Source organism: Gymnogyps californianus, chromosome 1 (genome assembly GCF_018139145.2).
Source record: "Gymnogyps californianus isolate 813 chromosome 1, ASM1813914v2, whole genome shotgun sequence".
In the NCBI taxonomy this organism is placed as follows: domain Eukaryota; kingdom Metazoa; phylum Chordata; class Aves; order Accipitriformes; family Cathartidae; genus Gymnogyps; species Gymnogyps californianus.
Genome location: NC_059471.1, coordinates 202731351 through 202847950, shown reverse-complemented (window position 1 = coordinate 202847950; position 116600 = coordinate 202731351). Strand labels below are relative to the sequence as shown.

Here is a 116600-nt window from a genome sequence, read left to right as displayed (position 1 = left end):
CAGGACCGACGCGGACAACCGACAGCGCGGCTCCCGGGCAGGGGACGGCAGCGTCCAGCTCCCCCCAGCGCCCGGCGAGGGCTAGACAGGCACGGCGGCGGCCCCTGCCAGCTGCCTCATCTCTCTGGTTCCTGCGAGCGTGGTTCCTTCCGATTGGCCGGGGGGATCTCCCGCCGTCACCGCCGCTCTATGGCGCCCGGCGGCTGCTGCGGGGCGCGCTCTCCCTCACGGCCGCCCCTCACCGCCCTCACTGCCCCTATGGCCGCCCCTCACCGCCCCTACGGTCGCCCCTCGCTGTCCCGCCCTCCCCCGTCCAGTCCCAGTCCCTCCAGCCCTCACCGCTCGGCCCCCGGGACTGATCTTCTTCCCCTCCACCCCCTTTCCAGCCACTCCCACCCCCTCATCTCCATATTTGCTCTTTTGCACCTGTATTTCCTCCTCCTTCTCCTTCCTAAATGCCACCTCGATGCCTCCACGTTCCGGTAAAGCGGCTGCTCTCTTCCCCCCCAACCCCTGCCTCGCCTCGTCCCCTCCGCGCTGCTTCCACCCCCTCCGGGCTCCCCCAGCCAAGGGGCGGCCGATCCCCGGTCCCTCCTGCTACCCGGCCGGTTTCTCTCGCCCTTTCAAAGCGCGTTTTCAGCCGTCGTGAACGACCTGTGCAGGCGGCTGTAGCAGCAGCAAACGATGGGGGCTTGGGTTTAGCCTCGAAATGCTTTAGCCAGGTTTTTAGTTTTGTGTATCTTGCATACGGTTTCCAGCATGTTAACGCTGAAGTGCGGTGAAGTGCAGGTGGGGAATCTGTGCATGTTTACATTTGCTCCTCTTGTTTGGTCTACCATCGTCTGTTACTGTCTTTGATATCAATGTGCTTCATAGGGATCCCATTCCTGGTATTTTTTTTCTTCCTGTCCTGCTTCATTTGTGGCTTGCTAAACTGTACGGATATGAGACATCTTATGTGGTTTCCCCTCTTTGCACATGTCAAAGGACTTCATAAATCACCAATGTTAAGAAGTGCTGGTTTTTTTGGCAAGGTAGTTGTATTTTTACATAGATGACTGCCCTCAAGTCTCAGGGTGCTTTGGGATCTTGTTAAACAGCATAGTGAAACATATGTGTGTAAAGCAGCAGCTGAGGGGCAGCCCCTTGGCAGGCGCATGGCTTGCAGTTGACAGCTGGGTTTGTTCCTCCTTCCCTGCTCCCTTCAGGCTCCTGAAGGTAATTTGGCAGGTGCTCAGAGGCTGCCACCACTGAGGTGTGATGAGGAGAGCAGAAAACAAGCATGCAGGTGCATAAGGAAAGGACCACAGTTTACATTGGAACAGTCTGGTATTTGGTAGATGCAGTATGATCACTGTTATGTTGCTTTAGCACAGTATAGTTAAATATACAGTGTTGGTATACTGCAAAGTGTATATAATTTTCCTATATAATTTTCTCCATTTTTCTTAGATTTTGAAAAATGTTTACTGTGTTTTCCCTCATAAAATCCTATCGAGACATCTGTAGTTAAAAATATTACTATAATGGTGCAAAGCTGCAAGGAGTTTTGTCCCATGCTACTTCTCCTCTGTAAGAGGCATCTCAATGCAGCGTTGGGCACTAATGCAAAACCGTTTTTGTCTGTGAGCAGATTGGATTGCTTTAGTTTATAGCCTGGGAGAACATCTGTTGAGCATCTCTGATGCACAGCTAATAACCAGATCTGTTGGTTGCTCTTTCCAGGCCTCAGTGCTGAGAGCATTTCAAGGGAAAACAGGGCTTAGCCAGCAAAATCCCTGGCTGCTGAATTATACTCTATGACCATCGGCATGTCAATATAAGAGCTTTAAGTGCTGTAGCTAAAGCTGTCTGCTGTTTCTGAGGGAACAAATGTACAGATAAACATTTTCGGTCTGGTTATTTATCTCTTGTAGTATCGTTCTCCCACCCCCTTTTTCTTTCTGACTCTCTGATCCAGTTGTTATTATAGTTGCCAAAATGATCAAAACAGACTGATCAGAATTCAGTGAGAACATCAGCATGTTGGTGTATCTTCTTTCCTTCCTTGAAACCCACTGTCTGCCTAGCCCTAAAAAGCAAAAAATACTCTTTGAATCTGATCGTACTACTTTCTCATTTTCAGGTTCCTTTCATTCTCAAATGCTGTAGATACCCAGCTTAATTTGAATAAAACATCCCAGATGATACAGTTGTTTTATTCAAATTGTATATACTTTGGCATGCTACTTGAAACTCTTTTGTCATGGATCTACTTTTTCCTCTAAACCTTTAGAAAGAGCAAATCTGTATTAATGCTGTGAAACTCATCACTTTCTGTGTTTCTGGGGTGTGGGTTTTATTTGCTTGCCTCATTATAAAAAAATACTGGAGTCTTCAGTCTCTCTCCTTTCTGACCTGTGAATATAAATGTTTGGTATAATGGGCTTTTTTATTTTTTTTTAAATCTTACATGCAGCATTTTTCCTTGAATAATTTGATGTCACCTGAGATGTTAGCACTTCCCAAAAGATACCGGAGAGCTCCTGTTTTGGCTGTAGGAAGATGTCTAGGTTGGCTCAGCTACTCGTGAACTTGCAGGCACGGTGGCAGTAGCATAACGTAACGCCATGATAATTGACTTTGTAAGTCTGTTTTGGTAGCAGCGCAGTTGTAAAGACTACAGGGGACACCGGCATAGAGGAGAATGAATTGCTGCAATTGTAAGAAAAAAATCTGGAGATAAACTAACATTGCTGTTATTAAGTGGTAAGGTTTGTGGTGAGAGGCAGTGCCTTTTTATCAGTGCCACCAACACAGGGAAAAGAACACAGATTTTGGGCATAAATGAGCCCTTACTTTTTTCACTTCAGGTCTGAAGACTGCCTTGTGAGCTTAAAATCTGGTTTTCCCCCTATATATATATATATATATATGTAATAGCCCACTGCCTTAAAGCCTTTTCCCCCATAGTTAACCTAAGAGAAGATACTGCCTCTTTTCAAACATTGCCTGCTCTTATATCCGTGGTGTCTAAAACAGTATTACCACTGCAAGCCAGGTTACAGTGCTTTTGCAGTTTGCTTTTGAAGATATTCGATATACCTCACTTTAAACGACCGCTCAGTAACTCGCAGCTTCGTAAGTTCTTGTCGATACCTACTTCCCCCGCTTCGGAGCAGTACGTTCCTTCCGTTTGACTACTGCTGCGTTGGGGGCTTCGGACCCCAGCGCTGGGGGCAGCTGCAGCTCCCGAGAGCCCAAGACACCGGCAGGATCTGCTGCGGGCCTCTGCACGAAGCTCTGCGGAGCGGAGCTGCAGCCCGTATTTCACGCGGGCTGCGTAACTTACCGCGGCTGCGGAGGGCTCAGCCCCCCGGCTGTGCCCGGCTCTGCTCTCCAGCCGGGGCTGGCGCCGAGGGGCCCCACCGCGCCGCACGCGCGTTACGGCAGCCGCCGCTCCCGCCAAGCCGTACGGGCGGCGAACCGCTTCCACATACGTACTTGTGCTTATTCCTTCCGCTCGCCAGGCCGCTGACCTAATCCTCCCTGAGCCAGCTGCCGCTCCCCGCCGCTGCCCCGCTGCCCCGGGCCGCGGCGGCGGGCGGCGCATGCCCGTGGGGTGGCGAGCATGCGCGCAGGCGGGGCGCCGCCGCCGCTGCCGCCGCTCCCGTCGGCCTGTGCCTCCCGCCGCCGCCGGGCGTCGGTGGCGGAGCGAGCCCGCCCGGGGCCACGCGCGTTGCCATGGTCAGCGAGGCGGGTGCTGAGCAGGGCGTTGCGGCTCCCCTCCCCTCTCCGGCCTCGCCCGCGGCGCTGGGTAACGGCGAGAGAAGCAAGAGGTAGGGGAGGGCGGCGGCGAGGCGGCCGGTGCGGCGGCCGGTGCGGCCTGTCCCGTCCCGCGGCTGTCCGGTGCCTGGCTGCGGGCCTGCGCCCGCCTCAGTGCGGCGGCCGGGAGCGCCGCGGCCCTCACAGGCGTGTGGGCACCGAGCTGACGGCCGCCTCCCGGGGCTTCCCTCGGCGTGGGCAGCCGGGCGGGGGTCAGCGCTGGGTGCGAGGCCCCCGGGAGGGGGATTCAGGCGTGGGTCCGCTCCGCGGGTGTGGGACTGGATGTTCAGATGCGCACCGGCGCCGGTAACGGCTTCACTTCCAAGTTGTGCGAGTAAGCGAAAACTGCCCGAGCCCCTCAGGTGGGTCTGGGTTGCAGTCGCTTCGAGTGGGCACTCTGGTCTCGAGTGGCGTTTGCGCTATGCTTTTTCCTTTTTTTAGCTTGTAATAATTTTTTTAAACGCAGTTGGCTCTTGGATTCATAATATTTACTTTTGTAGGAACAGATTCCAAATTTTATACTTCGTGTTTCTGAAGTATGTGTGTTGAGATGGGCGGGGGGGGGGCAAGGTATCAGATGTCTGTCTCAGTTTGTAACGGAAAGTGAGTCTGTGTGTGTGAGATTAAAGACACGAATGAACAAATGGGATACTTCTAGCTAGATTACAAAAACCCACATACTCACTGATGCAGGGTGATTTAGAAAGTTTCTTAATAAAGTGCTCTCAAATTCTCTAGGTTTATCTTGTACCTCTTTATGGTGTGCTTCTACACATGTGATAGCAGAGAAGACACAGGGAAAGTGAAATGGTGCGAAGTTGACTTCAGTGCTGTCTTTGTAGGATAGCAGGCAACCCCGTCCAGTGTTTCCTGTGTGCTAACGAATGTTATGGCTCCAGTCATTGTGTCCAAGCAGCTGCTTTGCCATATCTGTGCTCCGAAGTTTTCCAACTGTTTCTTAAGCTATTCTGAGTAGAGTTGAGATAATTCTTTAAAACACAATTATGTAGTGTAGTAAAGGCCAGGACCTTGCTTCCCTGATTTTTTTTTTTTTTTTTTTTTTTTTTATGCTGTATAACCAAAATTCTGTTCCGGCACCTAACTTCTCTGCCCACTTTAACTGTGGTTTCTTTGAATCCTCTGCAACACACACAGTATCGTTTTGTTGGTCCCTGCAGGCTGACTTGACTGATGCTCCTGCCAAGTACAGAGTCTGTATCTTCTGAAGCGAATTTGTGTGGTGAGGAAGTTGCAGGCATAGATCCTGATTCTTCACATGTGAACTTCCATTTCCAGTAAAGCCTATTGCTTTGCTATTGCACAGTACGAAGCCTGCTCAGCACCAGGGAGGGGCAGAGCAGGGAATAGCTCTTGAGTAATTTCACTAGGACGCGCTGGAGACTTGATGTGTTCTTGAAACAGGGGAGATGAGTTAACAGATATTTCTACAAGACGATGATGAGGACCATCTCACATGTTGGCAGTGTTGGTTAGCTTGCCCGCCTTGTTGTCTTTAAATAGGAGACGATAATATGATGTATTCTCAGAATACAGTGAATGCACGACGCTTTTCGTAGCTTCAGAAATTCTGGGCAAAGTGCAGCATTTCCTCAGAAGGAAAACAGCAGTGCCAACTTGTTAAAACACGCAGCATATTGGCAGGACTGGGTTATGAACGTATTTGCATGATTTCGAAATACTTTAAGACGGTATTTCCTGGGCAGGCTGCTTCTCTCAGCATCCTGCTGCTTAAGGTATCAACGACTCCAAGAGGAGCAGAGATCCTGTCATGGACAAAAAGGATTCTGAAGGATGGAGCTAGGATTTGATACTTAATTTGCTTTGGGGGGCATTTTTATAGAGGAAAAAATGCAAATTTTATTATGACCATAAAATTCTATAGCTGCAAAAATGTGAAATACATTTTTTTTTTTTTCCCTTTAGCTGTATGCTGTATGTACCCACATTGGCTGAATATAGTAGCCCAGAGCAGTTTGACATCCTGCCGAGTTTATGCAACCTATTAGATATTCCCTGCTAAGTCAGTGACTTCCATGCATTGTCAGGTCTGTTTAGCAAGCTCACTTCAGGACTGAGTTTGGTTTTTTTTAGTTTAAAATTCAATATACCCAATACCAATAAGAATTTAATCGAGAAAGAAATTAGTCATAGTAATTAAATGGTGAACGTGCTGGATGTGGCTGGAATGTAAGCAGCAGTGTCCTGGCTAATTTTAACAGTTTTCTTGAAGCAAGAGTGACCATCCAGTTGTCTAGCATGTGTTTCTTGAAAACATATTTCTTAGATTTTAATTGCCTTATTATTGCTTTATGATTGTAGCCAGTCGGTTTGAGCAATGTTGCTTGTGTCTTTTTAATCACAACAATTTTTTCTCAAATCAGAGGGAATATATGAAGGAGGAGGTGGAGGAGTGTGCTGAAGATGAGGCGACTGAATCGGAAGAAGACCTTGAATTTGATGAAAGAACTGGATGCCTTTCCAAAGGTTCCTGAAAGCTATGTGGAGACTTCAGCGAGCGGAGGCACAGGTAGGCCTTCTTGAGATGCTGACATGATTCATGTTGGCTGTTAGCTCAGTCTAGCATGCTCTGGGAATAGAAACTTCAATAGGAGGAAGACAGGCATCTGTGTTCATTTGAAACTAGCCAAAATTGGTTTCTTGATTTCTTTTGTGGACTGACAGAGCTCATCTCCTTCAAGTAAAGACATAGTATCTTATGCAAATAGATGCATTCATCACTCATCTGAAGGGAGATTTTTGTGTAAAACTGGTGAGACTCAAACCAATGTAAAGGTTCACTGTAAAAATTTCTAACCAATTACAACTGGAAGTGCACTGTGCCAAGGCCGTAATAAAACTTTCTCATTTGTTGTCTCACTAAGCCCTTTTCTCCGTGTCAGGTTTCTGGGTGAGACTGTGTCAGCATGAGCTGAAATGCAGGTTGGATTCAGCTCTATGCTTTCATAAAAGAGGAAAAACATTCTCCAGAGGTGTCTAAGAGTTGGATAAGTTAAGCATCAGGATGAAGAGCAGCTTTCTAAAGCTTTTTGTCTTGAAGGTATAGTTGATTTTAAGAGTAAGGAAAGCGCTTTGAAAAACTAAACGCTTTAGTCCAGGGCATGTGCTTGTACTGTCCTTATTAGTCACTTGACCTTCTCTCAAAAAGCTGTAGCTGTAAGAATTACCTTTTCTATATGTGACTGAACGGAAAATTGTGCCTGTAAGTTGGGTTGGGTTAGAGGTAGCCTGATCTGGAAATAGTGCCTTCATCTATTGCACTGCTGGAATTGTTTGCAGTTAGATAGGAAACTGCTAGCAGTTAGTTTGAAATGGAGGACAAAAATCTCTCTCGTGTGCGATTATGTCTGATACTCAGTTCAATAAGAAGTACAAGAAGCAATTGCAATCTACAGATAAGCCTTTGAAGTCATTACGCCACTTGTGTAGAAGTAAATATCACAAGGATCTGTATTACTTTGCTATGTTTCCTGAATTGCAGTGTTAATCATTAAAGGATTATTGTATATAAAATAATCTCTTAAGAGCTGATTAAATAACTCTCTGTTAATCTTAGTCCCAGTTCCTGAGAAAGCGAGTTGGTTTTATCTTGTAATTCTTAGAAAGACAATAAATGCTTAAAAATTCCTTTTTTGTAGTATAGCACCATCCTTCATGAGAACTTCACTTTGGTGAATGGTGCCTTAAGGATTTCTCAACACCAGAAGTTACTTTAGCATTCTTTGGTTTATCCCAGTAACCTTATAAATGACGATATAGGATTGTCTTATTCTATGCCATTATAAAATTTTAATATAGTATTCCCGTTTCATTCAGGATTAAAGTGCCAGGCTTACTTTCTGGTGTGATAGGGATGCAAAACATACCAAGACTCTATTCTCAGACTTTCAGTGCCTTAAAACCCATTGCAAAAGAAGTGCCGGTCTCTCAAATGAGCTGAGACTCCAGCTCTGGGGCTGGGAGAGTCTTTGGAAATTCTACAAGACTTTATTTTCCTGTTCAGATCCACAAATACCTTTGCTCAGAATTAGCCAGAAAGCAGCTATGGCTCTAAATGTTTCTTTGTATTTTGATAGACAGTATGGCTCCAGCTTTCCTGTTGCATAGCTGGGGTGAGTCTGGCCTACTGGGCTCCAAAAGGAAATTGATAGCCAGAATAATTAACTGATTAGTGCATGTGCTTTCACAGAAGGTTTTCATATATGTGATTGTTACATAGCTTCAGCTGAAAGCTGGAACTTGAAATGTTGCTGATCAATGCAACGGTCAATGCTGCAGCCAATGGTTTCTTTTCTGATCCCATAGGACAGTGCCTTTATTTCCCTGCTGCCACCTCTGGGCTGTAGACCACTGTGTAGTGAGTTGAAGCCTATCAACAACAGGCTTGGTTTTTTTCAAGTTGCCCTTCTCAGACTCCATAGAAATACTCCACAGAATGCAGATGGAAAACACGTACTGTCAATAAATGTACAGATCACCACTGTGCTCCGTAACTCAAGGTTTTTTCAACTTAACAAAAGCCATGATTTAATAAAAGGGGTGCGGCAGGTGCTTCTTGTGCATCCGTTACTATGTTTCTGACTATGTGCAGCAGGATGATCTTCCCTTTGCATTGTACAGCTTTGCAAGTGTGATGAATAGGCTGCTTTGGAGATAAGCGAGGCACATATACCATTAAAATATACCAATTAGTTTTCTTCCTAAAAATAATTTCAAGTCAGTTCTTCACTTATTTACCTGTTGGTAGAATGGATAGCTACATGTTGCTTATCGCCAGAGGGAGAATTGTTTGAAATATCAGGGTGGGAGTCCTGACTGTGTAGCTATACACAAGTAGTGTAATCAGGGCACCTTTTTCTAACTGGACAGTGCATGTAATGCATATTATTTCTCCTGTCTGCTAGCTTCTTGGCTCTAAAACTAGCTATAAAAAAATTTGTTATAAGAAATTTGTTATATATGTTATAAGGTTGTAGACAAGTGGAGGCTTGAAGGGACTTCAGCGTGCACCTTATCCTTCTTTCATGCTTGAATTTAGGATTAAGTTTGCCTAGACCATTCCTGACACTGATTTGTGGGCATTTTGTTTTATATGTGGAGGAGGATGTAGCCTGTTCTTAAATCTTCCATATAGGGATTCCACAACCTCCCCATCATTCTAGTATTGGACTGTACTTCATGTAAAAAGTTCTTTCATGATGCAAAGGTAGGACTTGTTCTTTTCCCCTCCTATGTAAAAGCAAATACTGTAGATATGAAAACATTTTTTTACGAGCAGCTTATGGATTTATAAATCAAAGATACCAGTATTGTACTGGTAATGTTCAGATTCTGGAATGTTAGAATTTTGTTCTGCTTATGTTTCTGAATAATATTTCTCACAATCTAAACTACTTTTTTTTTTTTTTTTTTTTTTGGCCACTCAGTTTCTCTGATAGCATTTACAACGATAGCTTTCCTGACTATAATGGAGTTCACGGTGTATCGGGAGACATGGATGAAATATGAATATGAAGTAGACAAGGATTTTACTAGGTAATTTCTATTCATTATAATTACTTTGAAAATTTAAGTTGTCTGCATTTCAGGACAGGATAGATTTAAAATATTCGTGTGAATTGTGAGCGATTTGTGATTGAAATTAAAAATGAAATACTAAAGGGACTTGATTTTTCCTCTGTTGATTGATTTGGGTTTTTTCTTTTCTGGAATCTATGAAGAAGAGAAATTGAGATTTCTGCAATGAAGAAGTCAAAATAGTGTAGGTTTGTTGGTGGAGTCCCCTGAGGAATTATTTGCTAACAATTCGGAGGACATTGTAATATGTAACTCCACATCAGCTATGTAAACCCACCACATTCGCATGATGCTTACTCTAGTTTATACAGTTAGTATATTGCCATTATACTTTGTGCTGCTGGAGGTGAATCTTAAGCACTCAGAACTTTGACTACGTTCTCTAGAGATTGCTACTGATCTTGTCTCCAGTTATGGCCTCCAAGATCAGCTGAAGATACATTTGCTGTTGGTTTCTTGTGCTTGTCTGGACTGTGTTCACCTTTCTTCCTGAGGTGGTCAGGCACCCATGAGTCCATGTGAAGTTAATGGAGATTTTGTGCACTGAACGCCTTTAAATATCATACGTCTGGAACTGAAATAACTTTAAAAGCTGTTTGACTAGTTGCTGTGGTAACAAGCTAAAGTTACCTATATTAATTGGATGTCTTGTACGTCAGAAATACCAAAGGTTTCTGTAATGAAAAAATAAAAAAAAGGAGAAATTTAAGGGAGATGCATCAAAACCTCAAGTTAGAGTAAATCCATTCAGACAGATGGGAGTTTCGCATTTAGGTCTTTGCTAAAGTAAGTTATTTCCCTAGTGAAGCTATCACATGGGAGGGATAGTCTTGTGGTTAAGAGACTATTATGGGACTTGGGAGACGTCCTGCTGCAGACTTTCCAGTTTGATTGTGGGCTAATCACTCAGCCTGTGGTTCTGTGACAATTTAAACCAATGGAGAGTGGTATCACTTTAACTGCTTTTCTCCTGTCTGCTGACCATGTCTGATCCCAAGTTGAGCCAATGCTGAATCCCTTGCTTATGTGATTTGTTTGTGGTCGGCTAAGTTCCCAGAAGAAGCTCCCTGGAAGTGATAGGACCATATGAGTATAGTGAGGGGATTTATTCATTATAGTTTAAATGACTTTTGTGAAACTAGCACGAAAACCAATAGGAAATGCCCAGAATATTTGGGAATGCCACACAATCAGACTTTTGGTGTGATGGAGTTTTTTTGGGGTGTTGGTTTTGGTTGTGTTTTTTTCCCCTGATGGGAAGAACTATGTTTCACCTCCCCTCGTTATGGAAACATTCAGGATAAAGATCTTAACGTATAAGGCATTTTGCTACTGTAATATGGGAGCATTTTTGAGAAAATAACTTTTTCCAGAAGCAGTGCTAGCAAAACCAATGATCCTTATGACATGGCAACGTTTTCTGGGAGCTGTTTTTAGCAACTTCTCAGCCTGATCCTGAATGTCACTGTCCTGAGGAATTCTGATTACGATTGGAAATACAATGGCCTGTCTTAAAGACAAAACAGGAGGAAGGTGCTCAAATATTTACTCAGTTTTAGATTTGTAACTCCTACATTGTCCTGATCCACTGCATTCTGTGGAATTTATTGCACTGTTGTGTGGAAAAAAAAAATGTGTAAAATATTGAAAACTATATATTCTTAATAAGAGTCTGACAAACTCTTGAGCCAGTAATATTTCCAAAAAATCTGTTAGGAGTTTCATGGTAAAATTCAACAGGGAAATCTGATGCTTTTATCTCTTAAGTTACGAGTCATCATCAGTGCTTTAATAATTAAAAGTCCATCTTGGTTCACCCAAATTTTAAACAGCTTAAGTTTATATTTATTGGTGTAAATTTTGTTATTTGACTGTGTTTCTGCAAGTAATATGAGAATTTTAGTAATATATCTCTTGATACTTGTACTCAATGTTACTTATTAGCTTTTTGCCTTTTTTTTTCTTTCCAGTAAGTTAAGAATCAATATTGATATTACAGTTGCCATGAGGTGTCAATGTGAGTATTCCATCAGTGAAAGTTTTGTAACACTTTAAAGGCTCTTCAGAGTATGCATTTGCTTGCAATATGGTTGGATATTGTTCAAAATATTCTAACAGTGAGATTTCTTCTGATCTTGATGGTATGTATTGATCTTGATGGCACTCACTGAAAGAATTGGTAGGAGATGTGAAGAAAAGTATTTATGCCATCTCATTTGCATGTCACAGACCTTTGCTCTCTCTAGCTGGAATATTCTAAAAGCTCATTGTAAGACACAACTCAGCAGCAGGAATTTATCACAACTTTTATTTATTTCTGAACTTGGCAAATATTAACCAGGTCTATTTTTTAACAATACTGGAACCATCAGGTAATTTCATCCTCCTGATGAACATATGGATGCCTTCCCGTTTAAAGGCAATGCTTACTTGTCTTTTGACATCATTTAGGTAATGAACCATTATTTGTATGGACTGGTTTTAGTTGTCCTAGGCTGAGAAAGAGAGAGCATACTACTTCTACCAGGAATGCAAGCAAATCTTCAAGACTCACTTTTTTGGCTAGGTTAAACCTTGCATTAGTTCTATGGTACATCAGTACCATACAATTTGTGTTTGTCTCACAAGTATTAATTCACAAGTCATCCCTTCTTACTCTTAAAATTTATTTTAATTTTTTCAATTATTTTCCAGTTAACATAAAAAATTTTGAAAATTCTGTGGGTTTTTTTTAAATTTTAGAAATAAACAAAACTTTATCCTCTGTTTTGACTAGTCTTGGTTTGGATTCAGTGCTTATGAAACAGGAAAAAATATTTATGCATAGCAGATCCTAGAAAGCTTGTGTATGTGGTTCATACAACATCTCTGACAGTGTTACATCAGTGAGAAAGTATTGCAAATCTGAAAAGTTTGTTTCTGGTCGCTGTGCATCAGTTGGTGATACTCTGATATGATAGGTTGAAAAGTAGGAGTCTGTGGTTTCCCCCTACCTCCCAGCAATCTGCTTCTTGCCAGATTTGTTTTTCTTTTGGTTCGGACTTTGTTAACAAGGAACAGTAGCTTATACTGAAAGTTTACCGCTGTACTGTGAAACTTCATTTCAACTTGAACTTTTTGTTTGTTTGTTTATGATCATCTGTATGACTCTTAATATTTTTCTCCCTTTTTAAAACAGATGTGGGCGCTGATGTTCTGGATTTAGCAGAAACAATGGTTGCCTCTGCAGATGGGCTCATCTATGAACCAGTAAGTTGATTCTTACCTTTTTATTTAAAAAGGAAGTTGCTCTTTACTTGATGCGGAGCACTGCTGGGCTGGCTGGCTTGCTTGCTTGCTTGTATTTTTTTCCCCACAACTGGGCTGCACAGAACCTCCCCAAGTATTATCTGATCCTTGAGCGAGGTCTGCAGTGCTTACCCCAGGAATCTGCTAGGGAAAAAGGCTAGCATTGGGATTTCTGTGTGTTCACTCTCTGCAAATACAGCAGACTCCCAGATCAGTGCTTTTTAACAAGCTAGTGATTTCTACAGCTAGTTTTTTTTACATGTGCAAATTCTAAGGATAAATGCTAACAGTATTTGATATGGAAGGAAAACTATCAGAGCTCTCATAAAAAGAGAATTGATGTAACTGCTTTTTAACTAGGAGAATACTATGATTCTAAAAAGGGGTAGAAAGTCACCATGATATCCTTATAATATGGAATGGCATTAAAGATCGTAAATTGGGTTAGTATCCTTTTAATTTCTGTACTGTGAACTGAAGGCTCTGGAACTGTGTAAGTCTATGCTCTTAAAGTGGTTTTGCTTGCATAATACAGTAAACTTTGACGTAATTATGCTGTGTGAAAGTAATTTATCATTTACAGAAAACCTATTAAAGAATGTAACTTCCTGCTGTAATTATTACATTCTCTAATAACTGAACCATATTCCAAATTATAACAGTTTTGTCTAAATTCCTACTCGTGTGTGTGAGCAGGAGGAGATGGCTGAATGGAAGGATGTGCTCAGGAAGGTGAAGGAGCTTGTTTTTGTTTGTTTGTTCTCCTTGGAACATTTCCTCTTTAGTCTGGACAGTCATCTCTGCGCTGCTGTAGCTGCTGCATGCTAGCAGTTGCCCCAGTGCTTATAATCTTAGAAAGAGGAAACTTCCTGTACTTGATCTCTTTTGGCCATAGCTCTGGGTAGGTTTGAGCATTAATTGCAATTGAATTTACTGTCTGGAGTACATCAGTGTTAACAATACATAGATTTGAAGTCGGTGCACAGATGTTACAGGTGATATTTTTGTGCTGGTTGAAGTATAGCAGGTCTGGTAGCTTGTCTTAATGAAGCGCTCAATGTGGGATGACCCTAGAAATAAACAATCTGCACCTGGACCCTTGTCTTTCAAAGATTGCTCCTCTGCTTGTTTCATTGCCGTTTGCATCAAAACCATGTGTGTTAGTTATATCACTTAGAATTAAATTGCTACTCACTGCTTCTTCTAGCCCATGTTAGTCAAAGGCTAGAAGGGCAGAGACTGCTCAAGTTGAGAGAGCTTTAGGAAAAGATGCTGAAGTTATAAATGCAAACAAGTGAATAATTCTGGGGGGGAAGGGACAGAAATTTCCATACTTGAACACCAAATGTATTATTTAAAATGCAAAGTCCTTTCTTAAACTCCAGTATGTGGTACCAAGTGTGAATTTGATAATAACTCCCCACCCCTTCCCACACCCCAGTTCTCTTCTGGGTTTCATGGATGGGACTTCAATGTTTCCTGCATGTTTTATTAGATGTGTTATTTTTGTTTCAGGTAGTATTTGATCTCAGCCCACAACAAAAAGAATGGCAAAGGTAAAGCACTGAGATGCATGCCTATGGTTTGTATTATTTTTACTGGAAGTGATGCTGAGGTACACCAGAGTCACATGACAGAACTGTGTCTTGGGTCTAACAGCTCCTGCTTTTAATTTAAGAGTGCAAACCTGTGAAAAGATATTAATTTGGTTTGCTTTTCTCATCATTTGAGATCTCTGTTGTGCAAAAAATTGGCTTTGGACTTATTTGTGGAGTTGGGTCATGCAGTTGCAAGCCGAGACGTATGGGCTCGCTCATATGTGTTTTCAAATGAATGCTTGGTAGCGCAAGTTTTAATTATGGGTTCGGATGCGTAACACAGATGGCTTGATATCAAAATGTAAAGCTGAAACATAGTAACGAATTGGGACGTTCTTGCGAAAGCAAGTGAGTTTGCGTCTTTCATATAACTGAATTCACACACTGTTTATCATTTAAACTGCAATAGCTTGGCTATGTGTGTGATCTCTATACTGATAGTCTTGTAATAGAACCTGAAGCTTATTTGGGAGTCTGGCTAATTTCAGTATTTTGGTAGCACACTGGTGTGAACACCAGAGCTTTAAGCTCTGTATAAAATATCATTCTCAAAGTTTAATGTAACACTTTAATACTGACATGAACCTTGCTAACTTCTCAATTTATAATCTGCAACTGAAGCTGATAATTAATTGTGAAGTTATTTTTTTACTGTTGCATGCTTTCACACTTGTCTGTGTAATCTTTAGGATGCTGCAGCTAATTCAGAACAGGCTGCAGGAAGAACACTCTCTTCAAGATGTGATATTCAAAAGTGCTTTTAAAAGTGCTTCTACAGCACTACCGCCACGGTAAGAAAAATTGGGATGTTGTGTCGTCATTCCCTCCTCCTGCTGCCCTATTTAATTAGACTTCACATTTTATTGTGGTTATGATTTTTTTTTTTCCTCAGAAGATAAGGTTGTAAGAAAAGAAGACCTTACTGCTTTTTATTGCATTTTAAAATAGTATACTTGATACTTGCTTTGGAGGGCTGTTGTTTTATGAAAACCTCTGGGGTTTCCAACTTGGAGAAGGTTTCCGGGTTTTATATGTGTATTTGTACGTATATATGTATACATAATACAGACACACACATAAATATACACTCACACACTTTTTTAGTCCATTTTATCTGATGCTTCCTTCTTAATGTGAATTAGTAATGCCAAAGCAATACTAAACGAGTCTTTTTTTTTTTTTAAATGAAAGAATATCTTTCTGTCCAGCAACTTTTAAAAAAAAGTCCTGCTATTAGCTGTGACTTAATACTTTATGGTTTTAAAAGAATCAACCTTTGAATAAAAATGTGTTTTGTTAATAAATGTCCTGGTCAAAGATAGCACTGTTAAAATTGTGTGGAGAAAACTTGCTGTTTACACTTCATTCCAACTACCCACAAAATACTGAGAGACTAATGCATAGGCGGCTTTGTCTCCCTGAATCTAGATGCTATGTGATTTCCGCCCCCCCCCATGAGAAAACACTTTCTACATGAAAGCTGAAATTCTTTTCCCCTTAAAAACAAACAAACAAAAATACCCCACACAAGCAAGCCATAAATAAAACAAACACCAAAAACGCTGTATGCACTTTCCATGTTGTAGTCTCCCTGTTTGAGGATTAAATACATCCTTTCTTCCTAAGGCAAGGCTGAAGAGGGCTCAAAAAAATATTTTTTTCTCATTTAATTGATGTCTTCAGATTCATTAAGTCCTTCTGTGCCTCTATGATATTTGTTAGTGCAGTAATTGAGATGATATTTATGCTTGAGATGTGTTTAAAAAATTGTGGGTTTTTTTTTTTTCATCTCCCTCTAAGGAGCAGATTTGGAAATATGTTCTGAGTTGTGGACATCCCAACAAGTGTGGGAAGAGGAAGGTTTCATAAAAAATAAATGTTGAAAGCTGTTCTTGCTATGTTTTTGTTAACATGACCAATATATTTTGTTCTGTTCATTGTAGCATTAAAAATTTTCCAACAAACCATTTTTGGTAGAAGTAATTGGGAAAAAAAAAAAAAAAAGAATCCCCAGGGCAGCAAAATATACCTACAGTCTTATGTTTTCTGTTCACATGTTCAGGTATCATAAGTTAGCTTTGTAGGCCAGATCTCTGAATACAAGTATGAACAAAAGCTTATTGGTTTAATCAGTCTGACCTTTATTTGTTTCCCTCCCTTCCACCATCCCTGCTATAATTCCAGAAGAATATGATAAGGAGAGGTAGATGATAATGCTGTATCTTTATGCTAGGAAAAAGAAATCTAACTGTACTGCTGTTATTTCTGTTAGTGAATATTCTCAAGTACTCTTTATGTTGTTTTTGTTTAAACAGGGAAGATAATTCATTACAGTCTCCAGATGCATGCAGAATTCATGGTCATCTCTATGTCAATAAAGTGGCAGGGAATTTTCATATAACTGTGGGCAAGTATGTTCTGTTCAATTCCTGAAAATAAAAAAAAAAAAAATTGACTTCTACATTATATACAGTGCATGCATATATATGTGTGTGTATGCTTTTACACTTTTGGGTGAATGACTGTTTTTTATTAACCTTCCTGTACACATGCTTGGTATTATTTTCCATGTGGTATCTTTTCTTGCACAGTTTAAAAACGAATTTCTTCATAAGTTACTAAAACAATGCAGCGCAGTGCATCGTTGCATGCAATGTAGTGGTTATGAATTCCAGTGTCTTACAGGATGAAAACTATTGAAAATAAGTCCTCTATAAGTGTATGACATGGAGTGGACTGCTTGTACTTGCCTCCATTCTTTGGGCCTGTCCAAACTTCTTTCTGTTACTACACAGTTCACTAACATGGATGAAGTGTAGATATGTGCCATTTCAGCGCTGAGATAACATAGTTACAGAACCATAGTTAGGGAGCTAAATGCCAGCTCACCTTTATTTGTGGAGAGACTTTCTGATATGCTTCGGCAATGGTTTTAGCTTATATACACTGCATACAAACTTGTGTTAACTTTTCTCTGTGCTCTCCAGCTCTGCTGTCCTCACTTGTCTTCATGCCACCTCTGTCACCAGAGATCTTAGCATGCAATGTGTACTCTAATTCATCCACATGTAATTCCAGCTGCTGTCTTTGTGTGGCTATTTCTCCAAATGTCACTTCTGTCTGGTCTTGTACCACCTCTCTGATTTGCCCCTAGATGTCCAATTTCTTAAGCCCTTTTCAGAGCTGATCATTTCAGCCTTTCATCTGTACTGCCATCACTTCTCTCTTCCTATCTCTAATTCTGCAGCCCTGAATAATCTTTTCCTTTCCTTTGCTTCCTTTTGCTCATCATTACATTTATACTTCTGCTAAGTTGCTCTTTCTCTTCTTGTAGGTTTTTTTGGGGGGGGGTTGTTTTTTTTTTTTTTTACAGCTTTTTCACTGGCCACCTTTGTACCTTATTGCCTGATTATTTATTGTGGTCCTATCTTGACTGATCTCATTGTCTTTCTGCACCTTCTGTTTGTCCAAAACTTACATGTGTTTGGGAACGATTTAACTTAAGCTAAGTAGGGAAGGTTTCCTGCGTTATTGGCTGGACTGGTAGGGATGAAGTGTGGCTGGGAGACTCTTTTACTTTGCAGACAGAGCTGCACTTTTTTCCGCCCTCTTTGCACTGTTACCAGCTTCTGCATTGTACTTTCTTTGCAGGTCTACAAACAAGTGTCCAGACCTGAAGTTAACTTGCTCAGTCAGGGAGCAACTACAGAGTTTAGTTAACTTGCTTAGTCATAGACCAAGTATGGTAAAGTTTTCATTAGTCACTTGAGCAGTTCTGCAGCTTTTCATGTGGTAGGCCTTGGTGGCTCTTCTAGTAGCCTAGTGCCTTGACGTGTTTTTGACACTTCTAAAAATGCAAGACACTGATTTCGTGTAAGAGGCTTTTCATGAGTCTAATGTTCCTGTACCTTGTCATTCAGGCTGTCTGTACTCGGCAGTAATAAAAATGACTTTTTTTTTTAATATAGATACACACAATTTTTATATATATATATATATGATTTTGTAAAATATATATATTTAAACATATATATGTTATATATGCACATATTTTTTATATATATATAAAGTATTTATTGAAACAGAAGAGGACAGGTAATTTTTCTACATAGTTCTGTTTAGGAAAACTGTGTCTTTTGTGTGGATTAATTAAACAAATTTTTCATAAAACATATCTTGCTTTCTTTAGGGCAATACCACACCCTCGAGGCCATGCACACTTGGCGGCCCTTGTAAGCCACGAGTGTAAGTTCTTTGTATCACCTCCATACAAATGAGTATCATTTTGTTCAGACTGCTGTCTCCTAATTCATATGTTAACATAGGTTGCTGTTGTAAAGATGTTCTAGCTGGGCAATTGCATTGTAGAGAAAGTGAAGAATATTCTTTGCAATGTTATAACTCAGCAGTGACTTACTTTCGTACGTTTAACACTATTAGTATTATCTTTAGGTTGCTTCTACAGTAATGATAACACAGGAATCTCAGATGTATTTTGTTGTAACACAGATACCATATGAAATTCCTTTATTTCAGTCCAAACTACCTATTTCCTGCAAAATCTGTTTTTATAAGGTTAAAAATTTCTGAGCTTTGTCCTTAGAAACTTCATTTTTAGGTTATGAGTCTAAATACTAAATGTGTGTTGCTGCCGTACTTAATGTGAGGCAAGGGTGACTTACTGTGAAAAATGAACTTGGTGTTGGTTAAACCTCCAAATGTCTGCCCGTGAATTTATGTCAACACAAGTGTGTACATTATAGAGCTTAAATACCTTTGTAAAATCAGGCAATGTAGTAACTTGGTAGTTGCCTTATGCTTCCTCTGTACATTTCATTTATGAAATTTTAGTCTTTTTAATACCATTACATACAAAAACCTGAACTGTAGAATAACTTCAGTATTTGGCCAACTAGAAATTTCCTGTCATGAAATTTTAACTCTCTTTGGCTCCAGGCTTGATTCAGATAGGGTTATAATTGGGTTTAGAAGTTCTTTTCTAGAGAAATTAAATTTCCTTGTTAAATATTTTGGATTTGAGTTTTGTTTGAAACTTATACGTAGATATAGTGATATATTCACAGGCACAAATCCAATGAAATGCACACCAGTGTTTGAAATATTCTACCTAATGCATTTTCCAATGTGAGAAATGGGTGCATCTTTTTCTCTGAGAAGAGTACAGAATCTCATAGTTTAAAAATGTTGTTTCATTCCTTTGTATTGTCTTTCAGCCTATAACTTCTCTCACAGAATAGATCATTTGTCATTTGGAGAGCTTATTCCAGGACTTATTAATCCTTTGGATGGAACAGAAAAAATAGCATCAGATCGTAAGTGTTGTGTGTTTAAAAAAGCATCTTGTTTTCTATATTCTTCCAATAATTAAATTTAAAATATTACCATGTTTCATGAATGTTGTGATTTACAACAGCACGTCCTGCTAAATTTGGTAGCGAGCAACGCACTGTTCAATTACCTACATGGCATCTTAAATGGACGATTTCTTTTTGATATCGGTATCGCTGTACTTTGCTGTTTTGCTGAAGTTGAAAGCGGTTTCTTCCAGATTTGTGTTATGTTGAAGTTACAGTATGTCTGAACATATTGCAAAGAATTTTGCAGCAGTATGGTACAGTGGAGATTCATAGATCTGATTGTTGTTGTAACAGGGAAAAATGAGTCTGATTTGGTTTAAAAAAAACAGCATCAGGAGTCTTGGATTCTATTCCTGTATTTGGTTGTCACTTCCATGATGTATTTTGTGAGGCTACTACAGGAAGGGTTTGTGTATCACTTTGTTTCCTCATGTATAAATAAAGGAGTATAGTAACCTACTTTACAGAACTACCTACGCCTCATCCTCTGACTTTCATTCCCCATGAGAGTGATCCCCAGAACCTTCTAAAGCTGCTGTTGTCTCAAAGTCAGTCAGTCCATTGGCTGTTCCAGCCAGAATGGTTTTGTGTAGTTGAAACAAATTGCTTCAGTCTATCAGTGTTTGTTCTCTTAGGGACTTGCACGAAGACAGAGCAATCATAAATGCATAAGCATGCTGATTGCTCTAGAAGAATTCTCTAGAAGTCTGTCTAATCAAGAGAAAAAACGTAACCAGTTCAGAAGGGCTTCCAGCATTGTATAGACAATTCAATGGCTAAAATCTATTCAAACCACTGTCGAGATGTATGTATCATGCAAAATGTGACTGTGGGAAACTTGTTTAGTTCTAGTGTCCTGGAAAACACTATCTATGCATTTCATTTGAAGCTTTGAGTGGCCTGACCTTAATGAATCTTTTCATTACATGGGTAAAATGTAAATTTCTCTGAGTACAAATGTGACATAGGCCTTGCCCGTGGAAACTAACTTTGTTCATACAGATGGTGCTGAAGTAGTCTTGGCAGTGCTGGGACTCTTTGAAGAATGTCCCTAGTGTAAATGGCTTAGCTGATTAACTATTTTAAATATTATTTGTTTGATTTGTTTGTGAATGTCTCAGATGGTCTTTGACTCTGTACTTAGTTCAACAGTGAGATTTGTTTTCTTCTAGATAACCAGATGTTCCAATATTTTATCACAGTTGTGCCAACCAAACTCCATACGTATAAAATTTCAGCAGAAACTCATCAATTTTCAGTGACAGAAAGAGTAAGTAGAAGTAAGAGAAAACCATGCAGAGAAAAATCTAACAGTGATTGTTCTTAACAAAAGCTCAAATGTGAAAACAGAGACTTAGTTGTACTGTGGTTTTGAAAACTCCTCTAGCATGAAGAGACTCTTTGTAGAATGTTCCAGTGCACTAGATTTATCTGTAAATAATGTAATACTGATGGTAAAATGTATATGCTTGGTGACATATGCTAACTTCTTGCATTAGTGTTTTGCATCTGTAGATCTGGAGTCTGATATTAGAATTAATGATAGATATCCAGTCATTTCCACTTTACTGGATGCTAGTGGTGAGGAAACCCTCTAAGTTTTAGGTCTGTAACCTTGTGTGTAGCTTTACAAATATTTAATCCACCTTTAGCTTTTTATCCGTATGGGAAGCAAACCAAGAAACGCAGCTCACTTGAATGCCATGAACTTGGTTTGGGAGTGTTAGAAATGGAAACAAAGGTAGTTTGTATGAAAAACTAATCACACAGGAAGCATCTCTGTCTCTCAGCTGTCTTGTTTAACCTTTGTTGAACCACCAACTTTATTCTCCAGACCAGAGAGCTTCTACTTCTGGGCTTGGAGAGGCTTTTAATTCTGAATCCATAAAGAAAGTAGTTATTGCAGCATAGTACATGGGCAAATCATAAGGTACTAATTTTAAAGACTGCTGTAAATAAGAAAAAGGCCTTATGTGTACCAGTTATGTGTCTCATTTCCAGACACTGAACTCTGTTTTGATCTTTTATTGAAAAGCCAAAGAAAAAAATCTTTGCGAAAAGTTTAATTAAAAATGACAGATAAAGTGAGAGGTAAGAAAGAAGCCCTGGGTTGAAAGGAGATTCAGAGGTTAGGATGGCAGTTCACTGTAATACAGTTTGTGGTGTTCTCCAATGGAGAAAAATCTTTATTTCCTCACAATTCCATGCTGTGCTTCTGAAAAATGCATAGCTAGGGGAAGTCGGATAGAGGTGATGTCTTGGGGTTCAACTTGGGACATGCGGACTGCTGAAGGGAAAGGTTTGCTCTAAAACTCACAAAAGCTGGAGTAAAGAGAGGAATGAAGACGAATTTCATAATGCAGTATACTCCCATCTCCTGCTGGTCTAGCAATCTGCTTCATGTTTTCTCTGCAGCAACTAAGGGACTCCTTAAACTTCTGGACATCAGTCAACTGCTTATCTTACTCCTTATTGCATTTTTTTTGTCTTGTATTAAATTTTTCTCTCCTTCTGCTGTAAAGATGATTTCTGTCAATCAACTGTGCAGTCTTAGCTCTTTAATTTTTTTGTGGGGATGTATTTTTTATGAAAGTTGCAACACAGTCACAGGTTGCTTAGAAGAAAAGCTTGTGAATAGTAATGCCACTTTACCTCCACATACTTGTTTGCTCTCACTGTATCAGTAGGTAGCCCTGCCTGTAAAGCTTGTTTGTGTTTGTCTTTGGAAACCAAATACACCTAGCAGATGAGCTGGGAAAGGCTATGAAGAGCGGTTAACACTGAACAGCTTAGTGCATTTATTTTATAAGAGGAGACACATATGCAGACCTGGAAAAAGGTGGTCAGCTAGCCACGGCTAAAACTTGAACACAGTGAGGTTTAATTGCCAGTGGTGAACAGACTGGGAAGCAAAGTTTGAAAGGTGTGGGCAGAATCATCTCCACTACTGTTGATGTTTGAGATACTGTGTTTATCTATGTTAAAAAGATTTAATTCTAGCAAGGCTTCACTGATCTGAGATATCTGATGCAGGGCTAGTTATTTTCAGCAGGTTTTAGCAACCAACAGTTAAATCTTCTGCAGCAGTAGAAGCTAGAAGCAGACCGAAATGGTTTGCAGAAAAAGAATTATGTATCTTTTGAGGGTGGAGTTTTGGGTGTTCTGTTTAACTTCATAATTTTTTTTCCACCATTTGACCTCAAAAGACCAATAAGGCTTAGGGAAACAATAGAGGAAAAACAAACAAAAAATTTTTTTGTCCCTTGCCAATGGCAAGGTTCTGTTTAACTACCTTCAGTCTTCTCTTCTTTCTTAGTATGCCTGATCATCCATCCTCTAATGCTGAACGTTGTCATGCTCTTGAAATACAGAAAGCATTCTGCACTGTTTTGGGTTGGGGTTTTTTGGGGTTTTTTAACCATTGCAAAGTTTCTGTGACCTGGTATCATAACTGATACGTTATTTTGGCATCCTTTTTACTTTGGTTTGGTAGCAAAAGAAGCAATATGGTTTATGTCAACATTAGCTGACTGGAGAAGTTGCCTAGTCTGTATTTTCCAAAGTGGTATTCTGCTTTTTATTTTGTACTGTATCCTGCGTGGTTTTTGAGCACAGACCGTTAAATCTACAGGTGAAATGGAGCTGTGATATATTGCTTTTCTGTTCGGTCTTGCTTGTCTGTCTTCTCTACTCTTATTAGCCTAGACATGGCTGAGTTTGTCTTCAGTCAATTATGTTCTTTTCTGCTGCCCTTGTATATTTTTCAGCCAGACTTACCTGGCAGTGCATTTATCAACACCTTTCACTAATAACAAAATGATAGCAAACTTTTGAAAGAAACTTAAGATTGTGTTGAGGTTTTTTCTCCTGAGACCATTTTAAAAAGTAGAGATTTATAGCAGCCACTCTCTCCTCTTTGGGGTCTTTTGGTTTAAGAATTTGGGCAAATGAGAAGAAACTGTAGAAATTCTTGGATTAGGACTGAGGCGTCTGATCTGTTTAAAGTGGTCATGGCAAGTTATTATTTTTATCAATATATCAGTATCAAGGTGTATTTCTTGCTGTGTGGCTGTTGTCTGAAATGACCTGATTGGCAAAAATTTTGAAAAGAGGCTTGATACTGGTATTCAGTTTTCAGACCCCAGAAATTTTGAAATTTTGATCTTTTTCCTTTTTATTTTTTTTTCCCATCAAAGTAATGGATTATGGCATATGTGTAAGTATGCACTGAGGAAAAACAAATTGCATTGGTCTAATTTAACTTAAGCTTCTGAATTTCCATTATGGTATGCTCTAGTTTAGGGTCTTCCCTGATACTTTTAAGAACCAGCAATTAAATCCTCTGTGGCATGTGGATCTAGAGATATGCTCTAAGGAAGAAGGAGGATGAAGCCTAACGAGTCTTAGATGCAGTATATAGATTTATATACACCCTCTGGGAAAACTGCCATAGCTAAGGCTCTTCAACAACTTAAATGTCTCCTGAAGGTCTCATCCTGATTTAAGTGATTAATAGTAGCGCATAAAGTAGGAAGAGTTGGGGCACTGTATTATACCAGTGCGCTCACTTGAGTTCATAAGCTAGACCAAGACTATGACACTTACCTTCATAGGTACCAAAAGCAACCTGGTTATAAACATCCTTGTTTAAAGGACCATGTAAGCAAATCTTGAGAGGATTGTACCAGAGCCTGATAGTGAACATTGATATGCAGCACAGAAGACCAGTGACCAGGAAAGTAAATGGTTATCTAATGATGTTTGACTTTTAGAAGGTACTGGCCAAAGTTATCTTGATGTTCCCTGGTCTTCTGTTGATTGCTAACTCTCTTGATTAAGTAGCTCTTTGTCATCACATCTATTAAGATTGTTTTCCTTGTGACTAAGTTGTGTTTCTCTCTCTTCTTTCAGGAAAGAGTAATTAACCATGCAGCTGGCAGCCATGGGGTGTCAGGAATATTCATGAAATATGATATCAGTTCACTTATGGTGACGGTGACAGAAGAACACATGCCTTTTTGGCAGTTCTTAGTGAGGCTCTGTGGCATTATTGGGGGAATTTTTTCAACTACAGGTAACTATCTGTGCTTTCCTTCTGAAGTTCTACCAGAATTTTTTTTTGGTCATGTGATTATGTTATGGATAAATTACAGGGGAGTCCTGAACCTCTAGCAGGTTTAAGATGAAGTGTCCATTTGTGTGCACTGAAATGTGCAATGAAAGCTACTCATTTTTGGTGTCCCAGTATGCCGTTTCTGCTGTTCTGAGGGCCTGTTGTTTCCCTTTTGGTAACTGTAGCATAGTTTATTTACTTCTGGAAGAGCAAAGAGATAGATAGATATAGATATATACACATACACACACACACACATTGACTTCTGATATTCTGTGTATTTCCTATAGTTGGAATCCAGTGCTAAATCAGTGCCAAAAGTTGAGATAAAATTTCCATCTGAAGTAATTGGGAGGATTTTCCTCGTGTAGCTTGTCAATGTACTGCAAGATTTACTCCTTCAAAGAAAATAAACTAATTCACTTATAAAATAATTCACTTAAAAAATAAACGATTCACTTATACCCTATTACGTCTTGACTAATCTTGATTACGAGTTATTTCTTTTCTTGGCTTTCCCTTGAAGAGAGCAGCGTAAAGAGACCTTGAACTAAGAGCTCTCTTTCAAAGGAGATATTTCTGTCCCACAGAATATATTTTCACCCGTGAAAGCCAGGCAGAGGGAATTACATTTGCTTGGATAGCTTTGGTTTTGCTTTTATTGATGCATTTCAGAATGTTAGAATTCCCCCCGCCCTTGATGTTTCCTTTTTTATGTTAATTTCTTGGTGTTTTACATACCAGTTTACTGCACTGTATCCCGTTTAAGTATCGTGTAGAGTTTTGCTGTGACACTTGTGTAAATACTACAGTTTTACTACTTGTGACAATTTAAATCTTGTTTGACATTGCAGGAATTTTACATGGCTTTGGAAGATTTGTAGCAGAAGTTATTTTTTGCCGTTTCAGACTGGGCTCTTACAGATCCACATTGGTAAGAAGAACTTTCTCTAAGTATTAAATAAGTGGTACAGCTACCTGAGGATGGATGATAAGGACAACTTTGGGACTCAGTCCCAGCAGAATTTAAGATGCTTGCAATAAGCCCTCCCCTTGACACGCATATGAGCAGAGATTCAATAGCTTTTAAAAACAGTTGGAAAACCTAACATGTACAGAAGCAAGGTGTTTTCTAAGAAGCTGAATTAATGAAACAAAGTCTCTTAGAGATTTCTCTGCTACGTCCCCTCCATCGTCCTTAGTATATTCTTTTTATTTTCAAATTGCTACAAAAATTACGTGTTTTCCCAGGCATCGTCAGTCTCCCTCACATATTCTTCTTCTGCTTGGCCTGCTGACTGAAGAACAGGCACTGTGTGCTGCAGGGGTTCAGTGTTGCTACTGATTAGCCCGCAGGCTACTGCCAAGCAGTGTGAAAGAGCTGAGCAGTCTTTACCTTTCCCTTCATTGGGCATCAAGAGGATTGCTCCTCTAGCAACTACTTGATTTTATTTTACTTTTATTTTTCCCATTTAAGCCTCTAGGTAGCCTTTAAGACTTCTGCCTTTCTCTCAAATTTGGTTGAAGTTTGCCAGCTGGCAAGGTTATGTGAGTAGGGGGAGAGGAGGGAAGGCAAGCAGATTTGTATGATTTTTGTTTGGGAGACCAGGCAAAAGGCACACAAGAAATGCCCAAGAATAAAGAAGTGTCTGTTTTGGGGGAGGGAGGGGAGATTCTGTTCCTGGACAAGCCATTAATAACACTTTGTTTTTGTTTGACTAGGTTCCACTTCCTGATGGCCACACAAGCAACCACTTACCTCTAATTACAGACAATAGTACGCATTAGCCTCCTGAGAAAACTTTCTTTCTTCCTGCCCGATACAGAAGACTTTTTTTTTATAATAAAGAAAACATTGTGCAATATGCTGAGACAGTCCTGATGGGCAGCAAAAAATGAAGCCTTTACAAAAAAACCCCAACAAAACAATTTGTGTAATTTTTTGTCTTTCTAAGTGCACATGGAGTCACAGGAGGTTGTGAGACCAGTGAGGTGGACCATCTTCTGGAGATTAAAGGAGCGTTGCTGCCAATACAGTATTCATGATCGAGCTGAACTTCTTTGTGATGGCTGCCATTGACCACTGAAGCATCTTAGTGATCTTGGTTCTGTGCCTGGGAAGGCTAGCAGACTCCAAGGAGAAAAGTGTACAAGTGGGATGTGTGGAAGGGCTGGGCAGCAGGCGAAGAGGGACAGTAATAGAGCTGGGGTTTCTCTTAGGCGTACAAACTGGGGTTTGGGTTTTCTTGTTCTTTTGTAATGGTGGGGCTGGCGGCTAAGATGCTATTCTTACAGGTGGGGAGCGATCCTAGAAAATCCTGAAGAAGAGGGAGACGAGAACTCAGGGAGTAAGGTGGAGCCCAAGCCATAAAGTTGGTCATAGCCGCTGCCTTTCTTTAGTCCCACCATTCCTTAGTGGAAGAAACATGATGCGGAGCAGAGGAGTTCCTCTGTGTTTTCACACAGCCGCTTTGCCAACAGTGAGAATATTGCTTCTGGTGTTGCTGTGGAAGTGCCGAAGGACTCTGGGAATGGGCTCCAGTGTGCACAGTTTTTTGACTTGGAATAAGAAGCCTTTTAAATAAGGCATTTGACTGTAGTTTTGATAAAGGGCAAGACTCCCTAGCAAGAGATCAGGAAATCTTTATACACCTCCTTCTTGGTAAAGAAATTGCTTTGATGGAACCTTCGTTGTACCCCTGCTGCTAGTATGTAAGCCATGGTATGTAAATCCTGGAGATGGAGAGGGAAAAGAGCAAGAAGCTGCCTTGCTTTGGTTCAGCTAAATACTGCAGAAATGTGGAATTCAGGGCAGCTGGGAGGTCGTCTAGCCCAGGCAGGGAGCGGTGGAGTTGGTAGTAGGTGACTTCAGGGAATCTGAATCATTTTGCTGCAGACAGATGATAAGGGACCTGCAGAATTAATCCTTATTGTTCATGAAGGTTTTTGTAAAATAAATGAAGAGAGCAATATCAGTTTTATATTGTAAATATGCTACTGAGAATGAATGTTATTAATGCAGATGGTGCTTTGAGAAACTAAACATCCTCTTATTGCTGAACTACTGGCATATACCTGTGGTTAAACAGTTACTCCACTGGGTAAAACATTAAAAATATGATTCCTTCTCAGCAAAACTGATTTAATAATATATTAGGAGATGATGCTGACCCTGGCCTTACTCACCATGGAATGAATATTATAATTGAGAGGACTAATTATGGAAAAATAAAAATCTCTGTGGCGTTGTCAGATTTTGCTGACTTCTGTTAATGTACTTTACAGGACACTTGCATCTTGATGATGAGCACAGTGTAAATAATTAGCTGATTTGCTATGCAAAGCAAAGGGCTTCCTAAACTGAGAAATTACATGAAATAGTAAATAAAATGTGGGAAATGAGGAAAGACCTTTATTCGATTTGACTGTTGAGAAAGACAGAAGTTCAAGGAAGCCAGGTCCTTGGGGCTGACAGCCAGGTTTGGGGTTTTCTCTCTTGTGTTTTGGTTTTTTTTTTTTTTTTAACACTGATTAAAACTCCAGCAACTTGAGAAACTCTTGTCCTTGGTGAGCACGAAAATCAAAAGCTGTAAATTTTTGGTTCCCATTTCTCTCTGGCATTTCCCTCTGAGGTTTCTTCCCTACTTCTGCTCGGACTGGTTCTGCTTTGGGCTTTGTCCTAACACTTGGTTCTTATCTGCCTGGAACAGACTGTACTGGTGGGAGATACTGATCTCAGTTGACTTTCTGTACCAGAACTTAAATGTTATTTTCTATTCTCACATAAAAGAGCCGAGTGGCTTGGTCTGTCTTAAATCCTTGTGTGGCGTACTCATGTTGTTCTACCTAGAACAAAGCTTGTGTGATGGCTGGTTGCTGATGGAAGAAAATTTGGGATCAACTTCCAGATGTGAGATGCTGCATTGCAGAGTGACTACAGGATCAGCTGAACCTGTGTCGCTGTGCTGTTGCTTTCCCTCCACAGAGGGTTTGGTTGTTAGAGCTAGTACCACTTACCCTTGTACCACACCTTGTCATTAGCTTAACCAGCCTGTGCAAGGGTGTTCCAGAGAAAACAGTAGTTTGTTGCAGTGACTTTTTTTGGTCATGTTTATTTACATTCTGTAAAAGTGAGTGTAGTATGGAAAAATGAAAGGAATGGATGTCCCAAGGGAAACAGAAACCCTGATGTTGATGTGATGTGTGTTTTCTGAAAGGGGGGATAGTAGATGAAAAATACCATTTTCTGGGTAAGGAAAGATGGTCAAAATTATGTGTTTTTATCTTTGGCTCTTACACAATGTTGAAGAGAGAGAACACGGGAAGAAATTTTTAACCTTCGTAAGGTGCGTTCATAGCACGCCGTTTGCAGACTGCTCTGGCTGCCCTGTCCCCCTCAGCTGTCTTTCTGGGCAAAAAGTCTTCCCCGCTTCCAGCTGGCATGGTTTGGGTTTTGCTCCGCTGCTGCTGTCCTCTCACGGGGCGTAGGTTCTGTTAGCAGGAGCCCGGTCGCCTTGACTGCCTCTGAGACCTGGAGTGCTGTGCCTGGATGTGGGCGTCCCCCGGGTCCCTTGAGCTGCGCCCCAGTGTCGCGGACAGCTGGTGCCAGCCCCAAGAGGTGGGGAGGGGATGGGAGTGGATATTTCTCAAGTAACTGTGTTATTTTTAGGGCTCAAGAGGAAACACCAAGCTGGGTTTTTAACAGGACAGAGCACCTTTGGCAATGTCACCTCCGAGCCAGAATCACACAGCACTGACAAGAAGTCGCTGTAAAATCTCCGAGTTAAGATGACACACTTCACTACTGTGTTTCTGGATGTATTTCGCAAAAGACTTCTAATTAGAGAAAGAAAAAGGTGAGGATGTAGCCAGCCCTGGCACCTGCAGGAGTTCAGTAAGGGCACTTGCTTGCTTTATGGTACAGCAGAAGATGGGACGAGATGTTTCAGTGGGCAGGGGAGGCCATGCAGGGCAGGTACCTGTTCTGCAGAGGAGGCAGCAGAAGCAAGCTAGCAGGGTAAAAACTGAAGATGTGGTCAAAACCCACAGCTGTGAGAGAGAATTCTTGAGGGGGGGAGGAGAAAATGATCACAAGCTGATGTAAGGAGTAAATTCATATAATTTATAATAATGCTGTCTTCTAGCTGAGTGCTGTGCTGTGCTCTTGAATCATGTGAGATGTGCTGTGGCGGGTGTAGCTGAACAGCGTGACGGGGGAGGCCGTGGAAGTCAGGCTGTGATGGATCCTGCTGTACGTTGTGGCTACTGTCTTCGTGCCGCCTGTTGCTCCGTCTTTCTTACCCCCTTCCCTGGGTGCGTATTGGTGCCTATTGCAGGACTGACCATGAGAAGAGAGTGAAGTGGGTGTATGAATGGAAACTTCCCTACTTCAGGCTCTTTTCATTCTTCCCCCCTGACTTTCCTAGCAGATGTTTTGGAGCTCTCGCTGGCAGGGAGGTGAGGAAGAAATGCATATGTCTCTGTAGCAGGAGAGGGGTTGGGTTAACTGATGTAGCAGACTTTCTTTAAAAAAGCAAACCCAAGCTGCTCTTCACTCCTTTGAAATTCTCATCCTAGAAATAGGTGAGTAATTTGAAAGAAAATTCAGCTCTTTCAGTCTCAAAAGCTCCCTGGTGGGGACCTACACTGTGGGTGCAGTGCCTGGCCTTTCTCCGCAGCTGCCGGCTCTGCCCTGGGTGGCTGTTTGTGTCCATGGGGTGGTCCATGGCTGGACCGGGAGATGTGCTGGTGGAGTTGGTCGTGCCTGGAGCTGGGCAAGGACTCTCCCTGCTCTGCCTTGCCCTGCCCGAGATCCTCTTGAGCTTTTCAGGGACCGATTTGACAAACTGAGCCCTAAGCAGTCAGCATAGTTGCTTAGGAACGGTCAGAGGCAGATACATATTTGGTATAAAGGCAGCTGTGATTAACTGCACAGACAAAACCAAGGTCAGGGAGGCAGCTGTTGCCTTGTCATTTTGCTATCGAGTTCTCTGTGAGAAGATCCGGTACTACGATGTCACGTATAACTTGTTACTGATGCAGTAACATTGGAGCAGGAGGGATGTGATCACCTTGGTCACCTCTCTGGTGGCATTGATGATACCAAAACTCCCTGCTCTCTATTTCTTCAGAGGTAACCAAGCACCGCAGCTTTTTTCTGGGAAGATGAGAAATGAGAACAGCTTGTTTGGGGATACTTGCAAAGATCTCCATCTGTTTTTAAAAGGCACCCAGAAGGGGTGGGGGTGGGGAAGGATACATCTACTATACACATCGCTTGCTCCGACTGGTGCTTAGTTGCAAAGTTACTTCTCATAAAGATACCAACACTCAGTTAATGCAAGTCATGTCTAGTATTTGGCCTTGGCAGTGGTCTATTGTTTAGAGAAAATATCCTTGCCTGCACATATAGTTAACATATGATAGTTAACACTTCAAGAAGCCTTAAGGGACTCTTCCTGCTGCCTTTAGTGCCCTGGCAAAGGTTTCGCGTTGTAGGTCTGTCCACCTTCTGCCATTGCACGCCTCGCTAGAGCACTGGCATGCATTTCAGCTGGTTTAGTTAAAATGATATTAAATCCTTCATCTTTTCCTTCTGCCATGGCTTACTGTCCTTTCCAGAGCATTTCTGGTTGCTGCTGGCCCAGCAGCAAGGCAGTGTCACCTTTTCCTGTCTTCCAGAAGAGTTTTCTGAGAGCTGGTCCATAAATTCATTAAAGCAGAAACCTTTAAAGCTGGGTGGTGCAGCGTGCTTTCTATGGGGGAGAGCTGAAGGCACGCTCTGCGAACACAAGCCTCTCCCTGGCTTCGACATACTAGAATTCAAGCAAAATCTCATTGTGGGTTGTTTGTTTTCTGTTTTTTTTTTGTTTTGTGTATGTAAATAGAAATGTTCAGAGTCCCAGGACCTGCAGCCTGAGGTGTGAAAAACAGAAAGCCAGACTGGGTTGAGTTCAGGAGGACCCTGGTGTGGTGTGGGGGCAAAAGGCAATTGCAAGCAGATGCCGGGCAGGCTCAGGGTGAGCAGAGCTCCTCCAGGATGCCCTGCCGTGCCTCTGCCTGTGCTATCACAGACTGGAGGTGTCACAGAGCGCTCCTCTGAGCGAGGGCCCTGTGTTCCCCTGCCTGTACCAAGCCCAAAAGCCGTTCTCCATGGGTGGGCTGGAGCCACGGGCAGCCTGCGGCTGCTGTGCAGGACCCTCACCGTGGGCAAAGTGAGCTTGGGGGGGCTGTGTGTTGCTGGGCTGTGGGAACATGCTGCCCCATGGCACGTGGGTCTGCAAGAGCTTCTGCTGGAGCCAGGGAGCTCCCAGCCTTTGTCCTGTGGCTTCTCCAGGGTGGAGAATGACAGGTCCTTAGGTGAAACCAGGACACTGGTATTTCCATCTTTCAGTGGCAATGGGGCAACTGAGTAGCAACAGCCATTTTGTGCTTTGCTCTCCTGATGTCTTGGAGAAGCCTGCGTGGAAGGGGAGCGGTGCTGGTCAAAGCTGGCATGGTCAAAGCCCAAAGGGCTTTTAAACTAAAAAGCAAAGTTTGTCCAGGATAAAGCCTTTGACTGAAGAAAAATGGCTAGGTGAAGTGGAGCAGAACTAAAAATGGTTCCCTGTCTGTGGGCCCTCATCTCCAGGCAAGGCGGTGGCTTTCTGACCTCCCTCAGGAGGGACCATCCCTGCCCCTCTCCAAGGCCAAGGCCACCAGCATCCTCTCAGCAGGAGCCTCCCCCTGCACCCATCTGTGTGTGCCCCTGCCACGTGCTCCTCGGGGTGCCAGTTGCACCAAGGAGTGACGCGTCTCACAGAGCTGCCCAGCCTGGGCATCCATGTGCTGGGAGCTTGCAGGTGCAGGGCCGCGCTGTCCCATGTGTATCTGGCACTGGTTTTACTGGAACTGCAGACACTGAATATTGATTATTTTTTTTTTTTTTTTTTAATTTTTTTTTCCCTCCAGCTTCAGCAATGGGGATTTCAGACTCTTCCAGCAGGACTGATTGCTCTGCATCAGCTACTTCTGAGCCCCTGCAGAGCCCAGGTGTTTGTGTCCCTTCTTGAGTTTAGCTGTAATAGCTGTAAAACCAGGGAACTGAGTGTTTTTGGGTTTTTTTTTTTCCCTTGCAAACTTTCCTGTAATTACAAGGTGAGAGCATGTTTTGCCATGAGATCTTCCAGTTGCAGAGTGCTCAGCACATACTATTACTTTGGAGGAGGAAAAAAAAAAGGGGGGGCAGGAGGTGAGTTTTGACGCATGGATAATATTTGAAAATTACTGTTGACTGAAGCTTAATTACCTGGCTGGTAGTTAGTTATTAAAAGTGAGTATGAACAACCGTGGCATTTCAATTGAGCGTGGCTGCCGAGCAGGGCCGGGCAGCCTGGGCCTCCGGCTCTCCGCCCGTTAGGGGCTGCTGTTGCTCTGCTTCAGCCGGGAGCGTGGGCTCTAGCAGGGGACTTTTCTTTAAAGTTTAGAGATTCACTTTTCAAATCTTAAACTTTTTCGGAGTAATAGGAAACTCGTTAAACCTTTACTTGTGCACGTGTGATTTAACAGCATCCTTTGAGTTTTGCCTAAACCTGACAGTGTTAGACTAATGCAAAAGAGTTGTCGCTCTAGCAGTCTGTGGAGGCATGCGGAGAGGGGGAATAGTTTCCTTTATGTGTCCAGCGTTGCTGCGGGGGCAGCGGATGGGCTTTTGGTCCTCTGTCAGCAGCACTCAGAGAGGCCTGGCTGGGGTGGAGAAGGTGTCAGCCCCGTTGTGTGGATGGTTTCCCTGCAGAGAGTAGGGCTGGGGGTCATGTCTGAGCCTTGCTGGCTTGTCCCAACATCTGAGGTGGCCTCCCTTAGCCCTGGAAGATGAACCATGGGTGCAAATGGAGCACCCTGGGGTCAGCACCCACTTAGTCGAGCCCCAGGGCATCAGCCTGATTCTTCTTGCTGTGCCCACCTGTGGACGTAGCTCAGCGGAGTACTGAGTTTCAGAGCAGCGGGCTTCAAAATGGCAAAATTCATGTGACTTTTATGTGGGCGTTCATCAGGAAATGCTTATGGTAATATAAGAAAATCGCTAGTGCATAAAACTGGCTTCCCCATACATTTGTGTAAGGTCTCACCCAAACCCAGCAGGGTTCAGTGGCATCTTCCTGGCCGGCGTGCGCAGATCTGTTGCTTCCCAGCCCTGAAGAGAGGTGTAGGGGCAGGTGCTGGGCAGCTGTGGGCAGGATGGGCTCATTTTGGAGCATGATGCACCTCCTTGGGAGGAAGGCGCTGGGGGGACGGACGCTGCCAGAAGCAGCTGGTTTCGGCTGCTCTGTGTCTTGCCAGCCCCCAGAAACCCTGTCGCACCAGGGTGGGTGGCTGGGTTTGACGTCCCTCAGCCCTGCATGACCTTTACTGAGAACTGAACAGGTTTTTCCCCTCTTCAGGCTGCTGCGGACTCGGCCAGCAAGCAGCAGCAAGGGAGGGGAGCGGTGCTGGGGGCCAGGCGGTGCTGGGGGCGGCCACGGGGGAGCTGCCATTGTGTCAGCCGGCAGCTTTGCTACAACAAACCAACCCAGCCTCTGCTTTGCAAGCTGCAAACGTTGCTGCTGCTCTTCCAAGGGCTCACAGCTCTGCGAGCAGCTCTGCACCTTTTTTTAAAATGTGTTTCTTGTGACCTCTGATGATAATGGTGCAAAGCTGACATTTCTGAGCTTCAGCCTTAGCTCAGTTGGTTTAAAGTCCAAATTGCAGAGCCCGGTGGGTGGTGGTGGGGGGGCGGGTGGTTCTTGCTGCCTCGCAGACAACAGATGTTTTCAAGGTGACCACTGAGATGTCAAGGCAAGAAAAAGCAGAACTGAGCATCAATGAATTAAAGTTAATGTATTTGCAGTGCAAAGAGCTGAGTGTTTATGTTGCTGCTGTGTGAATTTCTCTCTACAAGGTAAAGGCTTGTTCCCACCATGCTGTGTCCTCGTGGCCAATGGTCCTGTGTGGGCTGGGCTCTGCAGGAGCTGCCAAAAAGTAGAGCAGGGGAAGAGGTGGCGATGGTGGAGGTGTGTGATCCTGTGAGCTGAGTCACTGTGCTCCTGTCACCGTGTCGGGCTGACCCAGGGCTGGTGGGGGAGCCCAGGGCTGGCGGGGGAGCCCAAGGCCTCTCCTTTCCCTCTGTGACTAGTTATGGGTCATCCTACCCTTGAGAAAGGACTTGAAAGAGGAGCTCGTCATGAAATATTTTTTCCCTTTTGTAACCTCATGACTAGACAGGCCTATGCAGAAAAGAGACGGTGCAAAGAGTGAGCCTGGCCTTGGGGTGCTCCTTAGCGGGAGTTGTGGCCTGGTCAAGCAGGGGCCTTCGGCTGGGGTGCTTGTGGCACGGCTGGTGATGGCGCAGGAAAAGCTGAAGCTGCCTCACCCGAAGCAGCCCCGGGGATCGCCACCCCGACGGTGCCGCGAGGGCAGGCAGTGCCCTGGAAGGGATGGCTGCTGAGCAGCCCTGGGCTGCTGCCAGCCTGCTCGCCTCCCCTCCTTGGTGCCTTTCAGAAGGAAGGAAGCGCCGTGGGCCCATCCCAGCCCTGCACAGTCACGTTTTCTGCGCTGCCCTCCCTGCCGGGGACAGCCCTGCAGGGGTGGGATTTGTGGGGTCTCAATGGCAGCACCAAAGCGGGGTCCCTGGCCCCCTGCAGTGGGAAGGCTGCCGGGCTGGCAGCAGACTGTGCTGTTGAGCACTGTCACACCGTCAGCTTTTCTTTCTTTTCTTTCTTTTTTCCTTTTCTTCCCCCCTCACCCCCAGGCTGCAAAATGGTTTCTGTGCTTTCCGCTGGATGGGAGCGGGGCCAAAGCCCACCACAGCAGAGCCCTGCCCCTCTCCCAGCACAGCTGTGCTGTCAGGAGGCAGCGCCAAGAGGTGGCACAGGAAAAGCATGGCAAAAGGCAGAGAAATAAAAGGTGCAGGAAAGACAAAACACTGGAATTGCCACAGAAGATTCTAATTTCTTTCCCCTCTTCTATCCACTTCAACTTTTCAGGTCGTTGATGCTAATGGGCTGTGGTGGAAGTGAAGTAAATAATCACATATGCCAGTGACATAACATTGATTTTTTTAAGTCTCTTCTCGCTAATTAGTGACAGCCTTTGTAGGGATTGACTGCAGTGCTTAACAAACCTGACAGTATTTGCCTGCTGCCTTCTCCAGCAGCAAGAAAAGCAAAGCAACGCAGAAGAAAAGGAAAAAAGAAAAGGCCTTAGCTTGCTTTTACTTTCATTTTGTTTTTACCAGAATTGTATTAGGATAGTTTTAAAAAAATTACTGTTTTTTTTAAAATAGATCTATTGGTATATTGTAATTTTTAATAACTTTTAAAAAGTAATTCCAGTTTACTGCTCAGTCCAAATAAACCATGTAAATGGTAGGTACCAGTCAGCACAAGGTCACTGCAGGGAAAGAAGTTGTTTCACAATTTGATCGTTCTTGTAATTCCATTACTTAATCAAACAGGAACTAGTGTAGGCATTGAGGAGTCTTACTGAGGTGTCTACAGCTACAGGCACTGCTGTCTTCATACAGTACCTGCACAGCTCACCAATACAGCGAAGAATGTTCTTGAAGCTGTACACTGCAAATTTCACTTGCATTTGCATCTAAATTTTTGCTAAAAGAGGTTTCTCTTTGCTAATACACCAATAATACACCTTGTGGGTTGGGTTTTTTCCCCTCTTAAAATCATGAATTTTAAAATACAGATATGCACTAAGTATGATTCTCGGCGCTCGTGATTATGCCACTCTGTATTTATAAACTAATAAAATTGTTATAAAGATATGTGCCTACCTAACAAAAAAAAAAAATATTGGAAAAGTTAACAAAATGGTATGCTGGCCAGCCAATAAATGTAATTTTTATTTATAGTTGTTCAAAGGCCATGAAGAAGTCTTTATGTAAGAGAATGTGCAGGTCAGTACAGTCCTGGGATGAGTTCATAAGACGGATGAAGAACTAATTCAGAGAGAAAAAACAGAACTAGTTCTGATCAGAAAATTTGGTTAAGACAAATAATGGGAGCTGTTTTCAGATTTTTTAACGAATGACTTTTAGACCAGAAAATAAGTGAAAAGAGGAATTGTTCATACACTTTTCTACTTGAAAGACTGATACAAAAATATGAATGCCCTTGTCTTTTCCTCATTCACTGAGCCTCATTCTTTTCCCTTACTACTTTCTCATGTCTCTGGTATCTGAAGAGTTCATCATAAAATGGATTATTTGTCTTGCTCGCTCCAGGTAGGTGGGTACGGTTATTAAGTAAGTAGCAGTAATGATGATGAATGCCCACGTTTGGGGATCAACTCACACCCAGGAGGCCTCGTTCTCTCTCCTCCATTAGCCGTCCCAGTTTTGCCCCAAAGTGGTGCATGAAGAGGTAATAGGATAATAATAAGGGACGCAAGAGGAAGTATGAGATTCCAGAGTAAGAGGAATGCCAGGACATAATACAGAAAGCACGTGAAATCAGGCTGTGTAACTTGTTTACAGTGGGATTAACCAGGAACTGCTTGTAAAAGAAATAAGGTTAAAATTAATGTACAGCTGAATATGTAATTTGTCAGAGTAAGCAACCAATAAAAAGAATGACCCTAATTAAAGTCAAGAGCACAGGAGGGGAAAGATACTTAAAAAAAAAAAAAAAAATCAGTATCTAATCAAACATTCAGCTCACTCTGTAGAGTTTGTCTCCTTGTCTTCAGGTCTAAACCCCAGTATCCTTTAGCTGCACAGTTCTGAGGAACATGGGGTTAATTACATGTCCCAGCTCAGGTGTTAAATCACCGCCAAACCATACTGCTTGTTTCCCATGAGCAAACAGGCTCTTTTTTGAAGTGAGGGTTATCTTTCTGTTTTCAGGTGCTGGATGTTATCCTAAGTATACAGGAAGCATTGCATCTGATAGAGCTTGTACTCTCACGTGATCACATCCTACTGGTTTCCAAACAGCTCCACTAAAACCAGAGGGAACGTAAAGTCGTGGATCTTTTTTTTCCTCTTTCCTTATAGTTTGTCAGTAGAGACGTTTCTGGGAGAAGGTTTCCTTATAGCACAGGTTTAAATGGTTGTCACACAAAAGTGCTGTTCTTCCCCTTGGTGGCATGTCCCCGCTGGGAAGGGGATGCCAGTCCCTGAGCGCTTCTAAATTGGACCTGCACACTTACTGCCTGCCAGCTCCTGGCCAAACAATTTTGCAGCCACCTCCTTCCAGAGCTTTCCCACACGCAGGAAAGAGACGGATGCTGAGGGCTGTCCACTTTATTTGACAGGATATGCCCTGTCACTATTCTCTCCAAGAAATGCCACACGCGGCAGACAGGCAGCTGCGCAGCATGAGCTGAACAGGGCTCAAGATGCCCAGAGATGGACTCGTGGACTGTATCAAACGGCAAAGAATAACAAGAAGCACCAACGCAAGATCTTCTCCAAATCTTTTCTTCTAGTACTAAAAAGCATCTGGGGAGGATGCAGCTGGATCACTGTGCTCCATATGAATGAGTGCTGTATTGCTAAACAGTCACAGCGGGTTACCACTGTTACAGAAGTTCACCCTCACCACCGATAATTCAACAGTGGCCAATTTAGTCAGTTTTGTAATGACCTCCTGTCTTTCGTTCGGTTGCTATTGTCTCTTTCGTTCTTTGCTATCCCTGCAATGCCTAACATGTAGGCCCGATTCAGTCTACAGATCGCTCTTTTCCAGAGAATCTCGGAAGAGGTGACCAACGACTGCACGGACAGTACTGCTTACAGGTCACCTCCCATCTCTGGGAAAGGCTGCAAGGAACACTCGGTGGAAGACAAACCGGGGAATGGAGAAGGGCTCAAGATGTGCACTATGAGACAGAGAACAAGTGGGAATACAGCTGTGTCAAAACAACCCACAGAACTGGGATCTTGCATCATCCTGATGTAAGGGATTAAGCTCCACAAAAAACTGCACGCAAAAGCTCCTCCTTGGAAATTCAGCAATCAGAAAGTAGACTACGTTAATAACAAAGCACAGTTTTAATAAAAAGGCTTAAGGCTTACATCTCAAAATGACCTATAAATAAAGATAATCACAATACATATATTCTATTTTTTAAAAAAAGTATTCATTATAAGATAATATATATTTTCTGAGTTATAAAATCCCTCATAAATAGTAAATTATTCTCAGTATGCAGATTACAAGAATACATAAAAACTGGGGTGCATATCTGAAAGGAATCCTGAGTATGCACTCAACAAATGGCAGAAAATAGAACAATGACACAGTTGGACACAATAAATGCTGTTGTCCTAGTATGTAATTTCTCCAAAACTGTAAAAATGGAACTGAGAACTTTTTGGTTGCTCAACCTTGTTCAGCTCCATAGACTCAGGAGTGGCTCTGGATACTCCGCTCCTTGAGATTTCAGGAGCACCCTGTAGACTCTTTTGGTATCAAAAAAAAAGACAGACATCTGTCTTCTGATGGACTGAAATAAGGCGCTTACTTGGATCACATCAGTGCAGGCTGTAAGAAGCAGCTTGGACTTATAGCCAGAGAGCAACAAAAGACATCTCCTGAACGAAGATGTGTGGCAACAAATTCTGGTAGTTATACGCAAGAGGTAGCCAATTCTTACACTCCTCAAGGTTCCCCTGCTTACCCCCAAAATAACAATATAAATTAAAACAAGAATAAGTGGAAACTTTGCACATTAGAAATATCAAAGTGAAAGTTCCCTTTTTTTTTTCAGATTGAGATAAGCAAACCAGCAAGTTGGACTAAGAACTAGCAGTCTGGCTACAGCAGCATGCTTCTTTCTTTGTTGTACAAGTTGTAGCAGCATTTAGGTCAGAGCTTTCACCCTGTGTTTTCTCTTGGCATTTCAAAGTGAGCTGTACAACAGATACATGTGAATGGTAATGTTCATAACGACGTGACTACGTCTCCTAGAACAAAGCAGACTGCAGTACTGCAAGAGGACACCAACTTGCAGAAGCCTGCCGGTGTATTTAAATTCTGAATTCTGAGCTATTTTGTTATTGTAGCACAAGTCTTTTTTTCTGATCATAATGAAAAAATGTCAATTATTCATGGAAGAAATAAAGACTATTCTGCCTGTTGGTTTCAAGGAGTAATGTAGTCACCCTATGTTCCTTTAAACACTGCTATTATATAAAATATAATGTTTTCTTTTATATACTCAGGGTCATGAGCTCTGACTTATTACTAAAACATGAATCATCAGAGCAAACTCATACATGCAAACTGCAATAAACACACAGAGGCTTAAATTTTGCTTCTTATTACAGCGTCAACTCAGTAGAGATAATGAAGTAAATAAGAGCCATTTATAGTCTCCTGGCTTATTCCCAATTTAACTGGGATCAAAAACTGGATGAATCATGTTATACTGAAGTTGAGCCACAGTTACTGAGAGCAGAACTTCACAAGTAAATGACAGATGCATGATAACACTTTAGATTCAGAAATTCTCAATAGTTTTCTGTCCTTTCAAATACTACAAATAACTTATCCTTCTTTTTTCTTGGTATCCTATGAATACCAACTGCCTCTCTCATGGCAATTTTCTTCCTGGTTTTCGGTTAAAAACCCCAGCAACAAGAAGTTGTAAATATTGCACAGTAAGTTAGGATGGAAGACTAGAAAAGAGAATGGCACTTGTAGGGTGACTTTTCAGTCCAAAGAAAAGCTCTTCATTTTTTCTGCTAATTCCTGTCTCATTTCTATATGTTTTTTCAGGTTTTGCACTTCATGGGGCAGGTTAATGTCCCACACTGACACGCAGGACTGTAATTCTGGAAAAAAAAAATTAAAAAAAATTGAAAACTGCAACAGAGAAGAATTCTTGCATAATTAGAAGTGGTTTTGCTTATCTGCTTATTTTTTAATTACTCGTAAATTGCCTCAATGAAGCATGATGCTTAGGACCTGGAAGACAAGTTATATGACACTTTATGTGTGAAGTAATACAGTTAATGGGTTACAAGCTGTTTGTACTTGCACAATGATTTGGATTCCTAAAGTTAGAGTATGCCGTTTAAAAGCACTCGAAAAACCATTTCTGGTGCCTGTGGGCCATAAGGTACTGACCTGAGCTACCACTAATGCTAGTACTGAGGTGCCTGCGTAAAATTTCATCTCTCTTTTCCCGAGCAGATATACCCTAAATGCTTACAAGACTCAAAACCGATTCACTGTAAACTAAAAATGAAAACTGATTTCATAAGGTAGTGAGTATACTGGGAAAAGGTCACATCTTCAATCTCCCTTCATGCAAACAACTCTTTATTCATGGAAAATTCACGTTGCTTTTAGTGGAATAAGGATAATTGAGAACACTTGCATGAGTAGAGGCTCACAAACTAAGGCCCCAAGGTTTCTGGGAGTCTCTGATTCCTCTCTGTATAATTAATGGCACTCTTAAATACAATAAAAAGGCTAAAAAGGCCATAGGTGTTCTTACGGTAATAATCAGGGAATATCAGAATATAAAAACCACTGCTCTAAGTTTGATTCTTATTTTACTCCAAACAGTCAGCCCATCTACACTTCCCACCCTTAACTTTATATTGTCATTGCCACGTTTTTAGGAGTCACTGAAACTGGGATGAGATAAAGGTGAAGAAGGGCATCGATCAGAGTATCAACTGTAACTGTTCTTAGAAAAACCCAAAGATGAGGTTTTCTATCTTCCTATTCCAGCACTTCGCTATCCTAATTGTCAGGAAGCTTTTCCTGATGTCTGACCTAAATCTCCCTTGCTGTAATAGAAACTGGTTAGTCCTTGTCCTATCCACAGAGAGTGTGTAGAAGTCTTTACTCCTTTCCTTTTTATTTACATATTTGAAGCCTATTATCATGTCCTCTCTAAGCTTTATTTATATTAATCAACTTAACTTCCTGCAACATTTCCTCACAGGTCGCATTTCTCTCCTCTGGACTATTCCTAATAGTCCAGATCACTCAGCAATGTCCCAAATGGATATGCTCCTCCAGCAGAGGCCATATCAGCACCCAGCACAGTGTAAGAATTAGCTCATGTCTTACAGATGCCACTTTTCGATTGGTGTGAGAATGGTGTTTGCCTCTTCTGCAGCAACGTGACATGGTTGACTCATGTTCAGCCTGCGATCAATTATAATCCTTTTACTGCAGCACTGCTGTTTAAGCTGATCATTTCCTCATGTTGGTACAACGGATCATTCCTAATTAAGTAAAAGGTCTTGCATTTGTCCTTACTGAATTGTATCCTATTTCCTTCCAGACCATTTGTTCTATTTGTCAAGGTCATTTTGAATTCTAATCCTGCCCTCCTGCACAAGCCCTGTGCTTGTGGCTTTGTCTTAGCTGAGAATTGTCTGCAAATCTGAAAAGCACATTCACTATTCCTTCATCCACATCATTCATGAAAACACTGAGGATTCCTGGCCTAGCAGAGACCCCTCTGGAAATCCATTTGATACATTCTCCAATTAGACAATGACATTTATTATCTAAATACAGTTTTCCAGCAAATTATATTATGTACTTCAAATAGCTGCTTCCTCTGATCCATTTTTGGAAGTTACTGTTAGTTTGTATGGAGCCCAGAAATGCAAAAGACGACAAAAACTAATAATGATGTTTCAATAAAATTATATCAAATGATGATCATCAACTCTCCACTCTCAGTGGGTAGTCAAACATAACAGTGTCTACTCCACTAATAATACAAATCAATAAAACACAGTTCAGGTACCTTTGTGATATTTGTTGTCTTCGGTGTCACTTTTATAGCAATATCCCAAAACCAGGACTGCATTCTTGAGACTCCCTTTTTCAAAGAAATAAAATGTTAAATTTTAATTTTAATGGGAACTTTGTAATTTAAGGACAGAAAGAGTAGATGACATCACGCCACTAAGAGGACAGAAAGCAGAGTTCAGTCAACCGGACCCTTTATTCAAAACCATTAACCATGAAAAACCCAGACATGAAAACAATATAGTTCACATCTCCATTTAATGTAGGGGTTTATCAGGGTTCAAAGGCATAAGCACTGGATCAGCCGGCCAGCCCGTTGAACAAGCCGAAGAACAAAGCACCCTATTATACACCACAAGCAGAGGTAGCAGAGTCACAGGAAACAGGCGTCACCGCGAAGGGACAGGCTGCAATTGAAGTCCCAGTGCACAGCAGAAGCAGAAAGTGCCAGTAATCAGTTCGGGTTATGAAAAGATCAAAACAGCCAAATATGATACAAACTAATTGAAAGTGTTCTGAACTAACGATGGCACGTAGGTGGGAAAGGAGAGTTAGCAGGGAAGCAGAAATAGAGGATGGATCGTAGGAAGGTGCCTACTGAATAACGCAAAAAAAGACCAGGAAGACAGGAGTGGCTGGATCACAGAGGGAGAAGTTGAATGTGCCAGTGTTTCCATATCAACTTCCCGCTTATTCCCAACACGACATGTTTATAAATGTCTTGCAAGATGGATGGAAGCTGTTACATGTTCTCATGCCACAGCAGCTCCCTGTCCTACTGGCCGCACAATGAGGGCAGTGAGCCCTTGGCTGTACGCTAGTAGAGGAATACAGGACCCAGCCTAGGTAGCTGGGTGACAGATCAGGCCCGGGAAGGAAGAGCCCTCCATCTGCAGACACCCCAGCTGCAGCACTGCACCCTACACCTCCCCATACCTCTTCATACATGAAGACTTACACACTCCCCCAGGGAAAACATGAGGAGGGGGGCAGTTTCTGAGGTATAAATAGACTGGAGTATGGCATACTGGGAAAGTTTTGTGTGACCACACTGCAGTGTGTCCCCCACGATACATTCCTTCTGAATCAGCAAACGTTTCTAGTGGGTCCCCCAGGACCTCTGCAAGGTAGAGAGAGATTTTTCCTGCCCTGTGGAGATCTGCAGTACATTCTCCTTTGATATTGCTGTAAATCTGCTTATGGTAGATGAGGGCTGGTGGGAACCATAAACATCTTCCATGCTCAGATTTTTCATCACTTTAATTTTTTCTTATTTATTTCTGCAACCAGTCCTATCCATACTCCTTACAAAAGTGACTGGAACTTAAGTATAATGTTTCTTATTCAGACTAGGGTCCTTTCTTACTATATAGGAGTCTAAATTTTCACTTGCAAAATGAACTACAGGTTTACATATAAATCATTCTCTATGGTAAGTCTCATGTCTATTATATGTCAATATGTTAGGTGAGAGAATTAGAAAAAGACATTATATTTCCATATTCATATATGAACTACAGATAAAATTGATGTCTCAAAGTCTGGCAATCTCTTTTCCCTGAAATATTCACATCTGATTGACACTATATATTTTAATCTTAAATGAAACTATTTAATACAAAAATATTTCTCTCCATCTTCTCTCATTTCACACAAGCAATGCGTTACTATTGAAGAATTGCTCAGTAGCCTCAGTGCCATTTTCACTCTGATTCTGTGAAAAACCCAGTAGAAACAAGTCCTTGAATTTAGGAAAAACCCCAACCCTTACAAATAATCGCTGGGAAAAGATGATCAAAAGAAAAAAGTACACATCAAACTGCATGTATCAATCTTACTTGCCATTCTTGAGATTTGTGCTAATGCAGCTAAACTCTTTCTCCTGAAGTATTAATTTTTCTATACATAAAATTTTGATTAAAAATGTTGAGGTGACTAGAAATAAAGAATATCAGACTCAAGGCTTTTTAAATCACACTGTATTATTCTATACAATATACTTTCCCTATCAATGACAGTAATAAGTGAGGCAGAAATTTTGTTTTCATAGTAACTACTCTTTACAAAATGCTAAAAATAAAATGTCCCTTTATAGTACTAATATTGTAGCTATCAGGACTAGAAGGACTGAAAATGCTGTGCTAGTGAATCTGGACTCTATAGCTGGCACTCTTAACAGCTGAGGACTGAAGAGACTCTACAAACTTGCTGTCTCAGGCAAAGGCAAGTCAGAGGAAGATGGAGTTTTTTGACTCATACAACACTGTCAGCACTATGAGCTAACTGTAGTCTATGGATACTTCTGGTGCCAGAAAGGAAAAAACACCCTCCAAATTAAGTTCATGATGGTAATGAAAAAACATCCACAGCCTGCAACTATGAAGTTTCCTAGCAGGATTGCAGTGTGTTTCTGAGTCCACAACAACAGCTTCAGAGTCTTTTTTTCACAGCTAACACACTTTAAATCACACTGACATGGGAACACCAGAGTTTTTTTCAAAACACCGTGGAAGGCGATGGGAATCCCCATGTTGTGCCACAGAGTACTTTTTGAAGTAATGTGTATTTTGAGCGTACCCCCACTGCAGTGCAATGAACTCTTGAGTTGCTATGGCCTTTATTACTTTTGGGAGAGATGCAGGAAAGTGTACAGGTGAAGGCAGTTACAACAGCCAAGAAGTGTCCCATGCTCAGCTACGCTCCTCTAGCTGTTTGTAATTACCACTCACAACCCACAACTACTGTCTGCCAACAGCAGCTCGAAACAACTTGCCCTGCTGACAGGAACAGCACATGTGTACAAGTCTGCACCCTGAGTCCAAGTGTGTAGCACTTTCCCAGCTTTGCTGTGATCTGCCTGTGACCCAAACCTAAAAGAACCATTCCTGAATAAGGATGGGAGAAGAAAACTAGGCAACAAGCAATTAAGGACAAAATATTAAAACCTAACAAGCTCCACAGAGAGAGAAGCCAGAAGCGTAAAACTTAAGATGGTGAAAGAACACAGGCAGACACAGATCAAGACGAAGACTATTAGACAGAAGATGGTGAGAGCTGTGCCGAAGCATGGCACAAGGACGCAGTGAAGGTGGGGTGTGTTCATGTGCTGATCAGCGACAAGCCAGGGAAGAGCTGTTGTTTTATGTGGGCACAGGTATGACAGCCTGCTAGTACTCAGCTAACACTGGAGTGTCTGACATGGACTGAAGATGACAGCAGTGGAATAGAATGAATGAAGAAAACATGGAAAATGCTAATCTGTTCCTGGAACACCATGCCAAACAGGACACAGCAATCCTAAACTTGGCAGTGATTTCGAAGTACTCATCATTTGATGGTTTTACTTACCTAGCTGAGCTGTTATCATGACTCTAACAGAATCACAGAAGTTGTCTATAACTCGCACAGGACGACGTGTTGATAAATCAAGCAGCAAGATATGTCCTCCTCCTGTCCCTATCCACAGTGCAGTATTTTTCTGCAGGCAAATTGTCTTCACTCTTCCAGAATAAGCCAGTGTATGTTTTGATTCCTTATTTAGTTTTTCCACTTTGTCCCTACAAGTATGGAGAGAATTTGTATTAAAATCTGGTGGCACACTATTCCACAACTGCTAAAATGACTCTCTCAATACCAGCCTTTTAAACAATCATTCATCAAGACAAGCCGCAAATATCTCATGCTAATCAGCTGACTGACTTGAAACAAACTGGGATGAAAACTACTGGACTTCTAAGAGTCAGCTGGTCTGCTTCAAAAGACCTTTAAATAGGAGGCAGGTATACTTCTCTGTTCTCTCCCAGTCTGCAGGAGGATAATGTCGCTGCAAAGTGGGAGGAGCACACCTAGAGCTGCTCCTAACCTCACCATGAAAATGAAATGGATGTGGCACATTAACGGAGAGGAACAATTTAAGTGCAAATGAAAATCACCGTCACTGTTAATAAACCTCTGATCTCCTACTGAATCTGTGCACTGGAGAAAGAAGACGTTCTTATTCAGGGGATGCAGGAAGTAGCTGGATGCAAAAGCATTAGTACCTGAAGGACAGCAAAAGACTTTCTTCTTTCTTGAGCAGAGTTAAATGAATCTTCTCGACATCATAGAGAAATTGTGAAATATAATAAGGGTCTTAAAAACTGAGATTCTGCATGGGATATTCTGAAGTTCTGGGCCAAAAGAGAGGAAAGGAATTCCACATTTGCCCAAAGAACTGGGCAAATCCCTTACCACCAGCAGGTTAAGGTACTACGGTAGAGAAGGCAATCTGATATTCAGCTTTCTATGCATCAGGCCATCAATCTGAAATAAAACACTTACTTAAGAAAATGTGTACAGTCAATTAGTTCAGAAAGTTTTTCTGTCTTCTTGTCCCAGATTTCCACAAAATGGCTGTTTTTCTTTGCCAAGTAGATGGATTTGTCTATTGCTATTGAAATAATATTTGCATCACTGTAAGCATTATGACAGAACCTAGAAGAGAGAAGAACTCCACTTAGATACACAGAAAATATCTAGTAGAAAAACTTGACTATTATGAGTGGGGTTAACTTCCCTCTAACTCCTACAGAAGCATTTAGCCTTAAAACCAAACTGGGCTAGGATACAACTGAAAGGGTTTGCTATAATCTTCCTACAGTTCGACGTAAATTCTCACAGTAATGGAGTTATGCTGATGATATCCTTGGAGGTGCATTAATGCCCAAAAACCTGTTAATAAATCTTTCCCATCTATCTGCTCAAATCACATATACTCACATCACAGCAGGGCAAACTCCACCTTTCTCCTGCCACTCTTTCAATGTTTGAAGACACTGGATAGTTCTCACAGGGCCCACAAGACCATAAGGGGTCACTCAACACAAAGATGACTAAGCCTAAAAAGCGGCAGTGAGATTTAGTTCACCCTGCTCTGCTCTTGTTTCACTTTGGCTGACGGCCTTTTTGACTATTTTCCTCTACATATGAACTTGTGTCTCATGCCAGATCTGCCTGCACGTATCAAAATATTATTGGCCCTGCAAATTAACAGCATTAGCTATTTCACTGACTCTTCAATTCACCTTAAGAACAGCTCAAAATCACAGGCCCCTGATAGCAGACACTCAGTAACACTGCTACTTTCCCTAACGTTACCTGGTTTTGACAACTTTATTTTCAAAACCATATACAGTTTTGCCTCCACAAAGCTCAAATTATTCCTGTGACATATTTTGCATCTTGCCATTGAATTGCATTTTACTGAAGTTTTAGTGTCTTGCTTTATATTAACACATTATTTTCCAAAGCAAATTAATTTCCCAGAATAATGATCTCTACTAGCGTAAAATCAAACACTGTTTTCCCTGCTCAGGAAAAACTCCCCTTAACTTCAGAGCAGGATTTGCCCATGTGAGAATTATATCAAACACTCCAAAAACTTCAGTCTCTGATTTCTAAATAATGAGAAGTCAGCAATCATGTATGATTTAAGTATATAGGGCAAAGATATGCACACATATCCTACTGACAAACATGTAAGGACAAATACTATGCTAAGTATGTGTGTATAATTCTAAATAAAGTAAACAGGGCCTGGACAAATGCAATTGGGGGAGAAAAACTGATCAGTTGCATTTATACATTTTCTGAATAGATACTGACTTCATAAATCCTTTATATAGTAAAAATGCATATCCCTTGTTTAAAAGCAGTAATGAATACTTTAAACACTACTCACTGATCTTATTTTAATGCATATTGTATTCCATCTGTATTATGGAAGGAAAAGAATGGTAACAAGAGAACTCAAAGAATGAGCTCTAGAACAAGACATTATATCAAAGTACTGCCAGAAATCTTTAACGAAAACAACAAAAGAGCCAAGTAACATCACTTATTAAAAAAACTTACAGTTGACTTGTCTTTGTTTCAATGAGCTTTTGAACAGAGAAATCACTAGTTAAGGCAACGATCTTTGTTCCACAGCCTCCCCAGATTATATTTTTTTCAGGTAAGTATGAGGATTCGTTTAAGCACATCAGTGGTGTGCTAACATTTCCTATACTTAGTATCTTCAAAGGTGTAGCACCCTTACACTGCAAGCAAAAATATACTGTCCATTAGAAACAAGGAGTATACAGACACTCAGAAACTGTTAAAACAAGGCCACACAGCCTGCTGAATTAAATTTACACAGCCAGATTTTCTGAACCATTATGGTATCTTTCCAGAATGTTAGAGACTGAAAAGCACCATAGTCTCATTATAGATGTCCCATAGAAAACAGCCTGTGCGAGCAGAAACAGGACAGAGCTGGGACTGATACTTTCTGCAACCCCTGGTGCAGTTCAAGAACTGGATGGAAAGTCACATCCATACCTTGGAGACATCCCGCACTGGACCATACTCTAGTTCTGCAATGCATTGCAACTCCTTAACTGCTCTAAATTGCATATGGTCCGGAGCTAACTCTCAGGAACCAGATGATATAAACAGCTCCCAGCATTTCTTTATCTTTATCTGTTCTGTGAGCAGAACTCCGACCTACAGAAAATCTACACATTATTGTCTTTTTTCTACAAAAATTTAGTGTGAACGAAAAGAAAAAGGAGCTATAACAGCAATAAATAAAGGACATGAAAACTGTTAGAATATTCTTAGTAACAACTACTAATGTCACTCTCTAGTCAGTTTGCCAGTACTTTCAAAGTCATATAATGAGAAATAATTTCCCCCTCTTAACTCTGTTGGTTAAAATAGATACTATAAAACACGTGCAGTTCCTCTAAGACTGCAGTAGAAAATTATTTTTAGTTTTAGAGAAGCAATTAAAAAATAAGCTGCATAAAATAAAGCTACTATTGGTAGCTGCTTTACATATTACTGATAGTATTTTGTAGAACAGACAGCAAAGAACAAATCTACCTTTACTGCTCTGTCTTCAAAAACTGCCAGTCTGCCATCAGCTGTGCCCACCAAGAAGAAATTCTTCTGTTTGCTGAAATAAAATAAAATAATGAATTCTAGAAATGCCTTAATCAGGTAAGAAAAATTTAATTGAGTAGCTTCTGGTATTTCAAGAGTTTCATTGAACACTAAAAGCAAATACAACTACCTGTGGTCAGGAATGTAGTCTCCAGTTACACTGGGTGCAAAATTAAGTGAAAATAGAAGCAAAATAAGCAGTGGTCTGAATAAAACTGCATAAGTGTACAGATGTAATTTTCTGAACATCTCTGTTTAGTTGTATTTTCAAAATGTAACGCAAAATATTTAAAATTCATTTATACCTTTGCTTTGAAAGAGAATTACAGTATAAACAAGTGATGGAATCTGACATTTTCTGCAGACGGTGCCTTCTTGTTTCATCTTCTGTGTTAACTGCCCACAGAGAACCAGACTGGGTTCCTGCTACAATCCAGTTTTCTTTCTCAGTAGGAAGGGTCACTAAGGCCAAACTTAAAATTTTACTATCTGCAATATCCTGAGTCAGAAAAAAAAGAAAAACAACCTGGTTATGATTTCAGTAAGGGTAAATGCTAGTGAATTGCTGGTAATAAAAATAAAGTACAATGTTCTCGGACCCTGGGTCTGTCCAATGCTTAACCTCCCCATTAAGAAATCTAATTCCCTGTTAGCAGAATACATCTTCAACTGTGCCATCTATCTTCAAAGTGCTGGGAAGGATCCCTCAAACAGTACGCAGGAAAATCTGTAAGCTGAATGCTGAAAAAAATATTCTCTCTCTCTATTCTAATGAAGGTCTCAAAGCCATCAGAGACTTAAGCAAATGGAACTACACTGCAATATACGTTCAGTTTAATTGCTAACAATAAAAGTACTGGTCTAGTATTTCTTTTTCTCGTTTTAGTTTTAGAAAAATAAGCCATATAATTTATACCAAAGCTACCAATTCAAATGTATCATGGTCAACAGATGGCAGATGGAAATATAACTTAAACAACTCTGATGATGAGTCACACTCAGTTCTGGCACACATGTTCATCACAGCACATCAAGCCTTGGTAAAACCTTATCCCTTTTCTGACAGCACAGGGCTGAGATGTACAAAAATCAAATGAAAAGAGCTGGAGGGTATCACCCAAAATGGCACAAGGAGGTGGCACCCATGGGAAGAGAGGAATCGTTAAGAGACTAGCTGGATTGTTAGGGGAGGTAGAGATACAAAGGGTTGTATAACTATTACTCCTTGTTCTAGCCTCCGTGCTAGAAATAGCTTCCGAGTGGAAGAAAGGAACCCAGTAGTGGAAAGACAGCATTATGAGAAAGTTCAGGCTGGATGGCAGGAAGAGAGGAAAAAGCGACTGCTTTTCTGCTTCATTTCATGGATACAGTGATGACTCACTTACAATCTTTGTTCTCTCAAAGCTTAGCTTTCCAGAAGTAATATCCTGCTGCTAAAATGCAATTAATTCTTCTGAAATACATCTGGGTGCCAAAAAGATTAGAATAAATGGCAACTTTCCCACGTACCTCACAAGTATGTCCATCTGTATTAAGGTTAACAAACGAAAGTTGTGCTTTTTCTGTGTTCCCATTGCCTATCCAGACTCCTGCCTTCTTGCAGCTTTGATTGGCAGCTACCATGCACTCTGCTGTAGACGTGCTGGGTATTGAAACATACCTCATCAAACAGATAAGCTCTGCAGAATTCAGGATCTCATAAACCTACAAAGAAAGTCACAGCATGCACATGGTAATAACAACGGCTTGTACAGTGATAAATAACAAGCAATGGATAACAATGTTTTATGGAATATGGACATAGTATCTCAGCAGGTCTGCTCATTTGTATTACCACTATTAATGAGCAATCTTTGTGCACTGAGCAACTTGACATTGACTCTTATTTTTCTGTTAAAATTTCAGGATGTTTGGCATGTTTGAAAATTCACCCATTTCAAAGAGCAATGCAATGTGTGATAACAGACAGTAGGTTTCAGATCCACACTGCTGTTTCTCCTCTGACATGCATGGAACAGTGTAGGCTAGCCGCACTGATACTATATAATGAAGTCCTTTTTGCATAGCTCTAGTAAAGACCATGAAGTGATCCAAATCCTGTTTCACTACAATCACTATGCAGCAACACAGGGAAAAACAGCAGGATAGAATAAATGCTTGGCAGATTTGAACAGAACAGTTTATCCTGGATGGCAAGAGCAGGCAATATTTCATGGCTGTTTCAGTTCCAGAAAAGAACAGAAAAAACACTGTGCCTCTTACTAACTTAAATGTCCCATTCCTTTTTAGAAAGCACAACAACTTTGTGGTATCATCTATCACAAAAATACAAATAAATACACTGAGTAATACCTGGGAAGATGTTGGTCGTTCCTGAGGGTTTTCCTTCAAACACTTTTTAATTAAAGTTTCGACTTTAGGCCAGGGGGCACACCCATATTCTTTGACAGGATCTAAAATGTAAAATTAGATAACTTCTTAACCAGCCTTTACCACAGCTCAGAAATGAGAGTTCTGAATAACTTTCTTCTTATTTTAAGAATTCAACTAACTTCTTAGAGAGCTGCTCTAAAAAATATCATACTCTTAAGTAAAATGTCAGCATGAACAGCTTGGAATTGCTCTTTTGTCATTAAATGTTAGAGCACTAAATGCTAGAGCTAGAGTCCTTTTCATTAAAAGCAGTTAAAGCAAATGGATTTTGCTTTAACTTTTTCTTTAATGTCCCTATACCCGGGACTGAACCACAGATAGGTGTGACTTGTGTTTTGATTAATGCTGACCAGTCAAGGGCATGTCATTTCAGTCTGTAGTTTTTTCAATTCCTGCGAACATTTTTTTCCACATTTATTCTTCTGTGTTTGGGCAGAGTATATGGAATACAGATGAACTTCCAATAAAATGTATAGCAATTTAGAGAAACCACTCCATACAGTATTTATGAGATATAGATGTTTAAATTCCTACTCAGTGCTTTGAATATGTATCTTATGACTATAGGTGCTGACCTCTCTAAGAACAAGTCACTCATGAATAATGGTGCCTGTATTGCTTTTCCTTTTAGTTCATCATAATCCACAGCAGATATTCCAGTCCTACATTAGACAGAGGTAACATTAGTGATAAATACCTGCAAATGAACATATTCTGTTCAACAAATGATAGGCGCTGTTTACTCGTGAACTCAGCCTCCCCCCGCCCCTTTTTTGGTGGAAATACATAAATCATGAGCATGTGCACAGATGGAACTGTACTACCTCCAGAAACTAATACTTCTGATTGTTTCATAGGGCTCAATAGAGAAAACAGCCAAATGGACAGCTGCACTCAAGAGATACTTAGTCATCAGTTCTCGGGATGGCCTCTTCAGGGAGGGGGTTTAAACTGTCTGAGCTATGAATTGGACTGTTCTCCTTAAGGAGCAGAAAATGTATGAACTCTCTCTCTCTCCTAATGGAGAAGCCATGCCAGATTAAGTGGTACAGTTGCTGCCCTTCCCTAGATGGAGTGACTTTTCAGTCTTAAAGAATGTTTCATGAGTATATCCACTATTGCAGGGCAATAAATAAGAATGTCACACATTAAGCTTGCAATACTACAAAAATTCAACAGGTCTTTACACAGAAGTTGCCAAATACTGAGTTACATTGTCCAGCTGACTACACCACGTCCAGCCTGATAGCCTGTTTAATCTTCCTTCCAGCAGCCAACAACTACATATTGTAATGCAGATGGAATATGAAGAATGTTACGTAGCTGGGCAGGGACTTCATACTCTTGACAAGTTAAAAGGGAATTCCTACTTAAAACCTTTAGGGGTGGCTGCTCTTTTAAGGTAGTGGCATCATTTTATTTTTTTTTAAATAAGATTTCAAGGGTTTTTTTAAAGATTTTAAGATATGCAGCTTCTCAGTAATGGATATTTTAATGTAATGTATCACAATCAAAGAACAGAAGTGGAATTGTGTTTATTTTAGTGCATGATATGCATTATCAGAGCAATATGTAAGGGTCAAGTCTAGACATGGTATTAGAAGGTACCTTCAGCAACATCCATTTTAGCTAGGTCTGGATAAAGTCCCAAGTATACAAAACCTCTATTTCTTTATAAAGTGAACCAGCTAGATCCCTTGAAATTGCAATGAAATTATAACCAATGTGATGTTGAATAGATGCCTATTTCTCACTATTTCAAGACTGCATGAAACTAGGAGAAGCTTCTAAAAATTGCTCTTATTTAGTATCCTCTGATCACTGTCAGATACAATGTAAAACATGAGGGGTGTTATTTTTGGAGGAAGCAGGACAAATGGTCCACTTTCATGTTAAAACTTTAAGAAACAAGGCATACCTGCTAACTTTCCTTGTATTGCTAATTCATCAAATTCATTTGGAAACTTCAAGCCTTCCATTATTCTACCCCCTCCTGTTAAAATGTCATAAAGCAGCAAGCCAAATGAATAAACATCAGCTTGCTGATTGTAAATAACATTTCCTCTGGCCACCTCTGGTGCTCGAAATCCTGCAAATAAATAATTCATTAATAGTTACAATTCATACCAAGATGAAGCCATCTTTATCCTTTTAAGAGCAAACACTTATTGATGAAAATGTCACAGGAAGTAAACCAAAAATGGCACACTATTTCTGGGCTGGCAATAGTTCGCATGTGGCAGATCTCCAAAAATATCAGCAATCAGCATAAAGGAAGAGGACAGTACATCAGTTACAGAGCTCCTGCATCATTACACATAAAACAATTCATTTATCAATGAATACTGAAAATGAAGGGCAAGTCTGCAGTCTTTACTGAAGGCCTAACATTTAACACTTGAAGTCACACCCTCATGCACAATTTCCAAGACCTAAAGGCACTTTTCAAAGTTGTTGAACTGTTCAGTGCTTTAAAATGGATGCTAATATGTTCTCTCTAAAGTCAGGGAACAGTGCAGGTATTTATTGCCTTTAAAAAAAAGTTAAGACCTACCTATGCATTACTGAAAATTAAAACAACAAATAATTTTAGCAGTATAATTTCAATATCACAGTAACCATACTAAAACAAGACAGCAAAAAATTATAAAGAATGCATGTAATTTAATTTGTTATCTTTTTAAACCTTTAGTATACTCCTTGATTCTTCTAAAAGGTTAAAACATGACTAGGAAGAAAGGCCAAGAGGTATAAATCTGGCATCACAACTTGTAATATGATTAGGACTACGTCGTGATTTTGACTAGAGTATAGATTTGAGTTACTTCTTACAGACTACATAAAAATCATATTAGCTATTTTTTGACATAATGCACTGTAAACGAAAGCATTTTTCCATACCTGGTGTGCCTTCGGAGGTTTTTATTCCCATTCGGCAACAATACTGGGCAATACCATAGTCAGCTATTTTTGCAATAACAGCTGAATTAGGATATAGGGTAAAGAGCAACACATTGTGAGGCTTTAAATCACGGTAGATGATCATTGCTGAATGCAGGTACCTGTTAATCAAAAAAGTATTTATTGAAAGCATTAATAATTCAGGGATGCATCTATACACACACTGAATGCATTATTCCCACAACAGTAAATTGTGCTTTCAAATGTTAAATATTGTGTTAAAAAATGTCAAACATCACCAACATGACACTGCCTTACTGGATATTGACTTTAGAATTGTTCTGAAATACTGTTTACTGGCACATAAACATTGCTGTATTTTAGTACCAAGTCTCATCTGAAGTGTCACTGGCAGTTTGAAAACTGAATCTTAGAAGTTTAAGCTTCATTGGTCCCTGAGCTCCTTTGTAGGTTTTGTCATTTCACAGTCACACTTCAATAGCTCCTGAGGACATTCATGGACTTTCAGAACTTTAAAAATGCACTAAATTAATTTCTTTGACATTTTAATACTAAATCAACAGCCACATAGAAATTCACCCAGAGCTCTTACTATTTCTCTACTTATATGAGCGCCACTTGTTAGCAGGAAAAAAAGGTAACAAAAATTTGTGTTATATATCAGCTAATCAATTATAAAAATACAAGCATTTGTCTGACCCAGGGAATATTCTGCTTGAGATATAAGAAAATATACGCTTTTCATTTGCAGTATATCCTACTTGCAACTGTATCCTGTTTTTCCAGCAACATAGACGTCACATTTACCTTAAGCCATCCGCTACATGTAGAGCTATCCTGTGCTGAAGTGTTCTAGTTAAACTTGCACTGTCTTGTTGAAGCAAACGATCGAGAGATCCTTTAAGGGCTAATTCCATCACCAGCATCCGGGGACGGATTGCAGCAGCCAGCAGAGACACTAAACTGGGGTGATGGAGGTGACAAAGCACTGCAAGCTCCTGTAAATTGTAAAATCAGATGAAATACTGCAAATAGTATAACCTCTGTAGCTCTGAAGTAAACTCAGAAATGTTTTGGAGTGAAGTTTTGCAATTTACTTAAGCTTTTTAAGCTGTTCACTAGGGTTGGTATTCCAAGAGCAGCACTACAGAAAAAAAGGCAATATTTCTTACTTGTCTTAGAAGCCTGAGGGAAGTATGTTTATTGAAAATCTTTACGGCAACCTCTTCTCCACCATAGGATGCACGGTACACAGATCCAAATCCACCATCACCTTTTCAATGATAAAATTGAAAAGAATATTAAAAACAAAGGGATATCAACCGTTTTGCAAAAAAATTGCTGAAAGGGTCCTATTTTAAAATGTGTGGATCATCTGCTGTGTTAAGCTTCCTGATCAGTAATCTAACCACATAAAAAACAGTGTTCTAGCATACAAGTTAATGGAAAATTCAAAACTCAATAATTTGAAATTCAGAATACCTTAAAAAATACTTTTCCACAGAAAAGAAATCTCTAAAATGTTTTCCATATGTTGCAGAACTGACTTTAATAGATTTGTTTACATAAGCTCTGTAAAAAAGCCCTACAAAATAATGCTTACCCAAGAGAAATTCAGGAGCTTCATCAAATTCCAGGTCATCGTTGTTCAACATAATATTTCTGGGCAAATCAGCCAATATCAGATCAGGAGCAATCTGAGCTATTGGAATGGTATGTCTTGGTTGATCTGGATTTACCAAAAGGTCACCTAGGAAAAACAAATGAGACAAAAAAAAAAAAGGGTAGTCATTGTTCAAAAGGCACTGAAAGGTACATGGATCTCTGTGAGTGTACATGATCAATGTACCTAAAATTAAATTCATATGTGTGTGTGTGTATATATATGTACACACACACATAAACATATACATACAAATATACATGTGACAGAACACTAATTAAGTTTGCCATTCAACTTAACGTATCTTACATGTTTAAGTATTTTCAAGGTTCTGTATATGTACCAATCAAATGTGATAGCAACTGCTGCTATATAACAACACCAAACTAACCAAGAGATTATTTTTCTGCCTATTAAAAGAAAGAATTCTGTTAGTATGCAGAATGTCATCCTGAATATTGCCTTTTAAATTACTGTTGTACATGGTCCAACCAAAAGATCTAGTATCAGTTTTACTATGTGCTGGATTCAATTCCATGAATGAAGTTGCATTTATCAGTATCATGACAAAATGATTCTTTTCATTATTGCCATTTATACACGACTACACAGACTAGCTGCAATCTGTCCCATATTCTATACTTATACAGATAGCTCTTACATAAAAAAAAGAACAAGTTGCTTTTCACTTTGTCGTGGTTTAACCCCAGCCAGCAGCTAAGCACCACGCAGCTGCTCCCTCACTCCCCCCTCCCTGCTCCCAGTGGGATGGGGAGGAGAATCGGGAAAGAAGGTAAAACTCGTGGGTTGAGATAAGAACAGTTTAATAACTGTTAATAACTGGGAAATTGAAAAATCCTTAACATAAGCGCTACTTAGCAACAACTAAAACATCAGCGTGTTATCAACATTATTCTCACACTAAATCCAAAACCCAGCACTGTACCAGCTACTAAGAAGAGAATTAACTCTATCCCAGCCGAAACTGCGACAGACTTACACTGTAATTATTTCTTACAGAAATTAAACATTTTAAAATAATGTGAAGTACCCAAATGTTATAAAGGGGATGTCATATAATATTTACCTACATACAGGTGTACCTCTATATACCTCAAATGGCATAAATATATACCTTCTTCAGCTTTTTTAAGTAAGTCATCAAGTAGTATTTTTTGGTGTTCTTCACCATCCTGAAAGCTGTACAGAGCCCATTTCTTCAACAGTGTTTCCCCTTCACCACATACATCTATATCCAGCAAACCTGGAAACCATTCTTCCATAAGAGAATCTATGTGATCCACAACTTGCCCCAAAAGGATGCACCCTTTAAGAAACCAAAAGAGGGAAATTACAGCCTCAATCTGCCATACTTGCAATTACAAAGCTAAACTCTACATTCCAAAGGCAAAAGCACAACAAACCAAAATGCCAAGCTGCAATCAAACTGGAGCAAAAATCAGGCTCAGGAATAATTAACCTTTTCTGCAAGAAGGTGCTGTAATTTTCAAAAAACTGTCTGGGTTGTTGTCAAATACTGCTGATTCCACTAGACAATAAGCTTCAGGAGACCAATTCAAGTAGATGCCTTGTCTCCAATACATTCTATTAGGACGAAGAGCTCGCTCTAGAAAATACAAAATTAGATTAAAAATCTGATCGCCAATAGGAATGTCATATTTTAAAATATTTGGAATAATTCACGGTACTTTAAATATTTAATTATGACTGTAGGTTTATGCCTATCCAAATAACAGACAAAATAAAGGCTAGAACTTTGCAGACAGAATAGCCCCACAAAAGCTGAACATATGTCAACTGGTGTTCAGTTCTATAAGGCATATCCACAAACTAAATATTTAATCAGATGGTAAGTCATGTAGCAGGTGATGCATGTAGGGATTACAGAAATGCTTAGGTACATTCAGGTTCGAACACAGAATACCTTAGGCAGCATATGAAAAAAAGTCAGTGATTTAAATTTTTCCACTATCACATACTCATGAAATAGCAAGATGCGACTGGAATTCTATGCTCAGGAGGAAATTGAATGTCAGGAGAGCAGGCAGTCATAAATCATATTTGTAGAGCATTAGCAATGCATATTTTTCATACTTTACTTGTCACCGGTATTCGTAAATCACACATTAAAAAAACAAAGATGAATGAAATTGCAAAGTTCAGCAGACAGATCTCATGTCAAAGCACGGAATTATCGGAAAAAAATTAAAGACCCCCGCCCTTCTGATAAAAGCAAAGTTTTTAGACTTTCATAAAGGGAGAATCAATGAACCTGAAGAAAAGCAGTTTGGTTTTCTGTGTGGAAGACATATCCTTTCCTGTATTCTTTGTAGAAGTGAATGGCAATATTGCATAAATACAAGGATTTCCTCCATCTCTAGCATGTGAAGGAGAGAAATAGGTTGCTGACAACCTTCACTTTCTTTTGCACACCACTGTAAAGATCAGGCACTATCTGTTCCTGGATATATCAAAGTTACAAAAATGACCACTGCTCTTTTTCTCACATTTGTGAAGTGGCCAGAAATTAGCTAAAGCAAAACCATGTTGGAGATTAGAGCTTTAACATGCAGGTGTTGGCATTCAAAGCAAACATGCTCACTATTGCTTTTAATTTGTACCTCTTCCTGACAGCATGTAAGGTGATATTTCAAGCAACCTGTTGATCAGCCTGGACCAAAATCCCATAGGAAAGTACGGCATCTCATAAAGCCTGATGATAATTTCTGAATTTTCACAGTGGGGAAGCTCTATAACAGGTCTGTGATCAGACAAACTGAAAGAATAAAAATATTAGACAGTATTTAATGATGTACTTTATCCAAACTGACTGATGACATACATTATTTATTATGTAAAATGTATTATTTATTAATGAATGAATGATTCAAATGATCAGGGAGCAGACAGATAGTGTATGTGCTTATTCTGCTTGCTAAAGTGAAGTTGTGCTGTAATTTAAACCCAACAGAACCTCACTAACAATCATTAGATATCGAATGTAAATGTGAGAAAAACCCGAGACACATCTTATATGTAAGTATAACCAAGTAAGAGATTTAGATAAAATCTTCCTATCCCAGGACTTTGAAGAATGTAGAAACTCTGATCAATGCAACCACGCAACACTCTCTCCATTAAGCAACACAAGCATTATTAAACACATTAGGGAAATCTGTAACCGAGGCAGAGAAACTGTTGTCTGCTTCAGATAAAGCAAAAAGACCACGTTCAAATTCATAACGCTTCTTTGTCACCACATTTAATAACTAGACTGTTTGGAGGAGATACTGCCTCTGAGTAACTTGACTGTGGTTCTCACTCCAAGCAAACAGGCTACAGAAATTCATGGTTATCTTTTATATTGCAATAAATATCTGTAATGCTGGCACACTGCAATATAAAGGTAAATTATAATCTTCCTGCTGTAGTCTCAAAGCATGGTAACTGCAAAAGAAATATTATCCTCATAAAACATTTTATCATTTATAGATTCCATTTACCCACCACGTTAATATGATGTAAGCTTTATCTGCTACAAGATCAGCTTAACATGTCTCTGAAAGCATTTACTAAAACGTAGTGTACTAAGTATATATCATACTTTCATATACTAAATTGCTTTGATGATCAGTTAAACTAGTTAGCCTGATGGGAGGTTTTTATTTTGATCAATCTCTATGGCTGTCACTTGTGGGTTTAGCTCTTTGGTTACCTGCTTGGGATTAGTAGTTGATCCTCTCCTAATGGCAAAGCAATCTGAAACTTTTCCAGAAGCTTAAAGTACTGTGACATGTAGATCTTAGGAAACTTGCTCTTCTTTAAAAGGAATTTTTCCACATCTGAACGCTTTACAATTCCCTTAGGATATCTAGAAAAGCCTTCCACTTTCACCGTCAGAATCTTTCAAAAAAAGTAAAACAATTTCAGGTGTACAGTCATCATTAGATGGCATTTTCCTGACAAACTCTGTTCCCTGAATTATTTGGTAGCCTATTATTTAGGGGAGGAAAAATGGACTCCATTTCACAGTGAAACCAAACATTTCCATAATGCTAGCCAGCAAGAAGAGAGCAGTGAAAAAATTTAACCTGTCCAAGCTACTTGTGTGCTACCATTCTTCAGCAGCTTTCATTGTGTGTTGTGATCTTCTAGGTCTTTTCTCACTCTTAATCCCACCAGCTTTAAAGGCTCAAACTTACATTTTTGCCATCCCATTTCCTGCACTGAATGCAAGGTAAAGTTTCAGAGGTTAGGAAATCTGAATATACAGAAAAATTTTTGAGAGCGTTTCTAGATCCAACATTTCAATGATGGTTTCACTTAAGCAGTCAAGTCTGCTACTCTCCCATCCCAACATGTGAATCCATATCACTCACTTTCCTCTGCCATCAGTACCAAGCATACAATGACTCTTCTTCCCCCATTCTTACTACTTTAATCCAAAGTTCCAGCTTTCATCTCAACCTATTGCAACATATTGCAGGATTACAATATGTATGGGGTTTTTCTATTCTACATGTGTTCTTGTGTCCGGTGCAGTTTAAATGATATTGCACATTGCAGCGTAAGAACATAGAACCACTGAGACAGACAGTTGTCTAGAAAGCAAACGAAACAGAAAGAGCCAGATAAACCAATCTGGGTCCTGAGAAAATTCTAGGGCACAGAACAGTAAAGAAATGGTGAAGAAGAATCACTGATAAGTTACAGTGGTTTCAGACAGGGGAAAACGTTCCATGAATGTAGATACAAAAAGTAACCAGAGTCTAACCTGTGCCATGATTTTACACAGCCACTTAGGATCTACAAAATACAGATCTCTCAGCTGTAGTGCTGGGTCTTGAAAATGAAGGAGTACACCTGTGCAAAGAATATTGTAATTAGCAATGCATTTCTCAAGCTCCATATTAAGCAAAGTAAACACCCCACTCTGGGCTGTTTTTCTTATGTGACTTGACATAAGCAATTTGAATAATAAATACAGCTACTGAATTTATGTCAATATCTCAGGAAGTAGAATGCAATCATGGTTTTCACGGTTTGTTCAGCTTTACCTTTATTTTCAGATGCTTTGTTAGATTTGCAATCTGACTCGTTTTTTTGCCAAGCAGCTGTGCTCTGTGTGGTTTATTATTTAATCTTATGAAGTCTGTATGGCTGAGATAAGCTGTTACATATATTCATCTAACCACTATTCTATTCAAGCTATTACAGCAATTGCATCTTTCTTCAGAAACTGTGCTGTCTAACCAGCAGGTATGATGTTTTCAAGGAGGGGTAAGAGATATAAATTGTTACAGTAGTGATCCTTTATATCATGGAATTCCTTTATGATAACAACCTTGATTATCAAACCACTGTTACCCAAGCTTAAGCATTTCAGCTCAACACTTTGTGGCAACCTTGTGCGAGATTTAAGAATGCGTACAGGTCGGTCTGCTGCAGATTTGCAACAAAGTGCTAACAAACATACATTGAACATAATATTTTACCTGATTCATTCAGAAAGTGAATCGCGTGAGGGAGTTCATTTTCATCCAATTGTAACTGGCTTTCTTGTACCAGTTCCAGTAAGCGTTTCTGATCAATCACAGGAAATTCAATTGGGACATTTTTACGTTCCAGCAAAATTCTCTTCTCCAGCTCCAGGTAGCTGTCAGGAATTAGCTGACCAACCACTGGTTGATCTCTGATCTGTATAATTAAGAATAATAATCTTAAATGTATTAATTTATTCATGTGAAATGCAGACAATAAAACTAAGATGTAAGGTGGGTATGTCCACTCAATAGTTGCAGCAAGAAGGAACAAGAACACTCATTTATTGACTAATGTGGCTTCTGAAAGGTAGATATAACTCATTCTTCTTTCAGAATTATAATATGAATGTCTTTCTATAAATGAATACTCAAAGAAGAAAATATTTCTGTATTACATGTACACAAAAACCGAAAAATGATGTCTTCTCAGAAGACATCATTTCAAAGAGAAGCTTTGATTTCAAGTAAGAGGAAAATATTCACTGTATGAACAGATAATGTCATACATCTCAGGTTAACACAAGACAATAGGCAAATGAATAAAAAAAAAAGATACCTCCCGTAATCTGTAATATCTCTAGACATGTCTTTAGATAAACTGGGGGAAAAGGGTAGTAGCTCAATTAAAAGTCTCCACTGCTGATAGCCAGTGGACAAGAGGGGAGGAAGAAACAAATTTAGGCAGGTTAGTGACACTTAGGGGAAACAGAATCGGATGCTTTGCCCCTGTTTCCTAAGCCTGAGTTCCTTCCTGGAGACATTCTTTGACCTTTGGTATTAGCTAGCACCCAACCAGGTTCTTCATTCTCCATGGGTGCTGAGCTAGTCATTTTTTTGAGGAAACGGGAAACAATTTTCCCAGCATTTCCAAATTGGCTTCTTAGTTTGTAATCTTCCTCTCAAAGAAGTTAAACACCAATGCACTGTGGTATTTTTATGTGTCGAAAATGTAATTAGTACCTTCTGAAAATGTAATTAGTACCTTGTGTAATTTCAAAGACTCAGAGCACTTGATGACAACGTTGAATACTTAACTCACTTTGTCTAACTTCTAAACAGGTGCCTTGTAACACTCCTTTCACAAAGTTCTACATTATTTATGGAAACTATCTCCTTTCCTTCAGGCTACCTTACATTTGTGTGGAAGTTTAAGCATCAGTTTAAGTCATAGTCACAAGAGAACTGGATGTTACAGGAACAATTTTTAGGTCCCTAAGAGTGAAATGTTTTCAAAAAGCAGAACTTCTCCTGAGTGTTGAAGAAGTACAGTTAGATATAGGGCTACATATACCTTTACAAACACCAGATCTATTCATGCCTACTGGATGTATGAGAAGTGGAATTAATCCATTCCACCCAAATAGGCCACTTCATTGCCACTTAGCACTGGTTAGCTATTCTTTGAACTGTGGAATGAAGTTAGGCAGATTATGGACGTGGCTAAGCTGGTAGTTTCTGAGAGAGAAAGAAGAGGTGTGTGCACTCTTTCTCTCCTTTGTAACATCACCAGTGTGAGGCTGGTCATAAATACAGCATTTGCTCTATAAAATCTTCCGAGCAGGAATCCAGAAGAAATTTGGGCTCTGCTATGATTTATGAAGTTCTGCCATTGACTTCAGTAGCACAGGACATCACGTTTTCTCTTTAAGATGTTATGACACTATACATGATTGATATTGTATAAATGAAAACATAAAAATATGTATATTCTTTTTGCTACGGATTGGATCCTGTCTTTCTATAAGCTCCATGCCTGGGGTAGTCTCTTCGTCCTTGTCATTCACACTTAGAGCTTTATGCAGTGGCTAAGGAGATAGCAGGGAATGAGTGGTAGGGATGACTCTGGAGACAACAGGACTACGAGTGCAGATTCTCCAATTTCGGAGGATCATTCAGTCCAAGGGTCTTCTTTTCCTGCTTTAATTCACTTTCCTCTTTCTAGGAATAGTTTCACAGTATGTAAAATGGAGAATCACTAAATGGAGAATTAGTTGGCTTTCAGAAATCATAAAGTCTCATTTCCTGGTCCCCTGAAATCTTGCAATACTTATTATTGCAATTACATGTTGCCATCCAACAAAAAACAGCTTTTGATCAGATTTCTTCGTAAGAAAAAGATGGCCTATTTTTAATTAAATATTCTATTTATGGCCCTAATGCTTGAAAACATAACTTACCTGAGATTTTTATTAAGTTGATTTTTTTGGTAGAAAATTAAATGAAAACAAACCTGGTGATTTTCCTTCATTATTTTGCTGTGTGTAACATTTTATAGAAGGCAAGATGAGTTTGCTATCACACTAAAAATGTATTTAATTATGTATTAATTAATGTTTAAAAACCTATTTACTTAACTAAAACTAGAATGTTTTCAACATTATGAACAGTATGTAGCTTACCTTGAAGTGAAGACTCTCCTTTATTATGATTTTCCGAAGTCTGATAATGGAATCGGATTCTTCCGTAGCATTCACAAAGTGATAATCTTGGATTGCTGGGAAGCCTCGCTTATTCAACAGCTCTCTAGTAATTTTACTTATGCAGGCCTTACGCTGCATTTCATCAGAAACATCTAAATGAGTGCCAACAAGAATGACGGGGGATGTTGAAGCTCGAGCCTGTTAATAAGATCCATACAGTCGATTAACTCAATAGTGAATGTTGATGTTATTTTATATCCACATAAAATGCGAGCAATTTAGTCAAAACAATCAATACAACGAAAAAAGCAACTGTTTCTCCCTCTTTAAATACACCTCTTTTAGATAAGTTTGAAATCTGAAATACTATTTCATGTCTATTCAGAGTAAGTTTAAACTGCAATCCCATATAATAGCCTTGACTGGATAAGGCAGTAAAAATGCAGCAGCCTATAAATAAGAAACGTATTTTTTTAACATACAGAGAGCAGTTTATTTCCAAATAGAAATACTAAAAAATCAGCTTTTTCTAAAAGGAAGCAGTGTAGATCTGGATTTCATACTTCACAGATTAATAACATTGTCAGTAAAACAGAGGGACAACTGTATTTTTCATTAAAAACGCCCAACAAAATGGAAAAGCAAAGCGTACTCTGCTAGTTGTCATCGCAACAGTGCAGCAATGAAACACCAGCAAGTACAGCATAGCAAATGATAAGACATCAGAAATGGTCTTCATCAACACTAAACTGACTGTAACCCTCTGTCCTGTACCACTGCTCAAGGTGAAAAGAGTGAAAAAGACAAGTTTAACAAACAGGATCAGTATACAAAATCTTTAGGTAATTGCATTGCCCAGCCAAGGCTAACCGTCATACAAAAGGAAAAGACAAGTAATGCCCACCATGGCGTGATTCCATCAAATGAAAATAAAACACTTAGAGCAAAAGAAAAATATATAGGCAGATTCTCACACCAATTTCCCTACCACAGTCCTGGAATCATTCCTATTAAAAATAGGATGCTAAGCATACACTTAACAGCATCATTTCAAATCTGCATCTAGTCAGTTTTAAATTAGTCAAATTCTGATTTCCCCAGAATTCACAATGGCGTAAAAGAAAAAGCAGGTTTAACTCGTCATCCCTTTAATACTATCCCTTTCTTATTTTTATCAGTCAATTCAAAATATTGCCAGAACATACAAACTATTCTTTTGCACATCACTCTGTATGATTTTAAGTACAAAATTATGCTGATCACGTCTTTGTATGTCTACAAATATTTTCATATCCAATATATGATGTATTTCAGCTCTTGTTTCATCTTACTATTTTTATTTGCTGAAGAGCTTCTTTCCTCTTCCACTAACTAAAAATATTTGTGGTTAATTTGCTATTCACCAACAGCTCCCTGGAAAGTATAATTCCATTCTGTACATATCTATGGCTTACCTTGATGTTAAAAAGCCATGGCTTCATAGCATCCACCTCTGCTTGTCCTTTGCTCCCTGGAAAGTATAATTCCATTCTGTACATATCTATGGCTTACCTTGATGTTAAAAAGCCACGGCTTCATAGCATCCACCTCTGCTTGTCCTTTGCTGAGATCATAAACAGCAAGATATAGAGCTCTTTGGGTCATAAAATGAGGATGGGTACTGTAGAACTCTTCTTGTCCTAATGATAAAAAATTTCCACTCTTCAGTACTTCCCTCATTGAACATCTTCAGATCACAAAAAGGCAGGAGAACAGTCATTCTCAGATCACTAATTCACAAATTAAATTAATGCTTACAGAAAATTATCTAAATTGACAGGAAACCTGTAATAACTATGAATTTTAGGTAGGTAATCTGTGGTAGCTCATTGACTGAAGTGTAGTGTTGAAATATGTAAGCTAGTTTTAAATCAAGAAGTGTAAGATTTAACAACTGGATAAACATGGTTGCTGCAAAGACAACTTGAAAGGTCATAATTCTTTTAAAACTCCAATATTGAATTTCTCCCTCACTCCTTCCTTCCCTTCCTTCCTTCTTCCCTCCCTTTCTCCTATCCTTTCAGCAACTTTAAAATAAGACTCCTAAATTCACATGATTAAGCACTTAAAATCACAATTGAAGCTGGACATTCAGCTTGAATGCTGCTCTTCTGTGCTTATCCATTGTGATATAGACTATATTTAAATGATCAGGGACCAACGTTTAAAAATAATTTTTCTATAGCCTAAAATACCCCTGAATTTTAGAAGTGCTGCTGGAGTCCCCCAAACATAGACAGTTTTCTGAAAGCCCAAAGTTCAAAGACTCCCCCTAAGCTCTTTGTTTTCTGTGACCTTACGAAACAGTGACACTGTAGAGCCTAGAGAGACCCAGACTACAAAAGGGAGAAACAGAGTTGAGCGGAAGATGATTCTTCTGGTGATTACAAGCAGTTTCTTACTATTCTGAAATGACAGTTCTAGAGTGCTATGGTTGAAATGAGTGGTCAGACCACATGTGGTGATGAGAAATTCCTGAGGCTTTATATTAAATTTGAGGGATTAGCTGCCAATTTACAGAATTCACTAATTTATAAGCGATCACTTGACTTTTGGTTTAAGTTTGCATGATTCTACTGTCCACAATTCAAAATTTCATAGGCTGACTCTAAGAATAAGTAATGCATTAATGTGTTAGAAAAAAACAATAGTAAAGGACAATAAGCTCTTGAAATACCTCCAAAATCCCACACATTTAATATAAGCTCTTTCTTCATTTTGCCTTTCCCTTGAATGATCCAGTCTTTTACATCAATGCCTACAGTAGCTTTTGGAGAGCCCAATTCTGTTCGTTTGCATTTCATTAGCTGTTGTAGCAGGGTAGTTTTCCCACTGCCAGTGTTTCCAACAATCATGAGCTTCATTCTGTTATAAGGTACAGCCTTCTTCAGTCGTTGTTGAAGAAATCTGGCATAAAAAAGTTTGCAGAACTCACAGAAGTGTATAATAAAAATACCATCAGAACCCAAGAGCAAGGAAAAATCTAAACCCATACCATTTTCGTCAAATTTTCAATATCTGTTTGGTATTATTGGGATTTTAACAGTCTATTCTAATTTCTGATTTGAAAGTTAAAGCTTAATTCATAAAGTGTCTTTTTTTGTTTTGTAATTACCCAAAAATGTGCTCTGTGCAATGCACTTGGGAACACAAGAAACATTAGAAATAATTGGTAAGCACCATTTATTGCATGGTTTATAGAACCATCAAATTCAAGAAGTAATACTATTATAGTCTAAATCACTATAATCTATTTTATGTGTGTGTGTTGATATGATATGATACCTTCCACAGAGTAGCATGCTGGATTTCATACGACAAACCAGTGCATCTTTTCAAAAGGTTATGTTGTTTTCTTAATGCTTACTGCATATCCCAAGAAAGCAAAACAAGAATATTCAAGAACAATAGGGCAACAAACCTGATAATGTCTCTGGCTTTGCATCCCACATGTTTGAAGTCTAAATTAAGATGGAGTCCTTCCAAAGGAAGATCCCAGATTTTGGACAGTCTTCCCATTTCATCTGGAAAGAATCTCAAATCGGGATTATGACTTACATCCAGAGAAGTTAAGTTCTCTAGGAAGCCAATCTGAGGAGGAATCTAAATAAAAGAACATTTAATGGGCAACTAAATGTTAAAAAAAAATGTATGAGCATGAATACATTAAACATTTAACAAAACTAGATATTATTTTTACTGCTGTAGTTTAACTTTTTTTAATAAACAGGCCTAATATCCCACACTAATAGACAAAGGACCTCATAATGAATTTATTGTACAAACTGATTATATGAGACATTCCAGACAGAAAAGCTTAATAGAATATGGTGATTTTCATTCACAGGAAGTACTATTTGCACTTACATACCATTTTACTAATAGAATTTACAACGATATGAAAGGCGACATGAAAATCAAATGTACATTGAAAAATTGCATTCAATTGAAAAGTGATTTCATTTTCTTTAGGTAGAATCTTACACTTTACCTCCTTTAACTTGTTGTGGGACAGGTGTAGCTTTTCTAGCCTAGACCATGCACATGCCTTTTCACTCAAGTCCAAGACGTCTATTTGATTATGATTAAATAACAGCTCCCTTAAGTTTAATGATTTCCAGTGCATTGGTCCAGGCAGGCTTATGATCTTGTTTTGGCTTAAATCTACTGATCGCAAACTAAAAACATGAAAATAAAAAAGAGATATGTTAGCAAATTAAAAAAAAACACCTGAGATTAACGGGAACTGTATTAATTTTTAATAAATAAACAAATGGATTAGATATCAGAAGAGACAGTTTTCTGACAGGAATGTAGACAGAAGAAGATAGATAATTACTACTACAAGCAAAAGTAATTAAAATAATATTATAAGTAGGTCTTCATTACCCAAGAAAAAAACTGTAAGAAAATACATATGATTGATTCAGTATAATATTCTTTCAATGTATTTGTCTCTGAATGAAATTGTCTGGTGATGAAAATAAACATCCACACTGTACTGTGTGTATATGTTTCGGATAGTAAATTAAAGAGTCACTTTAAATAAGTGTACATATTGTAATAATAGTCCACTTCCTTCTTCTTTCTATGATTTGCAGACATGCATGGCTCTGTTCAGATTAGTAGAAGACACAGATAAATATGGTTCACACTCCTGTAGTGCAAATCTAACACAATACTAATACATATTTTCATGTGCTTTTTTATAAATTTCAAATTAAAAAAAAAGCAATGGGCAACTTCCTGGTATTATCAACTTTCCAGAATCCAAGATTCCACTTATAAACTATGGAGCCTCACTAGGGGATCTGAACTGCTCTCTTTCTTGCTCCTAACTTAGGAGACTAACATCAGATGGTATGGATACCTCACTCTTTCATCAGAATGTTTCTATGAATATATGTTTGTAAATATATGTATGTGCCTAAATTATATAGTTCAACCACACATGTATTTAAGAACTACATAAAAAAGAACATTTCATTTCTGTAAGTCATCTGTTGGACAAATATGCTGTTTATGTTACTGTGGAACATGAAGCATGCCAAAAATCCATGCAACTCCTTATTGATTTGTCTGGGCTGGGAGATGTAGAACCTGAAAGCTGCACCTTTTTCAACACATCCATTAAATTTGCTGCTGTGAATATAAATGTTAGCATGCTGAAACAGTGTAATATCATGTTAATAAAGATGTGCTCTATGTAAATTTGATTAATGTAAGTTCACAAATCTGTGGATCTGCCCTCCCCACGGTGCCATCAGCACTCACATCTACCCACATCTATCAGATAACTGATCTGATCATCCCTTCCAAGCACTCCTTCCACAATCTGATTCTAGTGACCTGTTAAGGTCAGTAACTTCTATAAAAAAAAGCAGAAGTCTGATTTTCACATGAGTAATGCTTTGAAGGTATAGCAAAATAAATGTCACATGCATCTCTATCACAATTCCATCTAGAGGAAGTGTCATTCTTTGAGAATAAGTATCTTGTGATATTTGGGAAGTGAAATCTCAGTAGCCTTGTGCAAAAGTCTGCAGAACTTCTTGAAAAGGAAAAATTGCCAGTATCTTTTTACTGTTGGTTTCAAGAAAATAAATTCATTCTGGTCTTCTCAGCAAGAATTGTCAGCTTCAGCAGTCAAGCAATATATTTTCAATAACAATGATTTGAATCTGAGGAACAGAATTTCTCAAAATAATGATGAAAATGTGACTGATTTGTCTTCAGTTAAAAGCTACTAAGTTTTGGATTTAACCTGTTAGAAAAGATTGCCTGAAAATCAGTAAAACATGCAGAATTTTCTGCTTAACAAATGTCTTGCCATGAGATTTTCTTCATCAAGAACTTGTCATTAACTACAATAAATAAAATAATAACTTACTGTGGTAGAAGAAGAAGTGCTTCTGGAACATTAATAAAACGATTTTGGGATAATTTTAAGCTTGTTATGCTGGATGACAAGTCAGGTATTATTTCTAGAGCAGAAAAAGAGGTTAATCCTATTACTTTTCAGAACTGTTTAAATTATTTTTAAGACTGGAATTTTTTAAAATCAAAGACAGACTAAAAGGTCAGTCTATCATCTTCTATACACAGATCTTTGTACAAGCTACCCAAGGCAGAATCTGAATCTTTTTTTTTAAAGCTTATTTAAAACTAAACTCCCAAAATGAAAGAAGTTTAGAACCGAGTTAATGTATTAGCTTTTATCACATTACATACTATTATACTTCATCTCATATTGGCATTAAACACTGAAATAATCTTACCTACACTTTACTGCATTGCCAGTATAGATAACATTCCCATAATTCACCCAGTGAGTGGTGGGTCTTATGCACATAAAAATGACTCTAACAGTTCAGCTGTGTTTAATGCAGGTATAAGAGCTACATTCTGAAATACTGTGACAATAATTTCAAAATGGAAGATTTTATGTCTTGAAGACAGAAATAAATTCTGACAGTAACTTATGAACTCCTGCAGTATCATTAAAATCTCATTTATGTAATTTGTATTTTTCATAGGTAAATTAATTTTGACACCTTTGCATAAAATATGCTAAGCCACTGAAACACACTCTGGACTCAATTCAATTGTTTAAACACTGGGTTCTAGTGAAGGTGATCTGCCCTATGGTACCTGAGTGTCGTGGTTTAACCCCAGTCAGCAACTAAGCACCACGCAGCCACTTCCCCCTCCAACCTCCCAGTGGGGTGGGGAGGAGGGAAAAAAAAAGGTAAAACTTGTGGGTTGAGATAAGAACAGTTTAATAACTAAAGTAAAATAAAATACACTACTAAGAACAATAATAACAATACAATAATAATAATTGTAATGAAAAGGAATATAACAAAAAAAAAAAAAAAGAAATAACACCCAAGAAAAGACAAGTGATGCACAATGCAACTGCTCACCACCCGCTGACCGATGCCCCAGCAGCGATCTGCCCCTCCTGGCCAACTCCCCCCAGTTTACATACTGGGCATGATGTTCCATGGTATGGAATACCCCTTTGGCTAGTTCAGGTCAGCTGCCCCGGCTCTGCTCCCTCCCAGCTTCTTGCACACCTGCTTGCTGGCAGAGCACGGGAAACTGAAAAATCCTCAACTTAGGATAAGCGCTACTTAGCAACAACTAAACCATCAGTGTGTTATCAACAGTATTCTCACACTAAATCCAAAACACAGCACTGTACCAGCTACTAGGAAGAAAATTAACTCTATCCCAGCCAAAACCAGGATATTGAGCTATCTGCTCATGGTTTGGAGATACAACACAGGAGCTATGGAAGACCTGCTTTTTCTGGACCAGAAGCTGTAAGCCAAGTAGGATACATCAGGGTATCTCAAATGACACCTGCGTTCAGGCAAGTGAATCAAACATTCTATCTTATTCAGAAAACAATGCTGGCTATAGTGTGGTAATACTTAGAATCATAGAATCATTTAGGTTAGAAAAGACCTTTAAGATCATCAAGTCCAACCATAAACCTAACACTGCCAAGTACACCACTAAGCACCACATCTACACAGCTTTTAAATACCTGCAGGGATGGTGACTCAACCACTTCCCTGGGCAGCCTGGTCCAATGCTTGACAACCCTTTCGGTGAAGAAATTTTTCCTAATATCCAATCTAAACCTCCCTTGGCACAACTCGAGGCCTTTCCCTCTCGTCCTATTGCTTGTTGCTTGGGAGAAGAGACCAACACCCACCTCGCTACAACCTCCTTTCAGGTAGTTGTAGAGAGCGATAAGGTCTCCCCTCAGCCTCCTTTTCTCCAGGCTAAACAACCCCAGTTCCCTCAGCCACTCCTCAACAGGACCTGTTCTCTAGACCCTTCACCAGCTTCATTGCCCTTCTTTGGACACGCTCCAGCACCTCAATGTCTTTCTTGTAGTGAGGGGCCCAAAACTGAACACAGTATTCGAGGTGAGGCCTCACCAGTGCCGAGTACAGGGGGACGATCACTTCCCTAGTCCTGCTGGCCACACTATTTCTGATACAAGCCAGGATGCTTGTATGGTATGCATTTCAGTACAGTATTAAACCTGTATTACTACTAGATTTACAAGCTAACTTTGAACGATTTCCTCTGCCTTGAACCTTCCCCAACAGTATACATGATCTCAAGTACATTCAACCATTTTTATAGCATCCATTACAAATGTAAAAACAAGATGAATTACGCCGAGTCAGATCAAATGTCCATCAAGCCCCACTGGAAGTATACTGCTTCCAACAGTGATCAAAAACTGATGCTTAGAGAACTGTATAAACAAGGACAAGTATATGTGGTATTCTCTTTCTCTGTTCTCCCAAGACTCCAAATGCTGGTGACTGAGGAATTTTGTGACTTGGAATTGTTTCTAGAAGGTGGATCCTATTTTCACAGATACTTACCAAGAGCATTCATCCTGGCATTGAACTGCTCCAGTTTTGTACAGCCCATGAAGACATTCTCAGCAAGGGATGAAATATTGTTCTTACTAATGTTTAAAATTTTCAGTTCTTTCAAGCATATAGGTGAACATAAGCATGAAATTTTGTTTCTATGATAACAAGAAGAAAAAAAAAAAATCTATGTTTTATTCAGAAACTATTAGCTAAAAAGTGAAAGTAAAGAGTATTGATCTGACAATGCTATCCTTACACTGGTAAACCAAAAAATAAGACTTCATCTATATAAAGACTGACCAGTCAGCAAAAACACTGGTACATGTGGCAACATGGAATAACATGACTGATATTAAGATTATTTTAATTAATTTGGAGAGCAAATGTCAGAATGTAGTACAAAGTGTCACTTCCTGAGTACATACTGTAGCTCAATCCCACACAAAGTGGACTGTTGCATTTGTGAGTAGTTCTGTTTACTAAAGATATGTGTTTGCAGGATTATAATCACAGAATGACTATCAATCTAAAAAGAAAAAGAATGGAATTCCATATAGGGGACACAATTCAGGATGACTATATAATGTTACAAACAATGCATTCTGGGAAGAAGAATACCAGAAAGGGACAAAGATCCTGAAAATACAGAGATAAAAGAATCATGCAGCACTGTTTTGCAAGGGTAATACTGCTAATAAAGTTCAAAATAAAGCTAATGAAGAAATGCAACAGGATTTTGCATTTAAATATTGCTTTTGTAAATTTGATTCACATATTTAATACGGCTTGCTTTAGTTACATATGTTGCTATCTTTATTCTGTGTGAACTTCTGTGTAAAAAATATCACCATCTTAAATTATGGGAGATGAATCAGTATCTGCAGTTTACAGAGCTATCAGTAACAGCATTCTTCAGAATTCTGTATAGGTATGAATTATCTCACTCACTAACAAATATGATAAAAAGTGCTGGTAAACAAAAAATTACATATTTCTCTGCTTCTGTCATTTAAAACATATCCATACCAATAAATGCAATTCCACGAATCATACTTCCAAAAAACCTTTGGGGAATATGAAATACAGTGGAAAGTGTATTCAGTATACAGAAAACCTAGTGGAATATGTTAGACAACACAGACAGTCCTGTGGATGAATAGTATGGCAGTAGAAAAACGCTGAACTACAACATTTTTAGTATGTTACTAAAACTGCAGTGCTATTAGATTAGATAGGCCCACAGATATTCTCATGTAGTTTGTAATACAACACTGAAAATTGTAGCAATTTACACATTCAGAAGATATTGTCAGTGTTTCACTGCTGACTAAACAATCCCTTTCCATGCTATAACAGTCATCATTCTGGATGACAAATATATTATTTTCTGTTGTGTTTGTTATGCTACAGTCCATTTACTAATGCTACTCACCCTTCTAGCAATAGCTGTTCCAGATTTTCAGCAACATTTGTAAGAAATTCAGGAATGCACACCAGCTGATTGTATGAAAGATTAAGTTGCTTTAGAGTTGGACATCTGAGGTATGGATCCAAAGCAAAGGAAGGCCCAATGTCATTTCGAGAGATATCAAGATTTGCAATACAATTCATTTTCAGTAAGTAAGTTGGAAAAGTAGTAAATCTGTTACTATGCAAATCCAAGTAAGTCAAGCATTTCAAGTTCTGAAAGAAAAGGACAATTTGTTTTTAAAAAGTTAAATGAAAATATGAATTTATAGGTTTTAAATTGAGTTATATTTTATACAATTTATTAATTCACTTATATTTCTTTCACCAGGAAAAATAGCAGAAAATAGCAATCATACCAATGTAACCCATAATATTTCTATTACAGAGTAAAATGGAAAGCATTCTTCAAAATTAATTAGCTCAGTTTCATAAAATTTAACAGATATAAATTGCCTGCAGTTCTCAGTTCCATTTACGTTACTATGTTACTCAATATAACACATCCTAAAGCAGTTCTCTGCAGTAAATGACTTAAAACAGTTCCATTAAACTACTTTTATTTCTGGCTGAACATAAATCCACTGAATGAAAATTAAGTGAATGTATGAAGCATGCAAAAATACACACCCATATTCATGAGTGGTATTGTTATGGGTACATTGTTAGAGACAAACAATTTATTGTAACTAATCTCAACTTGTATTACATAAAATTATGCAGAATTACTTCACACAGTTGTTCTGGAATGTTTGTAAGAGCATTTTGGTGGAGCTCCAGTTTCTCAAGATGTTCCAGATGACTAGTCAAGCAGCTATTCTGGCTGATGGCATCAATGTTCTCCAGCTCATTTGATGAAAGATCTAGTGATTTAATATATTCTTTCTCTGAGATCAATGAAGAAAGACTGTCTGATGGTCTTATATGCGGTGAAAATTTTGAGATGCCTTCTATTAAAACAAACACATGGGAAAAATACCATGATTTCATTTATCACATAATTAAAATTAAGATCAATTAAGTTGGGATCTAAAGATGCAGAAGACAGTGAATGTTTGGATATTTATTAAGATCCAAATCCATGAAGACTTCTATTTCGAGACACAAATTTATAAGACAGTAGGGAAGAGATGGACGCTTATGCACTGCACAACAGAAGTAGCTTTTCAAAGCTAATAAAGGCATTCATGAAATTTCATTGCCTGTTTAATTCTACATAAATTATATGTGAAGCCCAGGAAAAAAAAAAATTCCCTATATATGCATTATTTGTACTCCACTGTAGTATTTCCAAAACGTACCCTCCTCTTTGTAAACAAATATATAATCTGACTAAAATCTTTGCATGCTATGCTTGTGAAAGCATTAAGGATGAAAAATCTGTTCTCTATGTTAAATTGTATAGTTTACTTACTGGAGGATTCATCTGAAGGCAAGAATTTTCTTCTTTGTTTCATTAATGGTTCATAATCTGAGCCAGGTCCCTGGAAAATCCCAGAAGAGAAGAAAAACCACTTATGGACATATGCAGATATCTGAAATGATCTGAATTCAGTAATTCAATTTCTTTTTATTGTGGTTTCTTTTTATGAGAACTTCCAGGGGAAACACAAGGAAACTGTACATTTCAACTAAAAATAACAATAGGTCACATCTGTATAAAACTTACTGATCCATGCAATATGAAAGAACAGTAGATTTAAAGTGCAATGGAAGTAGCGCATTTTTTGGCAACCTAAAATGACTTTCACTAGAGTAGGGTGATAGGATGGAGCAGGATATTACAAAAAATAACTTTCTCTAGGGAGGTCAGTCTCTCCAGTTTCCCTTTACAGTCAATGGAAAGAGACAAGCTTCTTTCAAAGGAACCTGACTTTGATTCCACCGATTTGTCCTCTTATGTCTTCTTACGGAATCGGTCTCTCTTCATTGATTGCAGTAGCACTCTGAAGATTAGCTTCACTAAGGGGTAGTTAAGTCTTTGTGAATAGGCCCACAGTTTCTGTATCTGCATTTGAACATCAGACCGGAAATTTGAGCAATTCACAAAAACGTGTACTTTTGATTGGTCACAAATTTTTGCTGAAATAAACTCTCCTCTGTACAGTGATCTGGAGCACAGTAATTGCACAGCAATAGAAGGAAATATTAAATGGCAACAGTGAGACAAGAGCCCATATGGATACATGACACCTCGTAACACTTGATTATTAACAGTTTTGCTGTAGGCAACACAGATGGACTTATAAGAAGCCTGGAACGAATAAGGATCTGACTTACCACAGAGCGGGTATGTCGCGGCAAAGTAGGAGAACCTCTTTGACATGCCATTTCACTACAATGTAAGTCTGCAACTGCAATGGAATTGGACTTCTTTTTTGTAAAAAGTGAACCTTCGCTTCCTAGTACAAAACAATAACACAGGAGGACAAATAAGTAAGAAAATGTATTTAAAGATGAGGCTCAGAATTCAACTGTAATATAGATGCTGACATACAAAGGAGAGATACATTTCAAAAGCATCAATATTGACAGGATCTATCTGGTTAATTGTGTGTGCAATAGGCCAAGAATGTTGTCAACGTGTTTTAGAGTACATGGGCCATACTAACCTGACATGCTCCAAATATGACCTGCAGCTTGTTACATTGACGCTTTATCATCTAAAATTTCCAGCAGGCTGGGATTATTATACATGTTTCGTAACATATCTTTGTGCTACCGCAGTGTAAATAACTTTTTAAAAGAGAAAAAGTTTGTATTTTAACAGATAAATTTGCACTCCCACATTTATTGATAATGAAACATCAAATGCCAATCCGGCTTTGGTGACTTAGGGTTATCTGGACCCATTTAGTGTTCCTCTTCTCAAAGCTACTTTTAAAACTCCTAAAATCACTCCTGTTAGCAAAGCCTGTATTTTTTTTACCATAATTTACATGTGATGTAACAACTTTTCTATGTGGGGCAACAGATAGTACCTATCAGTATTATATGTCTCTGCTACAGTCCTACAGAAATGAAAAATGGTGCTGAATGATGTAAAGGAAGAGAACAAAACAGAACCAAAAAAATCCCTTAGGATTCTCTGATTCCAAAATTCAAATTCTTCATCTGTGATGATTTTACGTATTCAACAGTTCTAAAACAACAGTGACATCTGAACAAACAAAAGGTATGTTGTAAATTAAGTCCACTTACTCTTATTATTAAGTTACCGATATTATAGACAGAAATACTGGTTTTTTATAAGTTAAAGGCATTCAGATTTCCTGACATGGTTACCAAGAATGATGTTGGACTGAACACAGACTTGTCATTTACACTTTCTGATCAGTTAGATATCTTTGGGATAGGGCTTGTTTCACCTACTTTATTTGTTAACAATATAGTCCTCTATACCAGACTTAGTTGCGCACACTTTATTTACAGACAACCCAGGGAACAGGGATTTCTAGATCACAATACACCTGACTTCATGATGAGACAAATTGTGCTCTTGAAGCACTTGCTTTTTGCTATAAAGACAGCATACGAGAATAGCTCAGAAACAGACATCAAAATAGTCAATATCTAAATTCGGTTGGATGAATCCGACTCTTTCTCTCTACAAGATACTGAATGCATGAAGGACTAATTTTAAATGGGTAACTGAATAAAATGGTTTAAGGTCCTAATTTTGCAGATAAAGCACATACTTACTCATCATAAACTATTTTCCAATGTTACTACAAACAAAATTTTAGATAAAAGTATTTTTTTCATGGGAAGTGTTTTATCTCAAATACAAATAAACAACTGATTTATGGCTGTGGTCTAGCCCTGGTACCATAGACTGGGATTATAAAAAGAAAAAAGAAAAAAAACCAATTACCTTCACTATCAATATCATCACTCAAAGGAAAAACACTGTCCACTAATGGGTCAGAAATGAAAGTCCAATCATAGTTTTTATCCACTCCATCTTCAGAGAAGTTTAGATCAGAGGAGGCTCTTGATCTACCCTCTGAAATATTCTTCATCTGGAATTTAAGCACCATTCTTGCCAGTGCAGAACCTGCATCTGTATGTATAGGAAACCAAAAAGATAGCATATTCTCCAAGAAATCCAAATAGCTTTAAAAAAATAACAGAAATAACTTGATTTATTTTCAAGGTTTGACAGTCTTTCTATAACCAGCTGAATGCTATGAAGAGATCCTCAACTGAAGGTCTTGATCTAAAACACTTATATAGTACCATCAAGAGATATTAACAGATTTCGTATAGCAAATTCTATATATACTCACTTTGTTTTCTTAATGGAGTAAGTTTATCTGGGAACAAAGGAATGAGCCAGGAAGGTTCCAGTCTCCCAATACCAAATCCTCCAAGACATATACTGCTGTTGGCGACATCAAGGCTAAGCTTCTTTAAGAGCAAGCTGATGATTTGGCTATCTCCTCTCTTTATACTAATGGTTAAAGCACTCCGAACATCCTGCTCTCGAGCACCATTGGCTAACAGCAATTCCACCAATTTAGGATTATTTCCTTTCTCACAAACCTAACAGAGAAAAGCAATTAAAAAAATTTATGTGAGGCACTCAAATAACAGCTCAGATTGCATTAAGACTTGTCTCAAATTCAGATTCATTGTATTTTTAGGATCATGTCTCTTTTTCAATTATACAATTTCCTACCCCTCAGAGCATATGCCTGCCTAAGGCATCTGAGTACCAACTCCCATCTTCCTGAAGTCTTTGCCCAAACTACAACAAATGCCAGAGTTCTGTAATTGTAATTTCTGCCATGAGTGCACACAATTCCCAGGCAAAAAAGAATGGTAATTTATGTAGTTTGATTATTGCATGCGGTCTATGGCAACTCCATTTATTTATCTGTTCAGTGGGAAAAAGACACTTGGGGTTATTTTGCCATGTCATCTGGATATCAGATGAACAGGCAACAACAGTGAGACTCATCAAGCCTTGCCTAGTGCTAGGGAGCTCAGGTCCACTGGCTTCAGTCAGCTTTACTCCTTCCAATCTCTCAGCCTGCATTGCTACACAGAGCAGTGTTGATTGTGAATATTACAAATATTTTTTAGAAATACTTCCAGTTACTTCAGTATTTCCACTGTGGTTCGCTAACACTGATTTGCCTACTCAGACTCCATGGATGGATGGTCAGTTCCAAACCCAGCTGTGCTTTATCACCCAGCCAGCTCTGCCAGCAGAAGTGAACACTTTCTAATTCACTTCAAGCAGTATTGGTGGGGTTATCTCAGACTATTTAAAACTTTGACAATGAAGCAAAATTAAGAAGTGCTCATACACACCGTTTCTCAAAAAAATTTGTAAAGGCAGTCACATTTAGCAAGGAGTACTTATAAGCAGGTGGGAACAGCCTCTCTGTTGGCATGGCTGAATCCAGATAGGATGTTTGCCTATGGCCTTATATAAGACACCAACATATTTCAAATAGTTAATGCTCTGATGTGGCCACTGTATGGATAAAGCTCTTTGCAGCTAGTGTGACTGCAGGCATTCCAAGATGTTATAGTACTTTAGCTGTGTTGATAAAAAGTCAGAACTCTAACCGGAACAGTTAAATCAGTACAAAAACTGATGACTATATTCATCTTTAAATACAACACAAAGTAAAAAAAATCCACCATTCCACGGCAGGCATTTTGGGCAAAGTCTTCTTTGCAGGTCTAGAACAGAGTGGGACTAAGCACACTGAAACCTATCTATGCACAGTGCTGCTTGCTGGTCCATCTGTACTTTGGCCTCACAGAGCTTGGAGAGAGCTGAATTTGGAATATCAGTTCGTGGACTGGGCTCTAATGGGCTTGATGCCATCTATGCCTGATTAGTTCAGAAAAAATGACTGGGAGTTTGCAAAGCCTGAGCTTTAGTCTTCTTCCTAAAAAATACTCCAAAACTAAGGCTAAGTCAGTACTTGATTGAACCCAGGTTTGCATGTGAACCGGGTAAACAATCAGAAAGCATGGACTTTAAAGTGAGCTTGCATCAGAACTGAACTGGCAGTGTGGGCACATTGTAAGTGACAGTGACCCCATGAGCTTCAATAAAGTGAAGGGTGTTTCAATGAACATCAGACTGAGCCTGAAGTCACCATGAGTAGCAACGGTTAACACCACTCAGGTCACAGTTAGATTACACTGGGTATTGCTGCTGTGTTCTGCCAAATAAATGTTTACATGAAAAGACATAGGAACTCAAAAGCAAAAATTTTAAAGCAATAAAACTATATATATTTCCACATATTACCTGATAGATCAAAGAGTTTGTCTTTGTCTTCTTATTAATATCAGCTCCCAGTAGAAGTAAACATTCAGCCATAATACTATTGTACTCAATACATGCTTTTTCCAGCATCATATTTTTTAAATCATCATTTTCAGCTATTTTAGCAAAACATTTACAACACAGGCTTTGAAACTGAATGGGAAGACAAACAATCAAAGTTAGGACAAAAAAAGCACCAAAATTTTTCAGCTGTGGAGCTGTCAAAAGAGAGACGATACCTGTCGATCTCGCTGGTCAGTGAAACACATAGACATCTGGTAGAAAATGACTGTGTCAAATGATTCATGTACCAGCAGCTTTGCAAAACAAGGTGACAAACCAAGAATTGACAAGACTGCATGAAATCCCTAAGAACACAATGAGAATATTGAAATAAGTACAGTGTTAAAAAGTGTCATTTTAAAACAGGTCGTGCAACAAAATCAAATTTCCATGAAAAGCTATGTGCTTTAATTTTTTTGGTCTTGTTTTTAAACATGCAATAATTCACAAATTGGAGAAGATCAGGAGAGAAGGCAGAAACATGTGGTGTCTCTGTGTTTACAGAGCTGTAGTTTCATACTTGTTTAGCTGACCCACTTAAACAGATATTAACTGACACTTTGAAAAGACAAATTATGCACCATAATATCTGACAACATCCTGCCTGGCAGTGTTGCTCTGTAATCCTTGAATTTGAAAAAAATACATAGGCTAAATGAAAAACTTAACAGGTTGTCCTGGTTTCAGCTGGGATCTAAAAATGAAAAAGAAATACAAAATTATCCCATGATTCTGCAAGTAAAGTTCACCTAGAAGGGTGAACTGGGTAAATTACGGACTCTTTGTCTAAACCTAATTGAGACTAAATCACTGTAAGTAACTTTCTTATTCCACCACATTATTTTGATTTCTCTCTACATTGGTTGCTAAGCTAAACTTGGAAGGGTTGGGGGAAAAACAGCAGTAAAGAAGGGAGGCTGTACTTGTGATATTTTCATACTGATCTGAAACAGAAGTACAGAAACTCTCACAGAAAGCTGATCTCACAGGCAAGCCCCATTCCGCTAGAGAAATGAAACTGGCAACAAACAGGGAAAGCTTCTGAAGCAGAGCAAACAGAACTTTCACAGGAGGAAGACCAAACGTGTGTTTGCAGACACAATAAGGACTCTCCTTCCATATTCAGAAGTAGATCCAAAGTTTGACACAGTATTCCAGTAATATCCTTCTTAAATACAGCATTCTGTGGTGGGTTGACCCTGGCTGGACACCAGGTGCCCACCAAAGCTGCTCTATCACTCCCCTCCTCAGCTGGACAGGGGAGAGAAAATATAATGAAAGGCTCATGGGTCGAGATAAGGACAGGGAGATCACTCACCAATTACCATCACAGGCAAAACAGACTCGACTTGGGGAAAAAAAAATTAATTTAATTTATTACTAATCAAATCAGAGTAGGATAATGAGAAATAAAACCAAATCTTAAAAACACCTTCCCCCCACCCCTCCTTTCTTCCCAGGCTCAACTTTACTCCCAAATTTTCTACCTTCTCCCCCCAGTGGCACAGGGGGACGGGGAATGGGAGTTGTGGTCAGTTCATCACACGTTGTTTCTGCCACTCCTTCCTCCTCAGGGGGAGGACTCCTCACACTCTTCCCCTGGTCCAGCGTGGGGTCCCTCCCACTGGAGACAGTCCTCCATGAACTTCTCCAACCTGAGTTCCTTCTCAACATGACGGTTACTTCATTAAATGGTTATAGATTGACTGAATGATAAACCATGACTGAGAAATTTGTTCTAGTTTGCAGATCTCAGAAGTCTTAGATAAACACCTAAACCTACACTTAGCTATTCTGGATTGAATATATGCCTCCAAGAAAACCATCTCTACGGCAAATATATTGGTTTAATTATAAAGCCTTATACTAACGTAGTAATTGCAAAAAAATCAAAATGAAGTAATTAAAATAAGGAATTATACTTCAAATATAACTACATTAAAATAATTTTCTAAGGTTTTGCCTTTCACTTTCATCTTTGTACATAAAAATAACACATACGTGCATCTGGATTTCAGTGACCTCTTTAAATCGTCGCAGAGTAGAAACCAGAACTGTTGACAGGACATGCATAGTTGCAATACACAAACTCTTTCTTGTAATCAAAGAGCGTAGAAGACTCAAACCCAAACACTGTATGTCTAGAAGAAAAAAGAAAGATTAATAGTGTTGACTATTCAGACATTGAGTGGAATAAACCCATGATCTAAGTAGTGTTATATTACTAATATTCCAGAAAGTTATTTGCATAAGCTATTACAGGGCCAGGCATGACTACGAAGTGGATGAACCTGAGGACTATGCAGTACTGCAGCCTTTTCTTGCCACGTAACCTACATCACATCCAGTACTAAAAAGCATAATAGATAGGTTACAGCTTCTGTGGTTAATCAGCCCCTCCTACTATGTCATTCACATTCTACTAACAAAATACCTTCCCTACCTTGTTCGTCTGGATACATCTGTAGGGTGTGAAGCACAGTGTCAGTAGCTCCTTGCTGGGTTAAAATTTCTAGTGCACCAGTGCACTCAGTTACAGAAGCAAGTAGTTTTAATCCACACTTCTGAATGCTAGGATTTCCAATAAACTAACGGAGAAATGAATATAAAATCAGATCAAGCTTGTTCTGCTTACAACGGCAACAGAAGAGTTGCTTGTTCTTAAAAGTTGTTCTTTAAGAACAAGGGATTGTTGTTCTTAAAGTATGTGAAATTACAGCTGATGTGACAATAAATAACAATAATCACAATTTCAAAAAGATTTCCTTTTCAACCATCAGTTTCAGCCACTCGTAACCTCCCCAGATTTTCACTTTTGATTCTGAAAATATTCCCTAGCTAGTTTGCTAATGGAGAGTGGGATTTTTTTTCCTCAAAGTTTCAGTACAACCATTCACAAGTTCACACCATTTTGCTAGGACAAGGAGAGTGAGAAAGTGTACTTCCTTTGTGGTTAAAAAGGAACAAAAATGGGTTCTTTGAGAACCGGCACAAGTGATGAACATGGTGGCAACTGAAAAAAATATGAAAAGATATGAAGCAACATACCTATTACCACACCCCATGAAGATTTTAAAAGTTCTGGGTTTAGCTATATAGCAATTCAACAGGTTATTTGTGATTATTTTTCCCAATTTTCCCGCACTTCTAGATGGAGGAAACCTAGATGAGGCCTAGATCTGAAAGTGTGCATAGCTGTCACAGTGACTTGCAAATCTGCAAAATTATTTCAGTGGAGTCATGCCCATCTTCCTCCTTATTCCTTCTCCAGTTTTTCATTAAAATGTTAATTTCAAGCCCTCCTGGTTGATATTGTAGTACCCCAAAACATAAACCAGCTGGGTCAGAAAAAGCAATCGGGATGGTCACAAAGCACTGGAGACTGTAATACATTCTGAAGTAAAAACTATTTTGCCTCCCTTGTTAACTCCTATATCCTATATCTTCAGGTCAAGAAATGTCCTTTAGACACTCTAGCACTCTTTTGCTGACACATTATTTGCTCTAACTTTTATAATAAATGTAAGAGGCATGAATTTCCTTGACTGAAGGTGTTTGGCAAGCCTAAAATTGTTGAGAGACTTCTAAAAAACTGTGAATTGCTAAAATTTGATTGTGGTCATGTGAACCTTGGAAACCTTGTAGAGGTGGGATTCTTCTGAAGGCCATGAAGTTAAACCTTTTCTATCACTAGGATTTAAGGTTAATCTGCTGTGCAAAGTGCCTAGTGTTTCCTTTGTTTAGACTGGGTCTGCTTCAGCCTCTCACTTTTCAGCTCACCCTTCAAGGCACTGTGATCATTCTGTTTTCCAGTGGCTGGAAAAAGTTATAGAATTGAACAGTGAAAAGAATGGAGACAACTGAGAAACACTGTTCTGTTGAAAGTAAAGGAGTATGTACCCATGAAAGCCATATTAAAGAACCACTCAGTTCTATGTGTAGTTGAGGTGTAGGTATGAGGACACTTTTCATGTATAAACTAGTCCATTAAAAAATCACAAATAAACTGTATGCTTGAAAAAAACATTAGCCTTGTTTTTATAAATATCCTTTAGAGTTACTGTATAAAGGATCATCTAATACATTCCAGAACAGAAAGTAAGAAGAAACCCCAAACAATAAATAAAACTCAGGAGTTAAGATTAATTCTATCAAATCAATAGGAAAATCAATGCAGAACTAAAACTTACAAATGATTCACCACTGCAAGCGTAAAATAGTGACAAAATCCATTAGAATAAAGCTTTAACTATACCCTGTTCAAAGCATTAAGCACCAATGAATGAGTTCCCTCCAACAGACACTGGCTTTTAATCACTTTCACTGTAAGTGCAAAAGCAGCATCTCCCACATCTCTGGAAGAACCATTCTGGTGTTCATTCTTTGTACCTGCAACAATAGAAAACAGCCTTCCTCAGCAGAATAGATTTAATATTCTCCCCAGTATTAACCCAATATTATTAACCCAATATAACAATCAAATTGAACACACAGGTGACTTAGAGGGCATATTTCAGATCTTATGACATTTTCAGAACGCTGTAGTTACAGAGACTGGAATCCCTCCAGACTTACATTGTAGTGTGAGTACATTGCGTTTGAAATGATGATTTCACCATATGTTTGCTCACTGCTTACTGTGAAAATGCAAAATCATGCCAAAGAATTTTGCCTAAGATACATTGCAATATATTACTTTTTTGAGCTATGGGATTTCTTGGTGTTCCTGATACCTATACCTACTTCAGAATGCCGCTTCCTTCTGGAAAGGAGACGCTATAGAGAAGCTATAAACTAGTTGCCCTTTCTCACTTGGCAGCACATCATAGGCCAAATTTTACCCACAGATGACGTTAAGTGGAAGGTGAGTACAAATAAAAGAACAGAGAAAGGTCTTTCAGATTTACCTTTCTGGTAGCTATTGGCACTTGCAGTCAAGTGGCACTACAAAAAGTACCCAGAAATCCTTTAAAAGTCACTTCAGCATTCATATTTGTTCCGATTACTATTTTCCCCATGAATTACTTTTTATTCCCTAATTAACCTGCAAGTTCCAACATCCAGTTGGTGCTCTCTTTGTTTGATTACACTTCAGAAGGGCTCACTTCCAGGATACTGGCAAAAAAAGTGCCTTGCCTACATGTTAGAATACATATATCAAGTCTTAATCCTGCTGTTTATTGAAAAAAAGGGAAAGTATTAGGATTATAATTCAAAGAATAGAAGAAAACTGAAAACCTGCAATCAGTCTGCGTATTAGCCAAGTTACTAGTTTCAGAGTTACTGGTTTTGTAACTGTTCAACTAAAACTGCTGAGAGATACTTGCAAAAAGTTGTTCTGAAAAAAAATCACTACCCCATGTCTGTACTCTCACACTTCAGATCAGAGGAAAAAAACAGGATATACAGCAGTAAACTGATAAGAAGAGTTAAAACTTCCCCCAAATTCTGTTAAAGGTATAGAACTAACAAAGAACATATTTTTCCCACTGTAGATTGCCTTTAACAATTTTTTTTTTTGGAAAGGAATTTCTAAGCTAGTCAGTTTGGCTTCTCCTTTTCTGTAAAAAATAGTATATAATAGTGTATCTCATATCTTTTAATCACTGTCTTTATTTTTTGGTGTCAGAGGTCCAATTTTTATGTTCCTTCCAAGAGATACTATTAAAACAATTGCATTTTGTGCTACAACAATGTTGATGTCATTATCACTGTTTGCTCTCACTTAAAGGGTATCTATGACGAAAATACACAATCACAGCGATAGCTCCACACTCATTCCCTGAATTCCTTAGAAGTAATGGAGCTAACTCTTCAGTGATAAAATCAAGGGGAAATCAGCAGTGACAATTTTGGTCTGTTACTGTCAATACCTCAAAAATTTTCCTCCATCTTCTATGTTCTTAAAGAGTTACAGCTGCTCTCTGCTACGTACAGAACTCCAGTAAATTTTTTGAAGTCCCATTAAAGGCTGTCTCATTAGATAAGAAAGACTAAACCCCAGCTACCTCATTCTATTCTCTGATTTGGTGTATGACGCCACACCGATTACATTTTTGGATGACTTACCAGGCATCATAAAGTGTAAAAGGACTCGAAGTGCTTCCAGTTGTAGAGAGAGTGATTTTTCATGTTTCTTCATGGCTTTTACAACTTCTGATACAGCTACTGTCATTATATCCAGATGAGGGAAACTGAAAATATTGTTTATAAAATAAATAAAAAGAATGCATTTCTAAATTTTACCTGTATTTGCTTCTTTAATTAACACTGTGTGATAACCCTTTAGAACACTGTAAATCTGGTTTGAGCTATGAAATATACATTAAACTATGGTACTTTTCTTCATCATAGGAAATATATTATGTTCATGCCATTCCGTGAATTCAGTCTATGTAACTAATTCCATTCTAGGCTACTGAGAGGTAATTTTCAATCCAGTCCAGAACAGTGATACACAGAGAGTATAGTATTTCATTCAGAGTGAGTGGTGGATTCATATATTTCACTTTGATTCCAATCCAGATACGTGAAACGACACATCTTCCTTAATTTAGTGCTCTGCAACTGTCATAAAGTACTGATGAATTGTCAGATAATTGTAGAATAAACTGAAAAACATCAATCATGTTAGGTTCTAATCTTGAAGAAAAAAAAATAATCTCAATGTCATTAGCATCCCTAGAAATGGCAGTAGCCAAAGGTCACTAATTCACTTTTAAGGTTATTTTATTCTTTCATTTTGTAATACTTTTTATTCCTGTGAACATGTTTATGGAAGTTTTGAGATTTTCTTCTTTATATAATGAAATTATTCATAAGAAATTCTGTGACTATATCTTGAGTCTGTCATTTTTTCACAGACAGCTTAGCATATATAAAGGTTTCAGGGAAGGCTGGAAAAACTTGGAATCGTGTTCCCACCCTGTATACCAGTATTTATGAGTCACAAGTTTGATTTTCCAGTCATGTTCTAGAGCATTTGCAAAAGCCAACACAAAAGTAATATTAACACAATGTTATTTTAATAATCAGAGTTAATATTGTGGGACATTTCTTAGCTCTCAATGGAATTCAGTGTGGCTAACAGGAGGGGAGACCACCTAGTGACAGTCTATTCAAACCTCACTGCTCAAGAACCACAAAGAGAAGAACATGCAGCTCCCTACACATATCCACCTGGGCATTTGACTACAGGGCTTCCAAAATTCAATGTCTTGAACAGGGCTGTCAGCCTGTGGTCAATTTTAATATCAGTGAAACAGTCAATAATTTAAACATAATCACTTACAGCACTGAATCTCACAAACCTTCACTTTGGAAGTGGCCACATATTTGTAAGTATATTACCTTCCTTCGAAAACATGATTCAGAATTCTGCAGGCACTTTCAGCCACTTCAGGAGAATGTAGATGTTTCCTCATTATATCCAAAACATTCATATGTATTCCTTTAGCCAAAAGTGTCTTCCTAATATTTACTACAACACAAAACAGCAAGCATCCTATAAGTAAATCTCTCTCTATATATAGTTCTCAAAAACAACAGAACTGCTAACTTTTTCCCCCCCTTTTTTTGATTTTTTTCCTCACCAAACACACACGTTATAGAAGTATATATTAGAATGGGAAACAATTTGAGCTGAAGCTGACTTCTGTTTGCATAGCTTAATCAAAAGCATTGTAATTCCTGAATGCCTAATAAGTTTAAATACTTCTGTTATTTTTACTTACATAAAGTTAACTTAAGGGAAGGAGAATGTACAGCTTTACTTTTACTTTCAAAAATGTTTATTCTTAAACAATTTTTCCTCTTAACTGCACTCTGTGATCATGTAGGAAAGCTAGAACTTAAAACTTTCAAAAAACCTTCTAACTTCCAAAATAAGGCTTCAAAAATGAAATTATATTTATTCACTCTATTTACTTCGTTAATTCATTTTTTTTAAATTCAAATACCCAAGCACATGTTGTAGCTATAACTGTAACAAATACAGCTCAGAACACTATAAAAATATTCTACATTATCATGATAACTACCACCAATTCTTATAATTCCCAGTTCAGTACATCCATTTCAAATGGTTAATTGAAGCACTATTGCATTGTGCCAGAGGGTTTTACTAAGCTTCTTTATGTCTATCATTTCTGGTGTAAGCACATTCCTTTAGGGGGAAAAAAACAAGAAAAAAAAAAAAGACAAAATAAAAATTTGCTTTAGATTTCCAAAGGAGACTCAGAGGTCCACTTGTCAGTAACGTGTTATGAAAGTACCTGGTATAATATATGATAACAGTATGCATACATTTATGAGATCTATTTCTCAATATAGATACATATTTATCTCATAAATAACTATAAAACCTTTTCATTGTTAGGTTTTATGTACTTGGATGGCTCAATAACCTAGTGTCAAAACAATGCTTTCTCACCTAGAGAATGGTAATTAACTGCTAGTTTTTATCTTCCTATCTAGCCAGTGGTTTCCAATGTGTAGTCTACAAACCACTTGAGGTCCATAACCATTTCAAAGGATTCTGGGAAAGGTATCTAATAAAAGCAGACCAACTGTCAGTAGGCTTAAATACTCTACCCAGGGGTCCACATCTCCACTGAAAAATTTTGAGGGGGTCTGCAAATTGAAAAAAGTTAGGAAACCACGTTAGGGACACAATCAGGACTAAAGCAATCTTGAAAACTGTTACGCACACGCTTAACTTTCTACACATGATTTGATTCACTGAAGTCAACAGGACTGCTCAAATCCCCTGTGTTAAGCAAGAAAATGGTATTTGTCGGGCTGTAATCCTTACGTGATCTGCAACAAATGCTGGTCTTGATGAAATTCAAACATGTGATAAATATTTAAACAAGCATAGAAAGAGAACACACTCTTTTCACGTCTCCTGCTCCAAACAATAGCAATTGCAACACATAAACTGGCAAGAGCTCTTTACTTCCACATACTCTCTTTGATACTAGCCAACAACAGCTTTTTCAAAGCAAGGAATAAACTTCCTACTAAACACAACTGCATAATATTCTAATCACAGGGAATATTGTATTCATACAAGAGCACACTAAATATTCTTTAATATTACAGCAATAACTTTCTGCTGAACTAGAAAGTAAAGATAATTAAATTCCCTTACCATTTTGTTGTGACAAAATTGCCAAGGTACTAGCAGCTGCCTGAAACACTTCTTTTGAAGAGGAGTGCATCAGCATGGAGAGCATCACTTCTCTGTCTATTGGGAACCTTTCACAGAGAGAAACAAATCACTGCACATTGACCATACTACAGCAGTTACTTCATAACTGTAGTTCAGTTTCCTAAAAACGTATTAAGCGACATAATTAAATTTTCAGATGATTGTACTAGGCTTCCAATATGTTTCCAGAAAGCCCTTTGCAAACTATGCATATTAGCCTACTCTGAATCTCACTGAATTCACTTGGAACCATGCTTTCCAAGCGACTTGAGGTCCAGAAAGGGGTACAAAACAGGCTTACTAAAATTTGAACAATTAAAATTTTAAGCAACTCTGAGAAATAGTTTAAGTAAAATGAAAGCCTGTGTCTTATCCATGTCTAGATTCTCCCTGATGAGGCAGCACCCCCTCTACTATGCCCTTTCATCTGATTTGTGGGAAAATGAGCACTGCTTTTCCATACTCCTTACGTACTACCTACCTTAATCTTCTTTATTTTCCCTACTCTTACATTCTTTAATCCTCCCTATCCTTATTGCAACTGAAGAAGAAATCCCTTGTGTACTGTCAAAATTAGCTCTATTAGACTGTGTTCTGACCTTTTATTAAAACACTAGCAATTTTGCCTGAGTCAAGGTTAGCACACTTTTCAAGAAAGAAACTTTCCCAAGTGTTTTTGATCACCATGCATTTCATCATATATTAGAAAACAAGAAAGAAAAAGAAAAATAATTGAAACATGAGACCCCAAATGGCCTAATAGTAGGCTTTCATTTCTTTCATTTCCAAAAATACAGTTCAAGATATTAACACTAACTGATTATCTCCATCTCCAATCTTCTCATGAAGGTTGCGTTGATACAGAAACAGATTTTTCAAAGCCCAGCATGCAGCCTCCTAAATATAAACCAAGAGGAGACAAAAGGATTAAGAAAAAATGCCTTTAGAATATCAAAAATATATGAAAAAATTTAAATAGTTTGACTGTTTTTCAGTCCATGACAAAGGTACAAGGTGCTTTATACAGAAATACAAGATGTGGACTGTCACATTCTTCATAGCTACATTAGGCCTGAGTTACAAACATGTGCCACATTCTCATTATTTGATTTGCATTTTGATACCTATTTTAGGCTGAGATTAATTCTTCTGTTGATGGGCCTGTGTTTTGCTGCTGTATACTGAGGAGCTACGTAAACAACAATCTTTGGATGGCCAAAGTTTCAGGTAACAAGTCTCATCTTAACTACCTACATTTGATCCATAGGAGTAACTGAAACCAGTTGAGGTGAACAAAGATAATAAAGGCAAGGAAGGTAAGACTTATTCTAAATCTAATCCAGTCCTTAAGGCCTTGTTTGCCCGAGGATATACAGGAGAAAATGATGTTGCTAAACATTTTATTTAATGCATAATGCAGTATTTCCACACCCCCATCATCCAGAAATTCTCACCAGCACATCTGTGTTTTTTCGGTGCAGTTCTAGTGCTCTGTAACATGCTTCCAACCAGCATAACTTTTCTTCCTCCTCCTCTTCTTTTCTTTCCTCTAAGTCTCGGTTTAAGAATATTGTTTCAGCTTGAAATATAAAATATTTACAATAAATTCTTATTGTGAAAACAAAACACTTATGTCTTAACCTTCCTGTAGTCATGGAGGTGCTCACACCCTTTCACACTATGTGCAAAAATCACTGGGAGGATTAGCCTTTTCTGGGAAGGGAGAAGTCTTTTGACATAAACTCTATGACAGATTTGAAAAATGTCTTTAGGGCCATAAAGGGACTAAAAAACTTAATTATAGTGTAGTAAATTAGGCACATAGTTACAGATCAGTCAATGCTCAGGCTCTGAAAAGACCTGCATGTACTTTTTTTTGTTATGTATTTACATACAGAACACCACAGACATAAAATATAGCTGTGACTCATTTGCACGTAACCACTTATCACAGAGCCATCTACACTCTGAAGCAGTGCCATTAAAAAATGAAATGCAAATTGCAGTTGCTAAGAGAGAAATATTTGGTCCCAGAAAGTGCGACAGAATTTAAAAGAAATCATTTTATAGCTGTGATTTTTCAGCATTTAAGGAAAAAAATATATGTATCAACACTGACCATAATATCTGAGGCTTACTGGAGTGTGTACTGATTTCTAATCTTCGCTATTTTGGAGACTCTTAAACAGCATTTCTACTGACTTTTGTATGGAACAATTACTCAAAGACAAAGAGGATCAGATTCTTAGCTTTTTGCCACTAGCTAACTAACTTCTGTTTCAAAATAACACCTGGAACGTACTCAAGGAAAAGTTTAAATCTTTTAATTGATTTCAGAACTCAAGCACAAGCATTGATGTGGTGTTGCTATCAGCTGCCACAATATAATGAGTACTGTCATACATGGCAAACACAGCATCAAATTAGTGTTTTTATCTCTAGAGATTTTATGTTAAGCAGGGATTATCCACTATTTGCCTATGAACAAACAGGTTGCTTTGTTAAGATCTGTCAACATAACTTACCAGCTCTGAACACTGTGAAGATGTTGGGCATATGATACAAACACAACCATGTCATAATAAAACAACAAACTGTACGCATGTAGGAAATCTAGCTCTGTCAAAGCTATCCTGCCTCAGGCTTTCATGTTAAAGAAATGGAGTTCAAAATGACTACAGAAAATTACCAGTATAAAATAATTAACAGGTGGACAGATAAATGAAGTAATTTATTTATGTATTTAGGAAGATATTTACTCACTTAGAAGAGCTAAACAACTGAGAGCTGCAGCTTGTAACTTTGCATTTTCAGGATATGTTTTAACAGCCTTCACAATGACTTCTGGAACCTTATGTAATACAAGGATATTGAAAAAATTTCCTGAAAATACATAAGATATTAAATGAATATAAACACATATCTAGAGCTTTACACACCGTTAACATAAATTTCTCAGCACACAGTGCACAAACTTTGCAGCAAACATTGGATTTCTTATTACAGGGCTTGATACAACAATGTTTTATTTATGGAAAGAAGAGGTCAAGGATAAAAAACAGTGGGGATCTAGGTTCTTTGTGGTTTTTTACAAAAGACTGAGGTTTAATGCAAAATGAAGTGCACATTGTCATCAAAGTAAGAAAAATACAGTCAGTGTATCACTTGCAGACTTCCTGCCAGGAAGCAAACGCAGTCCTGGTCTTGAATTCCTGCAATGATTTGACTTATCCTATCAAGCAAGTGGTTTAACCCTGGTTTGCTCTCTGGTTTTGCCCTCCTCATTAAATAGATCAAGGTCAGCATCATAAATACAGAATACATACATTCTGAAATAGTAGAAAGAATTACCTTTTGATGATAAATATATTTAAAGCATAACTTTTATTATAGGCTGTACAGTATTTTATATTACAGGTTGAATATAAGGAATTCTGTAAAAAGCAAGCAAATGAAAATAACTTCCCCATTTGTTCCAAAAAGTATCACGCATAAAATAATACAGCAACACTCACTTTGTAAAATATAGTTTGATAGCTTTGTAAAATATAGTTTGATAGCTATGGTTTCTATTTTGATATTCAACTTTGTTTAATTCTTGATTAGTAAAAATAAGAATCACACTAGCAATGTGAAAGGTCAGATTAAAATCTGTATCAATGTTTCTCAAACCCTTCAGATGAGGTACGAATTAAGAAGTCTCCCCTATTTGAGCATCAAAAATATAATTACATACAGAAGAAAAGCTAACCTCATTTCTTTCCCTCAGTTCTGCTCCTGAGTCCCATAGGTGCTGACTACCTTCAATGTCCAGATTTTTCACCAGAAGATAAGTACCTCTCCCAATGTTTTATGATTCAGTTCAACTAGACCAAGTTAACAGAATGCTTAAGAACAGACTTTAAGGCAAGTCCTTTCCAGATTCATCATTCTAAAACCCTGGCCTTAACACCTATTACAAGTGCAACTGGAAACAGTATTTTTCTTCTTACCCTGTAGTAGCATGGTCATGTTATATCAGCACTGCTGTTTCTTGCCATATTTTAATGGAAATGGTATGTTTGTGTAAATATATTACTGCATGAAATTAATAATCTTAGGCTATGTGATGAGTAATTATATTGGACTTGTGGCTGGCTAAACAGGTATCAGTCAGTTAAAATTCTGATGACAGTCAAATCTAGGATAGTCATTACCAGATTAGCAAGAATACACGACGGTGATTTTAGAAGCTAGTAGATGCTGATTTTACCATTTCACTGCCAGTTAACATGGGTTTAGGAAGACAGTGTCCATCAGAATAATTTGGGAAGCCACACTGGCTATATGGAAATCTTCCGGACTATTTCCAGAGGCACCTAGCAATTTCGCATTTGTTTCCCTAACTGTGGGGTGTTGTGGACACCTCTTCCCGTAACTCTCCTGAAGTGGCTCCTTACTAAGACGAAGGGCACCTGTTATGCTGAAAGAAGAAATGGATCTTGTGGCTGCTTTACTGCCACTATTACTTGTTGGTCAGCATACACACATGACAAACGTGTGACTGAAACCAGGCTGGCTGCGCTTAGAGCAAGATCAAGGCATGTCAACAGAGTTGCTGTGTCCCCACAAGTGCTTGGTTTCCCTGCCTATCTTCAGTTAGCCTTGCATAGGAAGCCATTCAAGGGTAACATCACCTCTTGCCAAAAAACTGCAAATACCACCTCAGCGCTCACCACATTTTCTTGAAATTTTTAATTGGCTTTCTGAAGGGGAACTGGAAGTTGCTCCGGGTTGCACTCAAGTTTGATCTGTGTTTTCTACAATATCTGCATGAAGAAGCGGAAACAGATGGTGAAAGGATGGGACTGACTTGATTAAGGGGAGTCATGCACTGGTACCAGCACCTGCAGTAGCTTCAGGCCACCATCTGCAAGAATCAGGAAGTCTAACTCATGAGAAAGACCTTGGCTGAGTCCTTGATGACTAAGAACCTGCCACGGAGTGGGGGCTGCTTGGGCAGCTACTCACAGTGGTTTTGTATGCAGCAGGGGGAAATATATATTTATTTTCATTTGAGCTTCCTATTGCATGGTCCTTGACAACTGCTCAGATCAGCTTATTATAGTGGCAAGAGAGAGTACAGAGCTGCTAAGAGCACAACAAATCCCTTTTTGACATTGCCATCATTTCTCTTGATGTGACACTAGCCCATGTAAGCCCAGACAACCAAAGTACTTTTGCCCAAGTCAAGGGAAGTCCAGGAACCAGTGGTTCTTTCACTGCTGCAGCACAGGGGGCCCCAAGACAGGCACCACAGCTGGGCAGGAATGGAGCATAAGTCTCTGAAGGTAAATGCATCGCAAGGAGCAAAAACACAGTCTTGGAGAAGACCTCCCAGGTAATTCTGTAGCACCGGTTGTTTCTCACACATTCAGCATTGCCACTTCAAAAAAGAAATTCAGAAGGAATTTTCTTCCTTTCTAGAGTAACTTTATATAGAATGGGATCTATTGCTCTCCCATTCTCATCTTATGCTTCTCCCACTCTTTTGCCTCATTTTTTCCCCCACTCTAGTCTTTTATAGCAGCTTCTGTCATTGTTACTAATGTTTAACACAAAAGGATACCATATTGACTGTGGCCAGTGTTACCTCAGTATGTTTACAACATTAGAGACATGGAGCTATACCTCACCCTGAGGATTAACTGGAATAGTAGTTCTCTTGTTGCCTGTAACACTTGCTGTCAGTTAACTCCAACTCTTACAGAGCCAGAGTAAGCTGACTATAAACAACCTTGTGAACTTACCCAATGTAAGCTTATGCAACAAACAGCAACTCACTTCCTGAACTGTTTCACTATTGGGGAAACTTTTCATCATTTCCACTATAACATTGTAGCAGCGAACATTTCCAGACATGAGCACTTCAACATTGCTGGCTAAAGAAAGAAACAGAAACAAAAATTGCTTCTTAAGAAAAAAAAAACATGTTGATTTGATTCTAATTCAGACTTTATTTAAATAGATTTATTTAGAAAACTAGGCCTGTGCTTCAGTTTTTGCCTTGCAACTTGACAGAAAGGTGGCATTTTTTTTCTTGGTATTGCCATAGAAGACATTAATGACTACCAACACCTGGAAATAATTCATTCAGTTCAGAGTCCACATTAACATTTACGGATTTGTTCCATTCTATATCAGGCCATGTAATAGAATCCTCCTTACAAACTATTCTTTTTTCTTCATCATAACTTTTATCTTAAAGCTTTTTTCTTAAAGCTGAACAAACTGTTTTACAAATATTAATTCAATCTTATAAATGGTGTTTATAACATGATTGTGATCAGGTAAACATTTTACAGTATTTCAGTAATATTCCCAGGGGCATACAATTAAGAAACAATTTAGATTTTTTTTTTTTCTAATAAATGTCATTTATTTGATTTAATCATGTTTTCCTAAGTTTCCCTTCTTTTTTAGGGGGCAAGTTAGCAAGTTATTCTTTTCATTTAAATTAGTTCTACCGCATGCCTATTGTGTACTGAGGGTACAGAAATGTACACCTAATGCTCCTGCAATATTGTGAAAGTCATTGCAAATTCTGTGTTTCACAGAATCACAGAAGAGTTGAGGTTGGAAGGGACCTCTGGAGGTCACCTTGTCCAACCCTCCTGCTCAAGCAGGGCCACCTAGAGCAGGTTGCCCAGGACTATGGCCAGATGGCTTCTGAGTATCCCCAAGGATGGAGATTCCACAGCCCCTCTGGGAAACCTGTGCCAGTGCTTGGCCACCCTCATCCTATTTACTGCTTATTATGCAGGCCAGATACAAAAACCAACAGGACATTCACATAAGCCAGTAAAAAGACAGAATGCACTGTCCTTTCCTACTGAGGACAGAGCGATCCCACGTACAGTAATTTAAGGCAAAACAGCATCATGGTAGTTAAAACACAGTGTATGAAAACATCCTTGTAGTACGTCTATCCAGGGTATGAGACAGAATATGAACCCAGAAAATCTTGGACAAAATCTTGGCCCCAATGAATGAAAGGGAGTCCTACCACTGACTCCAAGGGAGTTAGCATTACTCTGCTGAGGTCTATAAACTTTCTTAATCATTCTTTCAACAGCTTGGCTTTCCTGTATACAACATAAGAGAAGTATTCACAACTGTATTATTAAAGATAATTAGTCTTTTTAAAGCAGCAGATCTTCAAAATAATATATCTCTGAATATTAAATAATGATACTATATAAGTTGAAAAAGCAAGCTCTGAATGGGAAGCATTTCTGAAGCATTCTATTTGACAGCGAAGGAAGGTACCTTTCACAATGCTTTAAGATGACAGTGATTTATTCGTGTCATTCTCAACTGAAAACATCTCTTTAAAGGTATGTTCCACAAAATAGTATTGCATCACTTCACAGTAAGTTATCATTTCACAGGTGACAATTATAAACATATTAAAATATTCAGAAGATTCCAAAATTGTTTACTACAGAGAGAGCATAATTAACTGCATGTTTAAATCCTGCAAGAACCAAGCAATGGTACATCTGCAAGGAGCTACCATTTCCCAGAACAAGCTAGAGAAAAGGAGGTGGAATGGATCTCATTTAATCTTAACCACCAAAACTTGGTCATCTAGGTTCTCACAACAATTGATGAAGAGATCTGAGCACTCCATATGGTGATTCATCCCACCTGTAACAGATACGTCTCTTAGGGTTAGGTAAATTTCCTCTTGAGGTGCCTGTTTCTCCCCATTAAACAGAGGAGAAGCCTGGACGGCTGCCTATGACTACCATTTAGATGGCTAACGTTCTGTGACCCATGACCTCACTATGGACTTTGGACGACAGTTGGCAGCATTTTCTCATTCCATTGAAACTACTGAGATTTAAAAGAGTTCTTGTACCACATTGGAATAAACTCTTACCCTTCAATTTCTCATGACACATGAGCTGGAACAAAGTCTACATATGTATTAGTGAAAGAAGGCATAGTGAGGTACAAATCCTTGATGTAACTCATTTGGAATAGAGACTTGAACTTCAGGGTATGGGGAGACAAACATTTTACTACTGGATAAGCTGGAGTGTGTACTTACAGTGAATGATTTTCTCTGTGGTGGCCTTAAAGGAATACATTTTCTTGCAGGTACTGTGGGATGTCACGAACGAAGAGTATGAATGCTGGCAAAAGTAGCCTAGCCTTGCACATTCATGTGCAAGCTATCTCTGTTTCTGTATTTTCAATCTTTCGTATCAGAAATGAGAGTGCTAAATAGGATTTTAGAGCACGTCTGTCATGCCTTTCTCTTGTTACACTTTGTATAAGTATTTACTATTTTAAAAAGCACTTAAAATCTGGCATCTTCCTTAGAAAATAGCAATAACTTCTGAGCTAGGGTAAAATTATTTCTGGCTCAGGAATATTTAACTTTTTAAACACAAACTGTAACAGCAAGAAGTTTGAGAAACAGAAACTAAATAGCTTGGAGTCTGATGAAATGTGGGACACTCCAGTCTAGTTCTTGTTTTGTGGCATACATGGGGCCAGCACGATTCCTTTAGAACCAGACAGGATGTATGAGCAAGGCTTTGTGAGGAATCACGTTTGCAAGAGCACAACATTATGTACCTCATGGAAGACATGGAGAGCTCTATGCTTGCCAAAACTGTGATTACCAGCAGGAAGCTGGCAAGAGCTGCCTCTGCGTCAACAAGATCAAATTGCTGTCAACAGATTGACACAAATCATCAAGCACATTTCTCAGGATCTGATTTTGCCCACAACAGGGACTGCTGTTATCAGAAGACAAGACATAATGAAGACATTTTCTTCCAGTCTTATTGCACAACACCTGAGGACACCATAAGACTCTATAATGTGCGCAGTGCTAGCAATGTTGCTCATTGCAGCCACCACTGAATGATCAGAGGGGGTGTCTGAGCCCAGATACCTTTTCTCAGCCATGGCCATTGGATTTGTGTGGGCGATTTTCCCCTTGTGGAACAGCCTCTGCCAACAGTGTTCTTTACCTGCTACCCAAACTCACTGAAGATGTATTTAGTCAAAAAATATCTCATTTTTCAAGCATTAAAAAAGGACAGGGCGGGGTCTTGAACTTTGACCTCTACAGCCATGATGGGCATCTTTGTTACCACTTACTCCACGCAGAAGAAAGTCTCTTTCTGTTGTTTATGAGAAATTTCAGTTTCATCAGAATGGCTGAATATGAAAATTTCCCATGAAAAATTACAAATCAGTATTTCCCAAAGAAAACAGAAAAGTGATTTGTCTGGCAAACCCCAACCAGTTCTCACTGATTTTTTACAATTACTGAAAGATTATTGCGAATTGAGATGAGCTGATGCACGCTATGGGAGACGAGGAATTGAAAATAACTTCCAATAATGCACTTACATGGACCAGCTAAGGAATGTAATGAATAAAGTGCAGGAAGAATCACCTCTTCTTTCTCTGGAAACTCTTTAAATACTTTCAGTATGACCATATGATCTTTGCTTTCAACAAATTCAGTCAGCTGCTCTTCTGGAACTAAATTGAAAAGCAAGAGATACACAGTATGTTTTGAGGAAATAATTCATATGCTGGTACAACATGAGAAAAGACAATTGTTTTTATCAGGTTTCCTTATATTTATTTTCTATATTTCACAGAAAGTAAGGTACTCTCCATACACATCATCTTCCACTGTTATGACTCCTTTTTCTAAAAACTGAGTTGCTTTATAAAGACCTTTTTCTAGCCTACACTTTATGTAACTGAGTTCTGACTTCTAAATGCTTCCCTGTGAATCAGTATTTTAGGAGTCTTTTAGCCTTTTTCACAGAACGAACTTCAGATATTCCTCACCAAGATAGTATATAAGTGAAGGAAAGGCTAAGCATACAGTGAAAACCATTTGATGGAATGCCATTTTGCAGGCTCCATGATTTTATTTCACTTCTCAACTTTTTTTGATAATGGAGTTCTTTCCATAAAGACTACAGCCATGCTTTAATAATATCTTACCTTCATTGTAATAATGGCTTAGGGTTTTTCCATCCCTGTCCCCTGTCATTTGTACTGACATAACTGTGTGGCCGTGCAATGAACCAGATAAGGGAACTGATCCAGGTTGAGAAAGAATGACACATTTTACATTTCATAAGCAGAATCATTTTCTGAATCTGGTTCAAGCTAAGGCTAGGCAGACATCCACATTACAATAACTGACAAGGTGACTCAGAGGCAGGAAAAAATAGCCAGGGGCAGCCTAAGAACTTGTTACATTAGCACTGCCATCAAGAAGAAGGTATGCAGGTCTGTACCCGGAGCAGTCTGTAGATGTGTAAAAATCAGGCACTTATAAAAAACATGCACAGAAAATCTAAGAAGCTCAGACCTTTGTGGAGACTGAAGAGAAAATAAAGCAGGACAAAAGTATTTAGGTAGAGTGGAAGAGGGGAAGGAATGCAGAAGATAATTCCAGGCACACATGTGTGGTAGGAAGACTTAGAAAAAGCAATATAAAATGGAGCCAGAAAGAACAAATCTGAAGAACTGGAGACTATCTTTGAAGCTAAGGAGTACAGCGGACTTGGTAGGAGTGCTAGTATTTCTCAATATTTATTTTGAAGCAAGAAACTCAATGCAAAGCAAGGCCGCTACAACAATGGGACTTCTGGCCATTACAGACGCAGTTCCTGAGAATTTTACAGAAACTCAATAAATGGTGACTTCATTTCTCAGAAGAAACACAGGAATATCATACATATACCTATTCATCTTTTAGCATTGTCAGGATCAAAAGCAGAATCACATATTTTTTTAAAGTGCAAACATTTTGCCTGATTTTAGAACTGTTTACATGTTATTAAAACTTGCCAGTCTTTAAATAAACAATCCTGTTTTTTGAGAATTAAAATCAAACGTCACTACTCTTTGTTCCAGTGTTACTGACTAACGTTGAATCCCACCTTTTCAGTTAACTCTAGAGTCAGAAATGAAGAGACATTTTGATTTTTTGAAAATTTCATATTCATTGCTCTAATTTACAAAATCTGTGATATTGCTTGGAAAACTTGTTTTGTGCTAACTCAAAAAACAGATATAATACACAAAACAGAATTTGGAATGCAAGAATTCATTTATTGCACTTAAATAAACATCTGCAGTTGCCTCCCAACCTATACATTTTTCTAACCTAATAAATTACAAGATATAAATACCTTTCTCAAAAAGTTTGTGTAATGCTTTACATCCATATTGCTGGATCTCTTCATTTTTAGGGAAAGTGTGCATGGCATTAAATATCAAGGAAAACACATCCACCTCTTCCTCCAAGAGCAGGAAAGCAATTACGTCTGAATAGCAGAAGAGATTACATGTTGCACTGATTAGTTCTCAACGTTTTTATTGAAGCACTGTATTTAACCATTAAAAACCAAAATTCTTTAATACTGTCCTTAGAATTTATTCTGATGGCTCAAATTCAGGTTTTTGTATAACCCTTGAGGAAGTTCTCTCTTAAGGTAGTATTTTACAACACAACTGAGATGTTCTAAAACATTACTGCCAAAAAGACAGTTTCCCCTCTCCACTCTTGCTTCCACCTTGCACTGCTTTGGTACTTGTCTGACCCCTCAATGAGCCAGTTCAACTCACTAAACTGGCAGAAAATTAACCCATCAAAAAAAACCCCTTTTTGCAGTCATAGCAAGCTGAAAGGTTTCACTTAGAAGTAAGGTTGAAGGAAGAAAGAGGGCAGGACCACACTGCCTGAGGAAAACAAGAGGGGATTTGAAATGTACCTGTCAGCTACAGTGAACCATGAAATCAGTCCATCTGTATCATGAAATCCTATTCTCACTCTCTCAGCCATTCGTTCAGCCTGAAACTGAACTGAAAAGCCAACCTCACTGTTGCCCTTATGACATTAAAAAAATTCCAGAAAAAAATATTACTCTATAGCATGTGTAGGCAAAAAGATTCATATTCATGACAATTTTTCAAGCTTACAGCAATAACAATAGAATTCATAATGCCTGTTCCAGTGTTTCAGCTGCAGCTGGGGTTTTTTTTGTGATTTTTTTTTTTTAAGAGAAGATCTTTCTGTATGGCATTCACACTGGCCTGTCAGCTCCAGTTATAATGTAATTCAAGTTTAGAGACATACAGAAATAAAGAATACTAAGAGATTTTTCTGACAAGGTAAAATTTCAAATATTTTTCTGAAGTAAGGTAGCTGAAATGAGAGTTTGGTTAATCAACTGCTGAGAAGAAGAGTAGCAGTCAGGAACAAACTGTTATGGAATATCCAGTAAACAGTTTAGGACCCTTTATGATATCTCACAATTAAAAGAAAGAAGCTGCTGATTACAGTTACTCAGTAATAGCCAGATTTTGCTATTATTATTATTAATCACACAGTATAATGCCTTATAACGAGACCTGCATTACCCAACTTCAGCAGATAAAAAGTTAGGCATCCAGTCTAAGCTAGTCCTCCAGACCTCTCTACAATCAAAAGGGAGAGGAAAACAGGTTCAAGACGTAACTGATCTTATAAAATAGACAAATGAATAGCATGAACCATACTCTGAAAGTGCCTGTCTAACTCCACTGCCTACAGCAGAAGCTTGGACAGCTGGATTATCTTTAACTACCTAAAGTCAAGTCTAATCCTTAGTTTGTAAATAAGGCTGATTCCAAAGCCTGTTAAAATCAATGGAAACATTCCTATTCTAACAATAACTTGTGCTAATATTACATACTAGCTCAAATAAAACTAGCAGAATCTCTCCTTAATTTCAACAGAAGATCAAGAACCTCAGCACCATGAGAAAAGTTCTCGGTACCTGCTAACATTAGGTCTCTGCAGAGCAGAACAACAGAAATGTCAGAGATGATTTACTGTTTTCAAAAGTACTAACCAGTACTAAAGGAAACAAGTCAGAATGTCACCAAATTTACATTTTGGTAAGAAAAAATAAGCTCTTGCTTATTTTACTTAACTACTTAACAGCAAGTATTTGTGTCTATGCTAACAACAAGTTAGCAAAATTAATCGGTCACGTTCTTCACAGCCTTGCAATTTGGAGAATCGTTTCTACCTGGGTAAAAAAGGTGCAAAACAGTACTCATTATTTTGTATACAAGTACAATGACAAGTGACTTTACAGAGTAAAACAGAGAGAAAAATCAGGTCTGACATGTACAGTCACACACTTTATACCACATTTCTGTGTTTTAAAGGCTTAGACAAAGTAGTAAAGTAAAACACACAATACCTGACATGAGGAGTAGATTTAATGCTTTCAGTCCTACTATTGAAAGATTTATATTTCCTTTGTGGACTGTAAGCATTTTAAGAATCTGCCTAAAAATTAAAAAAAAAAAAAAAAAAAAGAAGAAAGAGTTATGGCTAAAGAAATATTAACAAACACAAGATTTTATCAAACATTTACTTTAAAAACAAAAATAGTTATAGAAATTAGCAACGGCTTAAAAAGCTCCCGATTAATTTTTTCTTAAAACTTTTCAGTTTATGTTTTTTTCAAGTTAGCAATGAAATAACGTTGGTATTTTAACTATTACTATGCTTCATTAAAATAATGATGTACAATTTCTTAATTTTACTTTAATTTCTAATTAGTTATATATATTAATTCTACAGTGGCCAAGTCTCGTTCAGCATGGGCTTACTCTACAGAAAGCAGGGATGTGGAGCAGAGCAGACTGTGGACAGTATGGCACTGTTCTGTTTGTAGCAAGAGCTAAGTTACAGTGAACGATCAAGGGTTTGTTGGAAGAGAAGCAGCAGCTTCCCAGCTAAAGAACTTGAACAGCATCTGGAAGAACTCTACCCTATCTAAGTTTCCACCATAGAGCACTTATGTGATGCTGGACAAATCCCTAAAAAGAAACATTTCATAGACTGCCAATTGTACACTCCTTACTTTCTGCGTGGCCCAACTTGAGACCCATGGATATTAACCTCTGAAATGCTGCATCAGAGTCAACCAAAGTTGACTTTTTAAACGGAGAGAGCCAAACAATGCTAAGTACTCTGAAAAATCCAGTGCATGTATCAAACTGGGCACCCAAAAATCAGTTGATACTTTTAACATATTTTGCTCAAACTACCATCTGTAAAACAGTGACCACAAATTTGTAACACCTCAATAAACAAAATTTTAAAAGCTCTAGACAATACTGATGAATACTAAGAAAAGCTGAGAAGAAAATGAATAGGCCATTTTTCACATCAGGTATCACTAATATACAGTAAATAAGGCAGTGGCCTGAACATTGAATGATGCTCATGACAGAACATAAATAAGCATTGATTTTGCACTGAATGAAGCATATCTCAAAAGGGGGAAAATACCCCAGACTGTGTAATTAAAAACTAAATAAAAATGGATAGGCTCACACAAAAAAACCTAAAGAAACCTTCATTTTTTTATCTTCATGATTTTGGAGAGCTTGACTCTGCAATCTTAATAATCTTCAAATGTGAGTCTTTGTATATATAATATCTAATAAAAATGGCTTGTGCAGTAGTATGCGACACTTTAGTAGATATTCTTGACCTGTCTTGTAAAACAAAAAGCAGCACTTAAAGTTGCATCCAAATTTCATTCCCCAGCGCTAGCAATGATGTTGTTTGCCTTGCTAAAGTTTAACTTTATAAGCTAGAATGAATGTATCACTGTTTTATTTCTTTTCCCTTCATACTATGATGTTGTGTCCTGGTTTCGGCTGGGACAGAGTTAACTTTCTTTTTAGTAGCTGGTACAGTGCTGTGTTTTGGATTTAGTGTGAGAATAGTGTTGATAACACTCTGATGTTTTAGTTGTTGCTAAGTAGCACTTATCTTAAGCCAAGGACTTTTCAGTTTCCCATGCTCTGCCAGCAAGCAGGTGTGCAAGGAGCTGGGAGGGAGCAGAGCCGGGGCAGCTGACTTGAACTAGCCAAAGGGGTATTCCATACCATGGAACGTCATGCCCAGTATATAAACAGGGGGGAGCTGGCCGGGCGGCGCGGATTGCGGTTCGGGAACTAACTGAGCATCGGTCAGCGGGTGGTGAGCAATTGCATTGTGCATCACTGGTTTTTTTCCTCCCCCCCCCCCCTTCTTTTGTTGCATTCCTTTTCATTACTATTATTATTATATTTCATTATTACTATTGTTAGTATTATATTTTACTTTAGTTATTAAACTGTTCTTATCTCAACCCACGAGTTTTACTTTTTTTTTCCTTTGCTTTCCTCCTCCTCACCCCACTGGGAGGGGGAGGGGGAAGCGGCTGCGTGGTGCTGAGTTGCTGACTGGGGTTAAACCACGACATGTTGCTAATTTCTCTCTCCTCTGTTGTAGCACTAGTGTTGTAGCTATGATGATCAAAGTACACATAAGAGGCAAAGTCTGATGGGAGATATAATATCCTTTACCTTTTGCAAGATAGGAAATTATAACAGTATCAGTCCAATAAAAGATATATTGTCTGCTTACATACTTACACACTCATGAACACAAAACCGCTACTGAAATCTAAGGTTAGTCAGAATACTGTGTAGGATGATCTTTAGAATGGAAAATAAAATCCAGTTAAATGTAGGGTTTTTTTTCTTAAACTGAGAATAGATACCTCACTGGAACTTCTGTATGCACACTTTGGACTTACAAGTCTACAGACAAGGATAGATGGTGGCATTTGGGTTTTCAGTCCTGAGGGAAATTCTTGTCCCAGCATACAGCCCACGTGTATGGACTAACTAGTAGGGTGATAAATCAAGGAAAACAAAGAGCCACTCTAACCAAGCTGGTAGAGTAGCTAAACAGACACCCTTAAATCTGCTTTAACCTCCTGATTAAAGTGTTCTAGTCTTAAGCACTCCTAATGCATTTTATTGTGTGGTTGCAGGTGTGTGTGCACATGCATACATGTGTAGAAACTGTACACGGGGTGAAGATTCCTTCACCTCTTTGCTCCATAAATAACTGTGGCTTAGACTTCCTTACTCCTTACAGCCTGCATGGATGGAAAAACCCACTGAGTTATCAAACACCCTGAAGCCATTAAACGTCTCTCCCTTGTCTACCAATGACTCATGATTTCTGCTGCAGGGAAGGAAATCTGCTTTGGGAAGAGGGCACTTTATAGAGGGTGATCTGTTTCAGGCAAGCGCTGATATATAAAGACCTGAGCTGGCTCAGTATACTGCAGGGTAAAATAATCACACAGTAAAGCATGTCTAATACAAGGAGAAAATTCCCTGCATCTACCCTCCCATTTCAAGTGTAATGAAGAGTGAGGATGTAAAATATTCTAAACCTCATCTACTGTATGAGAGTTTAACATAAGAGATTACAAAACATCTCAGGAAGTCTCTTCGAGCTTGCAGAAAGGATGTAAATACACTGAAGGAATTTCCTTCCTTTCTCCTCACAGTGACAGCAACTATGTAATTATTTATCATACTGTCTGTCAAGAACACCTAAATCAATACCAAACTACCACTTGTAAACATGACTAATGTGGTCAAGTTGGCTCATGGTTGAGAGACAAGAAACAAATGCTTTTTCTAGCTTAAGATTTCTTTTCTCCTAAAATAGTTACACACACAAAAGTGAAAATCTCTTGCAAAAAAGATGACCTTTTCTTTTCTACCATAACTGTTTCCTGCCTTGCTGCAAACAGCACATAGTCACAATGGTGTTGATGCACTAGTCCAATCCACCTACAAGGAACCTGAGATATAATTTAGCTGGCTTGCTCTGCCTTTGGCACTGACAGAAATGTCTGAGCCCACTCCCCCACTAAGAACAAGTTTCTGCACAGCAAGGAAAACTGTCAAGATGTCAGACAGGGATACACAGTTGGCTAAAATATTGGTAGTTGGAAGGAATGATGTACAGCAATGTTATCATTAGATCTTTAGTGGAGTTTGAAAAAGATGCTTTGTTCAACTGCTCACACTGCGTGGGCTCTGAGAAGGCTATGGGAGAGATCAGCCCAAAAAGAGTAATTTTTCTGGGACCCAAGAATGAACAGCAATATCTCTAGCTCTCAGAATAAGTCTTAGTCAATTAACAAGCCTTTAAGCTGCCAAAGAAATCGTAACTAGCTTGTACAGCTTCAGCTCAGTTATTCCTTGCTCATGAAAAGCAACAAAAATCACTTTTGCTTTCTAACAAAAATTGCCAACACTTCTTTCAAGAGAGTTTATTCACCTACTGACCATGTACCCTAGCCACTGTAAGACAAACAAACCAACCAACCCCCACAAAACCAAACTGCGTCTTCATGCAAATGATCTTACAATAGCAATCTTTCTAAGGAAGGGTATGGTGAAGACTATAAAGGCAGAGGCAAATTCGCTAGGGGAGGTACAAGGCTGTAGCTTCTTGCTCTTATCATCAGCCCTGAATGAGGCAATCTGTCCAAGTGAGAGAACACCAAACCAAGCCCTTCTCCCCTATTGTATTATACCTACATCTACAACTAGCATTTGTGCTATGGAACAGCTACGGAGCTAACCTATGTGGGTTTTCATCCCATCTAACCACAGCCATCCACAAACCAGTTGCTTAGGCGCCCTCAACGGTTAATGGATGGAGATGAGCAAGTCCAAGATAACTTACTAAAAAGATGGAATGAACCATCCTCTCTGAAGGTAATTGTGTCCACTGACTTCCCAGGCAGTTGAGGTGGCCAGTTGAAATACTGAATTTTTAGACAACTAAGATTAGGTGTGACAAATACTCCTCCTCTCAATTTGCACTACTTCAGGCTTATGGATACAATTCATCACATCTGGAAAGAACACACACACAATCATCCAGGCAATACTGCATCTGTTTATTAAAATAGAAGACCTTGATAACCACAGAATCCCAGCATCGCTGAGACTGGCAGGGACCTCTGAAGGTCTCCTATTTCAACTCCCCTGCTCAAAGCAGGGTAAACTACAGCTGATTGCTCAGGGCCATATCCAGTCAGGTTCCGAATATCTCTAAGGTTTGAGACTTCACAACCTCTCTGGGCAACTTGTTCCAGTGTTTGATCAACCTCACAACAACAAAAAAAAAAAAATTAAAAAAAAAAAAAAGCTTGCTTGGTTTTTTTTAATGTTTAAGTGGAATTTCCTATATTTCAATTTGTGTCCATTGCTTCTCATCCTGTCACTGGGTGCCACTGAGAAGAGCCTGGCTCAGTCTCCTTTACTTTCTCCACCAGGTATTTATACACACAGATAAGTCTCCCATTCTGGAGGCTGAAGAAACCCACAAAAATCTTCAACCATTTACAAGCTAATGTAATAACTTTATACAAATATATTTCATTGCATATATATGCTGCCATGATAACCAAGCATTCCAGAAGACTCTTTGCATACAAAATACTTACTGGTGAACACCCAGTACTTCCCAGTCCTTCCCAACATCCTTAGGAGCTATGTTCTGTAGAGTACTTGGACAAATTTCTATTAATTTACAAAGAAGTGACCAACCCATCTGTAAAACAAAAATGCAGCTATTTTAGAACAGATATTCTGTTTGGAACTTCAATGTTGTCTTCTAATATTCTTGGCTTTTGGAAGATGGATGTTCTGAAAAGTTATCTGGCTAAATCAACAAGGGAAAATTAATTAACACAAGACAAGACAAATGACAAAAAGTTAAAAGATGGAAGTAAAACAGATGTGCTAATGATTCTGAATACATTGCTTGTAGGAACACATCACTCTCAATGTGCTTCAGCGCTGCTTGAGGATAAAGGATATAGAGTTAAAAGAGATGCTGACAGAGAGAAAAATATGATGTGATCCATAGTATGTCGTCATGTGCCAGGGAAGACCACTGCACTATTACAGGTAGCCCAGGTTTATTGAAGAACAGGTGTTTCCATAAGAATTTACCATTTAATTGCAAATTATAAGGCAAAAGTATAGGTTTTTAAAGGTGTCCAATGTTTTAAATGGGAATGAGATACCTAAACAATACTATGTATTTCATATTCTTGCCATCAATCCTCAATACTGTGTGCTTTCAAAACGCAATGAAGGCAGTGAAAGTTTTGAGATCATAAAGAATGAAAGATGAACTAAAACCAATATACTTGTTCTTAATAACTACCTGCTCTATCCTATGCAAATTCTTTGGCTTTCAAACACCTCTAAATAATGCCAAAACCGAAAAATGTTCCTCAGTCTTCCGTATTAGAGAAATCTGCTCTCTTATGAATGCCTGCAGGCTACTATGATTGCATGGGCTTTAGTGAGGATGCAGTAAGCAAAACCTGTACAAAGGATTAACTGATGAGCAAGAAAACCTTGCTGTATTGAAAGAGAACAAGTGAATTGAGAAACGTCAAAAGTCAAGATGAAGCAGATTTTACAAAAAGGAATTAAAACAAGGCATAAAAGTTTCCTTGGCCATATAAATAAAGAAAAAAAAAGTGGAAGTAGGCCTGTGTGCTTTAAGAATAGAGTCAAGACAGAAGATAATCTAAGTATGGCTCAAAAACTACACGTGTAACTGGATCAGTTTTTGGCAGAAGAGTTATGTAAAGCAAAGGGGTCAAGACAGGACAGCCAACAACAGGAATGTAAATGGCTATCTCCAAGGAGTTTAACGGCAAAGTTCATGGAAATTGCATGATTTCTAACCCCGCAGTCTGCAAGACTGGAGACATGAAATTGCAAGTCTGGTAGTGTAGACACACCCATAGAAACAGCATAGGCTTGAATCTAGACAGCTTTCATGAGTATGAAAAAGGGGACGTAGCTCCCTGGTAACTGGAATTCTGCTTTTATCTTTCACATACTTGGTTACATGGGCTATGCTCACACTATCTGCAGCAGTTTTGTTTCCGTTTCAGTTTAGATTTGCAGAGCCAAATGTTTTAAGCCAATTACAACCTTAATGTCTGCAGATTGAGCCTGACCACGAGCCAATTTCCATGCTCTTCTCTTGCTTGGATAATAAGCTGGCTTGCTCTACATGAGACTGCAAACCAATTACTATGGACATTCAGGAAGATTAGGCTGGTCTGTGTAACCAAGTCCTCACTAAACATAGGTACAAAGAATAGTCTTAGCAACCATCAGTCCTCCCTAAGATGAGGACATGTAATTACCTAATTTTCCATATTCCAAGAGTTTAACAGTGACAGTCAATCAGGTACAAATTTCAAATCTGCATGGCAAAGACACTGTAGAGGTGACCACTAATTCATACACTGTGTATTGCTTAGAAAAGATTTTATTTTAGAAGTCCCACTTCATGCTATCCTAACTGTTCTGGTAAAATTTAGAACCCGATGAAAATTAGCTTAATGAGTTTAGAAAATTCCTTTTTGTATTAAAACTGTTTCTGATGAAATTTATATTTCCATTAAACATTTTTATTTGGATTGTTGTGACTCCAGGTATTGACAAACATTTATAAGAACTGTGGATCCAGAGAAGACCAATGGAAACATCTGACCTGCTGACATGTGGTCTATTTTACAATATTAAAATCACAACCTGAGATAACAGAGAGCTTATTATCTGTTTAATAATTACGTAAGAAAGTAAGGGTCTTTTAAATAACAGAAATCCTAAAGGTTACAGGGAAAGAAAAAAAACTCAGTAAACAAAGACGTTCTTATAAACACTTAAACGGGTCCCTATACACAGAAACAGTTGGTGGCAGCACTGAAACTCTGTTATTTTTAAATCAGACCCTTTTCATTTCTAGCATGCAATGAATTTATATCACATTAGGTCACACCTTCTACATGAGACAATAAAGCTATGCTGACTGCTCTTTACTCAAGTGTAAACATATTTTGCTCTAGAGTTTCTAAGCTGCTCCAATCATTGCCAGAGTGACTGCAGAAAGAAAATACCATATTTAAAGATGTCTATTTTACTTTAAGGCACTATTGACTTTCTAGCCCAGTACCTTCCTACTTCTAAAGAAGCTTGCAGGGTTTATGCCTATAGTCTGACTTGCACTGGTACTTGCAATATTGATCTATTAAGCAAATTTACTCTGTAAAAACCAGTGGAACAGCAGCACAACATGATGCTTTGTAACCAGTTAAGGAGCGGAGGGAAAGAAAAGCCTCACTTCAGATATGTTTCTTACTGTGTTTATTCCTTTATGTGAGTCAACTTTATTACAATGCCAAAAGCAAAAGAGGTTGATTAACCCATTTATTCAATAAAAATTCACTAGTAAAGAGACTGCACTGAAATCAGGACTACATTACTTCACCACTGCCATAAAGTGAGAATTGTGTATTCACAAAGACTGTAAATGAATCGCAGTGAATGAAGCAAGAAGACAGAGCTCTACCAACACATTGTGAATGTCTGTAAATATCATAACTGAATGTGAAGGAAGAGCTGCCTATGACATTTTATGAGGAACAGGATTTGAGCTTTGCACTGGCTATGAATTTCACACTTTAATACAACGTAGTAATGCAAAGGAGCTCCAAAACTTCTAAACTGAAACACTGTACGACTGAAAACGTAGGCAGAGAGAAGATTAAAACTCATTTTAAAATTCTATATTAAATCAGTGAGGTGTTTTGAAAAGGTTAAGATGAAAATTAAACAATTACTATCTTCTTTATGCACTTCTGAGAGTCTTGTGCTGTCACGTCAGACCTACTTCTCGTTGTGGTTAGCTTTCCTATTTTTTACTCCCTAGTGTAAACTTCCAGGCAATGATTTTGTAAATTGTTATATACATAATATGCTTTATCCTGAAAATAACTGCTAATTCATCCTTCTGTATTTCTTAATGACCTGACAACTGAACAGTAAAATAAGTTAAAACTTCAGACTTGGCACAAATATTTAGTCTTCAAAGGAAACGTGAGATCACTGTTATTCCAGATTAATCACTACACAAGTACAATTTCATATTTTAATCTGAATTTTATGCTTTTGACCTCTAGCTAAGGTCTCCTAGACAAAAAAAACCCTTAAAATATACTATTATTTAAGAGGCATTTGCCATATAATTTATGTTTTGCCTTCTAGTTGAACTGAAAAAAGTAAAAGATGCTAAAAATATTGTCACCATACAAATGGGCTTAATTAAAAAAAAAAAAAATCAAGTGAGTTGCACATAAATCTGGAGCTTATAAACATCCTTTAAGCATAACATAGTCAGAAATTTAATATATGCCTGCCAGGAAGGAGCTGTTTCATATGACTTGTCTGGCAGCTGTACCACAAGCACAACATCAAATTGTGCAAGTGCCACACCTAACCTAAGTGGGCCAATGTTAAGTTACAGGAGCAGCCAAGCAGAACCTTAAATTGCGGAACCTACTCTTAGCTAAAAGATTTTTTTTCCCCCTTAAAAAACTGGGCTAGTACAACTCTGTTTCTAAGATAGGGCTACATATGTATGAATTCATATTATAAAATTCTGCTTTTCAAAAGTTTGTCTAACCATGGCAAAATTCAATATTGACACGTCGAAAATATATTTGATAACATTATTGGTAATTTAGAAGCCTATGTCATACAGTATTCACGTTGCTTAATTTTTATTTTCTACTTTGCCGCCTTCTGCCGTTTGAATAGAGATGAAACGAGTGGTGTCTGCAATAAGCTGGAACACTCGCCCCTTTAAATGCAAGCGGATACAACGCCCTTTTACAGATCAACAGTACTTCATAAAGTGGTCCAGAAGTGAGCAAGTTAAAAAGAAATAAACAAGCCGAGCGGTAACTTTTATTCCGGGAAAGGACTGCGGTGCTCGGCTCATCCTAAGGAGCGAAGCCGGAGCGGCGCGAACGCGGCCCCGGCCCCTCAGCGCCGCGCCGCCCTTACCTGCTGCACGCCCGCCGCTCCCGGGTACAGGTCCACCACCAGCAGCAAGGGCACATGGACGTTTTTGCCGCTGAAGAGCCGCGGAGCTGTGCGGGGACAGAGACAGGCCGCGTTAGCGACCGGCGGCGGGCGGGGCAGGGCAGGGCAGGGCAGGGCGGCCGGGCCGCCCGCGCCTTACCGCTCTGCCGGGCCGCCAGCTCCAGCAGGTCGCTGAGGGTCTGCACCAGCGTCTCCAGCCGCTTCCTCTCCTGGACGTTCTGGAGGCGAACGACCAGCTTCCTCAGGGCTTGTTCCTCCCTCGCTGCCGCCTCCACCTCCTCAGGGCCGGCGCTGGCCATGGCCGCCCCGCTGCCCTCCGCGGCGGGCGCCTCACTCCATCCGCCGGCCACCGCGGCCCGCGGGGACGAGGGCAGGGCGGCGCGGGCCCGTCCCGCCGCCGCGCTGCGCTGTTTGTTGCAGCCGCCCGCCGCGCTCACAGTGACGCCCGTCCGTCCGTCCGGCGTCACCCGCCGGTTTCGAGCCGCCCTTCCCGCTGCCGCCTGCCCCTCCCGCCGCTCCGCGGACACGACGGCGGCGACGGATCGGCCCTCGCGGACGGGCAGGCGCCCCCCCCATTGCCCCTAGGGGGCGCCCACGTCACTCGCGCAAGGGCTCGGCGGAGACGCCAGGCACGGTGGCTGCTCTCCCGTTTCCGGTGATTGACAACATAGCTGTCCAATAGAGTCGCAGAGCTGGAGCATCGGTTCCGCCCCGTCGTGCTTGCCTGCCCCCACCCCCCCACTATAAAAGGGTCCGGAGGCTGCGTTGCCAGCTGAGGTGAGGGCGGTGGGGTATGGGAGTGAGGGAGGAGGTAGGTGTAAGGGAACTGTCTGCCGTATCTTTTCGGCGTTGTTGAGGAAGAAAACGTAGAGATATATATAGTGCCCTGCTGAGTAGGGGAGGAGAGGGGAGGCAGCTGTAGCCAATGTATGTACCCAATATGCAGCTCCCTGAGAAGGGGAGGTGTCTCCTTGCATCATATGGTGTTCGGGGTTGTCAGTCTTACTCCATGTGGTGGGTCTGTGAGGGGCCAGGGAAGGTGGAGGGGCAGCTGAGGTGAAGCTGTAGCTCCCCTTGCCTGAGAGGCCCATGCTCTCTGCTCCTGAGTGCTTTGGCTTTGTGGACTTGGGTCTGTGGGTTTGTTTAAAACAAACCTTTGTTGTACTTAGAAGTCAAACTTCCTTCCAGGCCTTGCAGTGAGGGATTGCTGTTTGGAGATAAGAAGGTTCTCTTGCTGCGTGCATGCATTGCTTCATTTGTGGTTGATGCAATCTTCCTGAGGTCTGCCAATATTTCTGGTACCTCCGCTGCCCTTCCAAGATAGTGATGTGTGGGTAGGAGACTAGTAATCACTTTCTTAGATAATTCTTGATTAGAAAGTTAGTATCAGTAAAATATGTTACATAAAGAACTTGCATATACTTCTTAAATATGGAAGTATTAATTAAGGGAGTAAACTCTTCAGTTGAACTGGACTTTTGTTAGACAAATATCTTTTGGAGGATCATGGTGGGAGTATGGATTTACTTGAAGCTTTTGCTTAGATTGCAATGTTTGGTTGATAGACGTGCATAATGTTCATTAAATAGCTGACTTACAGGTCACTAATTTATTTCTCAAAGTAAACTTTAAGAAACAGTGTTTAGTAATGCCTCTGAACCATATGGTCCTGGATAAACTGTCTCTAGTCTGTTGGTGTATTGATCTTAAAGCTTGTACGTTGCTCTTGTCATCATTCAGTGTTTCTTAGGTTTTTGTACACAAAGAAACTATTGTCTTGCCAGCCCAATTATAGCCTGTTAACTAGGACTGCACTTGTTAAATGGCAAGCTAGTTTCTTCTTCTCTGAAGAAAACTGGAAAACAAATACAAATGTGAGATAGCTTTATGAAATAGTGACTCATAGTTTGAGATGTGTGGAATGCATTACATCTGGACTAAAACAAAAATTGGTTGAATTAAATGGGTTAGTTTCACTTGAGAGATATTTTTCCTTTCTGTAGAAGCAGTAATTCAAGCACAAATAAAAACTTAGAAATTTGTTTTCTAGATTTAAAGCCTCATTGCTGGCTTCCTGCAGTTTTGACAAGATTCTTTTATCTTGCAAATTGTATGAATACAAATACAGTCTTTCAGGTTATATCAGTAATCAGCTTTCTCAAGTATCTGCAAAGCTGTAGCCATTACCAGACTTCAGCAAAAGATTTTTAAAGTCAATTTTCGTAGTTTATACAGATTGGAAATGCCAGTTGTGAGTTACAACTAGTGATATTGATAAAGTCATATTAATACAATTTTCAAATCCTGATCTTAAACTGAACTTGTGGCTGTTTTGTGCATTTAGCAGAACAGCTGTACTGCTGCTCTGGACTTCCTTGCATTGTGGTTTATATAAGAATGCACAAGTACAAGTTATGTATTAGAGTTTCAGTGAATATAAGTGGAAAAAAGTTGCGGATTTTTTTAAGGGAAATTGGGGACCAGGCCTTTCTCCTGAAATATGTTGAGTTCTCTGTGTGCTGGATGACACCACTTGAGATTGTGTGTATAGGATAGTTTCTGTTTTGCTGCTTTTAGAGCCTTTTCTGTGTTAGTTCTTTTCTGGTTAGCTCTGTCCCAAACAACTGTCAGCTGCTTAGCAAACTTAAGGCCAGGGTATTAGATAAGTGGAAAGAGAAAGCAAAGATTAGAGCTAAAATGTAACCTTGATTTATACTTTAAAAGATTTCTTTTCAGTCTCTTGAGAGATCTCAACTGCAATTCCTTCAGCATGTCCTAGTTAGGCATCGAGGGGTTTTGTTGTCACTCCACCTCCCTTGTTGCTCCTTAAATTCCAGATGACTTTCACTTCCAAGCACTTGTGTTCCCTTGAGGTTTCCTTTTCATGTTTGTTATGAAATCTGCCAGATTTCTGTACCAGCTGGCTCGTTCTTGAAGCTGGGTGCTTTGGGTGTAAAAGAGTTATTTCCCCTTTTTGTTTTTAATGAGAATGGTAGCTAACTACCCAGTTTGGACTGTTCTGTATTTATCCTCTTAGACTCAGATGGGACTACTAAAACTCATTAAGTAATATATAATCTCTGGTGTGTGACCATCTAGACAGATATAAAGACATAACATGACATGCTAACATAGCAGAGACTAATAAATTGTTCTGTCTGGTAATGTATAAGAACAGATGTCTACCTCCAGCTTTTGTGTTCTTGTATCACAACTGGAAAACTGCATGACATCAGAGATTCCTGCAGTTCAAATGTTCTGGGTCCTTACTGCTTGGTGGTGGCATTATCAATGGGATTCCTACTGTTTTAGGCCACCCTGCTTTTTCTTTCCTGCTGTAGCTTATGAACACCTTGAGGTAACGTGGAGCTATGTGGAATATTAAACATACCTTGAAGGCTGAGATTTGGCTTGTAGAGACGATATAGAACAATGTGAATGTTTGGGTTTTGCCTTGATCATTGTCATTTTAACACACATACATTAGAAAGTCTTTGTCCTTATTTGTCACCTAATTTCAGTGAAAAAGTATCATCCTGATCACACTGATGAGCATTTTTCTTGCACAGAACTTGGAATGAGGCTACTATTGAACACACTTTGTTAAAGCTGAATTTTAATATTTAGAACATTGTTAGGATTCACTGGCTTATTGTAATGACTGTAAGAATGTTGATGTCTGACCACATGTACTTGGTGCAATCACTTC

At 39.0% G+C, this 116600-nt stretch overlaps 2 protein-coding genes across 5 annotated transcripts; one reads left to right on the top strand and one right to left on the bottom strand.

The window, feature by feature from the left end:
* The first annotated feature begins 667 nt into the window (after positions 1 to 667).
* Positions 668 to 26836, top strand: ERGIC2 (ERGIC and golgi 2). 4 transcript variants are annotated; one of them, XM_050914002.1, is made up of 14 exons: positions 668 to 789; positions 6207 to 6352; positions 9270 to 9378; positions 11391 to 11437; positions 12599 to 12669; positions 14224 to 14264; positions 14996 to 15097; positions 16622 to 16717; positions 18496 to 18551; positions 19541 to 19639; positions 20857 to 20954; positions 24596 to 24758; positions 25652 to 25731; positions 26520 to 26836. In XM_050914002.1, exons 2-14 carry the CDS (start codon positions 6247 to 6249, stop codon positions 26583 to 26585), a joined length of 1134 nt encoding a protein of 377 aa, XP_050769959.1. In that variant the 5' UTR covers positions 668 to 789; positions 6207 to 6246; the 3' UTR covers positions 26586 to 26836. The 4 variants fall into 4 exon arrangements, with proteins under 4 accessions (XP_050769959.1, XP_050769950.1, XP_050769954.1 ...); XM_050913993.1 differs by lacking the exon at positions 668 to 789 and adding an exon at positions 3711 to 3818; XM_050913997.1 differs by lacking the exon at positions 668 to 789 and adding an exon at positions 4150 to 4166.
* An 11971-nt stretch (positions 26837 to 38807) lies between these two features.
* Positions 38808 to 113190, bottom strand: LRRK2 (leucine rich repeat kinase 2). Its single transcript, XM_050902507.1, has 51 exons — positions 113031 to 113190; positions 112853 to 112938; positions 108418 to 108524; positions 103291 to 103379; positions 101230 to 101364; positions 99419 to 99553; positions 95794 to 95925; positions 92768 to 92887; positions 91459 to 91583; positions 90822 to 90901; positions 89945 to 90051; positions 88144 to 88273; positions 86863 to 86987; positions 85049 to 85182; positions 83237 to 83381; positions 82795 to 82934; positions 80970 to 81098; positions 80713 to 80883; positions 78725 to 78980; positions 78310 to 78498; positions 76716 to 76837; positions 75850 to 75919; positions 75165 to 75385; positions 74401 to 74651; positions 72975 to 73123; positions 70451 to 70544; positions 68552 to 68738; positions 67982 to 68163; positions 67238 to 67467; positions 66073 to 66200; positions 64501 to 64719; positions 62054 to 62255; positions 61333 to 61421; positions 60274 to 60461; positions 59180 to 59334; positions 58018 to 58164; positions 57673 to 57864; positions 56478 to 56624; positions 56047 to 56147; positions 55682 to 55872; positions 54854 to 55014; positions 53871 to 54041; positions 51872 to 51972; positions 51029 to 51223; positions 49825 to 50018; positions 49460 to 49532; positions 48446 to 48630; positions 46874 to 47026; positions 45902 to 46110; positions 42549 to 42623; positions 38808 to 40605 (listed from the first exon to the last, which is right to left on the bottom strand). The coding sequence occupies exons 1-51, from the start codon at positions 113188 to 113190 to the stop codon at positions 40484 to 40486; spliced, it is 7599 nt and encodes a 2532-aa protein (XP_050758464.1). The 3' UTR covers positions 38808 to 40483.
* Positions 113191 to 116600: the final 3410 nt, after the last annotated feature.

Excerpts from the sequence above, each read along its gene's own strand:
- ERGIC2 (XM_050914002.1), top strand. The coding sequence starts at position 6,247 with ATGAGGCGACTGAATCGGAAGAAGACCTTGAATTTGATGAAAGAACTG. Across the intron at positions 15,098-16,621 it reads TCTACAGCACTACCGCCACG|GGAAGATAATTCATTACAGT; the intron begins GTAAGAAAAATT and ends TTGTTTAAACAG. Across the intron at positions 25,732-26,519 it reads GCTCTTACAGATCCACATTG|GTTCCACTTCCTGATGGCCA; the intron begins GTAAGAAGAACT and ends TTGTTTGACTAG.
- LRRK2 (XM_050902507.1), bottom strand. The coding sequence starts at position 113,190 with ATGGCCAGCGCCGGCCCTGAGGAGGTGGAGGCGGCAGCGAGGGAGGAA. Across the intron at positions 68,739-70,450 it reads GCACTTCTTCTTCTACCACA|TTTGCGATCAGTAGATTTAA; the intron begins GTAAGTTATTAT and ends TCATGTTTTTAG. Across the intron at positions 60,462-61,332 it reads TGTGTAAAATCATGGCACAG|ATTCTGACGGTGAAAGTGGA; the intron begins GTTAGACTCTGG and ends TTTTTTTGAAAG.